The 144,179-nt window shown below is 44.7% G+C and overlaps 2 protein-coding genes across 14 annotated transcripts in view; both read left to right on the top strand.

Moving 5' to 3' along the window:
* Positions 1 to 30,640: 30,640 nt before the first annotated feature.
* On the top strand, positions 30,641 to 73,004 carry PARP11 (poly(ADP-ribose) polymerase family member 11). 9 transcript variants are annotated; one of them, XM_084766322.1, is made up of 10 exons: positions 30,642 to 30,862; positions 48,333 to 48,415; positions 49,720 to 49,840; positions 51,762 to 51,887; positions 52,596 to 52,716; positions 55,194 to 55,269; positions 58,690 to 58,762; positions 58,853 to 58,983; positions 68,402 to 68,553; positions 70,242 to 73,004. In XM_084766322.1, the coding sequence occupies exons 4-10, from the start codon at positions 51,762 to 51,764 to the stop codon at positions 70,556 to 70,558; spliced, it is 996 nt and encodes a 331-aa protein (XP_084622448.1). In that variant the 5' UTR covers positions 30,642 to 30,862; positions 48,333 to 48,415; positions 49,720 to 49,840; the 3' UTR covers positions 70,559 to 73,004. The 9 variants fall into 9 exon arrangements, with proteins under 9 accessions (XP_084622450.1, XP_084622448.1, XP_084622447.1 ...); XM_084766321.1 differs by lacking the exon at positions 48,333 to 48,415 and adding an exon at positions 44,337 to 44,468; XM_084766320.1 differs by lacking the exon at positions 48,333 to 48,415.
* Positions 73,005 to 108,588: 35,584 nt separating this feature from the next.
* CRACR2A (calcium release activated channel regulator 2A) overlaps positions 108,589 to 144,179 on the top strand; it is a 128,187-nt gene continuing 92,596 nt past the window's right edge. For 2 of the 5 annotated variants that reach the window (XM_084766787.1, XM_084766786.1), the window contains exon 1: positions 132,073 to 132,199. The gene's annotated coding sequence lies outside the window, so the exon portion shown is untranslated. Of the gene's footprint in view, positions 108,831 to 129,571; positions 129,596 to 132,062; positions 132,200 to 144,179 lie in introns of those variants that run through there. The other 3 variants (XM_084766788.1, XM_084766791.1, XM_084766790.1) reach the window with 3 other exon arrangements.

Genomic DNA, 144,179 nt, shown 5'->3' with positions numbered 1-144,179 from the left:
CATAAATAATTAAAGAAAATTTCCATCAATCCAATATCTCCAAGTTGTACAAATAATAAAAGCCCTCCAAGCATATGACACGTAGAGATCAAGATCAAAAAGCAGGGGACCTTATCACAGTAATTGCATCACTCAGCTCAGCTTTGGGGGAGCTTTGTCAACCAGCTGTGCTGGCTCCATGGCCTTCGCTGTTCCCATTAGATATGGCTGTGCCCAAAGCCTAGTGACTCAGTTACAGCTTGTCAGCTTTCAAAGTTGCCCTAAGTTTTCCTCTTTAAACAAATTCTCAGATCCTCTATTTAATGCTTACTAATGTCATTAATAATCTAGCAGCAAATCTAAATAGATTCTATGGAAGACTCAATTTTTTGCATAGCTGTTTTTCCTAAGGAACCACCATTAGTTTTATTAATTTTTATCAACATCAGTTTTTGTTACATTGTTCCCTCTCTAACCTTTGGACAGAGGCCTTTAACAGTAAGACATTTCCATCAAGGAAGGTAAAGGGCCAATCCAAGGTGTCCAGGCACTGGAACTTTGTCAAATAGTGCCCTCAGAACTCTTGGCCTTGCCAATGTATATTAATTTCACATATTTTCTTTTAAAAATTATTATTAATTAGTAATAGGGTGGGCCCTTACTCCCATTCCTTACAAATCTTAGGCTTTACTGCTGAGCTACAGTCTGACCTATTTCTTTTAAATGCATTAAAAAAAATAATGTTTTTAATGTAACCAGTGCAAATTTTAAACGTACATGGCCATTAGGCATGTGTTTGTGATTAGCGTGACTGTTCTTGAACTTAACGCTATTTCTAGTGCACAGTGGAGCTAGTAAATATGACACGAGGTAAAGCTAAATGTGGACAGTTTGTGCGTGGAGCTGTGACCTGTGCCTTTCCTTTCAGCTGTATTCTTCCCTTAGTCACTATTATTTAGTTGTCTTTTTCTTTTTTATTCTATCATCTATCTATCTATCTATCTATCTATCTATCTATCTATCTATAATCAGTCCTCTCTGGTTTTTCAAGACAGGTTTCTCTGAGTAGCTCTGGCTGTCCTGGAACTTTCTCTGTAGAGAAGGATGGCCTCAAACTCAGAGATACACTTGCCTCTGCTTCCCAAATGTTGGGATCAAAGGAGTGCACCACCACTGTCTTTTACTCCCTTTTTAATCCCAGCATTCAGGGAGGCAGAGGCAGGTGGATCTCTGTGAGTTTGAGGCCAGCCTGGTCTACAGAGTGAGTTCCAGGATAACCAAGGCTACGTAGAGAAACCCTGTCAGGGAAAAAAAAAATCAAACATATATGGTTGCTTAGCATTCAAAATCAAAATGGCAAGCCCAAAGCGTTTCCAAATATTTTTTCCTAAGAAACTAAGATTCCTTTGCTCTTCCTTGCACTTGCTTTCTATGTGTGTGCCCTCTCTCCAGCCAGCTCAGTGGGGCAGATGGCCAGCGTTGGAGAAGAGGCAACTTGCTGACTTTGGAGTTACGCTGGTATCACGGACAGTTTGTGTTATGTGGAATGTAGAGGTTAGGACCCCCACGTTCTAGGTGGTCTAAAGTTAAACTCTAAATCATCCCCAGGAACTTATCATTGATTCAAGATCTGTCTCTCGGGAAAGTAGAACACAGATGGGGGTAAGTTGTTAATAATTATCTGTTAACTGTGCTAATGTGAAATAAAGGCGTGAGCTTTAATTAGGCATGTGCAGAAATAGCAATTTGGAGAACTTTAAGTTTCTCTGATTTGTTAAGTGATCAGAGAGGGAGACGGGATTTCACAGGAGTTAAGTCCAGGTTTTCAGAGATGTGTGCGCTGGAAGCAAGAAGCAAAGTTCAAGAGGAAGGGCAGGAACGACACATTCGTCCTCTCCTCTGCCCGTGCTTCCAGCATGGGAGCTTTGCCTGGTCCATCCTTTGCATTGGACAGAGCATCCTCTCCCAGCAAGACCACTGGGCCCAGTGCTGTAGGGGGATTGCTGGCCAGAGCATTCTGGGAGGACCCTTGAATGGGTAGAGACAGACACTAGAAGGAGGCTGTGGTTTTAGGATCTCTGATTCTTTGTTAATTATTTTTTACATGCATTAAGTTCTCTCCCCAGAAGACACACAGATTTAAGATGGAATTAAGATTTTTTTTTTTTTTTAGACAAAAACCCTACTCAATTGACTTTGGTCTTCACCATGACTGTGCAATTGAGTTGGAGGAAAAGAAGGCTTGGGTCACTCTCTGAGGATGAAAACCCTTCTGTTTGTCCCTGGCCACCATGTCTCACTTTGCATTAATGTGCATCTTGGGCTCTGAGAAGGTCCAGGTTAGGATCTCTGGGGCTGGATACAGATTCCCCTCCAGTTTGCTTCCTCTCTTGGGTCGCCCAAGCTGATGGCTCAGGCAACTGATCAGGACTGAAAGAAGAAAGAGAGGCCAGAGTTCCCTCTCTAGAAACTGGCTGTAAAAAGTAGTCTGGAGGATTCTGGGGAAGTTGAGCAATTAGGCAATAATTGCTACCTGCACAACATACCACTGGGTACTGTTTTCTTGACAACTGACCCTCTTTTTGTCAAAAATGGACTATATAGTAGACCCCACACACATAGAGATCAAAATATAATCTACAGAGAGATACATGTGGGATTTTATAAATATAAAAACTATTAGACACACTGCAGTTGAAGCAACTAAGCTTTTTTCCATCATAGTTTTAACTTTTCTGAAACTAAGAGACTTAGTGTTAACATCCTTGGTTGTCCCTCTACAATACACACAGCATGGGGAGAGTGAGTGGTTGCTCTTGTGCCTTAACAATTACAAACACTGCCCTCCTACAAGGGGTATCTTAGGATATCTCAAGAGGATTTGTGCTGTGCCCTTAGCTTGCTGTCCAGATAGTAAGAGAAGCTTCACCAGAAAAAACAAACAAACAGGTTCTCTGTTGTCCCCTTATTTTTAAGTGCAGTGGGTAAGTGCAGCACATTAGCAGAAACATAGACAGTGCTTGTTGCTATGGAGACAGCAACATGACACTAAAGCATGTGTTTCCTTTATTTGTCATGTATTTCTGCAATTCATTCATTCATTCATTCCATGTACACTGGGTGTGTAGCTTGTGCCAGGCTCTTCACTGACCTCCAGTCATGTGGATCCAATTTGAACAGCATTTGACTTCAGGAAGCTCCCTGCCCAGCTGGGGAGATAGTAAGAACTAAAACTTAAAGCTTGATGACATAAGTGCTAGAAAAAAAATAACAATAGGAGACTAGGAAAAGTGCCATATTGTAGTATATAATGACACTCTCTTGCTCCCAGAAGAAATAAACAAGTTTATATGTAGGATATGGAGCCACCTGCCCTGCTGAAATGACTTTTGATGAAGGGCTTAAAGACTAAAGGTACAGAGCTAGGCACAGTGGTGCTCCCCTGCAATCCCAGCACTCCAGAAGCAGAGGTAGGCAGAGCTCTGTGAATTCAAAGTGAGCCTGGTCTACAAAGTGAGTCCAGGACAGCCAGGGCTACACAAAGAAACTCTGTCTCAGAAAACAAAATAAAGAAACAAAAAGATTAAAGGCATGGCAGGAAAGCTGCCTGGTGGAGGAAACACCGTATGCAGATGGAGACACCCCTCAGTGTCCTTCCATTGGGTAGCTGCTAGGAGCTTTTGCAGATAGCAAGGCCCACGATGTTCAAATTTCTTCTGTAAAACTGAACTGTTAATCATCACTAGACTGTGCACGGTAGAACATGAATACTGTTGGAAATAATTGTCATCTGCATTGATCTGGGAATCAAGACAAGAAAAATATGTAGCGGCTAGAGGGATGGCTCAGAGGCTAGGAGCACCCGTTGCTCTGACAGGGGATCTGGGTTAATTCCCAGCATCCACTTGGCTCTTCACAACTGTCTCTAACTCCATTTCAAAAAGATCCAATGCCCTCTTTTGACTGCTGTGGGTTCCAGGCACACATGTGGTGCATATACATATATGCAGGCCAAACACTCATACAGATAAAATAAAATTAAAAATAAAAAGTATGTTTTTACCACGAGTACAGCTTAAAAGCATGTTCTCAGGATGCTGGTAGAAGGGGAGACAGAGAGAAGAAGGGAGGAAGAGAAAGAGGTAAGAGGAGAGAGAGAGAGAGAGAGAGAGAGAGAGAGAGAGAGAGAGAATTAATAGTCAAGTACCGATCTGACCTCTGCTGAAATCATATATCTACCAGATAAGACCAGATTAAAGGAAGGAGAAATATACTCAATTTTTTAGCATAGGAAGCATATGACAGTCACATTGTAGAGGATGCACGTGTAGGGATGAATTCGTGGTGAACCACGCAGGCGTCAGGAAGAGCGCCTGCTAACAATCAAGGCTGGAATCACTAACACAGTGAGCAAAATCCATCCATGCTTCAGACCAGAACTGCTGGCTGGGGCAGCTGAAGCCAAAGCTTTAAGATCAAGCATGAGAAAAACAATCCAGTTCCCAAAAGAGTGTTGAGCAGAAACATTCATATTTGACAAAATGTTAATTTAGCTAAAAGGACAGAGAAAAAGAGAAACATCAGATAATTAAAAATGGATCTTCCAAGTTAATGAGGAAATCATGATATTGCATGTACCTAACAACTCTTTTTTGTTTGTTTGTTTGAGTCAGCGTTTCTCTGTGTAGCCTTGGCTGTCCTAGAACTCGCTTTGTAGACCAGGCTGGCCTTGAACTCACAGAGATCCACCTGCTCCTGCCTCCCAAATGCTTGGATTAAAGGCATGTGCTACCACCACCTGGCTCTAACAACATACTTTTAATGATATCAAAATTAATAATTTTATACAAAATATACTCTTGACATTTCTCTACCAGAAAATATGAGCCAAAAAACTATCTATAATATTTGAATAAAGTAACCTTAACTTTACTCATCAGATTTATATAGATTTCTGTATTAAACACAAAGATTATAAACTTTTCACATTGAGACATTTGTAAAATTGGTCACATCATGAAAAATGTTTTAGCCAGGCATGGGGGTGCACATGTTTAATCTCTGAACTCTGGGAGGCCAGGCAGGCAGATCGTTGTGAATTCAAGGTCAGCCTGGCCTACAGAGTCCAGGACAGCCACGACTTTGCAGGAAAACCCTGTCTCGAAAAACAAAAAAAGGCAGTTCTTTAAGTTGGGAATTGATATTTGGGTTAATGATCACAAGTTATACAAATCTGTATGTGTGTCTGGCCTTGTTGTACATACTTGTAATCATAACACTTAAGGAACTGAGGCAGGAGAATTCCAAGTTCAAGGTCAGCCAAAGCTATAACACAGAATGACTCAATCTCAAAAATGAATGTCTATGTACTTGAATTAAAATAGTAAGAGACAGAAAATACAAAGACACTAAGAAGAAAGGGGTGTCTTGGAGGAAAAGAGATGAAGAAGGCTGGGATACAGGGAAGGGATGGGGACACTGGCAAGGGTCAGAGTGGAGCACAAGGCAGCGGGTACCATGTTACACCCAATAACAATGCAAAGGGTTGCAAAGACCAAGCAAAACGATGTTGGTGTTTTATTAGGATTCACTAGAAATTCACCAAAGAAGGCAGAGATGGGCTCAAAGGGCTGGAGCCCTGCAGCCCGTAGATCGTTGACAGCAGAGCAGACAGGTGCTAACAGCAGAGACAGAGCAGACAAGCACCAAACGTGATTGTGATTATGTGCAATGGGCTACAGACTGTGACAAGCCTAGATTGTTGACAGTTGAGAAGTACACTTAAGAAGGAGACATTGGTTCAAACTGGTGTTTTGACAGGTAAAATTTGAAAATACTCACTCGTAGTAACCCATGCACAGTTGAACAGTGTGAGGTTGAAGCAAAGAGTGTGAATTTAGCTGCAGCATTATTTGAAATCTTCAACAGAGGCCGCTGTGGGATGAGGCATAGACTATTTCTGCTGTGTGGGATCTGCTGTTAATCAGGGCTTCAGCTGTCCAGTTGTAATTCAACTGCAGCAGTGCTGGCTGTCTAAGTGTAGAACTTCCTATGTATGTATACTTAATTCCAAACAAGCTAATTCTGACTAGAATTAGTTCTAAGTTAATTCAATATCTGTGCTGGCTAGTTTTATATGAATTTTACACAAGTGATAGTCAACTGGGAAGTGGGAGTCTCAGCTGAAAAATGCTCCCACAAGATTTGACTGTAGGCGGTTTTTAGGGTATTTTCTTAATTAGTGATTGATAGGGGAGGACCCAGCCCATGATGGGTGGTGCTACTCCTAGGCTGGTGGTCCTGGGCTGTATAAGAAAGCAGGCTGAGGAAGCCATGAGGAGGAAGATAGTAAGCAGCGCCCTCCATGGCCTCTGCATCTGCTTCTGCCTTCAGATTCCCGTTTTGAGTTCTTTCCCCTACTTTCATCAATGGTGAACAATGACATGGAAGTGTAAGCCAAATAAACCCTTTCCTCCACAATAAATAAATAACTAAAAAAAAAAACCCAAAAAAGTTTTAAAAAATAATTTTCAAATAATTTATATCATATATATTTGGCCATTGTAAAATTGCTGAGACATCTACAAACAAAACAGAAGGTTTTAAAAACACATGAAATAAATCATGAAGGAAAATGATGTCTTCAAAAATAGAAATCAATTCACAGTGAACATTTGGATTTAAGTGGAAACCATAATGGGAAGACTAAAATAATCTGAACTGAGTGGAATAAAAGAGTCACATAAAACATGTAATGTCATTAAGCTGAATTTAACAGATACAACTAGAACTTAATTGTATGAAATACAAAAAGTTCTGAGTTTGCAGTCAATTGAAGAAGCAAGGTAAACTGGGCACGGTGACACACACCTACAATTGGGAGTCAGAGACAGATCTCAGGCCTTAGCCACATCCTCCATCCTTGAGTTCTTTACAGATCCACACTAGATGTTAGTCAGTGCTTCTTCTTCAAGTCTGGAGGAAAGCATGTGTTTCTTCTATGGTGGTGGAACAGCTTGACTGTGGCACCATCTTTACATGCAGAACTGGTTACCTCTGAGTATCGTAATTGTGGAAAGCAAGCTTCCACCTTGTGTCTATTGCCTTTTAGTCTATTGTCCTACTTGCAGTCAAGCCTCATACCACTAGATAAAAAGAGAGCATATTAGTTTAATGAAGAATATTTATAAAAATATACTGCAAATTATAATTACTATAGTGCCTGCTGAACTCATGCTGTAGATGGTCTGGAATGAACATTTATACCTAAGCCAAAAGGAAGCAGAGCTAGTCTCTTAGGTACTATACTTGAAGTCTTAGTTAATGCAATAACACATGGAAATCAATAATAGGTATGAGAATTTTAAAGTGAAAGAAAAACTGCCCCTATTTATAGGTGACATGGTATCATTATAATAGACTTCATAAATTATTGGCATTAGCAAGTGAACACTAAGCTTACTATTAGACCAACAAAGAAATCAATACTTTACCTTGTCTCCAAAACAGGACAATTATAAATATAGAGTAAAAATGTCTTGATGACAAAAATGTACAACATGTCTATGTAAATAAGTGATAACATGTTATTGAAAGAAATGAAAAGTATCTGACATGTTAATTAGGATGTTTTTACATGTAAGTAACTTATTCAACAGGAAATGTCTTAAAAGAATATTTTTAGGTCTGGAGGTAGAGCATTTTTCTGGCATTCATGAGGTTCTGAGTGCCATCTCAATCAATGCAAGATCAATGAATCAACCAATCAATCAGTATTGTACACACAGCCTGATAGCTCATCAGGTAAACTCACTGGCCACCAAGCTTGAAGACCTGAATTCAAATTCTGAAACCCACAAGGTGAAAGGAGAGAACAGACTGCCAAAGTTGTCCCCTAATCTTTAAATGTTTACATCGATGCATGCACACAAACAAATAAAAAAGTAAATGTAAACAACTTGTCTACCTAGCAAGAAGTCTAATCTAACTTTGATGGGTCCAGGGCAACTCAAATATGCCACCACTTGTTCAGCCTGTCTTCAGCTTTCTTCACAACCACTCCAGCACAGTTTCTATCCCAGGTCTGTCCTCCCAGTAGATAGGACTTCACGGAGAACCTTTTTCATATGAATCTGTTATCTTCATGCATCCGCTAGAATAAAACCTTTCCTATGAAACTCTACTACTTGTCTCACTGCTCTGGTTCGGGTCTGTCATCAAGGGACAGCAAGGGGTACCTAACCTGCACAGTGTCTATTCAGAGAGAAGAGTTCCCTGTCAATAATGAGGAGGGCAAAGTGAGTGGCTTGTTGTAGGGTAGACAATCCCCAGACTCTGCAAATAAGCGATGAAGGACTCCCTATTACTATCAACTCCCTGTAATCGATGAGGTAAGTCTAACTGCAGCCGATAGCTGGAATGAAGTTTCCTGGAGGACTCTCGTAGTAAAATTAACATATGAGAACAAGAGGACAAGAATAGCTATGCCAGTTCTATGGTGGTGGTGGTAGTGGTGGAGATTGAGCACTTGATCTACCAGATATCAAACATTTTGAACAGCCACGCTGGTTCAGATGGTAGGGCTTTGGCACAGGACAGTCTAGGCATGGGGCCATGAATATTTGCAAGTTCTCATGTGACAGAGGTGGCATTATCTTACTCCTTAGGTCAATGTTTGTGATGGCTAATGCTGGTTGCCAGCTTGACACAGCTGGAAAAAGGGAACCTCAGCTGAAGAACTCTTTCCACCATGTTGACCTGTGCGCATGTCTGTAGAGCATCTTCTTGATTGCTATTTGATGGAGGACTTGGCCCACCATGGGCGGTGGCATCCCTAGGTAGCTTGGCCTGGGCTATATAAAGTAGCTGCATGTAAATCTAGGAGCAACCAGGAAGCAGTGTTTCTCTGTATTTACAGTTTCCAGTTCCTGCCTTAAGCCTTGGCTTCCCTTCAGAGTGGGCTGAAATCTTTAAGAGGAAATAAACCCCTTTCTTCCTCAAGTTGGTTTTGCTCAGTGTTTTATCACAGCAATGAAAAGCTAACCAGGAGAGTTTCTCAGAGAAACACATCAGCCACACCTATGACTCCTTTGGTCAGAATGAAAATCTCACTCTCTCTTCCCAAACTTCAAAAGACTGTGTTCTCCCAAAGCCCATGAGTTCTAGGTCTGCTGCAGGATCCCTGCCAGAAAGGAAATGCATTTATGAAGCAGTTACTTCACTCTTTCTTTTCAGTGAATGCATTGCTTCAGCTGCTTCAACTCATATTTCATTTCCTCCCAGGATTTGGAAATGAGCACCAAGCTCTTGTTCTCAACTCCCAGTCAACTGGGTTAAGAGTCACTGTGGGAGGGATGGAGAAGTAACGAAGAATTCAAACCAGGAGGCAGGCAGGACCAGATCTGCCTTTCATACAGATTGTTGGGCGACAGGAGGATAGAATGCAAAAGCAAAATAATAGATAATCCTACCCTCAAGGGCTCTCAAATCTACCTGAATGCATTCTGAATACAACCAAGTAAGAAGGACAAAGAAGCTATGCTTGATGGGCACTCAGAGGGGAGAGGGGCCTTGGCATTGTGGAAGGTGCTAGGAAGGAGCTGAGGACAGGGCTTCACCACTTTGCACTTTGGAGGTCATGTTTCTTTTAAATTAATTCTCTCTCTCTCTCTCTCTCTCTCTCTCTCTCTCTCTCTCTCTCTCTCTCTCTGTGTGTGTGTGTGTGTGTGTGTGTGTGTGTGTTTGTGTGTGTGTGCGCGCGTGCGTGCCACAGCATGTGTGGAGATTGGAGAACAAGCTTTAGGAATCTGTTCCGTCCTCCCACCTTGTTGAGGCAGGATCTCTCTTGTAACTGCTGAGTGGCTGACTGGCCTGAGTTTCTAGGAGATTCTGTCTGTACCTCCCAGCTCTCTGCAGCAGCTCTAGGATTACAGAGTCCCACCATCTGAACCAGCGCTGTCTATGGGTTCCGAGGATCAAACTCACATCATCAGGCTTGCACAGCAAAAGGTTTTATCTGCTGAACCCTCATGCTATCCTTGAACCTCAAAATTCTTACCTATAAAAGTGAGATAATTTCCATTCCTATCTCTCAAAGCTGTTCTAAGAATTAAGTGATGTGTCTAGAATCTCTGAATTACAATGCTGACTTATTCCAACAGTGATATGAATAACATTGGCTTCTTTACCACTTGTCAGTCATACATTCTTCATGACCACTTTACAACTCAGAAAAGAAGCACCAAGTCTTCCAGTTGGAAGGAATATAAGAATTTCTTCACACATTCTTGATTTGGGGGCCATCTTGTCTCCAATTTTCCATTTTCCAGGATTATGTCCCTCCTCCGTTGTAAGGCTCTCCAGTCTCTGGTGGGCTGCAGAAATTTGTTATCCATGAGGATGAAATCAGACTCCCTCCAACCAAGATGGAGCCACACAAAATGATCTCATTCCCTTTCCAATTTGATGGCATTATGGGAGTTGGTGGACAGCTGTGAGTGATCCTGTCTAGTATTAGCCTTCACAGGTGTTGGAACTGCTGCTCTGTGGCATTTCTGGGACAGTTCACTAACTCCGTGTTCTTCCTTGGTTGTCCTCTTTAAAATCAGGGTGCCATTTGCTACTACTACCAATAAACAGAGGAAGTATAAACATTCAAGGGGGGATGCATTTGAAACCAGGCATGTTTGTGTCATAGAGTGATGCGTATCTATTAAAGCTGTGTTTTCAAATACCACAATGATATGGCATAAGTATTGTCAAATGAGTAACTGATTTAATTTACAATGCAAGGGGATAAAACTCCAGGGTCTTGCATATGCTGTGCAATCTTTGGTACTTCTCTGAGTTATACCCCTGGCCCCAGTAGAAGTACATAAACCTTACTTTAAATAGTTCTCTCCATGCCGCTCCTTGAGGCATGCAAAAACAAAACACAAATAACAAACAAAAACCTTCAGGGATATATACCAAGATGGCAATGGTTGTTTACATGGTGACTAAAACGATTACAAAGTTGACAGTGCAGGAGAAATGTGGTACCCATAATAAGCCAAGATACTCAGATGCCAACAAGGCCAACTACAGCCTCAACCTCACCGACCTTTCTCTGAACAGATTCCTATCAAACATTAAGGTTTGTTCATTTTATTGTTGTTTGTTCATTTGTCTTGCACCTGTACCAACAGTTGTTTCTTTGATCATGCTGAATAATTTTGCTCAATACAATTCTTAAGACTTTTTTCATGTTGTCTTGCTTTCAGTGCTTCACAGAACTGGCCTTTTCAATTTCATTTTTAACTGAAACAAAGAACTTTTGTTCCTCCCCTTTCGCCCTGCTATGTTTCTTTTGGCTTCTTGTTGGTGGCAGGCCATCCTGCCTCTACCACATGGCAGCACGTTAGTTACTCCTCTTGCTTTGTGTCAGTCTACATGTACCGGCTGACATACTATTTGTGTCTCTGGGCCCCAACAAGGGCTGGTGGCATCCTGTTCAGTCCTCCTCTGAGTTACTGGGACTCTGCTTTTTGGCTCCCTGGATATAGTAGTTTGTCAAACTAGTAGGTCCCTCAGTCTCTAGCTGCTCCAGCTTATAAGATGTTTTGTCCACAGCTTTGTTGAGAGACTCACTAAAAACAACCTTGTGAGTTTTGGATATCTTTCAAAAGAGAAAAATATGAGATGATGATAGCATGATGTGGTTTGTTCTACATAGCTTGCCCTGGCTGCTTGAGATCACCCACTTCCTTTTCTAAGTGATTACAATCTCTTTAATAATGCAGGTTAGAGTTTGCTGTGGATCAAAGCTAAGCGAGGCAGTGCAGCATTTCACAAACCTACACACTCCTTGCATTCCACAACTCGGACAGTTGCCCATCACTAATCCTTTGGCACGAACACCAAGACTCCTGCACAATTCCTGACAAAGGCTCTATGATTAAATCTCTGAGTACTTTCCAACCCCAGGAATCTGCTTTGGACCCAAGGTGGGTATTCATTTTCCATGAAGCTTCACACCCAGGGCTGCAATTTCCTCTTCACCATGTTTATACTACCTCTCCCCTTTGAAGATCCTTCTTGGAGACAGAGATGATGGAAGCCAAGTAGGACTTGGGTAACTCTGCTGTCTGTCTGTCATCTGCTCCAAGTGCTAGCCCTGGCTCTTCCCTTTTCTTCCTGTTCCCAACATACTTGCACAAAGCTGCTTTTGCTGTAGCTGAGCTGTTTTTGCAAGTCTTAGGCTCATTCTGAGCCCCACCCCTGTAATGTTAGCAGTGCAGGACACTCTCCCTTTTTCTCCTTTATTTATGCTGCCCCTCCCCTTTTGAAAACCTGAGAGTCGGGTGCTGCAGAGCTTCTCTGCTGGTTCAGGTCTTCCCCTCGCTTCCTGGTCAGGACCACTGGTGAATATATTGCCAGAATTTAATTTTGGAAAGGCCGTGGCTTTCTCTTTTGATGAACCTAGCAGCAAAGAGATAGAACGAGACTCTGGGTTTGCTTCTAGCACAGCTGCAGGTTGGGTCAGGTGAGCAGCTGGCCCAGCACTGTGCCTTTTGGGATGAGCATGCTACATTTCCCTAGAAAACAATGTGACAAGTGACTTTTTAAAAAAGTATTCCTGAGTTTGCCTTGAACGAGGATGTGGAAGGAGGGTTAATTTCAGTTTATTGTGCAAGGAAAAAGAGGGCAAAGGGCAAAGATTAGAGAAAGAAGGAAGCTGAAGATGGGTGTCCTGCTGCATCAACTTCCTCTGCATATCAATCCTTGAAGCTCTGTCCTGATTTTAGAGAGGGGAGGCAACAAAACACAGGTTAAGTGGCTTCTGGTAGCCTTGCTGGTGAAACTGTACTTAGAACTGAACAAGGAGTCAAGCCCAGGCAGTCGATCACACTGTTCACTCTCTCCTACAATACAGGTTGCTAATAGGCAACAGGTATGGGACCACTGGGCCCAGATATGGGGATTACTGTGAACATTTAAGAATTTAGATTTTATATGAAATTCTAGATTGATTTCTTCTTCTAAAAATTTCAGGACCCACATTTTTGTCTGGTAGGAACCTTTAACATCCATTTAGACAGAGTGAGTCTACTATAGTTGCTAACATCTTCAATTTTTTGTTGTTGTTATTTACATTCCTGACTTTGTCTTGAAAGACATATGAGTCTCCTCCCTTCCCATGGATGACTCCAGAGAAAGCCTCCAGCCTTACGGAAAAACAAAACAAAACAAACAAACAAAAAACCAAGGCTAGTGAAAAGAAAACATATGACACCTACACTCATTAGCTTCATTATTCCCCCATGGAAAATGGCAGCCCAGAGACTTGAGAGGTTCTGAAATGACTGTAATAGACTTCATTCATTCCTGGCCCCTCCACTCCCAGTGATGTACCCTCTTTCTGTACCCTGTTCTCAAACCACAGAATCTAATGAGCATACCACTGGAGACCATACAGCCTTTGAGACTGGATTCTGGGACAGCAGGGTACCAGTAAGCAGAACGTTTATTGTAGCAACAGACTCCTGAAGTGGGAAGAGGAAAACAAGGCTCCCTAGAATAAAGAGGACAGATGGGATCTGAAAAGCTAGGTGAAGGAAAAACTCCATGTATTTGTTCATTCTGTGTCTACTATCCTATACAACTAGGCAATGGTAACTCAGGCGATTTAGGTGATAATGAAGATGGTGAGAATTTCTATATGAGCAGATAGACAAACATCTTTATTACACAGGGCTTGCATGTTAGCGAAGAGGTTGGAGATAAGGGCTAGGGTGAGGACAGGATGCTGTGCTCAAGTTTCCTAGGTGGTTCTGGTGGACTTCAGCAGAGCAGAGTGCCAGCAGAAACGTGGGCTGCTCTTGAGGCTTCAGGTAGGACAAGGACTCTGTCGGTGATAGAACTGGAGACATTTGTGCTGGAACTGGCATGACTTCTGCCACTCCTGAGGTTACACTAGGAGCATTTTAAAATTAGCCGATGCTTATGAGTTGGTGGGGGAGGAATCAGGGGTTAGAATATAATGGTTTGAATGGAAATGTCTTCAACAGGCTTACCTCTTACATGCGCAGAAAGCATCTGTAGGGACAATTTGAGGACAATGGAGCCTATAGAAGGGGACACTGGGAATTGTGGAGATGGCACAATGGTTAAGAGCTCTTACCGAGGATATGGGTTTGGTCCTCAGAACCTACATCTGGCAGCTCACAACTCCCTGTAACTACAATTCTAGGGGACATGACACTATCTTCTGGCTTCCATGAGAACTTATATGTACTTAATACACATAAACTTGTATAGGCATACATGCACATGTGCGCGTGCACGCGCACACACGCGTACGCGCACACACACACACACACACACACACCAGAAAAATGAATAAAAACTGATCAAATAAAAAATAGGTGAAGCCTGACTGACAAACATAAGCCACTCGAGATGAGCCTTTGAAGGTTATTTGTTACTGGTTCTGGCTGTTTTCCTTGGGAAATATCATGGAAAAGCCCCACCACCATGCTCCCACTAACACTGAACTCTGCTCTGCCTTCCACGAGGGACTGAAATCTCTGGAATACTAAGAAAAAATAAAATTTTGCACCCTTATGTCACTTTTGCCAATTAGTTGATTACAGTAACAGCCCCTTGCTCCGTCTCTGTGTGTGTGTGTGCATGCGTGCGTGCGTGTGTGTGTGTGTGTGTGTGTGTGTGTGTGTGTGTGCTGGAGTGAAAGAGGTAGTGAAGATAGAAATAAGGCATTGCAGTATGAGTTCCTACCCTTTTGTAACCCACCAAAAGTGAAGATACCTGTGCCTGCATGGAAGAATAGGATGCAGAATATGGCCCAAAGGACAAACAATGAGCAGAGGACTGGAAAGATGGGTCAATGCTTTAAAGCACGTACTGCTTTATCAGAGGACAGGAGTTCAGATCCCAGCACCCTTGGCACAGATGGGTGGGTCACAGATGCCTGTTACTCCAGCTCTAAAGGATGTGTGTGTGTGTGTGTGTGTGTGTGTGTGTGTGTGTGTGTGTGTGTATCCTTTGTAAGCACACATGCACACAACATGCTTACGCATAAATAAATAAAATAGTAAAACAAATCTTTTTAAAAATGAAAAAACACAACTATTTGGGGCTGGAGAGATGGCTCAGTACTTCAGAGCATTCTCTCCTCCTGCATAGGACTCAGGTTCAATTCCTGATCCTGACATGATGGCTCAAATCATCTGTAATTTCCTCCCAGGAAACCTGATACCCTCTTGTGGTCTCTGCAGGCACTGCATGCACATGATGCATAGGCATACATTCAGATAATACACATAAAATAAAAATAAGTAAAATCTTAAAAAATAATCCCAAATCACCCACAAAAAGCCACCTGCCTAGGGAGGCCCAGTGGGGAGTGAGGCTTAGAAACATTATGAGATTTAGAAAGAGATCCCTGATTTGTAGAGAATAGGTGCTGTGGAGGATTTGGGGCAGGTGCCCAAGCTCAGAGGCTTAAGATGTGACAGAAAGAAGTCAGGACAATAAGTGGGTGTAAGTTCATACATGTTGCAGTTGTGTTCCCATGACAGGAAAGAAAAGCATACAGCAATCCTAAGAACCAAGCAAATAATCCCAAAGAAGTCCAGGGTGCCATCATAAAAAGGACCCACAGAGAGGATACCATCACAGAGAGCAACGGGCAAGCACTTGAGGGTATAAGTGAACCCCTTCTTCTCAGGTATTCTGTCCAGACTTTTCTTGAACCACAACTGTAAACTCCATGTGGAAGGTCAAAGGATGTTTCCAGAACTTTCATTTGTTCAACCAACTCTTTGGAAGACTGTACATCTGCCAGGGCGGGTGTTTCCATGGCTTGGAAGACACTGAAGCAGAATGCAATCATCAAATCTTCTTTGTATTCTGTCTCTTATGAACTTTTCTGAGGTTCAGAAAATTTAGATGTGCATGTTTCTCTGGGACTTGAGACAGCATGGGTTGGTGTAAGATACCTGAGTTTCCTGGTATTGTTGATTTCAGGGCCGGCCTGAAATACTGGGAAGTAACAGGTCACTGTGCCACAGGCTCTGAAAGCTCTGAGACATTTTCTTGGATGCATCAAATAAAAACATGTTTGAACACTCAGAGCCTGAACCTTTATCCACACCACATGACTTCGTGTTACTTTTCCAACTATTGATCTCTTGCATAGCCTTAGACAAGGCTATGCTGTCCTCAGAGCTAGGATGACAGTGAACTAACTTTTTTAACTCTTGATGAGGGTTCTTTCTTTTTTTTCTTTTTTCTTTTTTTAAGATTTATTTATTATGTATACAGTGCACATTACATCACATTATAGATGGTTATAAACTACCATGTGGCTGCTGGGAATTGAACTCAGGACCTCAGGAAAAGCAGTTGGTGCTCTTAACCACTGAGCCATCTCTCCAGCCCCCCCCCTTCCTTTTTCTTGTAACATAGTATTTCTATTGATTCTTTCAGAATTTCACATCATGCAGCGCAATCATACTCATTTCCCAGTCCTTCAATGTCTGCCTCAGCTTGTGACCTCCTCTTAGAAAAGAAAATTTAAAAATTCAAAGACAAAATAACAACAACAAAATTAAAAACTAGTCCAGTTTGTGTTCTTTATATACTCACTGGTGCATGGTAAATTTTAAACCGAACTGAGTTGTTTCTTTTCTGCACCTCACCAGAAGCCATTATTGTAGAGAGCTACCTTCAGCATCCTCATCACACTTTTAAAGACTTCTCTTCCATGGCTTCTTGTTTAAGTTGTTACTTTTGGGGTGGGGTGGGAGTTGTGGTGGCGGAAGGGGTTGCACAGAGTTTTCCATGTCCCTCTCTCCACTATGCATCTGTGATCATCGATATCACTGCAAAAGTAGCCTCCTTGCTCACTAGCTTCCACATGGTTTCTGGTGACAGCACAGACCATAAACACGCCCCAGCTGCAGTAGGGCCTCAGACCCAGACAAGGCGCTCAGAAGCAGACCAGGCCATGGACACCACCACGGTCTCAGATGGAAGCACAGGCCACTCACATCAATATGGCCCCTGGTGGCAGGATGGCCCACAGACATCAATGTGGCTGCAGGCTGCAGCACAGACCATGAACATCCATATGGCCCATGGTAACATGTGGCCATGGACATCAACACAGATCCTGGCCCCAGATGTGGGGAACTCAGCCCAGGATGTGGCCCTTGGTGGCAGCAAGGATCTGGACATCACCATGGCCTTAGGTGCCAGTGCAGGCCACTCAGATCAGCCTGGGCCTCACTGCCATTGCAGCTCACTGAGTCTCTAGTTCCAGTCTCTCTCCACAGTGCAAGTATGGCTCCACTTATCTTACCCATCTCTCCACCATGCATTTGTTCACCATAGCAGGGTCTGCCATGCATGCTATCTGAGCAACGTCGCCTGGGTGCCTTACTTTCTTATTTTAAAGACATATAAATTTTATTAACTTACTGATTTGCAGATTTGTTGATTGTTGCTTAAAGTTTAGAAAATGAAATTTTAAAAATCACACATCCACTTAGGAAAAAAACCAAATTTTTATGTCATGGAAACAGATATTGTTCAACACTTGCCAAATGTCAGAAATCAGACCATGTTCTTGGCATGGCCTATCAGATTTACTCTTTAAAAATAAATGGGTAAGTATTTATCATTTAGATTTTAAAAAAAATACAGAAAGGGGACTCAGAAATAGTCATAGACTCAAGACCCGGAGCTGGAAGGTGGAAATAGGTTCAGTCCTAATCTGTGTCATCAGATGTATGTGGTTGCTGAGGAGATGAAAGTGTCTGATGTTATTTAATGACGTTGGTGTTTTGTTTTGACCACAGCTGCTCAGATTTCTGTTGCTGTTATGAACATCTGAGAAAATGAACTCAGAAAGAGAGAGTTTGTTTGGGCTCACAGTTCTGGGGATCTGAGTTCCTGAAGGGTCTGTGGTAGATCTGTGGTGGCATACTATGGGAGAACAGGTAACAGAGTAAAACCCCAGTTTTCATGTCTGGAGCTCCCCAACTTCCTTCAAGGACTAGCTCCTTGTGATCTAGATACCTCTGAGTAGTCCACCCCTTATGGTTCCATGGCCTTTTGATAGCTCTGTTGCTGTAGGGCTGAATAGGAAATGTCCTCCGCAAGTTTGTATATTTGAACACTTGGCCCTCAGCTGCTGGTACTGTGGGTCACTGGGCAAGGTTATTCCCATCTCTACTTTCTCTTCTTGCATGTGGAGAGAAGTTTCTAGAATAAAATAAGCATGCTTTCAAATGCTAGTAGGACACACCTCACAGGAACAAGTCATTTTCTCTTATATTCCAGTGGCATCCAGCCCTGGAACATTTCCCTGAGAAACGTAGCACCTTTTTTTTTTTAAACCAACACTTCAAACTTTCTGCGTCCAGGTCTGTGTATCTTTCCACAGAGCTCCACAGCCCCGATGCCCACATCCCTAGGACAGTCTCATCTGTACATACTGTCTCAACTTTTCCTGGTGTGTTTTGTGAGGTTTTGTGGCTGAGTTTTCTTTAAGAAATTCATTTTATGTGTATGGCTATTTTTGGCTGCATCTAAGGCAGATTTCCTGGAGCTGGAGCTACAGATAGTTGTGAGCCACCATGTAGATGCTGGGAATCAAAGGGGTCCGCTGAACGATCAGCAACTGTCCCTCTTACTGAGCCAGCTCTATAGCCCCCTGTAGCTGATTTTTTAAAAAAGACTTTATTTTGGGGGGGGGGGTTGGAGTGTTTTCTTTTTCTGGTTCTGGGGGTTGGACTCAGGGCCTCACACACTCAGACAAGTGCCTTGCCTCTGAGCTATACAACCAGCTGCGCCCTTCACCCACCGAGCTAAAGCCTTACCGCCGTCATTTCCCATGTAATGTTTCAGCGATGGTGGGAGCCTGAGTGCTGTGCTCAGGGTACTTACAGGGCTGAAGAGAGCACTCAGCTTTTAAGAGCACTTGTTGCTTTTGCCGAGCACCCAGGTTTGGTCCTCAGCACCTGCATGGTAGCGTGCAACCATCTGTGACTTCAGTTCCAAGAGACCCAGTGTCCTCTCCCGAACTTCTCAAGCACCACTTGTGCACCTGGTGCACATGCATGCAAAACGTCCATAAAAAATAAAACTCAAGACATTAGAAAAAATTGCCCCCCCTTCTTGCTCTCTCTCCACTCTCCCTCTCTTCCTCTGTCCCTGTCTCTCTCTGGGGGGCCCCCTTTTCCTTCTCTGCCCATGCTCATTTAATAAACCTCTCCATATAATTTTAAAAAAGAAATTAGAAAAATTGAAATCTTACTTGTTGTAATTTATAACTTTGGGAATATTGTGGAGGCTGTGGTAATTCTCCCTTTCTGTGCATTAATATATTTATACTTTTCCATGTTTGCTGAGAGTTATACATGGTATAATAAAGAGCACTGGGAAGTCTCTTCCCCTTATTAGTAAATATAAATAGGGGTTAGGCTACATCTCAGGTGCTGGCTCAGGAAATGCAACACTTCAGTTAGATCCCCAGCACTGTATATAAGCTGGAGTGATGGCGCATGCCTATAATCCCCACACTAGAGAGGTAGGAGGGTCACAAGTGCTAGGTCATCCGTTGGCTACATGATGAGTTTGAGGGGAGACTGGGATACTTGTGAAACCCTGACTCTAACTAACTAACTAACTAACTAACTAACTAACTAACTAACTAGCACACCACTTACTGAATCAAATACATAAGTTTGGCTCCCAATGCACAGATTTAAGCTTCCTGGCTGTTGGCTATCCAGCACAGTGGTGGAGTGCTTCCTTATTGTAGGCAAGGCTCATGTTTAAACCCCAGCTCTGAGAAGAAGGGGTAGGTGGGAAGAAGATCCATTACATTGCTGTGACACTACAGGAAGGCTAACCTAGGTAAACTACCATGAGTCAGACTCAATCCTGAACCTATTACTATTTCTACATATTCTGGAACTTTTCCCAGATCTCTCTCATAGGGAGAACAGTGACCCAGTTCAATATTAGTTTTCCCTTGTCTTCAAATAAAATCTTTTTTTTTAGTATTAACTCATCTGCAATGGATCAACTTTCTGTGACTCCCAAGATTAAAAACTACAAAAACTTCTATGTATCAATTAATCAAACATTCTGATTAGGAGGAAAATTCCTGTTAATGCCTTCAAGTTCATTCCATGTTCCTCCAGAAATATACTGAGTGTCCCCCAGAACAGTGTTCACCTCTGAGGAGAAGCAGGGCAGAAAGGCAGGATCCCAGATACGTGAATCCATAAGGGGACATTTAATAGAGCACCCATACCCAAATGCCACAAGGCATTATGATGAATTAGCAGAGAGGTGCATGGTACACATTAGATATGTGGGCAACTCAGACTGTCCATAAAATACCTCCTATGGGAGAATTAGAACCGGGAGCAGGGCTGGGGAGATAGACCACCTTAGGAAGGTGATATTAGCACCAGAGGACCATGCATAAGGCACACACATGCAGGCAGTGATGCAGGGTGCAGTGGTTTAGAAGATACAATGGTAATGAATCAAGGCATCCAAATTATATGGTCCCCAAGTGTCACAGTGATTCTACATCAAAGGATGTTCAGGGCTGGTGAGGTGGATGGGCAGGGAAGAAGCATGCCACCAAGCTCAGATCTGAGTTCAACCCCTGGACCTACATGGTAGAAGCAAAGAGTCAGCCTCCACAAGTTGTCATCTGACCTTTATAATCTCACTCTTATGTGTGAGACACATACAGACACATACAAAATAAATAAACAAGTGACTATAAAATAATGGATGCTCAAAATAAAAGAGGATAGAAAATATTTATTGAAAGGATATTGAGAGCCCAGACAAATGAGAAAAGTTAGGAGGAAAATGTTTGCTGATTTAGAACCATTAGACCTTGATGTGACCTTCAACACATCTTCATCTGGTCCAAAAGCCTTACTTCACAGATGGGGCCAAAGCAGGCTAAAGCAGAATTAAAAGCTGCCTGTGCTCCCTGGGCTAGCAAATGGCAAAACCAGGGCTGGAAACCAATGTGGCACTCTTTTCACCCCCCTTAATAAATTCAAATCTCCAGACTTAGACAAATCACGCCCCAGGTTGTTCAAAGAACTCTCAGAACCATTGTCAATAACCTTTGAAAAAGCATGGAGAATGGGAGGACTGTTAACAGACAAGAGAAGGACAAAGTTGTCCCCATTTTCAAAAGGGGGGAAGGGGCATATTATAAAAACTATAAGCCAGCCAGCCTGACAATTACCCCTGGCAGAATTCTAGAACAGAATTTTAAAAAGCTATTTACTCCACAAACATTATTATAATAATAGAAACGAAGGGGAAATAACCCACAATTTCGCCACTTTTAACCCATCAACTGAACAGATTATTAAGTAGACTCTTTGTACGTCTTTAGAAAAGCAGAGATCATGCCGAGCCAACCCCAAAGCTCTGAAACAAAACATGTCTTCATTTATTCCTTTTTTGATAGGGATATTAGATTGGTAGAGAGAAGAGACATCAAAACTATCCTTGCTTTCAGCCTGGCCTTTGACAAGACCCATCATAATTGCAGTGTGATAAGACGGGAACTGGCTGACGGCCAGGAGGACAGGCGAGGCTGGGCTGGGTTTACACCTGCAGAGGCTGATTAGTGTGCGAGCGGCCTCAAGGGAAATCGGTGGGGGCTGTGAGCTCTCTTTTAGGCTTTCAGGAGAGTATTTTTGTCTTAGAAGAGGTAGTCATCAGATTTTCTTATGACACAAAGGAGAACAGCTGAGGTGAGAGCTAAGCAGAAACTAATAATAACAAATGCTTATCAGTCACTTACTAGGTGCTATGCATTGTGGGTGCTAGACTCCTTCTAAATAATTATCACATATAACTTGTAACCAACCTATGAAGAAGGTAGCAATAACATAACTCTCCATGTTAGAGATAAGGAAATTGATGTTTAAAGCAATGAAGTTTTTTGTTCAAGATCACAAATAGGGTTTGCATGATGGAAGGAACAGACTTGTATCCCAGAACATCTGGTAACAGACCCAGTACTAAACTGTTTTCAGTAATTTCCACAACTTAAAACCCTATGACAGCATAAGGCTTAACTCTAGTATTTTAGTTTGTAAAGCAAATCACATGGGTTGCAAAATGACTGGGAGGAAAAGGGCTATGCAAGCATGAGGCTCTGAGTGTGGATCCCCAGAACATGTAGAAGTTGAATGGGGTGGCACAGGTCTGTAACCCCAGAATTTTCAGGGTGAAGAGGGTGGCTCTCTGGAGCTCACTGGCCAGCCAGCCTAGCTGAATCTGTGAACTCTGGGATTAGTAAGAAACCCCATGTCAAACAATAAACTAGAGAACAAGAGAGGAATACATCCAGTATTGACCTCTGGCCCCCACACACATGCATACCTGTATAACACACACACACATACTCACACACACACACACACACACACACACTCACTCACACACACACACACATTTCATATACAACAATGGGACATATTCACATGAATGACATAGGAGTTTTTGTTGACCAAGAGTTCCAGAGAAAAATCACACCCTTTGGCTCTAAGGAAGAGCAGTCTAGTTCTTAAAAACATCCAGAAACTCAGCGGGCTGCTTGCTTCTCTGAGGGTGGGGGGGAAGTTTTGATGTTACTGCATGAGTTTAAATAGATTGGAGGCGGGGGAGCTTCTAATGTGGAGATTCATGTAGCAGCAGGGAGGGAGACTGAGGACAGGCAGGCAGACTCCTTTCTAATCTAGCTTTGTCCTTAGATGTTAAGGTATCAGAACTTGGTTGGTGGTTATAGATCAAACAGTGAGCTATCTATCAAACAGCCCATCTAAGAACCTGCAAGTGACCCCACTGTACGTAAAGCAACCTCATTACCTGAGTCTACATTGGCACTAAGTGGTTAAGACACATCCCGTGTTGGAATATAAGACTCATCACCTTAGATCACAGGAACTCAACAAACACTCCTGACCATGCACCTCTAATGCTGACAGACTGTCTTTAAGGGATTCCTAGTTTAAGTTAACTATCTTTACTTTTAAGTACACATCAGAATTATCGTCTCCACCATCCTGGATAAAGCAACATGACACAGCAGAGTCCTCTGGACATGGCCTTCACCTGAGCTGGGCTTGTCCATCCAAAACACAAGTATTCTCTAGCTTATTAGAAAGTTTGTGCTATGGCTTGCCCTCTGCATGTCAGAAAATCATTGTCTGTGTGCCAGCGCCATCTTGTGTTGGAAATAAACAAGATTTCCCACCATAGAGCAAAAGAGCAAGCAGATTGAAAGACACCCCCAAATCAAATATGGAACAGCCACAAGTCATATAGGCAAGATCCCCAAATCTGGATGCTTTCAGTCCGCACTCTGAGTATAAGACCAGAAAACTAGAGCTGTGAGAAATACCCCTAGGGTGAATGAAAATGAAAAGTGCTCAGTGTGAGAGATCACAAGCAATATTTTTCTTTTTCCTTTTAGTTTCCCTTTCTTAGAATCCCTGGCATGTTCAGACTGGCTAGAACACGCGATTAGAGGCCTTCTGAAAAGCTCAGACGTTGCCCTGGAGGGCAAGACTGGAGCTGATACAAGGAAGATCAAATACTCTACAATAAAGGATAAAGTTTTTTTGTTTTGTTTGTTTTGTTTTGTTTGTTTTGTTTTGTTTTTCTGTCAGCACAGTACTTTTTGAGAACTGGTTGCTAGGCCAATGCCATGCCTAATCATTCCAAACCATATTTCTTTCATTGGCCTTGGAGGAGTACACCATTATATGCATTCCTATTGCAGTTTCGAGCATATTCAGGGTCTGGAATAATGTCAAGAATCATCTATCAGATAGAAATAATATCCTAGAACAGGAGTTCTGCCAAATCTTACAGGTAGGTGTGGGATGGGGTGACTTCCAAGATCTTTTCTCTGTGACTTGGGGCCATCCATGAGGTATCTTATGGTGACCTGGCCCAAAAGGTCCAACGGGTACTACGGTAAGAGTGTCCACATCATTTTATTTGCACCAATATAAGTTGCTCTGGACCAGAGGTCTGTCCATTCATTCCTGAAGTTTCTTGTCTCTATCTTATTTGGGTAGCTTGTGCCTTTGTAAGCCAATTAATTGTATGGAAACTTTTGTGACTTCATTAGTCTGTGGAAAACTCCTCAAAGCAGGGATAGGATCTTTTGCACACCCGTGGGGACCTTGGTAAAGATGTATCTGAGCATCACATCTAATTGTATCTTATTACAGTAAGAGATGCTTGATGACCACCAAGACCAAACCATTCATTTTATGCACAGCTCATTCATTTTAGACAGAGGCTCCAAAGTGGAATTGGATTGGCTCAACATCACGCAGCTGGGCAGACCGGAAGTGCTGTAGGCTACTGACCCCTTTTATGCACTAACAATGTTTCCCCATCTCTTTCCTCTTCCCCTGAAGCAGCTAGTCACATACAAGAAAGGGCTTCAAAGTAGGAGGGGAATGTCGCCTTTGGTGTCATAATAGACAGGTTTATTTAAACATGAAAGGTTAGATTTTCTTCCTAACATATAAAATGGGAACTGAAAATATGAAAAGGTTCCTTACCCCACCTCCACCCTTAGTATAACTCCTTGAACCCTGGAGTCAATACAGAGCTGTAACTGTGGGCAGAGCACCTGGGATCTGGAAATAGTGGACAGCTTTCAGGGTGGGGCTCTGTACTCCGGGATGCTCTGGAAATGAAGAAGGGGATCAGAGGTATGACAATGAGGGTGGGGGACAAGAGTCTAGCTTTAAAAAGTTATCTTACAGATATAATGGTGTAGAAGCCACTTACCATACAACATGGCTATTCTCAGAGCTCAGTTCACTAGCTGTTAGAAGGAAGGTACCCGGCCTTGAGAGAAAAGGTTAAAGACTACTGAAAGCCAGGAGTGGGGCATGGGGGGCCACTACAAACACCACCCCACCATGTGGTATATTTTATAGTAGAGGGAATAGGAAAATACAGTTTTAAATGCAGGCCATGCTGGCATTATTAACCAACAGAGGCACCCCACCACTCCCACAGACTGGGCCAAAGCTCCTCCCACAGACGTGTGCTTGACTTGGCAAGCACAGACCTTGGCCACCAAGGACTCTCTAGCAGAAAAGAGTGTCTCTGGAGTTAGGAAGAGGAACAAAGAGCTAGGGCAAGGGTCATAGGCGACACAACAGCAGGCAACACAGTTTTCCTTAAGAAAGAAAAGCACGTTTTCCTTGGGAGGATACTTGAATCCATTAAGGGTTTAACAGTTAGAAGTGGGTGGCTTTAAATCACACTGAGAAATTGTGTAAGGTAGCAATTAGCGGTTTGGGCCCTGGAGTGAAGTTCCATGGTTAAACTCCTTGCCCTTGAGCATATTAACTTTTCTTTGCCTCAGTTTCCTTACAAGAACAGGTGCAATAAATTAGCTATTTCATGAAATTGCTGGGCAAGCATGTTTGCTTGCATGTCTATACAGCTATAAACTCATGGATACATATATGCACATAGATATGTACACACATGTAACAGCATCACACATATGCTTAGTTCCACATAAATATCAGCTAATTATTACAATAGGCTCTGTTCAAATTTCAGCACACACACACACACACACACACACACACACACACACACACACAGAGAGAGAGAGAGAGAGAGAGAGAGAGAGAGAGAGAGAGAGAGAGAGAGAACCTCTAGATCATCGAAGACACTCCATAAATATTTGGAGAATGAAGAACTGAGGAGTACTTAACCACAGATAATTTTCGGGGTCCCTGGGTGTGGACCCTCAGATTCAGAGTGAGCTACCCTGCACCTGCTCTTTCTGCTACAGCAAAGCTTTCTTTCCCTCACCTTCTCACATGCCTTTCTAGACCAAGTCTCAGGCCAGCATTTGTGTTCAAGCTTTCTGTTTTCCATATCAAAGCTCCTAGCACCGCTTCCTAAGCCCCATGTGCTGTCTCTGCTCCAGGCACTCCTTTTAAGTCCTTTAAAAAAAATAAAAAACAAAAACAAAACGTGGTGATGACCAAAACCTGAATGTGGCATTCCTAGAAGGAAAGCCCCAGCCAGGAATGTGGTGGCTCCAGAGTCTTTTGAGAATGCTGCGTCCTCTAATTAGGATGGCCACACATCTCAGCTGCTGCTTCTGCCTGCTGCTGTGAGCTGAATGCTGATGCCCATCTTTGTGCCTGGATCATTTCCCCCAGCAGCTAAAGCTAATAATCACTGGTATTTTCAATAGCGTCCTTCCAGTGAGTGTGGGCGAGTTACTTAGCACTTCGTTCTTTAAAAGGTCGAATTTAATTCCTTGTCATGTTTCCTAATTAAAATTTGTGGGGATTGCATTTTGATGTTTATAAAAGAGAATTCCTTCCCAGGAATGCTTATCTCAGCTTCTGAAAATGTTTCACCTGCTTCTTTCACCTCTTAATTCCTGTTGGGGTTGTTAACTGTCAGACTTCAACAGCAGGGCAGACTCTGGGGCCCCAGCCCCATTGTTGGCTCCCTCTCAGACAGAGCTGGGTCTTTACATGCAATGGGTGCAAATACACTTTCTCCAGGACTCCCTCGCTCTCTTTTGGCCCCTCCCCTCTCCGTTTGAGCTTCTTCCAGACCCCTCTTCTCCTTTCTGATACAGAAGCTGCTCCTCATATCCTTTCCTAGTGCCCCTCAAGGTCTGGTTGTGAATGTGGGTGTTAGAAAAGCAACCAGGGGGAGGGCATGAGACAAGGGAACTGGTACTGAATATAATCAAAGTATGTTACAGGCATGTGGAAAATGATTACAACAAAATCATTAGTATGTGGTATTAAAACCATATTGTCAATATTGGCGATACTAAACGGTTACATGGGAGTCCTGTATAGCATGATCAATAAATTTTCTCTTTAATTCTATCAAGTTAATAAGTATTCTGAAATTCAAAGGTAGAAAGGCTCATTTAGTTGGGAGGCAAAAGTCTGCAGACTATGATGCCTAATACATAGATTTGGAAAAATGAAAAGGAAGGGAGGGAGGGAGGGAGGGAGGGGGGAAGAAAATGAAAGGAATGAAAATTATGGTAATAATATTAAAATAATAGGTAATGTTGCATCCTATATGCTACCACTTGCTTGGTTCTCTTTTCTTCTTATTGGCTGAGGAGAAACTCACCTCCCACCCTCATTAATTCAACCTGACCCTGGCTTCATTCCTAAGTGCATCTGATAATGTTCAGGCTCCTCTCTTCTCTACTCTTTCCTGTCCTGCACTTCCTCCTACCCTCCCTGGCATTCAAAGACCTAAAAGTCTTCCAATCACCTAGGAATCCCCAGGCTGGGTTTAGCTTAGCTCATGGCACCTCCACAAACACAGGAACATGAGAGATAAAACGTCCAGCCTTCCTTAGCAATCAGCACACATGGCTGCTAGGGCTCTGGCTCTGGGGCCCCAGTACAATGAAACAAAGAGGGGTTCCCCTGCTGGGGGCTGTGCTACAGTGATAAGGAAACTACAGACATTAGGCATGGAAGGTGGTTCCTGGGAAGGCTGTGAAAGGTTGAGCCTGGAGATTAGCACCCCTCTTCCCAGAAGCTGGGAGACAGTAATGAAGTCAATATCCAAAGGACTATTTTAGAAAGTCTAAGATTCATTTCATTCTTCAGCAAAGTAAAAGGTAAATTAAATTATCCATACCTGGAAGGGCCCAGGCAGGTCATTTCAGTGAGGAAGAGAGCCCTATTCCAAGTCCCAAGGGGCCAGCATGGCTGAAGCCAGAGGCTGGCCACTGGGAATTTATGGCAAAGGGATACTGGAAGTACACGCAGTCTCATACAAGTTTCCATTTCGAAAATCATATGTTTTTAAGTCATATATGTTTAATATGTCTTATTCTGTTAAAGCCCTACCAGCTACTAACTTGTGGCTCAAGGACTAAATTTTCCTTTGTCCACAATTCTTCCTAATACTCATTCTTCAATTTCTTAAATCAGTAAGAAGAAAAAGTATCTTGGACTAGAAAGGTGGCTCATCCATTAAAGGCTAGGCTCACAGCCAAAAATATAAGAAAAATATCTCTGAAATTTGTGTGGCTATTTTTTGTTTCCTTCCTGTTACTCTGGGATGTGACAATGTATTTTAGAGTCTATTTATCCAACATACATCAACATTAGTCACGTTTCCTCCCATCCTATCTCCTTTGTCAGCAGCCATTGTAACCCTAAGGCTTCAAGGAAATTAAGTATAAACCCCAGCCCACAAAAGGTTGAGGGCCTTACCAAGGCGGTGGTGGCGCAAGCATGTAATCCCAGCATTAGGGAGACAGAGGATGTCTGTGAGTTTGAGGCCAGCCTGGTCTACAGAGTGATTCCAGGACAGCCAGGGCTACACAGAGAGACCCTGTCATAAAAAACAAAACCAAAACAAACAAAACAGAAGATTGAGGGCCTTGTCCTAACTTCCCTGGTTGACTTGCTTTGTAAGGACAACTCCGCCTTTGAAAAAGACTAATTCCAAAGTTGGTTCAAATGCTACTGCTTGCTTCTCAAGGGTAGTTTCATGCCAACACAGCTTCTTAAAGACAATCCAGCTCTCTCTATGCAGTTCATGTTCACCTCAAACTCTCCATCCCCCAGGAGCTGAGGTTACTATCATACCTGGTATAAATGTTAATCCTAAATCAATGATAAATTAAACTAAGAAAGTCTTATAAAATTAATACACTATGACAAGTAGAGTTTATTTCAGGAATGTGAGGGGGGGGAATTGGAGATTAGTAAATCTATTCAAGTCATTCATTATATTGATGACCCAGATTGAAACGGATGTCACAATGAAAGAGAAGAAACAATTAATAGTATTTAACAGCCTTTCATGTAGTAAACCAGGGATAGAACGAAACTGATTTATAAGTACTAGTGTATTTAAAAGAGTGTTGAGATAGCTAGGAACCTGTTCTTATTTTTATTACATTAAAACCAGATGACTATTATCTTGTTCTATAATCTCTGAAGTTTTTCTGAGGATTTAAAATATTATCTTATTTGCAGGCAACATTATTGTATGTATAAAATTCACAGATTGGCTGATAAATTATAGAACTAATAAGATATTTTCAGGGTAGTATGACAGATGATAAATCCACAAAAACCAACAGCTTTCCTAAATTACAGCAATGAAAACTATTCCACTCTGAAAAAAAAAAGCTATAAAACATCCAAAACAAACACATAAGAATTGTGCGAATTTCTGTAAAACGTATCTTAAATGTATTTAAAGATATGAGAGACTTAGAGGTCTAATTCATTGGTGGAGCAGGTGTTTGGTTCTGGGTTCAGTGGCCGAAACACTTTGTCCTGACACATGACCTAAATAGAGGAAGAAGTGTGTTCTGAATGAGAATTCATTAATTTGAAAAAAAAAAACTGAAAAAGAAAGTTGGGAGATTTTCCTTATGAAAGAGCAAGTACATTAGAAATCTATGTATTATAATAGCCTGGCCTAGCATAGGAAAAAGCAGATGGTTGGCAGATAGATAAGAATTTCAAAAATACATGTATATATGCACATGTGTGCAAATTTAGCTTCTCATTAATGATTGTATATCAAAGCAATGAGTATCAAGCAGATTATACTACTCAATAAATATTTGGGCAACTGGTTAACCATTTAGCAGCATTTTTTTTCTCTAATTTCTTATCGAACAGTTTCATTTCAAAGAATTAGTTCCAAAGAGGTTAATGAGTAAATGCCTGAACAAAAATAGTGATCACAGTAACTTTGGGGAACATAAAAACCTCGAGTTTATCCCCGTAGGTTATTTCAGACATGTGTGTTGCATGTGAACTATGGGACACCATCAGTCTAGTGAAAGAGATTCATACATAAGGGAATGGGAGGATATCATACTGAAAAATTTTAAAAACCAGGTTCTAAATCTGTGTGTATTCTTTCATTTATTTTTCCCCATACTACTTCTGTGCCTAATTGTGGCCCTAGCTTTCAAGACACCCTAGATAAGTGTGCTCAGCGGTCTCTGTACTTGCCACGCTGCCTATAATTTCACGTTATGCCTTCTTGCATTTCCAAATTACTTTTTGCTTTCTTCTCTAACATTCTAAAATCCACGAGGGCAGAGACAACATATAGGGCTGTGTTCAGTTCCAGGCCCAGTGACATCTGGCCAATAACTCACACATTTTTATTTTGGTTTTGTTTGCTTGTTTGTTTTGTTTTTGTTTTTGATTTCTATATCGCCAACACCAAAGTACTTGATTCCAGTAAGCTCGCTACACTCTTACGTGGCGCTATCACCATGTCCACTCGGAGGGAGAAGGAAACAAAGAGGTTTGAAGCTTAACCCAAATGCCATTGGTCGAGCTGGGTTTCTCAGGCCTAGCTCTTGGCCACTAGACTCAGTATAAGGTGATCTTAATAAATATGGGCTCTGCAGGGAGGAAATACAACCTGCCAACCTTGAGGATCACGTGGTGGCGAGGACAGCCGGCTTTATACGCTTTACAACCCAAGCAAAGACCCACACACACGACGACATGCGCGGAAGTTCCGAAGGGCAACACGGGGGCGGGGCGATCTTTTGTGGTGGGCGGGACCACCACTGATTGGCTGGTTCCAGGCGGAAGTCGGGAGGTTCGATGGTCCGAAGACGCCAGCTTGTGACGGGGAGGGGGAGAAGGAAGGTTTCCGTAAGGGGTGCCTTTCGGGTCCTTCGCTCCCAGAGACCCTCGGAAAAAGCCCGCCATACCGACCCTGCGGCTAGCCCCTCCCCCAGGCTCTCTCCGCTCGATTTCGCACCGTTATGTGGGAAGCGAATCCGGTGAGTAGCTGGCGGGACGGGGCGGGCCCAGTGGGCGGGGTTGCTTGAGAAGGGCGGGAGGCGTTCCCGGGAACTCGCCCCCGCGGTGTCTCAGGCTTCGGGTTTGCGTTCCGGGGTCATGGATGTCCTGGGTCTCAGGCCTCCTGCGGGCCGTGGTCTTGCGGCTTTAATCCGTGGGAACGTCCCGTGGCTGCTTCCACGCTATTGCTTTCCTTTCCCGATTGTTGATTTTACTTCCGGGGGCTTCTCCGTCTTCGATTTTTCCTCTTACTATTTTGTTACTGGCTTTCGAACCTGCTGATTCCTTTCGACCCGTGCACCCCCCCTACTGCTGCTTTCCCCCTTATGAGCTACAGAGCTTTGAGAATCCTGTTTATGTGTTTCGGGGCATGGCGTTCTTTAAATGTTTTCTTTGCGTCGTTAGAACAATGATCTGGAATCCTTTGTTTGCCCTTCAGTAGATTTTATGTCTGCAGATTTTGTTTTTAACGTTACCTGCTTGCATTCATTCATTCATTCATTCATTCATTCAAACGCCAACCCGCCATGAATGAGGATTGAGAGCTACTTGTCAAGAATATGCAGATCTTGTCATGGAAATGAAGTAGTGAGAAAAATGTACACCGAAGTTAGAGCTTTGGAGTTGACAGGGCAGAATGAGAAGTCTGTGGACTTAGTATGCGGAAACTACCCCAGAGGCTGAGCTAATCATTCCGTGGGCTTTAATAACCCTCCAGCCTATCCTTGAAATAACTCTATTGCTATAACCAGTAAACCCCGCCCCCTTACTTCTTGAATGTATTTCCGGTTAAGTCTGTCAGTAAATTCCCCCATGTCTAAAAGTTCGTGCCCACTTAGAAATGAGCCCATTGATAGGGATGAGGGTACACGTTAAGGTTGCATTCCATTCCGTCATTACAGTCACCAGATATTTTTGATTCATACATACAATACTGTAATCAGTCGGGTCAGAGGAAAGTACTTGTTTGGATGTGATTGTAGCAAAACATTTAGCGTCGGGATAAAACTTGCTTATGGATGTTCATACACTCTTTCACTGTAAACTGTTAGGTACCCTCGTTTTATATCCGTGTCCATCTCTCTACGTGTACATATGGATATGGAGTGGGTTTTTACCAGCAGCCCTTTCTATTGATTTCCACGCAGTAAACACCCATGACCAGTGTATATGTTCTATTCAAGGCCACATACTGCATATCCTCGGAATTGCTCCTACATGAGCATGCACATTCAACTGGAGAACAGATCCTGTTGCATAACAAATACCGCTGAATTCTTGACAGTGATTGGTTCCGTAATGAGCTCAGAGTTCTCCGCTCACCCTGTTCATTTTTCCGCCAGGATCACACATCCTGGTACTCTCGGGCCATTTATACGTTGATGAGAATTACAAAGCATCTAGTGACTGTACTTGGTTTGTTATGTCACCATTTTTCTGCTAAAAAAAAAAAAGGCCCAGTTTTCTGTGAAATCATACGTAAGACTTTTCTTGAGTTTTGTTAAGCAAGCTGACTTTTGTTAGTCACAGTGAGCCTGCAGCCTTGTAGTTTTTGGTCCTCTCTGCCATCCTCACATGGCTGAGTGCTGTTTTGTTTTGTTACCTGCTGCTACTGCTTTCCCTCCCTTATCCTATGAGCACTTAATGTTGTCAATAAACACAGCTCAGTTTTTGAAAACAGTATTTTATTATATGTGTATAGGTGCTTTGATGATGTGTATTTGCACACCACACTCACGCAGTGCCCTCCGATGCCAGAAGAGGGCACTAGATGCCCTGGACCTGGCGTTAGCTGCCGTGTGGTGTGCTGGGGATCAAACCCTGATCCTTTGGCCGAGCACCCTGTGTCTTAACCATGAAACCATCTCTCTAGCCACCACAGATTAGTTTTTATTTATTTATTTTTTAAAAATAAGCTTTGCATTTATGGGTTTCACTAAAATGCTGCGAGTTTCTTTTTTGAAATAAGGGGCAACTGTGAAGCTTGTCTAGCTTTGCCCTGGGAATAAGATTGTCACCTTAACTCATGCACATCTGGGAATATTTAAAAATCCAAGTAGCAAAGTAAAACCCAACCACTGTGCTCTTTAGTGTCAGTGCAGATAACATTTGCATTCCTGGCCAAATTCTTTTTGTTATGAGGGAAGATTTTGTTAAATGATTTTGTCAAGTTTTCCCTTGTAGTTTTGATAGTCTCCATGGCCTGAAAAAATACCTCCTCTTACTCCTATGGTAAAACACCTATTTGTGAAACTGGGCACCTTACACTGACCTTGGTGTGATCCCACTCAGAAGGAGTCTCCCAGTCTATGTTTAAAGTCTCCAGGAAGTAGTTAGAACATGGAAAATTCCTGCAGACTTTGCAGTATTTCCTGGGCCCTGGGGTTGAAACCCCAAAGGAGGAATAAATAACCCGTATCCCATTTCACTATCTTACTCTTGAAGACAAACAGAATGTCTGTGATGCTTTTAGTTAGTCTTTCTGCCCAGGCAGATCAGGTTGGCAGAGACAGCAGGCAGTTCTGTGAGTTCTTGGCATTCTCTCTGTCTCCTGGAGAGGGACCCTGGGACAGCCCCTCCCTTATGAAATGGCAGTCTGTAGGAAAATTTAGAGGGTAGCTGTCCCTGCCTTGACTCCATACCATGATTTTATCTTTCCTTTCTTGGCTCTTTGTCCATATTTTATCCCTTTGCTGGCACTGGAGTCAGTAGTTTCCTATAATTGTTAGGACAGAGCAGGCTTTAGGTTTTCTCTGTAACATAGATAAAGAGGGCTGAAAAGTAACAGACATTTGTTTAAGAGTTGTCTTAGGGTTTTATTGCTTGAGGAGACACCTTAACCATGGCAACTCTTATAAAACATTTAGTTGGGCCTGGCTGACAGAAGCTTAGTCCATTGTCATCATGGCAGAAAGCACTACTGTACAAATGGTTTGTACTACATACAAGCAGACATGGTGCTGGAGAAGGAGCCGAGAGTTCTACATCTGGATCAGCAGGCAGCAGGAGGAGAGAGACACACTGGATCTGGCTTGATCATCTGAAACCTCAAAGCCCACCCCCAGTGACGTACTTCCTCAAACAAAGCCACACCTACTCCAGTAAGGCCACACCTCCTAATAGTGCTGCTCCTTATGAGCCTATTTGGGGCCATTTTCATTTAAACCACCACAAGAGTACACACTGTTTACCAACTGACAAAGTCTTTAGAAATTGTTAAAGTCTTCCAAAAGTCATTTCTGTTTATTGGCTCATACTGTTAAGAGTCTGAGTTAGCTAAGGGAGTGGGAAATGGTTTCCCCGGGATCACACATCACAGTTGTTTGCATAGCCCTCTTTCTGCTCCATGTGGATTCCTGGTTCAGTGATAACTTTGAGATGTTAGTCCCTGCTTTGTCTGCTGAGGTACCTTTTTCACTGTTATTTTATATTCACAACTGGGCCTTGCTTCCCTGGAGCTGTGGTTTTGTCTCTCTCATTCTGTCAGGCTGCTTGAAAGAATGATCACGTACTCGTCATTTTTAGCCATAGTCCACCCCTGCAGGTGGACGGCCAGCTTTTGCCAGCATGGCTTCCCAGGAGCTGTCCAAGAGCTTTTCAATCACCACAAACAGTGGCTTCTTAGGTACGTGTGGCTGATCTCGTTTTCTAGCAACTTGGATGCCAATTACAGATTTCTCCCTAAACCTTCCTTTTTATTGTTCCTGGAACTGTACACTTATTTAGGGTTTTTTCTATTTTCTCTTTTAATTTTTATTGCATTTTATTTGTTTGTTTTTATGTGTACACACACACACACACACACACACACACACACACACACACACACACGCCATGGCACAATAAAACATCAAATGACAGCTTGTGGAAGTCAGTTCCCTCCCTCCCCCATGGTGTCAGCCTGGGTGGCAAGCCCCTTGCTGGCTAAGCCATCCTGCCTTCTGAGTTTCTTCTTCCTGAGAAGTTTCTGTTTCAGTTACAGCTTCAGTTTCAGTTACAGTTCTGGGATAAGTTTCATATTCTCCTGAAATATCTCGTCTTTGATTTTCCCTCCTTTCCTCAGCACATCTTTTTCTTGGTAAGCTTCAAGGCTCTCCTGTGAACATGCCTCCTAAGGGTCATATTTAGTCTTGACTTCTCTCCCTGCTTGTCCCTCTGACGAAACTGAATCCTTGGTCATTGTTCTCAGGAAATGTTTTCTACATACTACATAAACATGATTCTGACACTTGAAAAGGGGAGTACAAACATGAATTGAATCAGAGCCTGCCTCATGAGGTTCCCCCAGACTATGCAGTATGACTTGTGAGAAGAGAGTGGCGTCCAGGGGCATCTGGGGTGCCAAAGTAAGTTACATTTGAGTAAACCATTATAGGCGGAGTCACATGAGAAGGTGAAAGCAAGACAGCTAAGTACAGTCAAAGTGCTTCTAAGACTAACAAGAGAGGCGTTGTCTTAGTCACTGTTCTGTTGTGTGAAGAGACACCAGGAGCGGACAACTCTTACAAAAGAAAGCAATTAATTGGGGCCTTGCTTACAGTTTCAGAGGTTTAGTCTATTATTGTCATGGTAGGGAACATGGCAGCCTGCAGGCAGCTGTTAGAGCAGTAGCTGAAAGGCTTACATCGTGATGTGTAGCCAGAGAGAGACAGAGACAGACAGATAGACACACACACACACACACACACACACACACACACACACACACAGAGAGAGAGAGAGAGAGAGAGAGACAGACACACACACACACACACACACACACACGCACACGCACACAGAGAGACAGACACACACACACACACACACACAGAGAGAGAGAGAGAGAGACAGACACACACACACACACACACACACACGCACACAGACAGACAGACACAGAGAGAGAGAGAGAGAGGAGAAGGGGGAGAGGGAGACAGAGGGGGGGGGGGAGAGACACACAGACAGACAGATAGACAGACAGACCTAGACCTGGCATAGACTTTAGAAACCTCAAAGCCCACCCCCCTGTGACACACCTCCTCCAACAAGGCCACACCTCCTAATCCTTTCAAACAGTCCACTCCCTGGTCACTGAGCAGTCAAATACGCGAGCCTATGGCAGCCATTCTTATTCAAAGCACCACACTCCACTCCCAGGCCCCTATAGCCTTGTAGCCATATCATAACATAAAAATACATTCAGGCCAACTTCAAAAGTCCCCATCATCTGTCACAGTCTTAACACTGCATAAAATTCAAAGTCTCTTTTGAGACTCATGGCATTCTCTTAATTGTAACCCCCTGTAAAATCAAAATCAAAAAGCAGATCACATACTCCAACATACAGTGGCATAGGATATACATTACTGTTCCAAAAGAGAGGAAGTGGAACATACTTAGGAGATGCTGGACCAAAGCAAGACTGAAAGCCAGCAGGGCAAACTCCAGTTCTGCATCACTATGTCTGATGTCAAAGGGCTATTGAGATCTCCAAATCCTTTGAGCTTTATTGACTGTATCACACTTTTCTATCTTGAGTTGGTTCCACTCTCAGTCTGCAGCTCTCCCTGGCAGGTATCCCATGACTATGGCATCTCCAACATCTTGGGGTCTCCAATGAAACCCAGGCTTCACCTTCACAGCTGCACTCAGTGGCCTCTCTGAGCCTCCATACAGAGACTCCCTTGGTACACCCTGGGTCTCAGCAGTTTTCCTTAGCTGAGGAGGGAGATTCCACAACCCCTGTCTGTGTTCTTGACTCTGAAGCCAGAACTACATGGTTGAAAATGCCAAGTTCTGCTGCTTAGTGAGGCTAGAACTTGTCCCCTTCTTTCAGTTGCATTTCCATCAGCTTTCTGCTGGCGATGGTGTCTTTCATTGCTTAATCTTTTCTTTAATTCCTTTTTACAAGTTGGAATCTTAGCAAGGGGGGTTCTTGCCCTGAGTTCAGCACCCCCTTTATTCTATTTAGCATCAAGCTTTTCTTCAAGCTTCTTATATCCATGAACATTGGGCTTGGCTCCAACAAAACATTTCCTGATGTTCCTTTTCTTAAACTGTACATTTTGTATTTTCCCTTGTCCAGTTTGCTTCTTTTCATCATCGATCTGCATAAGAGTGACTAATAATAACCATGTGACAGTCAATACGAGGTTGTCTTGAAATCGCCTCTGCTAACACTATTAATCCAAAACTAGCCTCAGGCATATTTTTAAGATGAGGGTAGAAAGCAGCCACATTCTTTGCCAGAATATCACAAGAATGGTCTCTAGGCCACTTACTAATATTCTTCCCCTTGAAACCTCTTGAGCTGAGCCCACATTGCTTTCACACCACTGTCCTTACTGCTTCTCGTAGGATGGCTCACTAAGCCTCCATTAAAGCATCCAGCTGCTTTCCTAATCCAAACCCCCCAAATCCACATCCCACTAACAAGCAGCATGGTCAGGCCTTTCACAGCAACACTCCACTCCCAGTGCCAACTTCTGTCTTAGTCACTGTTCTGACCAATGTAGCTCAAAAAAGAAAGCAATTAATTTGGGGCTTGCTTAAGTTTCATAGTTTTAGTCCACTATCATCATGCTGAAGAGCATGGCAGCAGGCAGACAGCTGCTGGAGCAGGAGCTGAGAGTTCTTCATCCTGATGTATAGGCAGAGATAGGAGAGACAGAGACAGAGACACAGAGACCAAAACCGAGACCTGGCATGGGGCTTTAGAAACCTCAAAGCCCATCCCCAGAGATATACTTCCTCCAGCAAGGCCACACCTCCTGTTCAGTCTAATACTTTCAAACAGTTCCACTTTTTTTCCCCCAAACAGTTCCAGTGACTAAGTGATAAAATATATGAGCCTGTGGGGGCCATTCTTACGCACACCACCGCCAGGGATGTGTAGGCATTGATGTGTAGCAATTGATACGTGAGCTAGTTCCTCTGAGTCAGAAAGTCCATTTTACACATACACTCACAGGTTGGGGTAAAGATGGATGTCCTGATGGGGTAACTTGGCCTCCCAGGATTCTAGGAATAACACAGCTGTCTCTGTATTCTTGATGTTCTTTATAATTGTTTTCATGGTATTTAGTTAAGCTTAGAGGATAACCTGAATTCATCTGAGATGCAGAACAAACTATTTGTTAAAAGACAGAACCCCTGGACCAGGAGCATCAGAAGAACACGTACACAGGGTATTGTGTGGCTGGTGCCTTGCTGGATAGGGTTGTACTTTGAATATCTAATACTCTGATTTTGTAAGAATTGTTAAATAATTGTCTTGATCTCTGTGTGTCATTATACTAAGGCTTAAAGCTCAGTAAATTCTCTTAAGTACATACAAACTCATGTTTGAAATCTAGAACTTTCTAGTTCTAGAACATTGGTGGTTCCAGAATGTAGAATATTCATTGAGGACCTGTGAGGAAAAGTCCCTGGGAGTCAGGGCTTAAGGAAGCATTCCTCACTTGCAAACAACCCCAGACCTACATGAGGTACAACACTCATGCTTCTAGAACATTTTTCTAGTGTTCTGTTGCATGATCATAAATAGGGAAGTGACATGTCTGTCCCAGGATTAGTGTGGTAGATTCAGCATGAACCAGAGTCTAACAGTTCTCAGTGTAGGGAGGCTGGCAGACTGGACTGGAGGTCCTAGACTCGGCTGTGTGACACACATTTGGAGCCATGAGTGGCCAGCTGGCTGAGTCTAGCCCCCTGGGCCGAAAATGCTGATGCTGAAATCTTTGGTTTATGCAACTCACACCTCACACACTAAATCTGCTGTTAAAATGACCATTGTTGGCACTTGTTTATCTTTTGATCCAGCAACCAGTTGATGATTGAGGGTTGCTGCATTTGCCCTTTATGAGTTGGCAGTGTGATGTAGAAAGACAAACCTAACATAAATAATCACACAGATAAGCCCTAATTCCAGTTACTGAAAAACTACAGAGGAGAAAGAATGGCAATGTAAAAAAAAAAAAAAAAAAGCTTAGGGTTAGGCTGGCAGATCAGGGAAGGCGCCCTGTGCATGGGGTGACTTTTAGAGATACTGAGGGCTGACCAAGAGCTAGCCAGATAAAGGTTCCCCAGTAGGTAGGGCAGTGGGGATAGTATGTGAAGCCCTTGAGGCTGAATGGAACAGGACAGTTAAGAACCAGACAAGTCTGTGAAGCTAGAACACAGGAAAGCAGGTCCAGTAGGAAGAAGCCAGACCGTGCATGGATTGGAATTTTCAACTTTATGTTGAAGGAAAATTAAGCAGTTAGTCAATTTCCCCTAAGATGGTATGATAGTGAATTTTCATGGAAGGCCATATCATCTGGCATAACTGAGGCAGGCCTGATCCAGAAGCTGGCTGGTGACCCTGCAGGCTTTCTCTGAGGGCAACCTTCCAGGCCAGAACTCATTGTTCCTGGCAGTAGCATCCATTAATGGTAGCAAGCAGGGACTTCCACTGATGGTGGCAAGCATCTAACAAAGAAAGGGAAAGAAGGAGAGAAAAGAAACACACACACACACACACACACACACACACACACACACACACACACACACACACACACACACACACCTTGATAGATGGAACAAACTCCAGAGAGCGAGTTCCAACCCAACACATGCATATATACATTGGTGGATGGAACAAGATTCCAAACAGCCTTATTATTTCTCCCACAGCTTATATATCTCAGCAAGATCTTTCAAGCTGTACAAAAATCCCAATGTGGTTCCATTCTGTTTCTCTTTATGAGTCTACATAAGAAAAAACGTTTCTCAATACCCTCACATGACTAAATGTTTACATATTATGGGTGAGAAACAAACATGTAAAACAAGTTATTTCTAAGAACCCATATATAATTGTAACTAAGCGACTTGTTATATATTAGCAGAATAAGCAAGCAAGGTAATTTCTCAGCCAGCTTTTCTTTACTGGCAGGCTGCAATTTGTGATTACAAAGAAAAAACAATCAATTATCTTAAAAAGTAATCTTATAAAGATCTTAAACGAATCACAAATATAAAAATAATCAGCCATTTCTACTTTAAATCCTAAAGGTGCTCGTCTACTTATTAATGTTTAAATTAGATCATATCAGGAAGCTGAGGGCAAAAACAGGTATAAGAAAGTAGACCTTGACATCCAGCTTCCGTGAGAGAGTCATGTCAGCTAGTGCTAATTGGGGTATTGTCTTTGCTTACCAACATCAAAAAGTCCCTAGCTTTACTTTTTCTTAACTTTAAATGTTCCCTAAGATCAGGTCCAATAGCAAAGACATCTTTACCTAACTTTGCTAAACAATCTAATTTTCCCTAAGACTGTCTACATCAGAGCCACTAGCAAAAACATCTTTACCTAACCTTGTTGAACAGTCTATTTTCCAAATCCTTTCTAAGGGTAGTGATCATTATTAGCAGTCTACAAGTGCAAGTTCATTTCAAGGGTGGTGGCTGAATCTTTAATGTGCTCCAGCAGCAATGCCTGAGAGATCAAGCATTATTATTGCATATGCCAATGATATTGCGCATGCCAATGATATTGCGCAGTGAGGGGCTGGAAGCCCCTTCATAGTAGTCACATGATTCATGTGTTTGGAGGATTATGAGGACCACAAAGGTAACAAGCAGAGCTATGCTCCATAACAATTTGAAGTCCTCAGGACATGTAGTTCTCAGGAGTCATGCCTCGCCAAGACACGCCCACCGTGGGTAAGCTAACCTTTGACCTCATTCCATGAATTCTAGAGCTATTTTGCTGTTCCTCCTGTACAGCCTCCAATAAATCTTGGTTATTAGTTTGACATACCTGGGAAGAGGGAACCTCTGCTGAAGAATCTCCTCCATCAGATTGGTCTGTGGGGCATTTTCTTTATTGCAAACAGATGGAGGAGGGCCCAGTCCACAGTGGGCAGTGCTGCCCCTAGGCAGGTGGTCCTGGGCTGTGTAAAAGGTAAGTGAACTTGAGCCTGGGAGCAAGCCAGTAAAACAGCGATCTTCGTAATTTCTGCTTCAGCCCCTTCCTCCCCAGGTTGCTTTTGATCATGGTGAATGTTGAAGCAACAGAAACCAAACTAGGACAAATAGGGAGATAGCTTGTATGGCCCAGGTGTGGCCTGATGTCATCACTAGGGGCCTTCCAAGTTAAAGAGGGGAGCAGAGAAGCACAGTGACATGGAGCAAAGCAAGGGCAAGGAGGTACCATGTGCTGGCTTTGGAGGGAAGGGAGGGCAGCAAGCCAAAGTTGTTGTCTTAGCTGCTCAAGTTGGAGAAATCTTGTTTTAAGCCACAAAGCTTGTAGTTAGCTTTCCCAAGAATAGTGGACATGAACAGGGAGGAACCAAGAGGCTGTTGGAGACCCATTCAGAGGCTGTACCACAGAGCTGAGTGTCAGAAACTCTACCATGGGGTGGAGTAGAGGAGAAAGTGTTTTGTACTAGGTGTTGGGGAGACAGAAAGGGAAACAGAGGGATTCAAGCTACACTTTGTTTGATGGATGCCAGATGCTAGGAGTTGAACCCAAGGCCTCACCATGCTAGGCTAGTGCTCTACCATTGAGCTTTGTCTTAAGCCCAGGAGTTTTCTTTTGGATCCACAAGTACAGTGTGTTATTATGGTTTAGATGAGGTCATACTGTATTCCCCAAAGGTTCATATGTTAAAAGCTTGGTCCCCTAGGTGATGCTGTTATTGGCTAGGGCAGTGATTCTCGACCTGTGGGTCATGACCCCTTTGGGGGTCACATATCAGATATCCTGCATATCAAATACTTACATTAGAATTCATAACTATAACAAAATAGTTATGAAGTAGCAATGAAATAATTTTATGGTTGGGGGTCACCATAACATGAGGAACTGTATTAAAGGGTCGCAGCATTAGGATGGTTGAGAACCACTCATCTAGGGAGTGATCAGATTCATTTTCTCTGCCAGATAAAGAATTAAAAGGCAAGGAAAATCTGGAGCTCAACATGTAACAGAAGGGAAAATCTGACAAGAGCAGAAAAGAGCAGACACAATTAGTGGTAAAAGAAAGGCTTTTATTAGTGATGAGGAAACATCCATGCAACAAGCACACAGAGAGAAAGATCCCCTACAAAGTAGAGGGGGTCTCGGGAAGCCAAAGCCTGGCCTTCAGGGTTGGATGTTTTAAAGTTCTTGAAGAGTCTTTCTTCTCTAATCTTGTGTTTATTAGTTTGAGGAAAGATGTGATGGCGATTGGCCCACAATTGTGTGTAATGTGTCCTGCTAGCCTTGACCTTGTCGAACCAGTCCATTGTCCCCTAGATGGGAGAAAAAGCCATAAGACCTTAGTTTTAAGCTACCAGCTTTTATCTCGGGTCTGGAGGGTGAAGAAGAAGCCACTGTCTTAGAAGTTCTATATCTTTATTACATTGTTACAGCCTAAGGGAATCTGTCTCTTAGCCCCACAGTTAGATCATAGTGTGTCCTTTAAGAGACAGAGCTTAGTAAGAACTTCTTAGATCACTGTGGGCATAGAGAAGGTCCCATAAGCCCCTGGAGGTTTTGCAAGAAAGGATCAAGCCTGGTTCCACTTGTCCTTTCTGCTTCTCATTTGGTGTGCTTGCTTGCTCTCGTAGGCGTATCTGCCACCACCATGATCCACAAGGCTGATATAGGTGCTGTGCCCTTAACCTTCTAAACCCTGAGCTGGTAGCCAGAGTCGGGCTATGTGTGTCTACGGAATACCAAATACTAAAGTCAGGATGGGAGCTGCGAATTGAAATATGAGAGTGGGCAAGATCCTGAAACGTGCAAACTCCTACAAATAACAGCATTATGTATGTGTATGTTATTATTATTGCCGTTTGTTTTTGTTTTGAGAAAGGACCTTTGTAGCCCAGGCTGATCTCAGGATTGTAGCAGTCCGGTTTCAGCCTCTCACATACTGTGTTTACACATGTGTGCTATTCTGTTTGGTTTGGATTACCAATTTTACCTTTCAGATAATAGAATTTACTTAAATTAATATCTTTATTTATTGAAAAGGTAGCTTTGCAGCCTCTTATAATGCGCCAATATCTAATTTGATTCTGGATAGCCCAAGGTGTAGGTTAGATCCACATGCTTTGCCCCACCCTGCCTCCACTGAGTGCTTTACTAAATTAGGAAGTCCCATGTGCTTTCTGTCTAGACTTCTATTTGCTTGCCCCGTGAGGTGTTTTGGACTGAAGATCAAACACAGCTCCAGACACCGTGGGAGGCTTTCTCCCTGAAGACTCTTTCTAGTGCTCTGTGAAATTAAACAACCTTACATTGTTCAACAGCTCTCTCTTGGTGTGTTTTAAGCATAGGAGCAAGTGAGCTCTTCAGTCATTTCCTGACTCTACCTCAGGAAGAGCAACACTAGGGTAGGGTCTGAAAAACTGATCTCTTCTCAGCATTAGAAATAGGAGTATTTGGGGTCCTAAGGGTAGAGCTCACTGGTAGAGGTTTGCCTGACATATACAAGGCCCTAGGTTTCCAGAACCATGTACATTGGACATAGTGGTACATGTGTGTAATCTGTGGGCTGGCAAGGTGGAAGCAGGAGAACCAGACGTTCCAGATTGTTCTTCTACAGTATAGAAACAGATCAGGATATAAGCTCTCAGCTTTTCTCCAGCAACACACCTGCCTGCCTGCTACTATGCTTCTCCCATGATGGTCATGGACTAAGGCTCTGAAACTGAAAGCAAGCTCCCAATTAAATGGTTTCTTTTATTTAAAAAAAAGAAAAAGAAAAAAAGAAAAGAAAAAACAATATAGTTATTTCAAGCTAGTCTGAACCAAATGAGATCCTGTCTTAAAAAAAAAAAAAGGAGTATTGGGGGCTATTCTTTTTGTTTTGGTTTGTTTGGTTTTTGAAGACGGGGTTGCTCTGTGTAGCCTTGGCCTGTCCTGGGCTTTCTTTGTAGACCAGGCTGGCCTGGAACTCACAAAGATTCACCTGCCTCTGCCTCCTGAGAGCTGAGATTAGTGGCACGTGCCACCACACCCAGCTTATTTAAAATTCCATTCACAACATGGGGTGGAAGCCCCTCGCTCAGTGCAAGTGAGCTTGTCTCCATCATAGGGTAGGACTTCAGGAAGTGAGCTTGTGAAACGGCTGCCTGGGGAGAGGCCCAGGTGCACGCCTGAGGCAGTGAGCCTTGCTGCACCAGTTTGTCCAGATATTTATGCCTGGAGTGGTTCAGGGGATAGGCTTTTCCTAGGGAGATGGAGCGTCACCCACTTCAGTCACGTGGGTACCGTATGTTGGTTGGAGTGATTTCTCACTACAAGTCCTGCCCCTCTGCTCAGGTGACCTCATGGCTGCAGTGTTTCCTGAGAAGCAGCTGTGTGCTGTGTTCTGGGAAGGGACACTGTGCCGCTCGCGCATGCTTTCGTCTGGACTTTACCCTCTGCACTTTTTATTTTTCCTTTGCTGATTGTATTCCCTATCGTGGTGTCGTAATAAACATCCTCAACTTCAACAGCTTCTGAGTCCTAGAAAAATCACTGACCATGAAGCAGGAATGCGACATCTGAAAGCGAGATCTGACTGTGTAGCCCAGGCTGGCTCCAAGCTAATCCTCCTACGTCTGGTATCCCCAATGCTGAAATCACAGGTAGGTGCTGCCATGTGTGGCCCTGATAGACACCTCAGTGAAAAGCTCAACACTTGAGATCAAGAGCAAAGCAGAGATGTCCAATCCCTATTGGGAATACTTCAGAAGTTCTAAGGTAAGAGCACAAGACAAGAAAGAGAAAAGCTACTAAAGTGCTAGGAGAAAGAAGCAAAGCCCACGAGTGTGTCTCACACTGTGCCTCTGGTGCGAGGCAGCAATGCTGTTACCATGTTAGCAGTTGTGGACTACCTGCCCATCCGTCTGCAGCTGTTGATTGATTGCTTCTCCTGGTGACCTCACTCTAATTCTGAGTCTCTCTAGTAGGTTTCCCGTTTTGGCTATTAACACTTCTCAAATCTAGAATTTCTAGTTGTTTTCATAATACCATCGTTGTTAGATCTGCATGCCACTCCAAAGCTAGTATTTGGGAGATGAGTTGTGGGGAAAAGAATCAGCTTTATTCAAGGCCAGAAGGCTAAGAAGGGGGGAAGAAACTTTCAGGCACATGAGCAGACATTTGTAGGGAGACAGAGGGGCTCCGGGGCAGTGGGTGGAAGGCTGCTCATCCGCCAGGCTGTTCCTCACCCAGGTCACATTCTGCTTACTGTTCTTTGCTCTGATGAGATGGTCACAGTCAGCCTTGGCTCTCTGGACTAGTTCCTGTAACTCCCTACGCAAACACTGTTTTCCTCCAAGTTAAAACTAACAGCAGTTTACATGCTTTGTGTCAGCCCACAGATGTTCTCGGTTGAGAAGGCCACCACCAGATGTTCTCGGTTCCATAAATCCAAAGAAAGAATTTTAGTGATTTTAGGTGTGACTTTTCTTTAGAATGTTTTCTTTAGAATTTAGAATGTTGGACAAGGGAGAGGACATGACTCTCAAAGGGCAATTCCTAAAGGATGGCCACTGTTACCCTGCCTCTATAATTTTAGATAATTGAGTCTTTTTTTGTTTTGTATTGGTTTTTGGTAGTCTTGGCTAACCTGGAACTTGCTTTGTAGTCCAGGTTGAACTTGAATTTTCCTGCTTTGTGCCTCAGACTCAGGAATGAAAGACTTGCCACCAAGTGTAGTTACCAATTCTTTAGGGTTGGTCTCTGGTGACACATTTTCATTATTGATTGCCTTGGTTTTGATTGCATGTTTCGTGTGTGTGTGTGTGTGTGTGTGTGTGTGTGTGTGTGTGTGTGTGTGTGTGTAAACCTAGGTTTTCAGTTAAAGTAATTTGTTTATTTTGAGACAGAGCCTCCCTGTACAACCAGGGCTAGCCTTGAGCTCATTAATTGGTTTTCTCTGCTGACAGAGAGAGCCAATTCAGTCAGATTCAAGCATAAAGGCAGGTTTACAGGATGCAACTCTTGGGCAGGTTCACTGGTCCCAAGGAATGAGACCAGGGGCCATCATGGGAGGGACACAGAGAGGACGGAGGAGAGAAAGAAAGAGAGTGTACATGCAGGGAGAGAGCAGGGAGAGAGAGAGTGCAGAGAGGGAGGGAACCAAAGTGTCTGGATTATACAGGGAAGCCCAGCCCCTGGGCTGCAGAGTTCAGGGTAGAGGGCAGGGCATGTCAGCCATGCCCTGTAACAGATAGGGACTGAGGGATACTGGGAGAACCTGGAGGCCAGGTCCACTCTGGTATGTGAAATATACACTTCAGCAGCCTGTCTGGGTCTGAAACCCAACACTCCTGATCCTCCTGCCTCAGCCTCCTGAGTGCTGGGATCACAGGCAAATAACACCATGTCTGAAAACTGGTTGTTGACCTCTTCTAGTGACTACCAGGGTTTGGGCCTCATCACTGGGTGTGGTTTGGTTACTTGGCTGAACTTAATGTTGGAATGCAGCTTTCTTCACACTGTTTGTTTGTTTTTTTCCTCCTGTCCTAACTGCTTAGCCAGCCTTTCCAGGGTGACAAGTTACAGGTTGAAGGTTTGTGTTGGAATCACCTAGGCAGTCAGGTTTTCACTCTTGACTTCAGTTGTATGTGGCTGGGAGACTAAGGGTATGGGTGAAGCCATTTTTTGGAGCATGGGGGTGGTGTTATATTAATATTTACCCAGGAAATAGTTTCATGAGGTTTTCTTTTGGATCACTCCTGAGAGGACCTAATCACGGGCTTATTATCATCTTCCACAGTGCTGAGAGTGACTGGGCTATATATTTAACCATTGTATGAAAATGCCACAATAAAACCTATTGCTTTGTAAGCTAACTTATAAAATTAATTCTTGGAGTCGACAAGATGGCCCAGTGGATAAAGATTCTTGCTGCCAAGCTTGATGACCTGTGTTTGATCTCGGGATCCACACGGTGGAAGGAAAGATATGACTCTTGAAAGTTGTCCTCTATCCTGCACACAGGAGTCATGGCACTCATGTGCAGGGCACGCATGCGTATGCACATACTAAATAAATAAACAATGGCAGAAACCAAGCCCTGCATAGCAACTTCTGCGGGCAGATCACATAGCTTCCCCTGTAGTCAGTGTCTGTCTGAGTGATGTTGAAGCCCTTTGCCTAATTCCTGTTTCTTCCCTGTCTAGATGGGCATATTGGTCACGTGCTCTTTCCTAGATGGGTACCAGCCGAGAGCCGCTAACAGTCCTTTCATGTCCATCTGCTCCTTATGCAGGAGAGCCCTGCTCTGCTGTCTCCTCTTGTCTGGATAACCGGTGGTTTGGCCGTTCTGCTTGGGACACCTTGCAGTCCTCGTTTCATGAAACTGTTCATGGGATCTCAGTCCTCTTAGTCTCAGGGTCTTCTACTCTCTCTCCCAGATAGAACTGTCCCTTCAGGCAGAGATGTAGATTTCATTCCTTGTGTTCATTTGCCCTCGGGCAGAGGAGTCCCTCTGTCACAGTACCTGCAGGGTAGTGCAGCACCCCAGAGTGACATGAGGGAGTTAGCAGCCCCTCATGGTCTCAGCTTCCTCCTCTTGGCATGAAACTTCTCCTAGGGAGCCAATTGGACTGGTGGCAGTCACAGCACAGTGTCTCAGGCTGTCTGATTTAAATAGACCTTTCACCATTGGTGTGAACTCTGTATAGGGGGAGGGAGCTTCTCCTCTGTTGTCTCTCTGAAATAGAGCCTCTGCCTCATGGGCTGAGGGGATGAAGAGTACCAGCAGCCTGCCCTTCCTTAGTCTGGGGGTACACAGGCCCCGTCTTTGGCTGCACACAGAAGAGCCAGTAGGACAAATGATGGTCTGTTTCTTGTGTGTATTCCATCACTTACAGAACCTCTTGAGTACACTTTCCAGAGCTAAGTGATTATCAAAACAGTTACACTAGTTGACAAGCCAATCTTTTGGGGCTGGAAAGATGGCTCAGAGGTTAAGAGCACTGGCTGCTCTTCCAGAGGTCCTGAGTTCAATTCCCAGCTACCACATGGTGCTCATAACCATCTATAGTGAGATTTGGTGCCCTCTTCTGGCTTGCAGGCAGAACACTATATACATAATAAATACATCTTTTTTAAAAATGCCTATCTTTTGGGATGAGGGTCCACTCTCAGAGTTCCTAATTCTGTTAAGTCTGGAAGGTCAACCCTTTAATATGTTTTAGTATCGGATTTTGGAAACACATGCATGTATATGTACACACACACTCACTCACACACTCCTGTAACCTGAGTTCTATCCCTGGGACCTATATGGTGAAAGCAAAGAACTGACTTCTACAAGTTGTGTAATAACCTCCACACATGTGCTATGGCATGTGTGTGCTGTGGTACATGCATGCCAACAGATATGCAATAAATAAGCAGAATGTTCCTTTGTGTATGTGCACCCAAGTGTACATGTTTTGAGACAGTGTCTCTCAACGTACTCATGCTTGCCTTGAACTTGCCTTTTCCTGCCTCAGCCCCACAGGTGCTGGGAATTTAGGTGTGCCATGATACCCAGAGCCTGTCCTTTATAGAAAGGCAAAGATGTCTCCATCTCCAGGTGTGACTTCCTCAAATATGTGTGTGCTAATAAAATAGCTTTTGCTTTCTGGTAACACTCCTACTAGAAATGATAAGTCTAGAATGCAGCATTGTGTTCCAGGACATGGACCAGGATTTGACTTTGAACTCATCTTTTCTGTTGCTTTTCAATTATGCGATGCAGATGGAATGTACCGAGGTGCTGAGAATACGGAGGGATGGCCTTGGAGACAGGCTCCACCAGTATGCACATTTGAAAACATGAAGGATGCTTTGCCATGTGATGCTTGCTGTTTCTTCTTTGTAGCCTTCTGCACAGGAAGCATCATTTTTCTCCCAGTTAGGAACAGGAAAAGCAGGCCGGATGTGGCATTGTAACTGAACTGGCCCATTCATCTACCAGACATTATGTGCCCGCCTTCTCCGTGTTGGATAACATGCACGTGTTCTTTTGATTACCTGTAGACGTGTCCTAACTGGAGCCATCATTACTGTGGTGATAGCATTCTAAATTATTTTATTTAAGCCAATTTTCTCTTTGAGCCCAATTATACAAAATAGCCATTCCTTTGAAGAGGAAACTCGCTATAGAAGATGCTGTGGCTTTTATGGTATGAAGTGAACTGTCTGAAAGAAAGCCAGCACATCTGTGAAGCTTGGCAGCAGAGGAGATGAGGGCTAGCTGTCGGTGGAAATGAGGGAGACAGGCCCCCAGCAGGTCTCAAGGGCTTCTTTAATCATCTCTGTACTTCAGGATCTGTGATATATTCTAGACAAAATAATCATATTATTTTCTGCATGTATTTTCCCTGATTTTAATTGGAAAGTAATGACTGCTCTCTCCCACACATGAAGCTATGGAGAAAAAAACAGTGTGAATTGTAACCAAGAACTGACCTAGCCAGTCAAAGCTATTTATAACAGGGAGTTTCCTTATTTTCTATTCTTCTTCCCTCCCTTCCTCCCTCCCTCCCTTTCTTCCTCTTTCAATCCCTCATGGCCCACAACCTGTTTCTCAAGTTGGCCTTGAACTGCTGGACTCAAGTCCTACCTCAGCCTCAGTAGCTGGGACGTGGGCTGCAGTGCCTGCCCTGCTGTGACAGCTCAAGCACACACTACGTCCTTGGGCAGAGCAGCCAGTGCTGCGGCCACAGGAGGGAACCTGTCTGTTACCCTGTCCCTTTTCTAATAGAGACAATACTGAACATGTAGCCCAGTATTATCTTAGGTATTTGCTTCTAGTTTGTGGTTCCAAGTTTTTAGGATATTTTCCAAACAAAAGCTAACCCTGGGCCCCTGGCTTTCTTTCTTGCTCTCCCACAGTGAAATGGCCAAATGGTGTGAGCAGTGCTGGACGAAGAAAGCAGAAGTGTGGACTAGTTAACGGAACAGTTGATCTTACATTCTAAGCCATCATCTTTATTATCTGGTTAAAACACATAAGGTAAATAGTGCATTCTAACCTGAAGCCCCTGATTCCAGGCTGTTGATTTTTCATTTCTAAGCAGCTGATCAACTTTTAAGACACGAAGGAGTAAAAGCAAGAACATTGTCAGAAATGTAATTTGGGGAGAGTTTTTAGGCATGAATAAAACAATCAAGATTAATGAGCCTCCTTTACAGAGTCCTCACTGTGACCACCTAGTGAGCAAGGAACTTCATTTTCTACTTTATGTGGGGGACTATGACCTAGACAAAGTAAGGGAAACTTATCCTGAGTCACACAGCTTCTAATTTTATGTAATGACATAAAAATATTTGTCAGCTTATCAGGCAATACAAATTCTTTGGTAAAACAACCAAAGATATAGGGAATTGTGGTTTTGGCATATCACCAGTACAGATGTGTGTATACAAGACTTACACACACACACACACACACACACACACACACACACACACACACACACACACACACACACACACCTGAGAGATACATTATAAAGTGATAACATCAGTTCTCTGGAAAAGAAAGGTAAGAGAATACCGAGGATGAACATGTGATAGGCAGACAAGCCCTCAGCATGAGTCCTCTGACATTTTTTGCAAGAATGTCCTATGCTAGTAGTACAAACTTGTTTATATATTTATTTTTGTTTTTTCTTTTTGAGACAAGGTCATTTATATAGCTCTAGCTGTTCTGGAACTCTTAGACCAGGCTGGCCTTGAACTCACAGAGATCCAACTGCCTCTGCTTCCTGAGTATTGGCATTAAAAGTGTGCGCCACTCATCTCAGAAATTGCTTTGTTTTGTTTTGTTTTTCTACATCTCCTTCCTAAGAAGCTACAGAGCTTGTCTGTTATAGTGTAGACTGGGATGTCACCCATCCAAGTACTAACAAGGCCTGACCCTGCTCAGCTTTGGAGATCAGGCATGTCAGGGTGGTATGGCCATAGGCTAGACTAGTCGTGTAAAATTAAATCAAGAATTTTAAAACTTTTAAAGAGTGATGGTAGGACGCCAAATTCTCAATGAACTTAAGACATTTTGATCAACCACGGTCCCCTTTTCTGACAACTTCATCACAATTTCCACCCAAGAATACCAATTTTTTAAAAAAATTAGGTACACATCAATGTTCAAGTCAATGTTATAAAACCCATTGGTCATGAGGCATAAAGCAGTATAAACATGCTGCATACATGTACAGGCCATGCAGCCATTCTGCCTGAGCTTAGCTTCTTGTTGTGTGACTCTGCCTCATTCCATAGTTTATACTAGGAGTAGCTGTCTCATATAGGTGTAGTTAAGCCTAAATAAGTTATCTCTACAGTTTTTAGACCAGCATTTGACACACAGTGAGGGCCATATAAGAGGTAGAGATCATTATTATTGCTAACAGGTTATTATAGCTATTCAGACTTTTTTCCTCTGTATATGTGTATATGAGCACCTTCATGCATATATCCATGTGTTTATGAAAGCAAGGATAGGTATATTTTAGCTAAAAACTTTATTATATTATTCTTTGCTTTATAGCCCCTTTTATGCTTCGTGTCACATTTTAGAAATGTCTCCTTGTGCTATTAAGTGAGATGACTATTTGAAGTACACGAACAGATGCAGCTGGTCCTACACAGGTGTGATGCAGGAGCTCCCGACAAGTTCACGGGCAAATGACGAGCTCCTCCCTGGGGCTCCATGGGCACTGATGTATCCTACCTGAGGAGGATCCTCAGCCTATGCTTGTTACACAGAGCTCACATTTTAAGCTGTTTCTCTTCAGGACCAGGATCCAGATAACTGTCATGTGTCACTGTGGGAGAGATGCTCGAATCTAGTTCTTGGTAATAAGTGAATGTTCCATAGAAAGCACATTGGTCATCAGTGGGCGTTTCCTCCTCTCCTCTCACTGCTTTTCCAGATGTTTCACAAGACAGAGGAATTCTTTCCCAAGAAGATGGAGAGTGATGTGGATGACATGGACACATCAGACACACAGTGGGGCTGGTTCTACCTGGCGGAATGTGGGAAGTGGCACATGTTTCAGGTACCCTGCTCTGAGCTCCACAGGCAAGGGCTCGCTGGTGTATAGAGTCATGCTCATGGAGAACTGGAAAGAACGAGCCCTAATGGGAACCAGAGTAGCCACAAGTCTGCTTCCTCCCCCGACCGTAACCTCTCAGATGCCGCGGTGAGCTCAGACAGGGAGCCCTCCGGGCGACAGACTGGCATATACAAGCAAGTCCAGACTTGATCTGGTGGCCACAGGGAGGGAAGCACAGGTCCGTGTCAAGCCCCTGCTCTGGGTATCATGTTAGGTGCTGTATGTGTCCTGTGTGTCAAAGAAGGGGACTCTGAGAAGGTCACTTGCTTGTCCCCACTCACAGAGAATTTAGCTGAAGTTTGAACCCCCACACACGAGCTTCTAGTGTGGGGATTTTTCCCCTCCCATTTTATGGTTACCAGGCTAGTAAAAGGTTTACTTTGAGCCACTTAGTGCAATCATGAGATAATTTGTGAAACATGATAGTTTGTTAAAAGGCTGTAGCAGCGACCATTGTACAGAAGCTGTTTTCCCCGGACGGCGTTGATAATTTTCCACATGCAGGCTTGGTTGTGCTCCTCCCTGTGTGGGGGAGATGGAGCAGGAGGCAGTAGGCATCCCTCCTCCGCTGTCACTGTGACCTCAGCCATTCTTTGGCCCACCCATTACTGTGAATAGCTGGTAAATGCGACTCTCTGGTTTGTCTTAAAGCCGGATACCAACATTCAATGTTCAGTTAGCAGTGAAGATATCGAAAACAGCTTCAAAACAAACCCTTGTGGCTCCATTTCCTTTACTACTTCCAAATTCAGCTACAAGATAGACTTTGCAGGTATGTGTTCCCTCCTAGTCGTGTGTTTCTAGAATATGCCTACACTATTGGTGCAGTGCAGTCCACAGCTCTGAAGCGCAGGGTTAGCCCAGATGTCTTGAAGCATGAAGTAAATCCTCCTGTTCTATGTAGAAGTAGCTCAGTAAAACTGCACTGTTAGACCCTTGAACAGCACTGCCATTTATAAAAGCATGTTTCTGTGTTTGTGAGTGTTAACATGCGTGGTGTTGGCCATGTGTTTTGAGTCATATAAAGCTCTTTATAGCTCTTGTTTTTGTGTTTTGTTTTTTGAGATGAGGTCTCCCTGTATTGCTGGGCTGGTCTTGAACTCACAGTCCTCCTGCCTAGGCCTCCAGAGTAGCTGGATTGCAGACCTGCAATGCTGTGCCTTGCTTATAGCTCTTATTTTACTCAGCACCCCAGCAGCCTGGGCATTGCTTTGAATTGGGAACCTTTTTATCTTAAAGACCAAACTGATATTAACAGAGAAAGTCGCTGGTAGCTGGTGATTCTTTCAAGACAAAGTGAAGCCACGTGACCTTCCTTTTGCTGCTTTGGTCAGATGGCTACCTCTTCACTGGCTGTTGCTGTCTCCTCATTTCACTGGTTCGTTCATAGATGAGCCCAGCTGATGTGCAAATCATCTTCAGCATGGATGAATGCCACTTAGGACTCCACCCACCACGTGGGGCCATGTTATCAGGTGTCACATGAAACACTATTGGAAGGTAAGCTTCAGGCTGCCTTCACCTGCTGTCAGTGGCCTTGGTGAGAAGGAGATTTGAATGGGGCAGCTTCTTAACAACCGTGCATTTAGTCACTCTACACCTGGGTCTTCTAGCTCTTCTCTTCTGGTTGCTGAGTTGTGTCTTTCTAACCACAGTGGTGCCGCTGTGCTAAGGATGGAGTGCTAAAGGATTTAACATGGACAGTGTAGACACATAGCTAAGCCACACCATCCTACCAGACTTGCTTCCTTGTAGTTGCTTACAATCAAGAGTAAATCAAAGGAGAGATAGATAAGTTAAATTTAAAAAGACTTTTAAAAATAGCATTAGGCACACAGGCTGCAGTTTCTGTTCCAGTCTTGGCAGAGGTGTTTAGCAGATGTTACAGGTGTTCTGTACTAGTGTTGTGCACAGGCACAGTTTTGGAGGCAGAACAGACACGGTATGATATACACAGATTTCAGGCTTCAGAAAAGGGGTGCTGCTTGTTAAAGTGTGTGGTAGGTAATTCAGCAGGCCACTTGTGCCTAAGAGTATATGTGACTACTAGTGAACTATACTCCCTGGAAGGTGCCAGGCGAAAAATAAAACTTATCCAGAATGTTTACATAGATGCTCACAATGTAGTTCAGTTGGTAGAGTGCTTGCCTAAGTATGCCTGAAACACCAGCAACCAGGGATTACAGAATCCCAGCACTCAGAATGTGGAGGCAGGAGGATCATAAATTCAAGGCCAGTCTCAGCCACATAATGAGTTCCAGGCCATCCTTGCCTATGTGAGACCCTGTATCAAAAAAAAAAAAGATGCTTACTAAATTATGACAGTGATATATGGCAATAAACGAATAAATGGTGCATTTTTTAGGGGTAGCTACTAGCATTTTCCATGTACTAGTTGGAGGATTTCTAGCCTGTCATCCTGCCACTGTTGAGTTTCTCTGGGTGAAAGTAAACTCAAACGGAAACAGCTGTGAAGATGGGACTGAGATGATCTTCCTTTTCCTTAATGGTGACAATGCCCTGGTGTACTAAATCTAGGAGAATACGGGAGTAGCAAGTAAATTCTGGGAGCAGTTTTGAGGAATGCAACATTAAATACCTAACTTGGCTAGTCTTAGTTATGAGCTCGGCTGGGAGATGGTAACTGGCCCTAGTAAACACTACCACAGCCGAGGCATAGCTGGAAGACGCTGCTAGATAGTGGTTTTCCACTGCTGGGGTCTATGGCCAGGTTTTCTTTTCGCTTTTCTTTGGCTTAGGTGTACAGTTTAAAGAGGAGTAAAGAAACATACACATTTTTGAAATTCTGTGAGTTGTACAAATACTAAATGGAAATATATGTCTTTCTAATTTCCTAACTCTTAGGGAAACCAGAGTGCATTTTTCCATGTAACAAACACAGTGGAAGATTTTGTGCTTTTGCTTTGTACTCTTCCCTTTCCTGTTTGGAGTTCTTGTATTTAGTGTGAGTCTAACCAAGGTGTGATGCACAGAAGCTCATGCTGCACATGGAGCAGGATATGAGACGAGCATCTTGGTGTGGGCCCTAGCCCGGGCACTGAGGCAGGGCTGCCTGCAGTGGCACTTTTGCAACACCATAAATAAATAGGTGGATGGTGAAAGATCACACTCCCAGGTGTCAGCGCCTCCCACATCTGCATAACCTACATGTATGGTGACTCCTGATCTGAATGACGCCTCCGGGCACTGTCTCTGTGGCTAACCTGCTATGTCTGTCTTTGTGTTCAGAAATGAAGCAGATGAATCTCGTCACTGGAAAACAGCGCCTAATAAAAAGGGCCCCTTTCTCCATCAGTGCCTTCAGGTATGGTAAAGGGGCAGCACAGGGCCGGGTCTTCCTCTCCCTGCTCTTTCTTCTTCTTTGGCAGAAAACCAGGGAGACTAACATCCCTGTCATGGACTTAGTAGTGATCTCTGCAATATTAAACATCTCATTTGCTGATAAAATAACCATTATCTTCTGTCATTCTTCCTTTCATTCTCTTCTTTTGTCATATTTATTTGTATATTTTTTCAATTCTTAGGCCAATGTGTGTGATAATTACAAGCTGCCATAGGGTCATTTGCTTAAAACCCTTAAAAGAGCCTATTGAGCTTAAGTTTGAGTTTGAACTGGACATACTCTCACAGAACTCACCAGGCACTTGACCATAAGTCCTGGAGAACCACCCACTTTGTCTGCCACTGTATGGATGTAGCTCTCCGTCAGGCAACTCTTAAATATAACACCAGTCCACAGTGACCAAAGGCCTGGGGCAGCATGTCCACCGTGGACAGTACGGTGCCCTCTTCCTTGGATCTGGGTTGCATATTTTCTTTTTGGTCCCCTTTACCATATGAGGACTGAGAAAAGAATTCTTAAGAGCCAGAGGCAATAAATGTTTGTTGCACATGAGAATGGAAAACAAGTGAAAAAATTTAAGAGTGCATCTCCGACTTTCTAGAATGATCCTTCAGGCAAATATTGAATTCTTTCTGTTCGGAGAACTTAAGATGCAGCTTAGAAAGAATGCGCTAGGGTGTGAATCATAAGGCGTGCCCTCCTGCTCCTCCCAGGGAGCTCTTGAAAAGGCAGAGAAGGGAATTGAAGGGACTAGAAACACTTTGCTTCCTTTTTCAAGATGTTTAACATATTCTAACACCACAGTTTCAGAGATAATGTGTCTGTGGGACATGGCGAGCATGTGCTTACCTGCTACGCCATTTATATGTTCCTCAGTGCCAGCAATAGACAACAGAGAGCCCTTGTCCTCTAAGAGTGTAATCTGGAGGTGTGGAGGTGTGTGAAACACACTAGTGGGAAGTGTTCCGTGCCTGTGTGCTCTTGTGGTTGGTATCTCTGATGGGGGGTGAGAAGTGCATTCTGGGTCACACATTTTCTTTTGCCCCAGACTACAGCAACAGAAGGGTAGGGGAACTGAACAGAGCTGAGAACAACATCTGAGGCAGTAATAAAAAGGGAGGAGTCAAGTAGAAAGCCAGAGGGATGACGGTCAGGAGGTATTGATGCAGAAAGGCTAGTTGCAGATGGCACTGGGCACTCATCGCAAGCCTGGTGAATGTGCGCCCCTTTAAGGCCGTGGGTACATACAAGCTATTTAAACCTTTCCTCATAGCTGAAAGATGCACTGGACAAAGCAAGGGGAAAATGGAGAGCTGTCAAAAAAACAACTAAGAGCTAAAATTAATTTAAATAATTCCTATAGTATTTGAAGTTCTTAGAACTCCCTTAAGAAAATTTGAATGTTCCTACTGTCATACTCATAATGAAGAAAACTATGAATTTATGCCAGACTCCTTTGTTAGCAGACTGACTGAAATTCAAAAGCGGACTAACATGCCTTTCTGGAGAGGCTGCTGGAAGATATAGGTACCCTCCAAGTTTCTGGTGAGAAAGTTAATAAATACAAGGTTCCAAGACTGTATTTGGGCGTTCATCCATCACAATTGTCAATAAATGCATCCTTTGATTCTGTAATCCCACTTCTGAGACATGATTACTGGGCACTCGAAGTAACAAGTGGGTAGATTTGTTCTTTGCAGCGTTCTAAATGGAGCAGCAGAAGCTGAAGCAAGCTAAGCACCACCAGAAGCATGCAGTTAAATACATTATGGTCCTGTCACCCAGCTCTCCTGTTATTTGGGCCCCAGAACCTTGGGAACTGCCCACTTTGTCTGTTCCTGAACCAGCGCAGAGCCCCACTGGGCAAGGCCTAGATGACACAAGCTCCTAGTGAGTAAAGGAAGCCAAAGGAAGATGCTGCTCCCCAATGGAAGCAGTTCAGCCCCCCATGCCCTGGGCTGCAGGTGTACAGTCTCTTTTTTGTTCCCCTGGCCATGCATAGATGGGTGGAATTGCGTGGGTCTGCAACAGAGAAGGCATTTATTTTGCTGGGTGTTATCTAGGTGTCTGCCATGTGCTGGCCTTCCCTCTGGTCCTAGGGATGAGGAGACTATACATATTGATAAGGATATTGATAAAACTTGGTTAAATGAAAAATATTGTGTGTTTGGTGCTCCCATTTGTGTTGGGTAAAACAGCTTTCTGGACCTAAGGAAGCTTTGAAAGGACGTCTGGGTCTAGAAACAATGACTGGCCAGGCAGTGGCACACGCCTTTAATCCAAGCACCTGGAAGGCAGAGGCAGAGGCAGACAGATCTCTCTGAGTTTGAGGCCAGCTTGGTTACAGATCGAGTTCCAAGACAGCCAGGGATACAGAGGGAAACCCTGTCTCAAAAACCAAATAAACAAACAAGAATCGAAAGAGTAAAAACGGATCAGAACACTGGCCTGAGCAGGAAGAGAGTTCCTACTCTGTCCTTGGTACTGTTAAAACACCCCTGAATGGTTCTCAGCACCCACACATGTGGCTCCAGAGGATTGGGTACCCTCTTCTGGCTTCTGTAGCCACCCACACATGTGTGGCACACTCATCCACAGAGACACACACATACAAATGAAAGTCATAATATATATATATATATATATATATATATATATATAGGTTTTCCCCAAAATTTTATGAAGTTCGACAAAAGTGATCTAAGGATAGGTTTGAAGTTTATTAATTTCATCTACTAACTTTTAGTTTCCAAGGAAGGTTAATATGCCTGTTTTAGCAGTTTGCTGTTGAACCTCTGTCACCATCATCTCTGTGTCTGTGTCCTGTGGCTTGCCTGTATTTGATGGCTTTTAAAGATTTGCTGCTGGGTAACTGCTCTGAGCAGGTCAGGAAGTATAAGCAGAGAAGGGAGAGCTGGTCAGGTCTTGGAGGGCAAAGGAGGGAATTGTCAGAGTCATCTTGGAGGACAGCAATACCTGGTGCATTCTCAGTCTCAGTCAATAGGAATATGAATAAATGCTTTGGGTTTTTAAAAATCAGCCTAATTTTTCTTAGAAATTATTTTTCTTGGGCTAAAATATTTTTTACATTTTATAGAAAACTTTAACAAAAGTAGATGAGCTGTTTTTGAAATGTTAAAACTGTGCAGATTTGTATATTTCCATCAGAGTTTATAATTCATCAGGTGAAAATTAGGAAAAGTAGACATTCAGTAAATAATTCTAAGTGAAGCCAAGGGCTACATTTAATTGCGTTTGTCATATTTATTTAATTGCAATTGCATTGCAAACAGAAAACTCAGCCGTGGAGGAAAGGCTAGATCACCAACACTGGTTCTAACCCTTCTTCTGACGCTCTGCTCTGTCTCTTGCTGTTTGAAGTTACATCTGTGAAAATGAGGCCATCCCCATGCCAGCACACTGGGAGAACGTGAACACTGAAGTGCCCTACCAGGTAAGAAACAGCAAATGCGCCAGGGGACAGACCGTCCTGGGGCAGTCAGTGGAAAAGCTCCTGCTAACCTGTATCAACTGCTTCTTCCAGCTGATTTCCCTGCAGAACCAAACACATGAGTATAATGAAGTTGCCAGTCTTTTTGGGAAAACAATGGATCGGAACCGAATTAAAAGGATCCAAAGGATTCAAAACTTAGACTTATGGGAATTCTTTTGCAGGTGAGCCGTTTCTCACCCCTCCTTCCTCCGTGTCTGTCTTCCCCGTTGCAGGGATGGCCACACACAGAGGTCAGCTGTGGTCATTTTCAGCCACAGACTCGCCGCTCTCTTGCCATGCCTTACTTTTATCTTACATGTATTTATTTTATTTTGTGCATATGACTGTTTTGCCTCCATGTATGTCTGTGTACCACTTTCATGCCTGGTGCCTGAGGAGATCAGAGAGTCGTTCTATCTCCTGGTAATGGAGTTGCAGACAGGTGTGAGCCACCATTTAGTTCCTGCAGGAACACTAACTGTTCTTAACCCCTGAGCCATCTCTTTAGCCCGCCGCTGGCCCCTCAGCCTCCCCAGAGAGTAGAGGAGGTCTTGTTTGGCATAGATTCCAGCCACTACAGTGGGAGAAGCTCAAGCTTTGCGAGGTCCGAAATTGTACCTTGCTTGAAATGGAGCTCTTTAGCTTTGCCATGGCTTTCCTTGCCTCAGGCCTTGAAATTGAATTAGAAATCTTTGACTTCAATTAGAAATCCTGACTTAAAAAACAAACAGTAGTTACACTGCCCTTCCTGTAGCTTTTTGCTTGTTTTGTTTGAAAGAACACTTTACAATTTACCATCAGATTTCTTGGTGTGGATTGTTTATGTTGTGGATTTAAAAATCTCTATTTATTACTAAATCTAAGTTAGAAATGACTGTTAGATTCCCCAGTGAGCCTTTAACCTAAAAATAAAGCTCATTACATAAAACTTAATTTGTTAACCAAGCTAACCTGTTATGTCGTATTTTTTGTAATAAATATTACTTAAAATAAGTTGTTCTCTGAAATATTTTAAATAAATACTTATAGATGAGATTTGATTTCCAGCATTTTTATTATAAGCTTTTAATGATTTATTCAGGAAAAACTTCCAGTCAACAAAGAAGTAAAATTCTATCATAATAAGTTCCCTTGTACTTGTGATCTTGTTGAGTGTCTGTTAAGGATGCCTACACAAGCCAGATGAAGAGGCACACACACTTTTCTTTCTTTTCTTTTTCTTTTTCTTTTTCTTTCTTTTTTTTTTTTTTCTGAGACAGGGTTTCTCTGTGTAGGCTTGGCTGTCCTAGACTCTCTTTGTAGTCCAGGCTGGCCTCAAACTCACAGCGATCCGCCTGCCTCTGCCTCCCGAGTGCTGGGATTAAAGGCATGCACCACCACGCCCGGCTGCACACACCCTTAACTAGAAAGCTGAGACAGGAGGATTGTGAATTCAAGGGCTACAGGGCAAGTTTAGGGCTAGCCTTGTTTCAAATAAACAGTCAAACAAATAAATATTTGCCAAAAAATAGACTTATATTAGTCCCAAATAATCAGCTGCTTTGTTATTGCAAAGTCTTTAAAGCAGTTCCCAGGCTGTCGCCCATTTCGTATGCATGAGTGAGAATCAGACTGACTTTCCTGTGGTGATTGTTATAGTTTTGTTTCCTGTTGCTATGGTAAAATGACCTGACTAAAACAACTTAAGGGAGAGTTTATTTGGTTTACAATTCCAGATTACAGTTCATCAGTGTAGAGTAGTCAAGGTGGTTAGGAAGGTAAGAATACTGAAGCAGCTAGTCACATTTCAGCCACAGTCAGTCCATGCACGCTAGTGCTCGGCTTGCTTTCTCCACTCTTGCCCAGGTCAAATTCTCCTGCCTAGGGGATGGTGCCATCCACAGTGGGTCAATACACTTAATGAAGAAAATCCCTCAAAGATATGTCCACATATCTAAACTGTATGTCAGTGAGACTTCATCACCAGTGGAGCCTACACTGTCAACAAGGCTAACCTTCATAGTAATGGTACATGGGTCAGTGAGACTCCAGCACCAGTGGAGTCTACACTGTGAAAGGCCACAAGGCTAACCTTCATAGTAATGGTGCATGGAATTCTTCTTTGCTCCCAAATCACTGGGCCTCAGTTTGTTGCAGATATCCTTTTAAGAATTGATAACAGCGGGACGTTCAGCTTGTGCTTTTTATAGTCTGGAGTATTTGGCCAGACACCTTTTTGTCTCTGATAGTCACTGTGTTTACCTGAGTTTATAAGGTTTTATTCAGTTTGTTTGGGGGCGGGGGGAAGATTGAAGCCTCTGCTCCCTGCGATTTTATTCTTTCCAAGAATAAAGTAGTCTCCTAAAGTGAGTTGGTGAAACTCTTAATGTATTCTTTTTTAAAAAACAGATTTATTTATATTATGTGTATGAGTTTTTGCCTGCATGTATATATGTGTACCAAATGCATACCTAGTACCCATGGATGTCAGAAGAGGGGGTCAGGTCCCCCAGGAACTGGAGTTATAGGTGCTTGTGAGCTGCAGAGTGGGTTCTGGGATCTGAAAAAGCTCCTCTGCAAGAGCAACAAATGACCTTAACTGCTGAGCCATGTTAATTTCCTTTTAAACATAATTTATTTAGGTGCATTGGTGTTTCGACTGCATAAATGTCTGTGTGAGGGTGTTGGTTCCTGGAGTTAAGGACAGTTGTGAGGTGCCATGTGGGTGCTGGGAAATGAAGCCAGGTCCTCTGGAAGAGCAGTGAGTGCTCTTAACTGTTGAGCCATTTCTCCAGCCCTATTTATCATCCTTAATTAAGCCTCTGAGCTGGAGTCCACATTGGTCTCCTTCATGCATCAGAGCTTTCAATGAAAGCAGAGAAATGTAGTGATGAGTCCTGAGCAGAGAAGAGCCCAAGGGAAACAGTAGAACGGGGAGCTGCAGAAGCTGGTGGAGCCAGAGCGATGGTCTGAGAGAGCTTACTAGAAATTTTCCTTGGTTTATCCCTTTTGTAATCTGTAATGCCAACACACAGACACTTGCCGTGACAGTGTAAAATACTGAGGCTTGTGGTAAAAGCAGCCTGTCACTCTGACATCTCCCTGTAGAACTGAAGTGGCCTCAGTGGTCTCTTTTGACACACAGCCTGAGGGATCTACTCTGCTGCATAGCAAACGTGACCTCATTACCCCCGCCCTCCTCTTCCTAACAGGTGGTCTTAACCCTCCCCCCCCCCCGCTCTGTGATTGGCAGTATTGTAGGCACTTGGGATTTGATGGTATATAGGTCTGTAGGTCAAAGAACCAGGCCACTGCCAACCTGAGATGGATGGGTGAGCATAGCTTATTGTGCGAGCACAAAGTGAGGCCATCGATTCATCCTTGCCCATAAAAGGGGTGTGTGTGTGTGTGTGTGTGTGTGTGTGTGTGTGTGTGTGTGTGTGTGTGTGTGTTGACATGGGGGTACTGAGGAGAACTTCCTAAAGCTGGTGTTACTTACATAGACGAGGACTGGGGCAAGTAGTGTATCCAGTCATAGGGACATCATGACCCCAAATTTATATAAAAATGGAAACAGAAAAATTCAGAGACTTAAGATAGAAGAAGATCATTAGGGTGAGTGGCAAGAGGTAGAGTATGCCGGAGCTAATAGAGCTACTGGCTGGCTGTGCAACTTCCTCTACAGCTTCGAGTCAAATTAACTCAGGCTATAAATTAAAATTAACAGGTGACTTCCATGCAGCACTTATAAGCCAAACTGGTTGTGTTTTATTGTTCTTTGTTTGTTTGTTTTTTTAAACAATGGAAAGTCTGCTTGTGGGAAGAGTGGGGGGGGGGGCCAGGGAGAGAGAGACAGACAGACAGACAGACAGAGACAGAGAGAGACAGAGAGAATATGTATGGATGTGTATATGGATGTTTATATGTTTAGAATGATAATTCACCAGGTAATATTGTAGGAAACGCTTTAAAGTAGTGACTCTTATCTAGAAGTGATATTTCCTACCAGGAACATTTACTAATGAGGTATTTTTGACTGTCCTGTGGCAGAGTGTAAGGGCTGATGGCATCCGGTGGGTAGAGGTCAGGAATGCTAACTACCCTACAATATGCAGGTCACCCTCCACAACAAACATCTCTCCATCTCCAAATAGCAGTTCTGCTAATGTTGAGAAGCCCTGATGTAAAGGAATCACAGCTTGAAGCAGGGAGACCAGTTCAGGAAATGGCTTCTGTAATTAAACCAAGACACTTTGGATGGCCTCTCAACCCAAGTGATGAATGCTGTGTTGGATCAATGGCAACCATTTAAAGGTATTCAGGATGTAAGACCATGGAGCTTGATGCATGAGTCTGTGTGTCCACTGGGTGAGTGAGTGAGCGAGAGGCAGGGCCTCTCCAGATGTTGGTTTCTTTGTCTTACTTGACTAAAGGAAGATGAATAGAAATGAGACTTGGTCCTTGTAGGCTATGGGAGGGAGTAGCAGCTAATGCTCAATGCTTGCATCAGGAAGTTGATTTAGACTAGTGACAAAGGCTAGGAGATACATGGCACTAGCAACCAGGAATGATAAAATGACCAGGCTTGAGAGGATGAGCAGAGGAGAACCCAAGGAAAACAGTGAAACAGAGCTGCAGAAGCCGATGGGGCCAGGGATCGTCCGCAGGGTCGCATCCTGAGGAAGCACCAGGGAAGATGACTATTGGATATCTCCTTGGGCTTTGCAGCAAATGTTGTTGAAAGGAAAAGTAATGGTGGACATTGTATCGTGTGAATAAGTAAAGGCTGACAGCTCCTTTAGGAAGTTTGGCACTGGGAGGTAGAGAGGAAAGTGGTTTTCTTTTGTTAGGTATCATCATCATCATCATCATCATCATCATCATCATCATTTCTGTAATGTTAGCATTACAGAAGAAAACTCTAGAAAAGAAGAGATGAGAAGACAAAGGGGGAGGGCAGTTGACTCACTAAACTCTCAAAGAACATGATGGGCTAAGATTCAGTGGCCATGTGCCAGAAAAGAGGGAGACACGTGACCAATTAGACTTACAGTTCAGTAGAGATGAGATCCTGGCTAGCCTATGATGCTCTTTAATCCTTTCGGTTTCCATGGTGAAATAAGTGAAGTCACCTACACAGAGTGAAGAACTGTGGAGATGTGTATAAAAGGGAAAGAAAAGGAGAGACTTTAAGCGGCCACCGTGGGAAGTGGGGCAGAAGAGCCACAGACCGTGGGATTTCCCACAGTGAGGGTTAAGCGAGATGGAGCATGTCAGTGTTTTGATGGGTCCAGGGAAGTTGCATGTGACATACTTGAGAGGTGGAAGAGCTGCAAGGGGAGATGGCTGTAGCATCAGGGTCGCCAGGATGCTGAAGCAGTAAGAGCCCTGTCTGGATAAGGATGTAGGCTTTGATCAAACAGAGATGCCAGACCTGGCTGCGTATCAGCCCTCTTTGGGGCTCCTTAACAGATCCCCCAGTCCCGGTCCACTGGCTCAGAGCCCATTTCTGTTATTTTCATCTGTGAAGAGTTCGATGGTGTTTCTGATGTTCATCTGGAATGGAAGAGTAATTTTAAACCTGGTCAACGTCTTCAGGCCAGAGCATGGAGGTACTACTGCTCTGAGACAGTGTGTGGGCAAGACGCTGGGCTTTTTGGAACCTAGGTCTTCAGAGGATAGGGCTATTGAGGCATCTTTGAGAACTGGGTGCCATAGTACTTTGTGTAGATTCAGAAGTGAGTGTGGTCTGATCCAGGGGGCAGAGTTGCAAAGCATTTTCTGCAGTCTTAGTCTTTCCTTGGAGCTTTAGCTCAAGATTGAAGTTTCTGGGAGACCAAAAGCATGGTCTGTGAGTCCACATTTCCTGGGTATATTAGTAGAGGAGTAAATCTTTAACCATCCTGTCTAGTCTGCTTCTGGCTGGTATATGTGGTCCCTCCATTGCAGTAGCCACACAGTGTTTCACGCTCATTGCCAGACTCATTATTCCAGGGTATAATTCCTATGAGAGGCACATTCCAAACCAAGATTCACTTTAACCTGTGCCTGGGATGTAGTATAAGTGAGCATCTTTTTAACCCCACCCACCCCTGACCCGTGTGTGTGTGTGTGTGTGTGTGTGTGTGTGTGTGTGTGTGTGTGAGAGAGAGAGAGAGAGAGAGAGAGAGAGAGACAGAGAGAGAGAGACAGAGAGAGACAGAGAGAGAGAGAGAGAGAGAGAGAGAGAGAGAGAGAGAAGAATTTATACACACCGCAGGTGTGAGAAAGCCCTCAGAGGGCATTAGAGAACCAGGACCTGGAGTTACAAGTGGTTATAAGCCATCTGATGGGGTGCTGGGATCTGAACTCAAGTCCTCTGTGGGAACAGTAAGTGCTTTAAGCCTCTGAGCCATCTCTCCAGCACCAAATTTCTTGAGTTTTAGAGTGGAATGTAGTCGTTATAGCTCATAAAACTTGCCCTTAGAAGTGAATGTATTAATTAGGTGTTTTGCTTTAACAAAGCAACAACCATGATATGGATTAATGAATACCAAATTTAATGAGATTATCATTGTGGTGTGTGGGAAAGCCCTTTGGGTAATTTAACTGGGTCTCTCCGAAGTAGCTGAGAAAGTACCTTATGATGGAAACATTATGTTCCAGGCGATGATACAAAAAGAAAGAGTAATAGGCAGTTAGAAGCCTTTTGCAAAGATTTGAATGTCAAACTTGCTTGCCCTCAGCATATCAGGCACTTAGATGAAAGTGCAGGTTTGCTTGCTGCACTCAGGAAATATCCCAAAGCAAAGCTGTAGCTTGTCTTCGGAGTGAACTTTGAGTCTAGAAAACCCTGGGGAGTTGAAAATGGAACAAAACAAATAGTTCTTTTTTAAAGCATTCTTTCCTATTAGCTATTAAGGGAAATATATATGCATTGTTCAAAAACAATGAAAGAGTTCATACATACAGTCCCAGAAGAGGAAAGTCAGAAGAATTTCTTAGTGGAAACTTGCTTTCATTATGTGAACGAAAGAGCTGCTTGTTGGGGGCTGGAGAGATGGTTCAGCGGTTAAGAGCACAGTCTGCTCTTCCAGAGGTCCTGAGTTCAATTCCCAGCAACCACATGGTGGCTCACAACCACCTAAACCCTCTAATGCCCTCTTCTGGCATGCAGGTGTACATGCAGATAGAACATCCATATAAATAAGTAAAATTGGAAAAAAAAAAAAAGAAAAAGAAAAGAAAAGAAAGAAAGAAAGAGCTGCTTGCTGCATGCCCTTCTGATATGAGCAGTGGCCTGGAAGACAGTTTCCCTAGGTCAAAGCCCATGTACTGAATTTTGATGCATATTACTCAGCAGATCCTGAGGAAATATGCATTTTCATTTCTGATATCATTTCAGTACATGTCTTTCAGTTGCCTGTTACAATTAAACTTGTCAAAATACAAAATGGCTATTTTATTTTGTTACTTAATTTGTACTTTTTTGGCAGGGGTCAATGGCGGGCAAGTTCAAGACAGGGTTTCTTTGTGTAGTCTTGGCTGTCCTGCACTCACTTTGTAGACCAGGCTGGCCTTGAACTCACAGAGATCCACCTGCCTCTGCCTCCCCAAGTGCTGGTGTTATAGGTGTGCCCAGCTAATTTGGACTTTTCAAACTGAAATAAGTCAAAAGCATTAGGCTTATCTGTCAGCTGTTAATATATGATTAACTGAGAGAGGTGTGAATTTGAAAAATCTCAAGGATTTTACTTGACTACACATGGTATGGAAACCATTCAATGGCACGGTTAGCTTGATCCAGAGGTTTTGGTCCCACTAGCGTTTAGTGATAGCTAGGCTGGGGATCTGGTCCCTACCAGCATTTATAAACTAAGAGGTACCCAGCAATTTCTGGTTGCTGTGGAGAAGGGTCTGGAAGCTTTGCTACAGTGAGAGGGATAGCTGGAGAATAATGTGTATTTCCTAGAGAACAAAGCTGAGGGGGTCCTTCACAGTTTTGGGGGGTTATCTATGTAGTTATTTTATAAAAGAGAAGAGCCATTCTGTGTTTAGAAGACTATCACAGGCCAGCCAGGAGACTGGAGGCGGTGGATTCTGGTTCAGTGTTGGGATGAGTGTACTTTATAGGAATTACAGCTGGTTACAGGGTGATCTGTCCAGAAGGCCTCTGCACTGGAACGGACTGAAGCAACACCTGGCGTTTCCAGAAAGGTGCTGTCCTGTTCCTTCATGGTTACTTTACAGAAGTGTTCTAGGCCCCAGTTGTTTCCTGGGATATTCTGGGTGTGCTTTTGTATTTACATGTACTGACTGCATTTTTAAGGAAAGGCTTGGGCAGAGCTCAGGGGAGCTAGCAGAGAAGTAAAGGTGCACTATTTTAAGTCTCTCTTTGATGAAGCATTTCAGAGCCACAAATGCAGCAGTTTTGACGTTCCAGTCCTTGACTCATTGTCTTTAGCTCCTGTCTCTCTGATGGATGCAAAGGGTTGATTCCATCCTATCCCATTTTGTTTCCCCTCAAAAGGAGATGTTTTCTCACCTATAGTTTTATGTTTTTACTCCTGGGCATGTAGATCTATATAGGATACAGTATTGCTTTGAGAAATCCATTGGTTTTTAGCACTCTATTTAGGCTTATTATCTCTCATATTTACCGCACACACAGACATAGTTTAACATTTGTTTTTGTGAGACTGGCCTGGAACTCTCTATGTAGACCAGGCTCTCCTCAAACTCACAGCTATCTTCATGCTTCTGCCTCCCAAGTGCTGAAATTAAAAACAACTTTCACCATACCTGGCTCCTACGTTTTAATTTTTATATGCAAATAGCTATGTATCCGTGTTTTCTGTGAAAGATTTTTAGGCTTTTGCTCTTGTCCTTTCTATTGTTAATGTGGCAGCCCTCCCTCTCCATGCACTGAGATCTGGTCACTGGGAAGATTGCTAAGCTGGGGCTCGATGTTCGGTAAAGCTCAAATTGGAGTCAGCTGATTGAGACTTCTGGCATAAAAAGAATGAAATGTGGTCCCTGATCAAAGAGAAACTTCTAAAGACCTAGGAAATGTGTGGTATTTGTCTATGGCCTCATTGGCAGACATCTGTAATGCCTAGCTGCTTTAGGCCATCAGTTTCCTCCTCCCCTCCCCTCTCTCCTCTTTTCCTCTTTGTCTCACAGTACTGAGGCTGGAACCCAGGCTCTTCCCACGTGCCAGACACGCATTCCACCACGGAGCTACAGGCCCAGTCAGTGCTAGCTACACTTTCTGCTTTGTTCATTTTTGAAACTCATGCAACCTAGGATAACTTTAAAATCCCTTTTTTTTTTTCCTATTTTGCCCAGGACAGCCTTGAACTTCTGACCCTCCTCTCTCTGTCTCATGTACCCTGGGATTGCAGGCATTAAGTACCATGCCTCGTTGACAGCTGTCATATTTGGTGAGATGACTTGTATGTACCCAAGAGCATTTGAAATAATTTCTTGGCTAGACTTGCTCTGTCTGCTCATTCATATTACATGATTTATATTTTGTCTTACCCTTTCTATTAAACTTTGCCATTAACATTTTAACTTAATAAATACCACTCACGGGTCTGTTTTTCTGTGCTCTTGTATCTGGATGCTTTGTGACTTTAGGAAAAAGGCTCAGCTCAAGAAAAAGCGAGGTGTCCCTCAGATCAACGAGCAGATGCTGTTTCATGGCACCAGCAGTGAATTTGTGGAAGCCATCTGCATTCACAACTTTGATTGGAGAATCAATGGTGTGCATGGTGCTGTCTTTGGAAAAGGTAATGCCCGAGTCTCAGGTCCAGGCTTAGTAGGAAATTGCTTATGTTATCATTCAGTGTTGGCAGTAATGAAGCTAAAAGTTACCAGACTATGGGTTCCAAACAAGCCCATGGAGCTTCTGAACCACAGAAAAGCACCTGCTCCACACCCAGGGTGGAAGCGAGACTTGTATGCCCTGCTCTATTCAGAGGCCCCTATTTCTGGTCATCCTGATGGGTACCCTGTGCTAGCGCAGCCTGTAGCATCTCTAGTGTTAAGTCACCCCTTCCCATGGGTGAGCCTGCACACTGAGCTGCCCTAAGCAAATGCAAAGAGTGATAGAAACATGTTAGCTACACTCTACGGTAGCTACTAGTAGTTTGTTTGGTTTTGCTTGTTAGAAAATGATATTCTTGCCTAAAAGAATATCAACATGCCCTAAAGGGAAAAGTAGGCAAAACTCTGTTTTATTTCTAGTTCTAGTGTTGTGCAAGTACCAGTTCTCCACTTCATGGCCTGATTCAAGCAGATAGGGAGAAAGGTGAGGAGGGTAAGGAGCGAGCATTTGTTCTACCAGTTTGTCCCTGGGGCCTTACTTCTGGTAAGAGAGCTGACTTCCACTTAGGATTAGGATTTTGAAACAATTAATTTAAGAATAAGTATTGAAAAGGCCTCTCACCATACCTATCCAAGGTCAGAAGGGTCCGGGCCCAGTTCCATCAATATTGGGTGGTTAGGAGAGTTTGTAATTCATGCCCCAGTTCTGTAGAGTTAGTACTTGCTTGACAGCGTCAGTCACTTACAGAGCGCTGGCTGCTTTCTTGCGTGTTCATGATACTAAATAACAGTGTCTTGGGATGCTCAGGCAGGAGCAGATACAGCACAGGAAGAGGAAAGTTTTACTTTGACTCACAGTTCAGACGTTTCAGTCTACTCTACTGGTACTGTGGAGCCTGTTTTGAGGCAGACCATCATGCTCGGGAGTGTGGTATAAAGTGAACTAGCCACCCCCTCCTGGCAGCCAGACCAGGAACAATGTGTGAGGAAGAAGACTGTCTGTGGTCCACAATCCTTCTCTCTGTAGGCTGCATCTCTCTTAAAGTCCCCATACCTTCCTTAGCATCAAGTTCCCAGAAGGCTAAGCCTTTGACACACGGGTCCCAGGGAGACTAAAGATCCACAGCAGTAGCTTTTACAGTCTCAGAATTTCACTCCTGAGTGTAACCCCTGGCTCTAGAATTACCTCTGGATTGCCCCCGTGTCATAGTCAGCAGCTTCTTGGGTTTGAGCTCCTTGGGTAGAGCAGTGTTCTGTAGAGCTTGGCTGGATGCTGGGTGAGGGCTGTGGGGACAAGGCTGAGGAAGGACACAGCTGGGGAGTAGGGCCTCCAGGTGAGATTCTCACCTGCCACACTTCTCACCACAGGATGATTTTGTGTTTTATTTACTGGATTTCCTTGCAAGCTCTCTTTTGGAAACACAAGTGTGGCACCTTGTTTGTCAAGGGCACAGGAGGGCACTGGTGAGGCCTGGTATATCCACAGGGTTGAGGGTGTGTGTGTGTCAGAGAGGGGGATTATTTCCCCTTCTTCAGGTCTGCGGAGGAGGAAGTCCCACATCTGTCCCTGTGGTGTGATTCTTGTCTGTCAGAATGTTGTCGCCGGAGTTTCGTGTTTTCTCCAAAATAACCTTGGCCCTTTCTGTTGAAGGAACCTATTTCGCGCGAGATGCTGCATATTCCAGTCGTTTCTGCAAAGATGACATCAAGCACGGGAACACATTCCAGATTCATGGGGTCAGCTTGCAGCAGCGGCATCTGTTCAGAACCTATAAATCCATGTTTCTTGCTCGAGTGCTAATTGGGGATTACATAAACGGAGACTCCAAATACATGAGACCTCCTTCCAAAGACGGGAGCTATGTGAATTTGTATGACAGCTGTGTGGATGACACCTGGAACCCAAAGATCTTTGTGGTTTTTGATGCCAACCAGATCTACCCTGAGTACTTGATAGACTTTCACTGACCCCACCTCCCCAGGCTCAGTAGTGAAAGCTTTGCTGTCTCATTGCAGGAGGATTTGGCCCCCTATCTTCTAGCCGCTAATATAAATATTGGATACTTTTGAAACAGATGCCGAAAAGAATGCGGCCTCAGTGTATAAAGAAGTGCTGGCTGTGAGGTTGCTTGTATGTTTTCCTGTTTCTGTCTGTCACAGTTTTGTTCAAGACCGATGCTGTTGCCATTTTAGCATACGGGAATGAGAGATGCTACTCAAGACCTACCAGGTCAGCTCTCATTACCGTGGCCAGGCAGTCTTCAAAGTTCATGTGTGTAATCCGGACAGATGACTTTAGTATTCGTTTCCTGTTACGAGAACTGGAGTTTTATAAATTGAATTTTGACATTATCGCCTATCAATGAGCATGTTCCTTTGTTCATCTTCTGAAGGAGTCATTTAAAACCCTGAAAGAGTCCCTGGTGCCCAGAGAAGTAAGAAACGAGGAGCCTGTCTGCCGGGCTAGGGCACAAGCTTGCAGAAGAGAGACCAGGAGAGAGCCTGCTGGCCGCTCCTGTAGGAAGGTGGGCTGCAGTTCCAGAGCAGCTGCCAGCATTCTCACCACCTCCCACAGCTGAGCTGACAACTGCTGCCACAATGGTCACTGGCTCACACTTCAGCCTCCGGGCCCTCCTCGGTGGGCCCTGCCCCAAGATGTTTATTTTCCCTTTGTTTTCCAGGCCCTGTAGTGATCATTCGTAAGAAGCTTTATCTGTACGGCCCCACACCCCCCATTACACACACAGCTGTTTCATGGTGAGTCCTAAAATCTACACGTCTTAGTCACTGGCATCTTTCTGTTTTGGATGATTGTGGAGAACATGGGATGCTGAGGTCTCCTTTAGAGTAGTGATTGACAACTGCCAACACCTGAGCAGCTGTGCACACCTTAGAGTTGTGCTCCTGGCTTTGCGTACCTGTCTACTTGCCTGCTGTTCTGTCCTGAATTGGTCTGTACCAGCTTCCTGGCCGTTGGTGGCCTAGCAGAGGTGAGACAGCACCCGGGCACGACGCTGTCTAGGTGTTCAGCTATCAGACAAGGAGCTGCCCTGTGTGATTTGTCTCCCCAATGCTGCTTTTCCCACAATTCCTTATGGGAAAGATCACCCCTCAAGCCATTCGCCCAGAACTTTTCCTAACTCTTTATACCGAATCTTGTCTCTGTTAGCCCCATCCAGCTTTGGCTGTGAGTAAATGAGCACAGTTTCGCTTCTGGAGCCCATGCCTGCTTTGTTCTCTCCAATCATTTGAATCAGGAAGCATCTAGAACTAAAAATGTATGGAACAAGATTAGGGAAAGTAATCCTTCCAGCTTCTTCTAATGCCAGATTTTCCTTATAGTCCAGAATATGTGTGGTTACATGGTGGGAAGCACATAAACAGCACACAGGAAGCCGTCTGCACAGTACTTTGGGGGCACAGTACTTTGGGCTATAATTCCTGCCTCCAATGTGTAGGGCCACCATTGGTTTAAAACAGGATAGAAAGGACACATTTCAAAACCAACAGAGGCTCTGCAGAAGTGCCTGCAGTCAAAGTTGCTCGGCTGCCTACCCCCTCACAGGAATCAGTGTTAGAGGCATTAGAAGGTCAGCACTGAACAGTATCTTCTAGTTCTTTTCTTCTGTTTTGTTTTTGTTTTTGTGTTTTGTTTGTTTTTGTTTTCTGAGACAGGATTTCCGTGTGTAGCCCCGGCTGTCCTGGAACTCGCTCTGTAGACCAAACTGGCATGCAAAGTGGTGAAGTCCGTCTTCTTAAGTGGCTGTCTCCCCCAGTCCCACGCACACTTCTCTTAATACTTGAATGGAAGTACTGTCGTAGTTGGGGTTGTTCCCTTTTAGACTTGTGTATCCGTGTCAAGGTGCCCGAGAGCACAGGCCGTGTGTGCGGTCATTCTCCCTCACTGCCTTGCATGAGGAAGAAGGCAAAGGTGCATCTCAGTGCCCAGCATAAGAAGCTATGTACTGCTGCTGTTGGGATGGACTGGCAGCCCCGCTTTATACAAAAGAAGTGATTTTGATACGTGTTTTAAAATATAATAATGTAGAATTCACTCATGTTAAAGTTTTACTGTATTTTGTCTGTTACGTGTATAGAAAAGCATCATTTCCTCCAGTGGGAGGGAGAGGAAAGGGAGCTGTTACAGAGTGGTGAGCTGTGCTGCAAAGCTGGCTGAATAAATTCCGTTGAGTACAAACTTGTCTTTTCTCTATGGGGAGTCTAGCCTCGGGGTAAAAATAAATGTGCTTATGGAAAACTTTTTTTAAATCTTTTATCTCTCACCAGGAATGTTTGAGATTAGTGGATCATTTCATTTCTAGACTGGTGGTGGTGGTATTGATGGCAAATTCTGATATTTAATGTCTAAGTGTATTGTTTTCATAACTGTTAATTAAAGTTTTCTGTATCAAAAGTTTGGCTGCCTGTGTGTGCTGTATGTATGCTTCTGATTTCTGGGTCTCGGTTACAACTAGAATTTTCCTCTCAAACGTCATACACTGTCAGGGAGTTTGCTGCCCGCAGCTCCTGTGGACCTCCCCCCAGGGATGCTTTTTGGGCATAATGTTGCTTGTTGTGAGCAATGACTGATCAAATAACCTGGGGATGAAGTCATGTCCTCTGCTCTGTTAGGTTATGCATAGATCAAGGCCTGGTGGCTGCATTGTCCTTCCCTGAAGGGTTCCTGGCCGGTCGGATCTGTTCTAGGAGTATGCCAGTCACCCCACTCACTAGCACTCCCAGCAGTCTCCAGTCAACCTTGCTAAGCAGAACAAAGAGCAGCATGGTAGGCTGCAGCTGTGGCCATGGCCAGACTGTCCACCCCTGTGTCTCCTCCTGTCTAAATGCTCAACTGATAGTAAGCATCACTGTGATAAAGAAAAATAGTTGACCTTTGATTGATAGGAAGCGTGGTGTCTCCATAGATACTTCTGGCTCAGCTAGGGTGGGGAGTCACCTTGAATGTTTGGAGGGGTCATCTAAGATTCATTGAGAAGCGATCTTACAATGTCCCTGGTGGTGTGCTTCTCCCAAGATTTCCTTCTCCCCTTGGAGAAAGGGGATCTTGCTTTTTCATCTTTAGCTCATTTATTTGTATTTTTGAGATAATGTCTTACTACATAGTCCATACTGACCTCACCTTTGTACCCAGCCCAGGTTAGTTAGCTAACTCACAGGTCATCAGATTACAGGCTGTGCCACCATGCTCAATCTGCTTTTTATAAATATTCAAAATACTTTTGGAAGCCTGGGGAGATAGCTCAGTGGTTTAAAATGCCTGCTACTCTTCCAGAGGACCTGAGTTTGGGTCCCAGCACCTACTTTGGGCAGCTCACAGCCATCTGAAGCTGTCGCTCCAGGGCAATTGTTATCCATGAACATCTGTAACTTCTGTGCTTATACCCCCTGCGCACACACACACACACACACACATACACATACACATATATGCGGACACCTGCACACACACACAAACACACACAATACAAATAAAAATGTTAAAAATATTTTGTGGTCCTGGGGAGATGATTCAGTTGGTAAAGTGCTTGGCACACAAGCAGGAAGACGTGAGTTCAGACTCCTAGAACCCATGTGAAAAGCCAGGCACAGTGGTGCATGCCTGTGGCCCTGGTGCCGAGGAAGCAGAGACAGGAGGATCCCTGGGATTTGCTGTTTCTATATACTGAGGATATGACCACCCTGTGGTATGGTTAAGAGGAAGGCTTTTGTTGTAGGGCCAAGAGACGGGACAGCCAGAGGCATTTGGAAGAGTCCAAAGCAGAAAGAGAAATAATAGTGTATTAGTAGTAGTAGTAATGGTGGTGGTGTGGGGTGTATGTGTGTGTGTGTGTGTGTGTGTGTGTGTATGTGTGTGTGTGTAATGTTTAATATTTATTTTTATTCATGTGTCTGTGTTGGATATATACCTCATATATTCAGGTGCATTCAAAGGCCAGAAGAGGACATTAGAATCCCCTGGAGTTACAGGGTGATGACCCCCCTGTTGTGGATTCTGGGAACTGAACTCAGTTCCTCTAAGCAGCAGGAGCTCTTAACCATTGAGCCACATCTCCAGCCCCCTGTGTAACCCTTCTGTTAAAAACAAAACACACACACACACACACACACACACACACACACACACACACACACACACAAACTCAGCTGGGCATGGTGGCATATGCCTTTAATCCCAGCAGAGGAAGGCAGATGGATGTGAGTTGGAGGGAAGCCTGGTCTACAAAGTGAGTCCAGGATAGCCAAGGCTACACAGAGAGACCTTGTCTTGAAAAAAGCCAACAACAAATCTCTTCACACTATACATCCTAAGAATCTTGGCAATACATAGCCCACTTCACTTCCCCGCAGGCAGTTTTATGATGCCACTTGAGGTAACAGGTGAGGACCTGAACATAACAAAGAAATTAGAAGCCCACAATGAATTGAGCGCTTCAGGCTTGGTGTGAGTAATAGTCACGGTCATCTTTTATCTTTAATTTTTCCCAAGGTAGTTTTCCCTTCTCACCTCACCTGAGGGAAGGACGGAGAGCTCTCCACCCAGCTTTTCCCTTACTGACCTGTGCTTGCCCAGGTAGGAAGCACCTAGAGGGTTCCTAACGGGACAGCAGCTTCTCCCTGTGGCTGGCTGAGCTTAGTTCCCTGCTGAAGGGTTGCACAGTCTTTTCTCTCCGCTTTAATTGCCTGGCTCCCACTCCTAGGCGCTGCAGGCTGTAAAGACTTGGCTTTCAGTTAACTCACTGTGCAGCTGTGTAACTTGGAATTTAGCATTGGTCTTGCTCATTTTTCAAGTGGCTTCTCACAAGAGCAGAACAGGGGTTTTATGCCAAGGACATTTGTATTTCCCGCAGCTTCTGAGCTTTGCTGTGCCCTCTACGAGCCAGCAGACAGCAGGCTGCTTCTTGCCTGGCTTATGCTGACTCCACTGTGGTGGTGTAGCTCAAGAAAGTCCCAAACCAGAATTGAATTCAAATCACTTTGCGGTGTTAATTATGAGTCCAGATGGCAGCACACCTTGTAGTTTTCTATCCCCTTTAAAAAATGCCTTTTCCTGTGGGTCTTACTATGCTATGTTGTCTCCCAAATACTAGGGACGCTGGTATTTGATTAAGAGTCTCAGAGTCAGCGGTGAACCCATTTCCTCGGCTTAGATCAGGTACCACTTTGGGAGCCAACGGAGCTGAATTTTATCTCCATCTTTACTGTTTGACTCAGTGTGACCTTGGGTAGCTCACCAGAGGACAGAGGTGAATTTGAGGAGAAACCAAGCAGAAAAAGGCAAGGTGAAGAAAATACAGCTGGCAGCATTGTGAAGTGAGCAGAGAAGGAAAGCTTGGTTTTAAATATTGTCCTTTGAGTTAATGACTTGAGTTCATAAAGAAATCATTAAATGCCTTTTCATCTGGATTGGGAAGAATTTCTGGCAAGCATTGCAGTCAGAAGGAGGGGTTCCCCTGGCTCTCATCCTAACCCTGCCACACAGCATCCTCCATGCCCTCAGATTCACAACTAGGGGCTCCTACCTGGGGGGCACCAGGTAGAGAACCAGTTGAACCTGTCCTAATGTTAGCAAGAAGGCCATGCAACGAGAGCAACACTCTTGCCAACGAGACAGTCACTGGCCATGGCCACCGAGAGAACCTGGCACAAAAGTAATGATTAATCTATCCCAGCGAGAGCTTTAACAAAACTGTGTGTGTGTGTGTGTGTGTGTGTGTACATGAGCACACACCTGTGCAGGTTGTCCAATGAGACCAGAAGACGGCGCTGGAATTAACAGGCGATTGCAGTTAGACTTGGGTGCTGGGTACTGAACTCCACCCCTATGCTCCTAATACCAAGCCAGCTCCCCAGCCCCAAGGAGGATTTTTTTTAAAAAACTTTACCTCTTCACTACTCTTCCTTACTCAAGAAAGTTTTAGGCAACCCCAGGTATTTAGATATATGAAATAAGTATATAAATCAAATGTGTATTGATCATCATAAAGACATTTATCTTAAAATAATTTTGTGGCCAGGTGTAGTGGTGCATGCCTGTGATCTCAGCACTCAGGGAAGCAGAGGCAGGCAGATCTCTGGGAGTTCAAGGCCAGCCTGGGCTACAAAGTGAGTCTAGGACAGCCAACGCTACACAGAGAAACCCTGTCTCAGAAAAAAAAACCAAAATAATACAATAATAGTAACAATAATAATAACAACAACAATAATTCTGTGGTATATATACAATTTACCATTTATTAAAGCTAAACAAATTTGCACACTAACAAAATGGATATATTTATTTTTTATAGGGAACTAATCTGGGCTGAATCGTCAATATTGCAGGCTGTGGAGCATCTTCAGCACTATTCAGTTTATCAATATCTTGATTTTATGAACATCAGTGCTGAGAATCCTGCTTTGCATAGATGGGCACCACAGAATGGCAGAAATCTACTTAGGGCTGTTTCAGAAATTGCTGGAAATTCTGTCTGGACCCAAGGCCAAAATGCATTTATTGATTTTATTTTTATGAACTCAAGTCAGTAACTCAAACAACAATATTTAAAATTAAGCATTCTAACCCAGTCCAATCCAAAGACACAGCGTTCTAAGGACTGCATGCTGAACAACAGTGGTAGGAAGACACGAAACGTTTTTGTTGTCTATAAGTTAAGCTATCATGTTTCTGTAAATACAGGAAACTTTGGACAACACAATGGGGTACATGGGGGAGGAGAAGGGATCCTGTAATGGGGGCTGGAGAGATGACTCAGTGGTTGAGACCCCTCAGTGTTCTTCCAGAGGACCCGGGTTTGGTTCCCAGTGCCCACAAAGGTTCCCTGGCCTCTGAGGGCACCAGCACACACATGCATGGTACATCATATACCAGCAAAGGACCCAAACACAAAGTCACTTAAAGAGAAAGAGTACTCTAATGTGTAACATTTCACATGTGAGCCAGTGTATCATGCACTGAGTGTTCACTAGCATTTCATGGTGCATCAGCTTTGCACACTGGATGCTGTGTGTATATGTGTTGCTGTAGGTTGCAACACTGGTGAGCACCGCCCAAAACACCTCAGGTCTGGCGTACATCTAATTTTCAACAGGTGTTTGGTCATTGCATGTTTGGAAACCTTTTACTAAATTTTCCACAACCAACACATTTATATGATGCTGACCCTCACATTCAGTTCTGCAGCCCTATAGAGTCACAGCCCCAGTTTCTAAGAAGCTGAGTCCTGGGGTGTGCGAGAAGGTCTCCTTGAAGGGTGACATTTGAATGTGGAGATGGAAAGATGAAGGATGCCCCCCCCCGCCACACCCACCTCATCCACACCCTTGGCAAGAAAGCAAGCTGAAGCTAAAGGCAGCCAGAACATGTTTGAATCAAAGTCATCAAAATGTCTTGCCCCCCCCCAAAGCCCTGCACCTAGCCTGGGGACTCATTTTCCAAGGAACTTTGACAAGCACTGAGGGTTACATGGGGGAGAACAGAAGGGGTCCTGGAGAATTCTAGACAGCCTGCCATCCAGATGCGGATGAATCTAAGGTCAGTCTCATGCCCTCAGTCATGCCTTTCTGCTTTGGACACACATTCCTTTCTTCTGCCTTGCAGACTTTATCAAAAGTTATGCGTAGGTCACTCCTGGCCATACCACTTAGCAGCTGCCTGGCCTTGTGGAGCTGACTGAGCCCCCACTGAGCTGCTGTTTCTTTGTGGTATGGCAGTGGTGTGAGCAGTGCTAACCCAGGAGGGTGACTAGGAAGATGAGATCATATATTACCTGGAAGGGCGTAGGAAATGTGAGTGGGGATGAAGTCAAAGACCCTCCTCTTTAGGAAGGATGCTGCACTGAATACAGCCCTCCTACAGCTAACCTCCTACAGGAGTCATATTGCCTTGGACTCAGGGACAGGCTTTCTCCACCCCCCTGCCCTTTACATTTGTTTGCCCAGTGTCTTTTAGTCAAATCCCACCTAGGGTAACTGTAAGCTAATCAAATCAGCCTTGATAATTACCAGAGCAAGGGGGACACACACCAGGAGCACTGTGGGTATTCAAGGGACGAGAATGAGGAAGCTTTCGGGATGGGTTTTGTGCTTGGTCCTGTGGTTTGTAGATGCATGGTCTGGGGAGCTGAAATTTACATTAGCTCGGATGCTAGCAGAGAGAGCAGGATTTGGTGTGTCTAAATGTCATCTCAGAAGACTGGCTCCAGGGGAGCTGTCACTGTTAAGAGTGGATATTTAATATTTGCATTCGGTGGGTGGCACAGTGACCTTTATTTTGTCTACTTAGACAAGATTAAGTGGTGGCCTTGTCTTGTCTCAGTTTCTCATGGGCTTAGTAACCCTGTCTGACTGGGGTGCTTTTAGTTTGGGTATGTTGAAGAGCTTAGCTGTGAGTGCCAGGCCATGTCCAAATGTCAGGGCTCCTTTGTTTTTTTGTCTTTGTTTTTCTTCCTCTACTTATCTCTTATTTCAGTTATTTTTCTCCCTACATGGAATCCTAAGTGAGTATGGCCATTCATTCCACAAAGCACTTTATCTTCCTCATACTTACACAGTGAAAAATACAGAACACCCTAATAGCAGCCCTCCCTGGAAGAAACTCTAGTATAGAGTGGGCAAGAGTCAGAGGGTGTATAACCACCCAGCCAACCTGCTAGTTTCCATGCATTGCTTGGCTTCCCATGGAGACTCTCTTGTGTCTGGATTCTCCTCAGGACAGAAGTTCCTGCCTGCTGAGGCGCACACTGAGTAGTGAAAGTGCATTCATTCCTCTTCGAGTATCCCAGCTCCCGGACCCAAGTCTCCTCTAGTGAAAGGTCCCACCCAGCCTTTGCTGTGGTCCCTCTGCATGGCTGGTCCATGGGTGGTGTCCCAGTTTGTTTCTTGTTACTGGGATACAATGCTGCTCAAAAGAAACTTAGGGAGGAAAGGGGGTTTGCTTCATCTTTTCAACCCTCCTCACACTCCATCATCACTAAGGAAAGTCAGACCAGGAATTCCAGGTGGGCAGACAGAAACCTGGAGGTGGGAACTGAAGCAGAGGCCCTGGAGGTGTGCTGCTTAATGGCGTGTTCCAAGGTGTTTCCAAGGTTACCATATATCTACCAGGACCACCTGCCCAGGGGTGGCACCGCCCCCAACAGGCTGGCTCCTCCCACACCATTAATAAAATGTCCCACCAACTTGCCTACAGGACAAACTGATGGAAACAATTCTCCAATTGGCATTTCCTCTTCCCAGATGACTCTACCTTGTATCAAGTAGATAAAAACAAAAGACCCTAACCAGCGGGAGTGATATAAGCCAACAGTGATGGCTTGCTTACTCTTATTACAGACTTCTCAAAAGAACTGCCTTTTTCCCCCAAGAAACTTTTGTAAATTTTAAAAGTTTACGTGTGTGTATGCATGTGTGTCTGCATGCATGAGTGTGAATGTGTGTGTGAGTGCATGTGTGTGTGTGTGTGTGTGTGTGTGTGTGTGTGTGTGTGTATGGTGTATGCTGTGTGTAGCCAAGTGCTCTAGGAGGCTAGAAGAGGCCGTCTGACCACGTGTAAGTGGAATTACAGGTGGTCGTGAATTACCTAATGTCCCTCAGAAGAGTAGCGATTCTTAACCACCAAGCCCTCTCTCCAACCCTTAGGCACACAATTTGAAATTGACTACATTTTCTGACTGGTTTTACTGTTTTGGGGGTGTTTTGCCCAGGTAAAGATATTAAAGAAGTGGGAGTGGAGAGATGGCTCAGCGGTTAAGAGCACTGACTGCTCTTCCAGAGGTCATGAGTTCAATTCCCAGCAACCACATGGTGGCTCACAACCATCTATAATGTGATCTGATGCCTCCAACTCTGTATACATAATAATAAATAAATAAATCTTAAAACAAATGTTAAAGAAGGAATCCTGGGAGGTGTTCTGACAGATCACAACCTGTGGGTCACGGTCCCACTTAAGGATCAAATATCGAGTATTTTTATATCAGATATTTACATTACATTATGATTCATAACGGTAGCAAAAGTACGGTTATGGAGTAGCAATGAATAATCTTGTAGTTGGGGGCCACCACAACATGAGGAACTGTATTAAATAAAGAGTCTCAGTGTGAGGAAGGCTGAGAACCACTGGTCTTGACAGACCCATGGAGTGAGAGCAACAACCACTAGGTGGCAGCATCTAACCTAAGGACTGGATCAGGGGGGGAAAAATCCACTTTAAAAAAAAAAAAAAATCACAGCTGGCCATGGTGGCGCAGGCCTTTAATCCCAGCACTCGGGAAGCAGAGGCAGATCACTGTGAGTTCGAGGCCAGCCTGGTCTACAAAGCGAGTCCAGGACATCCAAAGCTACACAGAGAAACCCTGTCTTGAAAAACAAACAAACAAACAAATAAAATTCACTTTGCATCCCTAGTGCAGCCTCCTCCCTCCTCTCCTCCTGGTCCTGCCCTCCCACCCTCTTTCCCCTTTCCCCCTCTCCTTCTCAGAAAAGGGGAACCTCACCACCACCAACCATCCCGGCACATCAACCTGCCTCTGGACTAAGTGCATCCTCTTCTACTGAGGGCCAACAAGGCAGCCCGACTAGGGGAAAAGTGATCCCAAAACAGGTGACAGAGTCCATGTCAGAGACAGCCCTACTCTAATTGCTACGGGACTTCCACGAAGACCAAGCTGCCCATCAGCTACATATTTAGGGGACCTAGGTCCAGTCAGTGCATGCTCCTTGGCTGGTGGTTCAGCCTCTGGGAACCCCCATGATCCTCTGTTAGCTGACTCTGTTGGTCTTCCTGTGCTGTTCTTGTGCTCTCTGGCTCTCTCTATAGCATTCTTCCAACTCTTTCCCAAGATTCTCCGAGCTCCGCCTACTGTTTGGCTATGGGACTCGGCATCTGTTCCTGTCTGCTGCTGGGTGGGGCCTCTCGGGGGACAGTTATGCTAGTCTCCGCAGCAGAGTTTTGCTAATAGTGTCAGGGGTTGGTTCTCTCCCATGGGGTGGGCCTCAAGTTGGGCCAGTCATCGTTTGGCCCCTTCCCTCAATCTCTGCTCCATCTTTATCCCTGCACACCTTGGCAGGGTAAGTTTTGGGTCAAAGCTTTTGTGGGTGGGCTGGTGTGCCCCTCCCTCCACTGGAAGCCCTTCCTGGGTATAGAAGGTGGTCACTTCAGTCTCCATATCCCCTGCTCCTAGGAGTCTCAGCTAGAGTCACCCCCATATCCTCCCAGGAGCTTACCCCACAGAGGGTCTCCAGAGTGTCCCCGAGATGCATCCCATTGGTTTCCCCTCTCTCTCCCTGTCCTCTCACCTCTCCCCTCCCCGCTCTCCCACCACCACCCACCTGATCCCCACCCTTATTCCCCACAACGGAATACTACTCAGCTAACCCCAAACAGGGCAATCATGAAATTTGCAGCCAAATGGATGGAACTAGAAAATATTATCCTGAGTGAGGTAATTCAGACCCAGAAAAACGTCCATGGTATGTATTCATTTATAAGTGAAGTTTAGCCATGAAGTAGAGGATAACCATTCTATCATCCACAGACCCTAAGACGCTAAACAACAAGGAGGGCCCAAGGGAGGATGCTTGAATCTCACTGCGAAGGGGAGATAAGACAGACATTGGAAGTGGGTGGAGAGAGGGGGTGGGGAAAATCCACTTTCATCTCTACACTTTAGGGAAAGTGAACGGATTCTTCAGAAGTCATCTAGTCAGTCTCCCTCCGTTAAGCCACAGAGCTCTGTTTCTTTGGGCTCAGTAGTGTGCTTGTCCCATTTCTAGCAGCTACTGGGACACGTGACCTGCCCTAATAAAAAAGCCAGCCTCCTGGTGGTCACTCTGGCCAGCTGATTTTTCTTAAACCACCTCACAGAGTAAATAACGAGTTCACTTGTGTGTTTTTCTCAGGTGAGATGTGATGGAATCCCGAGAAATGTTCCTGGCACTTTCTGAGCCAGTGAACACTGGCTGTTATCTGTGAGTCCCCCCCAAAAAAACCTTACTCCCTCCCCTCAACCTTAATCCTCAGTCTTTTCCTAGAGCTGCTTGTGGTACTCTCCTTGGCTGAGTGTTTCACCCTTCACCTAAAGAGCCCACGAGCTTTACTACCCTCTCAATACAAAAAAGATAACCAGGCTCTCAGCTTCCCACTTGGCAGCTCAGAGCACCTGGGCACTCAGGTGGCCCGGTCCAGGCTCTTTTCCAAAGATGCATCTGAACCGATTAGCTTAGCCAGGTGGTGTGGTGGTACACTCCTTTAATCCCTGCACTCACGAAGCAGAGGCAGGCAGATCTCTGTGAGTTCAAGGCCAGCCTGGTCTACAAACTGACTCCAGGACAGCCAGGGCTATCACACGGAGAAACGGTGTCTTGAAAAACAAACAAACAACAGCTGCAACAATAACAAAAGATTAGCTTAAATGTGGAGCCTGTGGTATGCCAACAACCTCCCACATCTTTTTCTGAGCAAGCTTCACCCAAGGCCTGAGGTGTTAAACCTGGGCAAGCTAAAGTGTTTATAGCTGTAAAGTGTAAAGCATTAAGCCCTTCCCCTTCACGTATCTTTATTCCTCTTGCTGTGGTCTTACTGGGGTTGCTCCTTTGTTGCTCTGCAGCTATGGTACCTACACTTCATAACAGACTGTGTTAGAAGAGCCAGCCAGTGGCATATGTCAGCCCCCCCGAGTTGCAGACTCTGACTAATGACTTACCAGCTGTACAGATGCTGACCTGATTCCCAGAACTGCTGCTCCCTTACCCTTTAGTGCTGTTGGGGGGCGGGGGAAGATCCTGGAGGCTGGGAACCCCTGGAACAGGCTCTGACGTTCGCCAGCTGCTCAGAATGTAGTTGGGCTCTCTCAAGAACAGGGCGGGCCTCAGTAGAGCCATGGTTAAAGGCCCAGGTGTTCTGGAGAAGCTGTGGTGTCAGATCTCCCAACTGTCTGCTCCTCAAGACAGTGTGGATATTGGGACATGAGAGAGAAACGCTAAGCCAGGAAAAGTCAGGCAGTAGAAACCTGACCAGAATTGTTCTTCAGGGTCCTTAGTGTCCTTAACCCCAACATCCAGGTATATATATGTATCCCAGTCTCACCCATTCCAGAGAGTGGACAGCAGGCAGGCAGGGTCACGGATATGGACATTATGGACAGCCTTTGCATCTTCACACTGCCAGCAGTGACAAGAGGCCAGTGTCTTGTCTTCCCCCGCACCCCACCCTGGCAAATAGAGAGGAGACATTGGGAAATGCCCTGCATTTGGGGTCAGACTAACCCAGAACTCCCTGAAAGTGTCATTGAATGGTTATTTTACTCTATTACAGTATATTACAAGACACCCGGACTGAAAGCCTTGTAAAGGATTACATCCGGGACGTCAAGGTCAGCGGTAGTGTTTGCTTCGCATGTGCAAAAGCATGGGGTTTCACCCCCCAAACCAAAAAGATTGATCCATCTCTCCACTGTTTGATAGACTTGGTGCTTTGGTTTGAGCTGTTGTCACAGAGCGCTCTGAACTGAGTGGCTTAAACAATAGAAATCTACTCTTCGTGGTTATGGAGGCTGAGAAATGCAAGTTCAAGGAGCTGGAAGGGTAGGGGAGGAGATAAGAGGAGAGGGGAGAGGGGATAAGATGGGGAGATAAGGAATGGGAAGAGAGGATACAGGAGGAGGAGAGATGTGGAAAGGACGGGAGGGGAGGGGAAGAGAGGGGAGGGTCTGCACCCAGGTCATCCCTACTAGAAAGCTCAGACAAGCCTCTGTCTCTTCTAAGGACACTAATGTCATTTGTGAATAATCTTCATGACCTCACGATCTCCCTCAAATATCTACCTCATGGGGAAGTAGATTTTCAACATAGGAAATTGGGATGGACACTAATATTCAGGCCATAATGAGCATTTTTTGCCCTGATTTTGATCGCTTACCCGTCAGTTCAGTCTGAATTCCCTTGTACTCTGCGTATGATTTCAACCAAGACCTGTAACCTAGGATACTGTCTCCCCATCTACAGAATGGGATTTTCTACTTGAGAAGGTCCTCGTGTCTGTTTGGACTCTGGAAACAAGCGTGGTACAAACAGACAATCTTGCCAGAGAAGACAAATGGATCGGAGTAGAGCGCTTTCATCTTACAAGCCGAGTACGTGGAAAGAGCCTCCGAGGGGATGAAGCTCCGACAACGTGAAAAGTAAGAAAGCCAAGCAAAAGAGGAAGATGGGAGTTCTGGCAACCTGAGATACATGGCACCCGCAGACACTCTCTGTTCTGATGACAGTGAAAGAATGATCATTTCACATGCCGTGTAAACATTCTTCGTCCTCAACAAATCGTTTATTTTCGTGGAGTTCTTGAAGACAGAAGAGATCCACATGTCTGCATAGCACCAGTCAGTGACCCGAATACGGCTTGAAGCGCTGATGTCTGTAAGACCATGGGCTTTGTGGGAACCAGAGTGGATGTTAGAGGTTCAGCGGCAGTTCCTCCCTCCCGCTAGCCTCCCCCTGCCCACCCCACCCCCCAACCCCGCTGCCCTGCACCTGTGGAGAATTAGCTGTCCATTGGCTACATCTGAACACTGTGTGTAGGTTCTCTGCATGCTTTTGTCCTTGGCTGGTGCATGAGTTTGTGCAGGCCGCCTGTGCCCAGATCCGCAGGCCTAGATGGTCTCCCTGTGGCGCTCCTGACCCCTCCTGATCCTTCCATGCCCCCACTCTTCCGTACGACTCTCAGCATTCCACCCAAACTCCAGCTTCAAGTCCCAGCATCTGTCCTGATCCCCTGCTGGGTGGAGTCTCTCAGAGGACATCTATGTCCTCTTATAAGTGAGTGTATACCATGCGTGTCTTTCTGGGTCTAGGTTACCTCCCTTGGGATGATCATTTCTAGTTCCATCCATTTGCCTGCAAATTTTAAGATTTTCTTGTTTTCACTAGCTGAAAAGCATTCCATTGGGTACATTTACCACAGTTTCTTTATCCATTCTACAGCTGAGGGCCATCTAGGTTGTTTCCAGATTCTGGCTGTTATGAATAAAGCTACTATGAACTGCCCCTTGGCAGGACAGCCTTGCAGGCACACAGAGGAAAGGGATGCAGGCTCTCCTGATGAGACCTGATAGGCTGAGGCCAGACAGTGGGGGAGGAGGGACCCTCCCAAGTCAGAGGTCTAGGGGAGGGGAATAGGGCAGAAGAGGGAGGGACGGAGGGAGGGTGGGAATGGGAAGAGGGAGGGGGATGATGATCGGGATGTAATGTGAAAAAAATTATAATAAACATTTTTAAAAGAAAAGGAAAAAGACAGTGGGCTTCTAGGAGGGAAGTGTGTTAAAATGCAAGGATGCTTAATGGTCAATATTTTTAAAGTATAGCATTTGTCTTCCTTTTTATCTCTTCCTTCCTTCCTTCCTTCCTTTCTTTTTCAGAATTTATCTTTGTAGCCCTGGTTGTCCTGGAACTCACTGTGTAGACCAGGCTCTCCTTGAACTCAGAGCTCCTCCTGCCTCTGTCTCCTGAGTACAGAGATTATGTCAGGTGTGGTGGCGCACACCTTTAGTCCAGCACTCAGGAGGCAGAGGCAGGCAGATCACTGTGAGCTCGAGGCCAGCCTGGTCTACAAAGTGAGTCCAGGACAGCCAAGGCTACGTAGAGAGACCCTGTCTTGAAAAACCAAAAACAAAACAAAAAACAAAAAAAGACTTCTTAGCTTGAGTGCAGGCATTAAAGGCATGTGCCACTATTTCTGACGGTAAAGCATTTCTTGCTTTGAAATCACTACCCCAGAAACTGGTATTATTTTCCAAAAATATATTATAGATTAAAATGATGGTCACCCAAGACATTCTATTTGTTATGTAAGAGGTGCAAAGTTTTGCTCAGTTGCTCAGTGCTATAGCTGGATTGTTTCCTCTAAAGTCCATGTGTCAAAAGCTCAATGAGCAAGGCAACAGTGACAGAGGTGGCACCTAAGGTTAAAGCTGTGTCACCATAAAAGGGCTTTTGAGAATGGGTCCATTCTGCTGGCTTTCTTTCATGTAAGGGAGGACACAAAGAAGAGGGTGCCATGCATGCGGATTTGTGGCCTTTATCAGGGTTTTCTGGGGACAAAAGGGATGGTACACGTGAGAGGGACAAGTTTAGAACTTTGAGCAAGTGTGGGATTGGGTCGTTTGGATTTCGTTCAGGCTCTGGGGTAGGAAAGTGGCCTGTGGTGTTTGGTCTCTGGTCCTGTGGTGATTTTGGACAGGAGGAGTATTGACTACTGTATGGATGGCAGTTTAAGGGGGTAACTAATATGTGGCCATGACATTCATCAGTTTGTGCACGGAAGTGAAGCTCAGGGAAGCCTTTGCTTCTCTGGGAATCAGCACCAGGAAGAGCAGTCTTCCTGGACAGCAAGTTTCCCAGGATGCCAGCACTCAATCGTATTTAGAAAACAAAAAGCATGTCTTTGAGTCCAACTAGCACTAAACTAAGATGGAGTCTTGATTTCTCTCTATTTCTCCTTTTGTCACCAGTCCTCCCTAAGAAGGTGGTTGGCTACATGTGAGGGGGATGATGGATTTCTCCCTCTTAGGTACCAATTCTGTGAGTTTTAATAGAAATGGACTATTGGCTGGGGCGTGTTATAGCATGGTCTGTTTACTATTCTTGGGAGAAAACCACTGGCCACCTAGGTGCTGCTATCTTGATCTCACACCTGTGGCCAGAGGCAATGTTTTCTGTCCTTGCTAATGCCACATTCTCACAGGAGCTCATTGGCCATGAAAAGGAAGGCTGTATCCAATTTTCTTGGCAGTCAAGAAGAGTCAGGCTTCTAGAGCTCAAAAGGGACAGAATAGCCTCCGGGGTAGAGAGATGGCTGTGAGGTAACTCCTTCAGAAAACACATGGGCTCTTAAAGCCAATAGGAAGTCTTTATTCCCTGGCCAGGGGGTTACTCAGGAGACTTGCCAAAATTGTGTTCTTGGCTTAACCATTCTTGGCTTTTTATGCATAAAATCCATATTCCTATAGACACACTTCAATTACCAAGATCAGTGAGCAATAAGCAGAGGTACAGAAGCCAAAAGGCAAGGCTAGTTCATGATTCTGGGAAAGTCCCCAAATGCACTAACCTTGCCTTTTATGATCATTTCTCCTCTTCCCTCTAAAACACCTGGACTTCCACCTTTTCCTTGAAGCATCTTATGGCTTCTCTTTGCCTAAACTTTGGGGTCACTATTATTGAAATATAAAAGTCATTTGAACAAAGCTGGGTGTGGTAGTGCACACCTGTAATCCCAGCACTTGGAAGATAGAGATGGAAGGAACAACTGTTCAAGTTCACGCCGGGTATGGTGGCGCACGCCTTTAATTCCAGCACTTGGGAGGCAGAGGCAGGAAGATTGCTGTGAGTTCGAGGCCAGCCTGGTCTAAGCGAGTCCAGGCCAGCCAAAGCTAACACACTGTCTCAAAAAACCGGAAGAAAAAAAAAAAGAGTTCAAGTTCATCCTCAACTACATGGTAAGTTCCAAGCCAGTCTTGGCTAAAAATTACTTGACCCAAAATTACTGTCCTGTGAGTCAGGACAGCTACCAAGTGACTTAAGTGTAGGCAGCATACATATGACGAGAATGCACTCACACACCCCAGGCAGAGCAGGGCACTGTAAGGTTTTGCTGGTCACTTCAGGAATGTTGACACTTTAAAACGCATGAATTATTTCTGAAAGATTTGCTTTCTTTTCCAAAGATTCCATTTTAATATTTTTATTACTGTAGCTGGCTGCAGGCTATAGAAAACACAGGAAATCACAGATAAACGGGTGATGGAAGACCACTTTCCAACTCACAATGTTTTTAGTTAGACTCCGCAAAGAAATGCCCGTTGTAGCTTTAGACACAGAATTGATGGCAAAAGGAAATCTTGCGATTGTTTGGAGATCTTCAGCACCAAAAAAAAAAAAAAAAAAAAAAAAAAAAAGCAGGGCTGAGACAGCCTGCTAGGGTGGGTGTGACACAGAAGGCACCTCATGATCTCCTCCCAAGTACACCCATGCTTGTCCTTAGACAAGCTTTTTAGAGACTTGTCCCAAGGTGGCTTATCTATACCTTATCTCCCTAACAATCGCCATAACCTTGTACACAGCAGACTCACAAGGAAGGTTATGTAGAGTGAATGAATTTTATCTGGATGAAAGCTGTTAGCCCAAGCCCTCCCTACATCACCTTTCCTTTTTCACCTCTGAGCACCTTCCTGCCTAGAGTGATCGATCCATGCCATCTCTCCCAGCTCAGACACTGACATACCCCTGGCCAATATTTGTTGTTGTCAAGCCCTGTTGCCTTTCTCCAGAAATGCATTATTTTTTTCAAAACCATACTCAAAGATGAATTCTGTAATAATGGGATAATAATTTCTAGATTCGCACTTTATTTTACCTCACCCTTGCCATGCACTGGACTTTATTTACATCATCACACATTCACAGCCAGCAAACAAAAGCTTAGAATGTGCTAAGTCCAAGGTCAAAGAGGTAACAATGATGTAAATGTACCTTTCCCAACTCCAGAGCCCAGCACCTGTGTTTGCTCTCACACAGGAATACACACATACACATGAGGAGCAGGGGAGAAGAGTCAGGCACAGGACCCTCTAAGGGACCAGTACGCCCTGTGTCCTGGAATAAAAGAGACATAAATTAGTGTGTGAAGAGTCAGTCCTGGGCCTGGAGAGATGCCTCAGTGTTTAAGAGAGCTTGCTCCTTGTGCAGAGGACCAGAGTTCCATTCCCAACACCCACATCAGGCACCTCATAGTAGTGCTGGCCCCAGAGGACCCAACACTTTCTTCTGGTCTCCTTGGGCATCTGCACACAAGCATACAACCTGCACACACACACACACACACACACACACACACACACACACACACACACACACCTTTTAAAAAATCTGTCCTAGTGTCTTGTTGCCCATGTTTTCTGCTTACAGCCTACAGAGTGCAAGGTGTTCCCCGGTGTCTACTAGGGTGTAGCATTGCCAGGTTCCAGAAGCTTCAGTGGGCACTCGGGACCCTGTATCTGCTTTTCATCTCCTCAGAGAGTTCATTTCCGTCCTCTGCCTGGTGTGTGGCCAGCTGGGAGTGGGACCTCTCTGTCAGCAGTGCGGTCTGACAAGCCATTTCCCTTTCTGTCACTGCAGTTTGCTCTCACCTTGAATCATTAACCCCCTGGCTCCCTGTGGGGAGATTTTGATCAGACCCAGCTCATGGAGAACGAAGGCTCTAGTGTATTTAGCTGCAAGACCAGACCTGGCAATACGTCAACACAGAGTGCGCAGTGCCCAGGGGCCTTCTGTAGTTAGTTCTCCCTGTGAGCCTCCTGCTTTCCACCAAACACAAGGTTTCTTTTTATAGAAAGTAGTCAGTCCTCTCTCTCTAAAGGTGTGACATCATTCACTGGGGAAGGAGGCTGTAATTTGTGTATCATCTCCTTGTTTAGAATAACATGGGCTGACATTTTGGTTATAACAAAGCCTGAGAAAATCATCTCATTGTTCCTTACACCAGGCAGTGGCCTGTTCTGCAGTGGGGAGGGAGAAAGGAATTCAGGCTGATTTTGGGTGGCCCTAAGCATCCTTTCCAGCTAAGGCAGGATAGAAAGACCAAGGAAGCATGAGAAGGCTTACCTTTCTTGAGAGTGCAGCACCACTGATGAAGCCAACATTGCCTACAGAGATAATGTGGGTTTTGTTTTTTTAATGTGTCTTCCTAATGATATCTCAAACAAGGATGTTGACAACAAGAAGTGAACTGTGCTTCTGAAGGCAAAATGTTTGTAATCTTACCCTGTTGGTGTTCACTCCTCTCTCTCTCTCTCTCTCTCTCTCTCTCTCTCTCTCTCTCTCTCTCCTAAATCCAGTGTGCCTCATAAAACCACCTTAACAATTCCTTAATATCTTAAGGAATATCTTAAAGGAAATTCTGTAAGTTAAGAAAAACAAGTAAGGGGCTGGAGAGATGGCTCAGGGGTTAAGAGCACTGAAGATTTGATTCCCAGCATCCAAGTGGCTCACAGCCATCTGTAGTTCCAGTTTCAGGGGATCTGCCATTCTCTTCTGGCCTCCTTGGGCACTGCATGCATGGGGTGCAGACATACATGTGGGAAAAACACCCATACACATAAAATACAGTGAAAAACAAGAAAAATAAGCAGGCCAGCTCATAGACTTTTACATATTTTTATGTTGTCTTGTTTTTTTATTTTTTGCTTAGTCTCTAAGCCTTATAAACAACCCCCTCTGGGGAATGTACCCCAGGAGGCCACAGGACCACATATAGCTACCACGAAAAGTATATGTGGACCTTTCCACTAATTCTGTCTAAATGCGCAATAGACTCACTGGCTCTGCTTCACCCTGGGTCATCTTGGAATTTTTTTTTTTGAGACAGGGTTTCTCTGTGTAGCCTTGACTATCTTGGACTCGCTTTGTAGACCAGGGTGGCCTTGAACTCACAGAGATCTGCCTGCCTCTGCCTCCTGAGTGCTGGGACTAAAGGAGTGCGCTGCTGCCACCACCACCTGGCATTCTTTTCTCTAGCTTAGTCAAAGAGATGTGAGGGGAAGGGGACTCCTCAGGGTCTGATAGCTGTTTTGGTCTTTGTCTCTCTTACCTTTGCTGAAACAACCATCCTACACGGTTAAGAGCTGATGTGGCAGGAGCCACTGGAACTTGGAGCACCTGCTTTTCAAAGATAACCAACTCAGGACATACACTCATCAGATACTGACAGTCTTCCAGGATAAGGCTCTGGGCGTCCTGGTTAGGAATCTGGATCCAAGCCAGGCAGCCTGGGCTTCAGTACCTTAGTGTCCTCATCAGTCAAGTGATGCTGTCTCCCAACCTGCTGTGATTATGACTACATGGACTCAACACGCAATGAGTGCTCAGGACATAGCCCATCGTGGCATCATTACCAGCAGAGCTGAAAGAAGGGACCAATTTCTGGAAAGAAAATGGCACCTAGTTAAAAGGATTGGCAAGGAAGGAAGGACTAAGGGTTTTGTGTGTGGTTCTTGTAACACTGTTTAAGCATGTACATGCGCAGTCCTGTGTATTAAGGAGGAGCTAAATGCCGGGGAGTGGGGCATGGGGAAGATCAAGGCTTGTGCCTTGCTCCCTAGCTCCTATGTGCTAATCCTACTTGTAAACTCACCATTGCACTCACTAGGGGGCGCAGCATGCCTTCAGATAGCTCTGAGATCACTATAGCTTGTGCTCAAGACCCTTCAGGTTTGCTGGCTCCTCCCACTGCTGGGAGAATTTAAGAACTGAGAATCCAATTGTGACTCCACTCTCTGATTTCACCTACTTGCGCCTGCCTCAGATGCTGACCGGTCGGGCCCTGTGTCTTCCATCACGAGTTTCCAAGCGTTGATAGTCGGACTGTGCGTGGATCCATAGAAACCAGAGAAAACTTGAGTCTGTGTTAATCAGAGAGGATATGACTGGTTGGTCCCTAAATATCAGACACGTTACACACCTTCACTTCGGTGTGTCTCTTATATCACGTGTCTGCATGCACATGTTCACACCTGTGGGAACAAACTTTTTAAAAAAAATGTTTATACTCATTTTCCCCTAAACTATGCAATGCTTTGCTTCTCCCATCCCACGGGGCTTTCAGCTTCCTGGTTCCTTCTGCCTTCCTATAGGTGTCGTGTCTAGAATTTTCAGTCTCACCCAATGTCAGGCATACTTCAATGCCTGGAAATTCAAGAAAGAAAAGGAGACAATTGACCCATCTCACAGTTTACTATCATGTAACTGTACTGTCCTTCATCTATACACAAGTCTTTCTTGAACCTCTAAGGCCCTCTAAAAGAGAAAGAATGCTTCTCCACTTTTGTGTGTGTATGGTGTATGCATGTGTGTGTGTCTCTGTGTCTCTCTCTGTCTCTGTCTCTGTCTCTGTCTCTGTCTCTGTCTCTCTCTGTCTCTCTCTGTCTCTCTCTCTCTCTCTCTCTCTCTGTGTATGTGTGTGCACATGTGTGTGTGTGTGTGTGTGCTTGTGCATATGTGGAAGCCAGAAGTCAACACTCAGTGTCTTCTTCTGGGTCTCCCAGGAAACCTGGGGCATGGCGTTTCTGTAGGTTGGCTGACTAGTGAGCCCCAGCCTCCGCCAGTCTCCACACTCCAGCAGCAGCAGCAGCAGCAGAGCTACAGATGTGCGCTGCCATGCCTGGCTTTTACAGGAAAGCTGGGCATTCAAACTCAGCTTCTCTGCTTGCACGACTGAGCCATTTCCCCAAGCCCCTTCTCAACATTTAATCTCTACTTTTCCTAATTGTATCCAGCAGACGAGTCAATAAGTGTGGTAAGAATGCCCATTTGTCAAGTGGACGGAACTAGAAAAAAAAATCATCTTGACCCAGGTAAGCCAGACCTAGAAAGACAAACATGGTATGTACTCATAAGTGGAGCCTAGTTATAAAGTAAAGGATAATCACATTATGATCTGGAGAAGCTAAGTAACAAGGAGGGCTGGGCTGGGACACACACACACACACACACACACACACACACACACACACACACACACTCGTGAATCTCCCTGGGCAGGTGAAATAGAATAGATATCATGGGTTGACTGGGGGTGGGGTGGGGGTGGGGATGGAGACAGGAGGGATCAAGTTGAAGGGGGGAATACTGAGAGAGACACTGGAGTTGGGAGCATTACAGGAGCAAGGTAGAAACCTAGGTCAATGGAAAGCCCCCAGGAATCTATAAGGGTGACCCTAGCGAATGGGGGATACAGAGCCTGAACGGACCATCTCTCATAATCAGGAAAGCCTTCCAGTGGAGGAATTGGAACGCCAACCCAGATGCAAAACCTTCTACCTACAATTTGTCCTGCCTGAAACATGTGCTGGGGTAAAGGTGCCCCCCCCCCCAAGAAAAATGGCTAATGCTTGGTGTGACTGGTATGCTTGAAATCCATGCCACAAGAAGAAGCACATGCCTGACACATGCCTGGAGGACCAAAAACCAGAGGCTGGATTCACCAGTGACCTAGGATAGGACCAAACATGCCTGGAAAAAAAAAAAGTAAATGAAACGATTTCTAATGACAATTCTGCTATACTCGTAGACAGGAGCCTAGCATAATTGTCATCAGAGAGGCTCCATCCAGCAAGTGATGGAAACAGATGCAGAGACTCAGTGCCAAACATTAGGCAGAGCTCAGTGAATCCTGTGGAAGAGAGGGAGAAAGGATAGTAGGAGCCACAAGAACACCCACGGAGTCAACTAACCTGGGCTCATAGGGGCTCACAGAGCCTGAACCAACAACCAAGGAGCATGGGCCTGCATATATGTATGGTTGTGTAGCTTGTCTTCTTGTGGGACTCCTAACAATGGGCACAGGGGCTGTCTCTGACTCTTTTGCCTGCTTTTGGAACTCTTCCCACCCCCCAGTTTGAAACTCTTTCCCCCCTTACTGGGTTGCTTTGTCCAGCCTTAATATGAGGGAGGTGCTTAGCCTTATTGCAACTTGATATGCCATGATTGGTTGATATCCCTGGGAGAATTGCCCTTTTTTGAAGGGAAACAGAGGAGGAATGGATGGGGGGGGTGGTGATAGCACACTGTAGCATCAGACAGAGGGATGACCTGCAGCATCAGACAGAGGGATGACCTGCAGCATCAGACAGAGGGATGACCTGCAGCATCAGACAGAGGGATGACCTGCAGCATCAAACAGAGGGATGACCTGCAGCATCAGACAGAGGGATGACCTGCAGCATCAAACAGAGGGATGACCTGCAGCATCAGACAGAGGGATGACCTGCAGCATCAGACAGAGGGATGACCTGAAGCCCAGCTCAGTGGTGTAGTGGAGCATGCATGTAGCCCAGAGTCCTATCACAGGTACTGCCAAATACTAAAGCATTACTAACTACTGGGTAATTTACATTTGCTCCAAGCCCTGCACACAAGCTAACTCATTTAACCTTTTATGATGTCACATTTGAGTTCCCAGGCTTGGCAAATACAGGTGAGGATGGGTGCCCATATGTCACTTGAGCCATCAGGAGCCTAAAAAGGATTTGCTGTTTGTATGAAATTCAGACTTAGCAGAGGATGCAGCAGTTCCTTTGGAAACCCTGTGTATCCCCATTTCACAGGTGAGGACATGGAGACCTGGGCACAGCTGCTGCAAAGCACATAGCTAGACATCACAGAGCCAAGCAGCTTCAGATTCTGTGCTCTGGCCCATTTTGCCACACTGCTACCTTTAAGCCTGGCTCAGTAGCAGGGACTGACACACAGACACACAGACACTGATTTTTTTTAAAAAAAAATCTCACCATTTTCCTCTATTCTTGTAATATGGTTCAAAAATAAAAATCTAAGAGCAAACTCTCCTGAAGTGTTGGATCAGCCAGAATCCAGAGAAGAGACGAACAACAAAAGAATTTTAACTGGGGGAGAAAGTTAAAATAAAGAGATGTTGACAACATTTACACAAAGTCTCCTTGCCTAAGAAAAGGGAAAAAAAGTAACTAAGAGCAGACATATCATTCATGACTGAAAATGGCCACCAGCAGACACCTAAAGGACACTAACAGGAAGGCACTTGGAAGCCTTGTCCCTTCGCAGCTACAAGAAGACTTCCCAGTTGTCACAGGAGCACAGGGCCCAACCTACTAGTACCAAGGACACTGCCTAGAGAGGCTGCCCCAGCTAAGCAGCTCAGGGAAGCCTGCCACTGTTTCACAAGATGGCTGGGGTAACTGCTTGCTGATGGCCTCACCACAGCACAGGAAACTGAAAACCAGAGAAAGCCCTCTTCTTTCTCCAGCGCTGCTCTGTCCTGTCCACACCCTCCTATCGGTACGTCCCAGCAGTGAGCCAGCTGGCCAAGGAGAGTCTTTGAGTCAGCCTTAGAGTCTTTAGATTTTAGACTCTTTAGTCTTTAGACACTAGGTGTGTAGAGTCAGCCTTGACATTACAAAGCAAACAAAGATGGTGGGTTTGGAGCAGAAAGTGGCAAGTGGCTAGCTGCCACAAGCAGAAAATTCATTTTTTCAATCCAAGGATGGATAAAAGCCCAAATGTTAATACACACACACACACACACACACACACACACACACACACACACACAATGACTAATAGAAGCAACCACATGAAAGAAAGAAAGAAAGAAAGAAAGAAAGAAAGAAAGAAGGAAGGAAAAAAGAAAGAAAGGGTTGGGCCAACACAACTCTCTGAGTGAAGTTATAAAAGATAACCAGCCCCTGGGGCATTGATTAAGCAAGACAAGGCCACAGAAAGGCCACTGGGGGGAAGTACTCAGAAGGCCACGTGATTTCCAGGTGAGCAAGTGGCCAGCACAGAGTTCATCTAGCTGAGCAGCTCAGAGAGGAGAAACTGAGTCAACAAATAAATCAATCAGAGATAGCCAAGACACCAAGGCGCCTCCTTCATTAAGACTAGAAAGAGACGTGATAAACATTTACTACTCGAAATGGCACTTACACCCCGGAGCCCTTGACATTTGAGAGTGTAAGAGTGATGTGTGGAGAGGCAAAGGCAAGGATGTGATGAACTGCGAGGACCCTTTTTACTGCCAGAGGGATGCAATCTAAGAGGGTGATGGATAGTTGGTCCTGGAGGAGAACAGAAAGTCAAGTCTTGGGCCTCTTGCCTTCTGTCAGGAGAGTGTCATCATCCTGTGCAGGCAGCTCTTGCTTCTTTTTTTTTTTTTTTTTTTAATTTTCAACTCTCAGAGCCATGACTTTCTCGCCTCCACAGCAGCCTCTCTAATTGCACAGCATCCTCTCGGATTTGCTCTCTTGACAATCACTGTCTGTCCTGCAAAGTGCTGACTCTCCTTGCTGGGGAAATTGAACGCATCATTCTTTGGTAGTGCCGATGTTGCCAAGGTCAGTCCAAGGGGCTGTTCTTCTATATTGGAAGTATGCCTCACCCTCTTTTCTACCTTAGCAATGGTGTCTCCTAGTATTTATAAAACATTAACCTACTAGCTCACACCTAGTCTGTGCTGATTGCCTCAGAATATAAACCAAGTAGTTATGAAAATAACTTCTGCTTATATAGCCCATAGATTTTTGCCTTCTTCTTCCTTAGAGAATGTGTCTACATGTCTTTTTCAAATGTCTTGGTGTGCTTTAAGTTTTCATTTGTAATATATTCATAAGAGTAATGGAGCTAAAATATAAATTAGGGGTACTATGAACTGTGACACTCTTCTCACTGTTGGAAGGGCCTTGATCTAAAAGGATGAGAGACAGTCCTGGAGGAGGAGATGGAGTCAAGTCTGGGGTCTCTTGCCATATATATATATATGTGTGTGTGTGTGTGTGTGTGTGTGTGTGTGTGTGTGTGTGTGTGTCCTCTATTTGTGTGTGTGCCTGCATGACAGAAGAAGATATCAGATCCCATTATAGATGGTTGTGAGCCATCATGTGGTGGTTGCTGGGAATTGAACTCAGGACCTCTGGAAGAGTGGCCAGTGCTCTTACCACTGAGCCATCTCTCTAGCCCTTATGGATGGATTTTTAGATGAGAGATTTGATGGAATTAGCATATAAGGGTCTTAGAGCACTATTATAAATATGTGAAAGGGCATCAACAAACAAGAACATAATCAGGAGAAAAATAGAATGTAGAACAAAGTAGAATGTGGAAACAGAAACACAATACTTAAAGATGAAAACCCCAGGAAACGGCAGATGAATAGGCAGGTTCTAGAAAGAGACGCGCTGAAATACACAGAGGAAAAACTCAAAGAGAAGAGAAGAGCGCCTATGGGCCCCAGGACACCCGTCTACAGGCATGCCACTGGCAGCCAAGATGAGAAGAAAAGAAAAGAAAAAAAAAAAACCTGGAGAAGTAATAAAGATCTCTCTCCCCTAACCAGGTTCACAAGTTCTAAGGCTCTCGACAAATCTCAGTTGCTGTGGGCACAGGGAATGGCCTCAAGCACACGTTGTCAGATTTCTGAAAATAAATGATAGACTGGAAGGAACACCCAGAGCAAAGATTCCTGACTCACGGGAACCAAGGCAGCAGCTACCTCGTTAGAGACCAAGAGGCACTGTCTTTATAACACCGAAAGGATTTTTTAAAGAGTTTTTTTTTTCTTAAAAAATAAAATAAAATAAAAGGCATTGGAAAGGTAGACTCATTCAAAAACAAAAGTAAACAGAGCAGTTAAAGAGAAGGAACTCTAGGCATCTAAAAAAGGCATCTGCTTGCACAGGGCGTGATCTCATGTGTGGATGCCCTAGAGATGCCAAACATGACAGAACAAATGATCAAATAGTAAATTCAGGGACGCTTCAGAATACAAAAGAGACACAAAGAAGTCAAAATACGCCCCGTGTTTTTTAGTTAGAAGCCTTACTAGTGTTAAAATGTCTGTTACTACCTTGTAAAAATCGATTGTATTTTCTTGTACTGAACATACTTTCCCAAAGGAAAGTAAAGGAATCCCCATTTCCATCAATTTCAAAGAGAACAAACTACCTAGAAAAGAATGTAACTAAGGAGACAGGAGACCTGCATGCTCAAAAGCATAAAACAGTGATGAGATGTTACGAGAGCTCTGCATCCACAAAGACATCCCATGCCTTTGGATCAGACAAGTCTAAGTACTGTTAAAGCACTTATTACTTATTATTGGGTAAAGTCTATATTACCCAAAGCAATTTGTAAAGTCAGTATCATCCTCAAAGTCCGTGTGTCATTGGTCTACACAAAAAGAAAGAAAGAAAGAAAGAAAGAAAGAAAGAAAGAAAGAAAGAAAGAAAACCAAATTCCATTAGGACCACAAAGGACTCTGCATAATGAAAATACTTTTAAGAAAGAAAAAGCTAGAAGCTTTACAAATTTAAAGTAACAAAATCAGCATGCTATTGACATAAAGACAGACTTACAGACCAAAGGGACCGAACACAGGGCACAGAAATGAGCGGCTACTCTCATGTTCAGTTAGATAAGGGAGCCAAGAATACAGTTGAGAAAGAATGATCTCTTTAGCAAACAGTGCTGAGAAAACTGAGCGTCCACATGTGCAAAACCAAAATCAGGCACTACCTTCTCCCTACAAAACGCCGCGCAGAGCAGACTGCAGACTTTTAACGTGAACCCTGGTGCTGTACAACCCTTGAAAAGATAGCGTCGGGGCCTCACGATGGATGCCTGTGTCAGCAGATTTCTTGGCTTGAGTACAAGTGCAGACAACAGAAGCTGTGGCGAATGGAGATGCTTTCAACATAGGAAGTGATCGGCAAGGGGAAAGGGCTGCCTGTGAGATGGGAGGGGATGTTCTCAACCATGTATCAGATCAGGGACTAACACCCACAACACACAAGGAAGACCGCCCGCCCATAATAAATATCCCAAATAATCAAATCACAAAAGGAGCAGAGCTGGGCTGGAGAGAGGGCTCAGCGGTTACTGTAACAGCACTGGCTGCTCTCACACAGGACCTGGGTTTGATTCCCAGCACCCACACAGCAGCTCTCAGCTGTCTCTAACTCGAGCTCCAGGGGATTCCATGACCTTTTCTGGCCTCTGTGAACACTGTGTGCATATTGTGGTACACATATATGTGTGCAGGCAAATCACTCATGTGCACAAAATAAAAACACAAATTCTTTTAAACAGTGAGCAGAGGATTAAAAATAAGTAAAACAAACAAACGAACCAAAAAAAACCCATACAATATATAGTCCTGGCTGGAACTCACTTTGTTCCAGGATGGTTTCAAACTCTCTAGTGCTGGGATTAAAGACATGAGGCAGCCTCAGCAGTCTTAACAGACAGCATATGTATATACATATATGCACACTAATGGATTTAAAATGTATATGAAAAAGATCCTTAATGTCACTAACAGGGAAGTGCAAATCAAAATGACAATGAGCCACCGCCTTGTACTTTTCATGGTGGGTATTAAGAAATGATAACGATATCAGTGAGGTTGTGGAGACCCCAACAGGAGCTTAAAGCCATATGGCTGCTTTGGAAAACAGGGGAGAGGCACCTAAAAACAAACAAACAAATAGAAATACCATATACAGCAATCCCATTTCTAGGTATTTATGGAAGGAAATGAAATTTAGATCACAGAAAGGTTTGCGTTCTCTCTGCAGCACTATTTGCAACACCTAAGATATGGAGAAATATAAATATCCATTGATGGATGAACCGATGAAGAAAACGTGACAGGTCTCTCGGTGTGTGAATAGTAGTCAGTCTTAAAAGGGAAGAATTTCATGCGCTGGAGAGATTGCTCAGCCAGTGCCATTCAAGCACAGTTAATATCCCAAAGCACATGTTAAAAAACAAAACAGAACAGAAAAAAAAAACCAGAAAAACAAACAAACAAACCAAAAAAAACCCCACAAAAATGGAAGCAATGGTGTTCACCTATAAACTAGTTCAAGGGAGGGAGAGGACCCCTGGGGCTTGCAGGCCAGTGAGTCTAGACAAACCAGTAAGCTTCAGGTTTAGTGAGAGACCTCAAAAATAAGATGGAGAGTGATTGAATAAGATACCCAACCTCTGCACATGTGAAAACACACACACACACACACACACACACACACACACACACACACACACTGCGGGGGGGGGGGGGTGTGGTGGTGAGTGGAAGAGGAAATCTACCAATCTACCATGTTGACTTGGGATGAACCTTGAAGAGTTTATGCTATATGAAATGTGGCATAGTTACTGAAACACAAGACTGCATACCAAGTGAATGTTTTCTAGAAGAAATAAAATCAAATACACAGAAGCAGATGGCAAGATGGCTAGAATAACGGCCGCCCCAGGGAAGATGAGGGAAATCGCTGTTCAACAGGCATAAAGCTTAGGTTTTGCAAGGTAACCACTACTAGAGAGCAGCGCACGTCCTTGTGCCTGGAGCTAACACGTCAGAAGTTGCTCAGACTAACCCAGCATAGTGGCGCACTCGAAAGACTGAGACAGGACAATCACAAGTTCGAGGGCAGCCTCGGCTACAGAGTAAGACACTGTCTCAAACCAAACCAAACCAAACCAAACAAAACAATGAAAACCTTAACAACATAGCTCTTATGTTGCTGTTGTTGTTTTTTAAATCCAAATGACAAATTAAAGATATCACTAAAACAAGACACTTTTCATGTCACTAGAATCCCTTGCCAATAGATGCGTGCTAAAAGAAATTTCAAGTGAAATTCTTCAGGCAAAAGAAAAGTGATAACAAATGTAAATTTGAATCTATAAAAAGAATGACTACCAAAGATAGACTCTATGTGGGTAAGTAGAAAAGAGAGCTTCTTTCATATTTAAATTTTTTTTGTATAGACTATTGACTGTCTGAGGGAAAGAATTTAAATAAAGCAGGAGATCTACAGATGTGGCACCCAACTGTAAACAGTAACAGGAAGCAAGGAGGAGCAGGTAAGGGCATGCTGGGTACTTTTTGTGTCACAGAAGAGGAAGGAAGTAAAATATCATATAAGGATGAGAATGAAACTGAATTCTAACAACTATCCAATTGTGAAGGATATAAAAGTGTTCAAAAAGGACAAAGGACACACAGGTCAAACACAAACTGGTGACTCTTGAACGGAGAGGAATTAAAATAAAATGAAACATCTCAGCTGCCCAATTAAGACCCAGACGCTGTTAGAGTGTATCAGAAAGCAGGACTGGACTCTACCATATGCAGGAAATCCGGTTTTTTGTTTAAGACAGGGGTAATTAACAATGGGAAGACGGAGAGGCCACAGCATACAAACACTAGTCACAGGGAAGCTGGGCTGGACTATATCAATAATAGACAAGGATGCTTCAGGACTGGGAGTGTTGTCGAAGATATGGAGAGAGCTCTCTAGCAAGACAAAACAATCCTAAATGGCCTAAATATAGGCCTAAAAATAGAGGGACAAATGCAGAACTAGTATCTGATAGAAGGGGAAAAAAAAAAAAGAACCATTGGAAAATAGCATATGCCTGCAGAAGACTACCAACAACCGTGACCTAGTTTATATTTACAGAACATTCCATACAGCAAAAATATAACAAACATTTCCTTCAAATCTGCACAAAGCCTTCTGTAGAGGAATTTTAATCCATCAACATGGCTGCTCTGATCACCTCCAAAAACCTTCTAGGTCTGTGTGATCCAGCTGGAATGCAGGCACACCCTTAGCACACACCTTTAACCCCAAACGATGAAGGTAAAGTTAGTTTGTAAAAGGAGGCAGCCATTTTTTGAAAGTGATGTCTAATTGAGAGGCAGACAAAGTGACAAACCAGAGAAAGATTTGACAGAATAGGTAGGATACGCCCAACGCTCAGGAGAACAGCACAGGAAAGAGAGAGGACTTGAGAATGCAACGGAGAGAGAGAGAGAGAGAGAGAGAGAGAGAGAGAGAGAAAGAGAGAGAGAGAGAGAGGAGAGAGAGAGAGAGAGAAGAGAGAGAGAGAGGGGGGGGGGAGGGGAGGTAGTTTTCCAGGACAGTTGTACAGAGACGGTTTCAGAGAGAGAGAACAAGCAAGACACAGGTGAAGACAGAATGAGCCAAAGAAGGAGAAGGAACTAAAAGATTAGAACGTATTGCCAAAATGAGTAGGAGGCCACGCAGAACAGTTCAGTCAGAATCTCAGAGAAGCCAGTTTGAATCAGTCAGCTTCAAAAGGAGTTTTGAGCCGTTAACAGCTGAGTTAAAAGCATCTAGGTAGACTTAAGAAAGATCTAGAAAGGGTGAGCTTATTCAGCAGTAAGTCTCGGAGGCTGAAAACATTCTAGGCCTAGTTTAGGTTGTATGGAGGCCAGAAGCTTCCAGGATTAGGTCTAGGTTAGTGGACAAAGGCAGAAAGTCTCTAAGAGCACAAGTACAGCAGGAGAATAAAAGATACTTTCTTCACATCCCTCACCCAAATGGACTATAAACTGAGCCATAAGATAAATTGGCAATAAATTTGAAGCAACTGGAATTAAATAGAATATGTTCTTTGGTCACAACAGAAAAAAAAAATCACATAAATATACTGACAAAAATCTCCAATTGGTTGAAAATTAACTAATTTCTCAAAAACCTATGGCCAAAAAGTGGTAGAAGAAAATCAGAAAATACTTCAAAATGAGTGAAAATGAAGATGCACATGTTAATATTCATGATGTACAACTAAAAGTGGTGTCTAGAAAGGCTTTAATTGATCATAATTTATAAAATCTTAAATTAATAACTTTATTTTCTATCTTGTAAAACTACAAAACAAAACAAGTTAAACTTAAAGTAAGAAGAAAAAAAAAAAAGGAAAGAATGACATAAAAGCCTAAATTAAATATACTGAAAACAGACAAGTAAGAGGTGAGAAGATCCAATGAAAACAAAAGTAGATTTTTTTTTTCCTGAGACAGGGTTTTTCTGTGTAGCCTTGGCTGTCCTGGACTTGCATTGTAGACCAGGCTGGCCTTGAACTCACAGATCCACCTGCCTCTGCCTCCCGAGTGCTGCAATTAAAGGTATGTGCCACCATGCCTGGCTGAAGAGTAGATTTTCTAATGATATCATACTGAGAAGCCTCCGTCAAGCTAGCTTGGCAGGAGATGAGACACAAATTATCACTGTCAAGGATGAAAGCAGCATCACTACAGATGCTATAGGTGCTGAAAGGATAATGCTGGAATGTTATTTTTTTTTAAAGTTATGACAATGTATTTGACAGCTTAAAGGAACCGTTCCTTGGAAAACATAAATTAACAAAGTCCATTGTGATGGTTAGTTTCGATTGTCAACTTGACACATCTGGGAAGAGGAAACGTCCGCTAAGGAGTTGTCTCCATCACATCATGCTGTAGGCATGGCTGTGCACGTTTTTCTGGTTGCTGACTGCCACTGTGGGTGGTACCACCACCTCTGAGCACATGGGTTGGGGAAAGGTAGTTGATGAAGGTAGAGGAAGTACACAGGTAAGCAGAGTTCCTCCATTGTCTCTGCCTCAAGTCCTGCCTTGGCTTCTCTCAATCATGACTGTAACCTGCAGGATAAAATTACTCCCCTCCCAGGTGTTTTATCACAGCAACAGAAAGCAAACTAAGATGAGCATTCAAGAACATATTGTGGAGAGGTGTGATGGTGCACTCCTTTAATCCCCAGCACTCGGGAGGCAGAGGAAGGCGGATTGCTGTGAGTTTGAGGCCAGCTTGGTCTACAAATCAAGTCCAGGATAGCCAAGGCTACACAGAGAAACACTGTCTCGAAAAACAAAACAAAGCAAAACAAAACAAAACAAAACAACCCAAAAAACTCATATCATTTGCATTTATAATTTAAAAACTTTTCTACACACCACAGACCCAATGACTTCAAACTGACAAATTCTATAAAATATTTAAAGCAGAAATAATATCAATATTACACAAACATTTTATAAGTAGAGGAGAAGGTAATGCTTCTAGTTTGTCTTTGGGTTTCTAACACCACAGCCAAAAACAATGTGGGGACAAAGGGTTTATTTTTTTCCAGCTTAGAACTCTAAGGTCACAGCTCATCACTGAGGGAAATCAGGGTAAGAACTCACCTGGAGTCAGAGTGAAACAGAAGCCACTGGTTATTGGCTGGTTCTCTATGGCTCTCTCAGCCCACTTTCTTACATCACCCAGCATCACCTGCCCAGTGGGAACGGAATAATTAACGATTCCATGGCAGGAAGCACCACACCCAGTGGACCTAACCCTTCAAACAAATCATTTATCAAGAAAGCACCCCACAGACTTGCCTACAGGCAATCTTATTTCTCAACTGAGGTTCCTCTTCCCAGATTCTGCTAGCTTGTGGAAATGACGACAAACAAAAACCAAAAAATAACAAAAAACCACCAAAAAACCAAAAACCAAACCAACAACAAAAAACCCTACACAGGCAAATTCCTAACTCCTTTTATGAACTCAGCATTATCCAAATGCCAAAACCTAATTGAAACTAGAGAGCTTGTAACTGGTGGCTCTTATTAGCATAAACACAAACTACTAGAAAGTCAAATCCACCAACCTCAACAAGAGTTAATGTCAGGGATGGGGAGATGGCTCAGTGGGCAGTGTACCTGTCAACCAAGGATGAAGACCAAATTCAGATCTCAGCAGCTATGTTGATAGAAACGCAATGTAATTTTGTATGTAGAAAATCTTGACCTAAAAACCTACAACCAGTCAATAATTACACAATAGACAAAATATCAGCCATATTACAACAATGAGTAATTGAAATCGTAAAAATCAACTAAAATTGGCCAGGCGTGGTGGCGCATACCTTTAATCCCAGCACTTAATGGCAGAGGCAAGTGGATCGCTGTGAGTTCGAGGCCAGCCTGGTCTACAAAGTGAGTCCAGGACAGCCAAGGCTACACAAAGAAACCCTGTCTCGAAAAACAAACAAACAAACAAACTAATAATAATCAACTAAAACTGAAAATAACATGAATCACTAGGAGTAAGTTTGCCAAGATATACACTTGCAGTTGACTCAATAAACTGTACGAATCAGAAAGCCCAGTATCATTAAGCTATCTATTGTCCCATGGATTCAACAAAATACAAATTAAAACTCAAATAGCCTATACAATTTTGAAATTATTTTTATTTTTCACACACACACACACACACACACACACACACACACACACACATACACACGTATCAATACAATCTACTCAGTCAGTTCAGTGTTGCTTGCATGTACATGACTGCAGGCATGACTACTTAGTACTGGATAACCAATAGAGGCCCTTTCCTTGGGGAAGACTATTTCTCCTGCTCCCAGCATTCCTTGCTGCCTGTAGTTCTTAGTCTAGGGTGGGCCGGTGAGGATCCCTGTTCCGCGTAAGCATGTCTATTGGCACTGTACTTGTTCAGGTCTTGTTTAGGCAGCCATATTGTTGAGGTATCAGGGTGAAGTTCCTCTATTATTTCAGGAGACACCATCTCAGAACAGATTTCCTGGTCCTCTGGTTCTTAATGTTCTTCCCGCCCTCTTTTTCTTGATGTTTCCTGAGCTGAGGAGCAGGACTTGTATTGTGGGTGTATCCACTGGGGCTGGGCACCCCATGAGCGGTTGTGCTCTGCGTTTTGACCAGTTGTAGTTTTCTGCAATGGTCCCTGAGCCCAGACAATTTTTTTGAAGAAAGAAAATTCGATAGGTGCAAATTATACAATTTCATGACAGAATAAAACTATACCAGTGGTTCTCCACCTGTGGGTTGTGACTCCTTGGGGGGGGGTTGCATATCAGATATGCTGAATATCATTATGACTTGTAACAGTAGCAAAATTACAGCTATGAAGTAGCAATGAAATAATTTTATGTTTGGGGGTCACCACAACATGAGGAACCATATTAAAGTGTCACAGCATCAGGAAGGTTGAGAACCACTGAACTATACTAAGCAAGACAATATGATATTTTCATTAACAAAACCCAATAAAAATCTAGAAATAGATTCATACATGTATGAATGGCTGACCTTTGTTAAGGTTTCAGATTCAGTGGGAGAAATGATGATCTTTTTAGGAAGCAGCATGGAAGCAAATGGATAGTCAGGGAAACAGCTTAACTCCAACTTTTGTGCTGTACCATCCACAGTGGCCCACACTGTAAATAACTTACTATTAAAATGTAATTGATTTAATACAAAATATCAAGCTAAAATTATAGAAGACTAGAAGAAAGTTTAGGGGGAAAATGTGGCCCCAGGAAACAAAAATGTAAATTTAAAAATTTGTGGAACACAAAAAACAAAAATTAAAAATACTGATAGAAAAAAAACATTAAAATAATACTGATGAATTAAACTTCACCAGCGTTAAAGACTTTTGTTCTTCAAAATTAGTCCTGGACTAGATAAACATATTTATAAAACATGTATGTGGTAAGAAGAAATTTATATCCCCACTATAAAGAGCCTCTTAAAATGGAAGATGGAAAAAATAATGGAGTAATTTTCAGCAATAAAAAGACACAAACTGTGGACACATGCAACAGTGTGGGCAAACCTTACAAAACACTGAGTGAAAGACACAAGAGCATGATCCATGCCCTTCTTTCTGTTCAGCTGAAGTCCTGAGACAGCGAGAAGATGAAAGGTGTGCTGCATCTGGCTGGGACAGGAGTTGCTGACAGCAAAGAGACCTGGCTCACTTTTTGGGTGATGGGTGGGTTTTGTATGGAGTGTGAGTTACACAACTGTATACATTCCCCAAGATTCACTGGACTTCAATAGAGATGTACAGATTTCATTTTGTGCAAATATCTCAATAAAATTCTTTTCAAAATAGCTAGCAAATGCCTTTATTCGCATGGCTTCTTTCCTGCTTTTGTTAGTAGAGATCAAAACAGCAAGACCTTTCCTCATCTCAACTTTTAGGAATACAGTGTTCAGAGCCAGGCACAAGGCTTGCTTCAGGACTGAGGAGGCTGAGGCAGGAGGATGGCAAGTTTGAGGTTAGCCTGGGCTATATGATGAGACTCTATCTCAAAATGGAACAAAGCAAAAATAAAACAAAAAACAAATCTTTCAAAACAAAGCAGAGAGGGAGACAGAGAGAGAGAGAGAGAGAGAGAGAGAGAGAGAGAAGGAAAGTGGGCAGTGGAGGGATGCGTGTGAGAGTGGAGGTGGGCAGTGTTCCTAGCAACCCTATAACTTGGCTGGGATCACACGGTTGGGAGAAGAATTCAGTCTTTTCCCCTCTATTCTAGTCTTCCCCCTCTGCAATGCGCTATTTAGTGTTCTTAACTGAGCCACAGAACACAGCACAGGTCTTTTATGAATAAGCAAACTGAATGTTGAGCTCCATAGCAAACCTTACCTCTTCCTGAGTCCACGACGCTCATATAAAAACAAGAAGATAAAAACATCCTCACAGTGGTCTCTGCAGGCATGGGCTCAAGGCGTAAATCGAAGTCACTGCCCCTACCATTTTCTCTACTCTTTGTTAAATTGTAAGAGAAAACCACTCAGTAGCAGAGAGCAATTCTGGTGGGCAATTCACAGCTAACCAGCAGAGTTGCTGATGGCTTCTGTTCGGGTGCCTGGGCTTGTTAAGTTCACACAGACACAAGGCTGTCTTGGGCCAATGCTGGTCCGTACTTCAATGTTCATTCCTTCAACCTGGACCACCTCCTTCTCAATGAAGGTCCCGCGAGCCCGGTGATGGAAGTGATTGTCCTCCCTGTCCAGGGTATCATCCGGCCATTAATGAAGAGCTACAGCTAATACGGAAGAAGCAGAGTTTCCACAAGGTCTTGCCACATTAAGTAGAATACCCAGGACTCTGTTGTCAGAGGATAGCTAGCAATCATATTTATATTAATAAATTCATGCAGGGCGTGGTGATGCATGCCTTTAATCCCAGCACTCGGGATGTAGAGGCAGGTGCATCTCTGTGAGTTCGAGGCCAGCCTGGTGTAGAAAGAGAGTCCAGGACAGCCAAGGCTACAACAGAGAAACCATGTCTTGAAAAACCAAAATAACAACAATAATAATTCACTTTTCATATCACTTAATACTTTTGTTGTTGTTTTGAGTTTTCCCACAGGGCGCTTGAGAAACACGTGCGAACCAATTAACTAGATAACATTACCACTGGTGGCTTTAAAAAGAACTTGACGTGGGTAAGGGGTTTTGACTGCTTTTCTGGGGAAATTTTCTGACCTCTAGATGGCGCTCTTCTCATTCCATCCCAGGTTTCGGTCTCCACACAGGCCAGGAAGAGGATGACCCAGATGCTAACTGCCACATTCTCCTTCTTAGAGGGTTCTCGCTGAAAGAACAGTCCTTCCCTCCCTCGCCCCCTTCCTCCTCTCCCCTCCTTTTTCCTCTATCTCCTTTTCCTTCCCTCTTTCTCTCCCTCCCTCCTTCTGTCCCATCAATGTTACTTAGTACCATTGTGTGCCAGGAATTGAAACTGGCAACAACAATAGAATCCTGCTTCCGGTTTCATCTAACAGCAGAGTTCACTGTGCATTGAGATGAGCAGGAGACCGTTTGAAAACTCGGGTGATAAAGTAGAGAGGTGGCCTTGGGCTGTTAAGCTGGGTCTACGCGTGGACACGATCCTACAGGACGGGACTTTCTTAGACGGCAGCGGAGACTCCGTGTTTGCGGCCGCGACGAGCATGACCAGACCTGAGGGACAGCAACATTCCCGCCTCTGAGAGGAGTGAGTCAGGCTGTAGAATTAGAGCCTCCCCCACTGCATGGCCTTCACTTATGTCTCAAGCCTGCCTGCCTTCCTTCCTTCCTTCCTTCCTTCCTTCCTTCCTTCCTTCCTTCCTTCCTCCCTTCCTCCCTTCCTCAGCACTCAGCATAATAAATACCACCATGATCCATACGGGTCAGGTCAGCTATCCAAGCCGCTCCCCACTCCACATCCGTTCCATTTTCAAGTCTGCTCCCATTGGCCAGTTAGGTCTAGTCTGTGCTGTAAACATAACGGGAGTCTGTCTGCTTTTTTTTGATCCTCTCTGTCATCACCCCAGGCAAAGCTGGGTGATTTCTCTGCGCTTGGTTCTAACTGCTCTCATCCCAACACCGCGTTCCTGAGTTTGCTGCAGGAAAGGCTGGCTGCTCTTGGCCCTCGTCTCCCATATGTCCTCTGTAGCCACTCTGCTTATGCGGCTCCTTGGTCCTCAGTTGTTCTGTCTCCTGTCATAGCTCGTTTGCCTTCTAGAACATACCATTGTTGACATTCACCTGGTTTCTTTTTCACTAGCTAGCACTTTTATTCAAGTACAAGCTCCGAGAAAGGACAGCCATCTCACCACAGTGCCCTCAGGGGCCTACAAAAGAGCCTGGCTTACAACACACATCTGGGGTATGCCAACTTGTTTCCTGTTGGAACTGTGGCAATAGCTCAGCTAAGTGGTTAAGAGGGTTTGGACTAAACGGATGGTATGGGGTTGGGAAGCAGAAACTCCAGTGCATCTTAGAAGACTCTGGACTTGGTGGCTGAATGCATTGGGATCAAGGAGAAGGAGTAAAAGATAATTAATTCATAATGGTGTCAGTGGTGTGACACTTCAGGGGAGAGGAACAGAAGCAACAAGGCTGAATGAGGCCACCAACAGTGACTCTATCTACAGAACAGACGGATTAGATTATAGAGATTTCCACTTGCAACCCATGTTTTTGTCATGCTAGCATGCAGTTAAGTATATCATGTTCAGGAGGTGTCTCATTCTTTTTAAAATTATTATTTTATTTTTGAGATTATACTTCTGTAATTCCCCCTTCTCTTTCTCCCTGCAAAGGTCTCCCTTGTTCTCTTTCAAATTCGTGCCTCTTTTTCATTATTTTTACATACGTGTGTGCATTCCTAAATACGTAAACATGACCTTCTTGTTTCCTTGTATTACTTCTCTTACTTGGATGTGTATGTTTTCAGGCTCACCACTTGATATTTGCTAATCAGTTGGTGCGCTCTTACCTGCGGAAGACTGTTTCTCCCATTCTTCACATTCCTTAGGGTCTAATAGTTTTTTGAGTAGAGCTGAGGCCTCAGGAGCTTTCTCCCATCCATGTTTGCATGCCTATTGGTGTCATATTAAGCTCAGGGCTGGCAGCAGTGTTGGTGACACTTTATGGGTGTGGCTCCTGATATTCCTAGAGACACAATCTCATGGCAAACTTCCTGTTTCTCTGCCTTTCACAATCTTTCTGCCTCCTCTTCTGAAATGTTCCCTGAGCCTGAAGGGCAGAAGTTGGGCTGTCAATATGTGTTTTAAGCTCCACAACTATGCATTCAGGCTCCGAACACAGCTCAAGAGAGACTTGGCTAATCAAATCTACCAAATGGCACTGGATCTGAACCTCAGACGTCATCAGCGTTCTGGCAGTGAGCTTCCTTTGCCTTGCTCCTGTTCTGACTCTAAATCCCTGTCCACTGCAGTTGCTGCCTGTCCCAGGAAGCAGCTAGCCTCTCCCGTCACTGCTCTGTTAGCCTCCTCGCACACTCATCTAACATAGAAATGCCGCACGGTGTTGGTGTTGCTGTCTGCAAGCCCTCCCTTTTTCTTCCCTCTGTACCAATCGCGGGATTTCTACACAAACAGGTGCTCTGTGTCTGTCATCCCAGCCAGCTCTAGGAGAGCCATCTCGGGAAGGGAAATCATGCAGAGAGTCAGAAACGTCAGACTCTTTCAGCTCGTCTCAGAGTCGGCCTGGGCTCTCCCTGTTCCTCTTTGGGACTACTTGAGAATCCTCTTTCAGTGAAGATTTACTCTCTAAACTTTAGAGAGTGAGATGCACACGCATCACACAGGTTCTAGGACCGTGCAGTGCACACCACCTGCTCCCATCATAGTGTGGGGAACATAGGCAGGTCTATCTGGTATTTGAAACCCAGGCAGAAGCACCTATCTGAAGGGTCTGTGTCTTGTGCCATGACTGACACTAATTTCCTGTACCCCAGAGGAGCATGTTCCAAGCAAGCTCTCCCTCTGGCACTTCTCAAAGAGGCCAGAACTTTCACTCAGGAGCCACACAAAGCTCTGGTCATCCATGGCACCAAAAGGCAGAGTTTATTTCCCACTCATAGCTCACCAGAGACCACCAAATGTTACAGTTCCGGGACTGGATGAGACCTGACCATCATCCGGCACAACCACCCATATGCTTGTGGTCATGTTGGGAAATTTCTCTGGGGAGTAATATATGCATCTTGTCAAGATGCTGAGTCTGGTCCCCATTATTTAAATGCCTTTTGAGTGGCAAGAAGGTTAACCTGCCTGTCTAGAGATGAGTTAAAATCACAGCTGACATTCAATGTCCTACATACTGTGCCTCCGACTTGTATTTATAGACAGGCTTTTCTGCTTCCCAGAAGCAGATGTATAGTCTGTATTCCTCCCAGCCATACCCCGTGCCTTCCCATTCCCAAAACCCTCTTCCACACACATGGTTTTCCTTCAATCTCTTTCCTTTACTCTGACAACTCTGTCAGTCCACATTCTGTCCATCCCTGGGCCCTGGTTAAAAGGACATTTTTCCCCCACCAATATTTCTGGGCTGTTGCTATCTCAAAGGCTTGTCCCCTTCCTCGAGACTCTGGTAGCTTCCATGGTATCTAGGTTATCAGTTGTTGCCCGATAATGTGGTCATTTATGCCACCTGTCTCTCTCCTGCTTTAATTAGATTGCAAGTTATCTGAGGGGAGGTTCTTCTTTTTAACCCCGTGCCTCCCATAGCATCTAAGATGGACTTTCCCACTTCCTAGGAGTTTGGTACACATCTGCTGTTGCCTTAGTTAGGGTTCTTATTGCTGTGATAAAACAGCATGACCAAAACATCTTTGGAAGGAAAGAGTTTATTTCAGTTTACAACTTCTGCATCACTGCTCGTCATTGAAGGAATTCAGAGTGGAAACTCAAACAGGGGAGGGACCTGGAAGCAGGGCCTGGATTAAAGGCCGTGGTGGGGTGCTGCTTACTGACTTGCTCCCCATGGCTTGCTCACCCTGCTTTCTTATATCATGCAGAACCAACAGTCCAGGGGTGGCACTGACCACAGTGAACTGAGCCATGCCACATACATCAACCATTAATCAAGAAAATGCCCCAGGGCTTTGCCCATCTGGCAGGGACATTATTCCAGTTGAGGTTTGCTCCTCTCTACTGAAAACTAGCCAGCACAGTTGTAAAACGATCAAGGGTGAAGAAATGAATTGCTGAGGAAACATGAAATGGGTGGCTAAGGGATTCTGGGGCCCTGAAAGACTCAGCTGCTTCTGGTTCAGATGGAAAGAAACAGCAGGAGAGAGAAAATGGGCCTCTGGAGGCAGCCAGCTGCAGCCCCAGAGAAATGTCTTCCTGTTAGAAAAAAAATTAGAAACCAACAAACCAAACTAAGTTGGCAGAGGAAGTGATGACGTCAGCCTCTCGTTCTTTCACAGATGTGTCACCCAAGTAAAACTCAAAGTTAAAGACACAAATGACCACATCTTCACCTCTCGTCCATCACCTATGCCTTTGGAAATAGACATGCGTGTGTAGACATCTGCATGCACATACACACATACATGTACAAGCATACACATCTGCACACACACACACACACACACACACACACACACACACACACACACACACAAGGGATCAGACTTCAAGGATAAAGTAGGAGTTTGTATGTATTCACTGAAGCATAAAAAGTGTCACCCAGGTTTCTTTTTCACCGTGGATCTTTATGATGGAGAAATGGGACTAGTGATGTGCGAGCAATAAATATGTTTCTAATGTTTAGCTCTGCTTTGGTTAAAAGCCAAGACTGTAGAAACGAATTGGTTTCAGCTGGATTTATACCATTCTTGGCATCAAAGAGATTTCCTTTTAATGCTGCTGAAAAGGACTGGGCTGGCTGCTGCAAACCTGGCACATGGCCCTAGTAATTCTGGCAAGTAAGTGGAAGTGTCCACAGAAAATGGTAGACAGCTGAAAAGGGCATGATCTGAGCATGGCTGGGTACAGTGCCGGCCAGAGTAGAGTGGTGTAGGTCAGGGGTGGGGGTGGACAATTTATGTCACAACAGGATCTCCTTGTCAAAGGTGGAGCTTGTCACTCTGAGCCTCCACATCTCCCAGGGCTCATTCATTTTCTGAATCCATATGGATCTGTGGCTTGGTGTGGCTTAGGTTGGTTTTGTTCTCGCTTTCGTTTTGCAGATTTAGTGAGATAATACTTTCTAACACCTTACAATCTACCTATTGCAAGTGAGCAGCTTGATGACTTCTAATACATTTATAGAGTTGGACAACCATGGTCACAATCCATGTTTATAACACTGTCATCCCAAAATCCCGTTAAGCATGCTTTCTTGAGGTGAACTGACTCCCCTCCACTCCCCACCTTTCAATCAGTCTGCTCTTCATCACCGTAATGTGCCTTTTCTGAACACTGAATACACAGACGCAGAGTCATATACTCTGTAGAAAGCCTTTGCATTTGGCTTCTCAAAGTATACTGTTTGAAGTCAGTCCATGTCACACCACGGACCAGTGCTTCCTCCTTTCTTCATTGCCCAATCACATTGCTCTGAATGTCTGGATCAATTCAATAGGTTTATTCTTTCTTCAGATATTTGCATTATTTCCTGTCTGGAGCTATTATAAATAATGTGTCTGTGAACGTTCACTTATAAGATTGGTTTTGGACAGTTTTCTCCCAATAAAATTTCCGAGCTTCCAGTAGGTTTATGTTTGAAGAAGGAGAAGGAGAAAGAACCAAAGTGAAGTGTTTTTGTAAAGTTTGAAACACATTGATCTCTGCCAAGATCCTGCTAGCGATTTGCTTTCTCCATGTTTCCATGGAAATTGCTTTTATCTGTTTGTTGGAGTTGTTGTCATGTGCATGTGTTTTGTGCAGCTCTCAGCAGTGAGCGTCGGTATAACACGACTTCAGTTTGCATCTCCTGGTGACTAATGCTGGCTAACTCGGAGCCACCCTCTCCTCCATCAACAGCTACCCTTATATCTTCTTTGATGAAGTGTCTGCTCAAGTCTTTCATCCATTCTTAATCAGGTTGTTTGTCATGTCAAGCTGTAAAATCTCAATTTATAATCTGGGTATAAATCTTCCATCTAATGTACATTTTGTAAATATTTTATCTCAGTCTATGGCCAGTCTTTTAGTTTAATTTGGGTTGTTTCTCAAAGCACAGGGGCTTTTAAATTTAATTAAGTGCAATATGTCAGGATTTGTAAGGTTTTCATTGCTCTTGTTCATGGGTCCATAGAGACTTAAACAAGATTCCACCAAGATTTTCCTCCTAGCTTGATTTCTACAACTGTCACAGCTGAAGTTCTAGTGTTCAGACTACAGCCTATTTTGAGTTAATTTTTACTGTGTGAGGTGAGAGAAGGATGCAAGTTCATGGACACCCTGTCTTGTCCCCTGATGCTGAAGACAGTTCTTTCTACAGTGAGCTGTCAGTTAACTATGAGTGTATGATTTTATATCTGGATTCTCAGTTCTCTTCCAAGAGCTCACATCTCTATCTTTATGCCACATTGTCTTGGGAATTAAGCTTTACAATAACTTCTGAAATTATCCTTCAGTATTATCCCTTACAAAATTGTCTTCCTTATTCCAGATTGTTTTGTAGTTTTATATACATTTTAAGATCAACTTTAATCAATTCCACAGAAATCAGGGACATGACAAGGCTGTCCACTCACTCTCTCTGTTTCTCTTCAATATAGTACTTGAAGCCCTAGCTAGGGTAATAAGACAGCTAAAGGAGATCAAGGAGATATAAATAGGAAAGGAAGAAGTTAAAGTTTCATTATTTACAGATGATACAATAATATACATCAATGACTCCAAAAATTGGCCAAGGAACTCCTACAGCTGATAAACACCCTCGGCAAAGTGGCTGGATATAAAATTAATTTGAAAAAGTCAGTAGCCCTCCTGTATACTAATGATAAATGGGCTGAGAAAGAAATTAGGGAAACCATACCCTTTACAACAGCCACAAATAGTATAAAGTATCTCCATGTAACTCTAATCAAGCAAGTGAAAGATTTATATGAAAAAACTTCAAGTCTCTGAAGAAGGAAATTGAAGAAGATATCAGAAAATGGAAAGATCTTCCATGCTTGTGGATTGGGAGAATCAACATAATAAAAATGGCCATCTTACCAAAAGCAATCTACAGATTCAATGCAATTCTTATCAAAATACCTACACAATTCTTTTAGACCTGGAAAGATCAATTCTCAACTTCATATTAAAAAAAAAAAAAACCAGAATGGCTAAAACAATCTTGTGCAATAAAAGATCTTCTGGAGGAATCTCCACCCCAGATCTCAAGTTGTACTATAGAGCAACAGTAATAAAAACAGCATGGTACTGGCATAAAAATAGGCTGGTTTATCAATGGAATTGAATTGAAGGCCCAGAAATGAATCCACACACCTATGGTCATTTGGTATTTGACAAAGAAGCCAAAACCATACAATGGAAAAAAAGACAGCATCTTCAACAAACGGTGCTGGTGTAACTAGATAATTACTTGTTAAAAAAAAGTGCAAATAGATCCATATTTATCACCCTGAACAGAACTAAATTCCAAGTGGATTAAAGACCTCAACATAAAACCAGACACACTAAATATGTTAGAAGAAAAAGTGGAAAAGAGCCTAGAACTCATTGGCACAGGAGACAACTTCCTGAACAGAAAGCCAATAGCTCAACCTCTAAGATCAACAATTAATAAATGGGACCTCATGAAACTGAAAAGCTTCTGTAAGGCAAAGGACACTGTCAACAGAAGAAAGTAACAGCGTACAGACTGGAAAAAGATCTTTGCCAACACTACATCCAACAAGGGGCTAAGATCTAAAATACATAAAGAACTCAAGAAATTAAATACCACCAAACCAAATAAACCAATTAAAAACGGAATTCAGAGCTAAATAGAGAATTATTAACAGAGGAATATCAAATGGCCGAGAAACACTTAAAGAAATGCTCAGCACCCCTAGTCATCAGGGAAATGCAAATCAAACCGACTTTGAGATTTCATCTTACACCTATTTGAATGGCTAAGATGAAAAGTTCAAATGACAGCACATGCTGGTGAGGATGTTGACGAAGGGGAAACCTCTTCCATTGTGGGTGGGAATGCAAACTTGTACAACCACTTTGGAAATCAATCTGGTGTTTTCTCAGAAAATTGGGAATATTTTTACCTCAAGACCCAGCTATGCCACTCCTGGGCATATGCCCGAAAGATGCTCCATCATACAACAAGGACATTTGCTCAACTATGTTCATAGCAGCTTTATTTGTAATAGCTAGAATCTGGAAACATCCCAGATGTCCCTCAACTGAAGAGAAAGAAACTGTGGGGTACATTTATACAATGGCATACTATTCAGCTATTAAAAACAAGGAAGTCTTGAAAATTGCAAGCAAATGGATGGAACTAGAAATGATCATCCTAAGTGAGGTCACACAGACCCAGAAAGACATGAATGCTATATACTTACTCATAAATGGATATTAGCCCAACATAGATGTCCTCTGAGAGACTCACCCTGTGGGTTGATTGGGACAGATACTGGGACTCAAAGCTGGACTCCGGGCAGAGTGCTGAACACTGTAGGGAAGAGTAGGGGGATAAAGGTCTGTGAGAGAGCAGGAGCTCCAAAGGGAGACCATCAAGGCCTGCAGATCGAGGCAAGGGGGAATCTGCACAAACTGATGCTCCAGTCAAGGACAATGCACGTAGGGAACCCCTTGTTCAGATGTAGCCTATGGACTGCCGATTCTCTATGTAGGGAGAATCTCCATGTGCTGCTGAACCTCTGACATGCACTCAGGTGCCCATGATTTGGTCACTGCCCCTTGGCAAGACGGCCTAGTGGGCACACAGTGGAAGGGGATGCAGGCTATCCTGATGAGACATAATTGGCTGTTGCCAGAGGTCTAGGGGAGGGGAATAGGCAGAAGAGGGAGGAAGGGTGGGAAAGGGAAGATAGGAGGGAGGGGATAACAATCGGGAGGCAGTGTGAATACATTTTAATAAATAAAATATACATTTAAAAATTTGGGTGGAGGAGGGGGTTGCTACAGAGACCGATGCACTAACCAAGGACCATGCATGGCGAGGACCTAGACACTCAGCTCAGTTGTAGTACATAGGCAGCACAGTCTCCTTGTGGGTCCCACAATATAGGGAGTAGTGACTACTTCTGACATGGACTCTGGCTTCCCAACACTGATCACTACCACCCTGGTAGGATGATTTTGCCAGGCCATAGAGGAAGAGGATAGAGACAGTACAGATGAGACTTGATAGGCTGAGGTCAGATATTAGGGGAGGATGGATCTCTTTTCTGAGGACTAGGAGAGTGTGGGATCAGGAGGTGATGAGGGAGAGGGCTACAATCTGGATGTAAGGAATTTAAACTGCAGAACACGAAGGTAATTTATATTGCTAATCCTAATACATGGGAATAGCTCTGAGACTGGCTGAGACATGAGTGTGTATATATAGACAATTCTTCTTCTTCTTCTTCTTCTTCTTCTTCTTCTTCTTCTTCTTCTTCTTCTTCTTCTTCTTCCTCCTCCTCCTCCTCCTCCTCCTCCTCCTCCTCCTCTTCCTCTTTTTCTTCTATTGGTTTTTCGAGACAGGGTTTCTCTGTGTAGCCTTGGATGTTCTAGACTTGCTTTGTAGACCAGGCTGACCCTGAACTTACAGTGATCTGCCTGCCTCTGGCCCCAACGTGCTGGGATTAAAGGCCCAAGCCACCACGCCAGGCTTTAGACAATTTGTTGGTTACAGAATCTCTGTGATTTAGGATTAGATGTCATGCTTTGTATGGCATGAATGAAGACTTACAGATGGCATTCTTCTGCTTATACCAAGAGCAGAGAACTAGCCTTAATTGTTCTGTGCATCCTGCTCACATTTATAATTTTAAGACTGTGTAATGCTTGTGAGAAATTATATGTTTTCAGAACAAATGAACCGGTCATTGACACTGGATCAGACCTGACAGGATTCATTCCTCTCAGCATGCTGGATGCTGACATCCTGCATCCTTCATGTTCCAGCCCCAGGCACTTCAGTTGCTGTCACCCATCAGAACAGGACAGCTTCCAGGACACTGTCATAGAAAGCTTCCAATCCCAATTGGTCCAGCATGTCAGACTGTTACACACAAGACTTCTATTAAGCCTGGAATTTCTCAACATTCAGAAACTGAACCACGAATGCTATTCCTAGCTTGTTTAATCACTTTCCTCAATTTTATTTGGGCCTCTACCAAGGTAGTATTCATCTCAAATCAGTCAGAAGAAACCTTAAGAGAACAATGCACCATTTCACTTTTAAAGTGTGTTGGGTAGGCTTTTGGTTGCTTTCTTGGGCTATAGATGTTTATTTTATTGGTAGTTGGTTATAAGTTACTATTAGTCATATTCAGAGAGAAAACGAGGTTGGATTCAGGCATGTCTCTCTTCTCCTTTATCTTTCTTTCTTAGGTTTGGAGATAGTGGTTGTAAAAGAAGGGGGAATTTAGAAATATATAGGGCCAATAGGACAAAAAGTAGACTATTGGGTTTACTCTTCAATGTAAGGTCTTAATTGGTGCTCGCAGGTTATTTTAAATTCATTGGTATAGAATTTTGTATATTGATACAAAATACGTTTAATGTTGATATTTTGGTATAGAATTCAAGTTTAAGATTATTCTTTACACACATTATATATATTTCTATTCTAATATGATGTATTGTACCCATACAACTCAAGGGTTACCTCCAATACTTTGAAAGTGCTATTGCAGGCTGTTTAGGATAGTAAATTATACACATTAATTGTTAGTTGGTCAAATCCTGGTCATATCAATTACTAGTCTATTTGTTTTTTACTACTTAAACAGTCTTTAATGAGAGTTGTGTATGGAGGGAGAAGCCTCTACTCCTGTAGCTTCTCAATTGTTTATTCCTTGTATTTGCCCTTCTTCTTTCCTACTTGTTGGGACGTGGCTTTCCTTTCTAGAATCTTCTCCCGGTCTTTATCCAGCTTTAGCCTGGTGATTCTCACCTTGCTGGGGTGTATGCCCACGTGAACAGTTGTGCCATTAGCCTTTTCTCACTGCACTCATTCAATGTAGATGACATATTTTTTCCTGTATACGTGGACCACTTTGCCAATCTACTGGACTTTCTAGTCTCCATCGTCCTTTTGAATGGGCATAGACTGAACATTATCCTTCTGTCTCAGCTCTTTGGAAAGAGGGGAAGACATGATCTTCCTCTGAATGTGAGATGGTGCATTGAAATGGCATTGTGGTTCTTGCTTCAGTCAAAAGTCATGAAAGCATTGAACTTCATTTTGGTGGCTGCAATCCAGCGATGGCTGCAAAAGGAAAGAGATACACACTAGTCTATTTTTATCACAAGACTATACATCCTAGGTGTAACAGATAGATATGAGTCTATAGATAGATAAGGTAAGATAAGGTCTTCAAAAACCTCAGAGTCCTACAGAACATGACATTTAAAGATGTTTTTATTGTTTAAAGATTCTTTGATAATAAGACAGATTAACTGCTGGCAACACCCAGTCTACCTTGAAGAAGATGATGAACATCAAAGAACCTCCTTATGGAGATGGCTTCAATGTGGCAAACAAGCCACTGTGCAAAATGTCCTCATTTCTACCACAGACAGAATTCTGCCTAAAAAAGGGCAAGCTTGGATGCTGGCAGAGTCGACAACCAAACTCTGCAAAGACAGGGTAAATAAGTCCTCAATAGTTTCTGCCTTACAAATATGTCTGCCAGATACACTGGGCCAGAAGGCTGAAGTTGTCCCCTGTCAAAAAGCATGATGGGGTGTGACATGTTGCTCCTGTAGACCAGCTTAGGGAGAACTGAGTGTTTACTTGCTTTTTCTTTTTTGAGACAGGGTCTCTTGTAGCTCGGGCTGACCTCCAATTTCATGTCTACTGGAGGATGGCCTTGAACTCCTGATCCTTCTGACTCCACCTCCCTGTGATGATGTTTCAATCATATGGAGTCATCTAACCTCTGAACTTTGCACCTGCATCTATGAAGACCTGACTATGCATCCCTTTTCCTTCTGCCTTGCTAGTTTCTTATGGAGGATACACAGACCACTGGAGTCGATGCTGCTTCTTCCCCAATACTCTCAAGTGCCATAAATCTCCCCACCACTGATTTCATTCACTGCATCCTGCAAATTTTGATGAAGTTGCATTTAATTTTGATTTAATTTAAAATGTTTACATTTACTTCTTCCTGTGCTTGGAGAGTTTCCAGCATTCTTTCTGTTATTGATTTCTAATTTGATCCCATTGTGCTAAGAACAGACTTTGGTATGATTTCTTATTCTTTCACATTTGTTACAGTTTGTTTACAGGTCTAGAGTGTGTTCTGTTGTGGTGAAGGTTCCATAGGAGCTTGAAAATAATGGGCATTTTACTGCTGCTGGATGAAATAGTCTATAAATGTCAATTAGACTCGGCTGATTAATGGTGCTCTTCAGCTCGTTGTATCCTTATTGATTTTCTGCTTGCTGGGTCTCAATCATTGAAGGATGGGTGCTGACATCTGCAGCCACAATAGTGGGTGTGTTTATTTCTACTTTCAGTTCTGTCAGTCTGGGCATCACCTATTTTGACACTCTCTTGTCAAGTGCACACAGCAGGGACTGAGAAATCCCTACACTCTCACCCTCATACTCCACCCTGTTAATCTTTTATATTCTGCAGTTCACCTTGTATGAAATCAGTATAATTGCCACACGTTTATTTTGCTTGATGTTGCCTTGTGTTCCTCGTGTTCCTCTCTCCTTTCATCTATCTGTCTCTCTGTCTCTGTCTCTGTCTCTGTCTCTCTCTCTCAAACACACACACACACACACACACACACACACACACACACACACACACACACACACACACACACACAGGACAAAGCTTGTTAAGACCCAAGATGTTCAAGGAAGGAGGGGGGGACACCATTCCATCTTACAGGAAGCATGTTAAACTCAGGATGTAAACAATTCAAAGGCTTCTGGAAGTTCCTGAAACTGACCAAACTCACTAGCTCCTTCCCTCTCCAAGTTTACAGAAGCCGGATGAAGTGTTGAGAGACACTTTCAGACAAGCTGAGCTTTCTAGAGGAGGCAAAGATGAGTGGAGCTGCCTGGAAGAGATTCAGGCCAACGGAGCTAGCTAGAAAGGCTGCTCCCCAACTGCTGATCTGCCTGCAGGCTGTGCAGGGTGCTCCAGGGTTCCACTTTTATGAGCTGTCACCATGTCAAGGTGGGCTTTTGATGATGCAGCGTTTTTGAGTCATTTCTGTTCTTTCAGAGACCAGGGTGCTCACCATGACACCAGGGAACCCACAGAATTTCTGCTCTTTTAAGTAACCCCTCACTCATTCTCATACAAGTAAATCCACTAGAACTTCCTAGTTCATGAAGATGGATTTTAGTGCTATCCTTAATTTAGTTGTAGGGTTCATGTCTGGGGCGAGTAGCTGTTTGGGTACATCCCCACCCCACCCCAAGAATAGTGTCACAGAACACACTGATGCTTGCTTTCTTGCGTCTTTTACTTTTGATCCTGATAAGCTACTGCCACCTCTTATCTGCCTAGGAGCTATGTAAGCAGGACTTGCTGGTGGATCTGTAAGTGACCTGCAGCACCCATCTAGATTGTAGCCCCCTCCCCCAGGTCTGCTCTTATTTCTAGTTGGTTTCCACTGGTGTCTCTAAGCTCCTATGTGTGGGAGGACATCCCCTGGGAAGAATGCTTAGGCTGCTCCTGTCCGTGTAAAAGGAGTGCACACAACCTTTGGATAGCCCATGACACACCAGGTCTGTATCAATCCCCCCATGGCTGCTTCACCTTCTAGAATATCTGCTAAATACATACCAATCACCTGGACAGGGCTGGCTGTCCAGTTTCTGACTGGAGGATCTATTGGTCCGGTCTGGCCCTGTGCATCTGAAATTGCCTCTCAAGCTAGCACTCTATGAGATCAAGTGAGAGTGTCTAGTGATGGCAAAGGCTTTATGACCTGCCTTGTCCGGACTGAACAGAACTGGAGAAAGGAGTTGGGAAGAGCCATGGATACTACTGATTGACCCTGACTTCACTCTAAATACCGACATTCACATGAGCAAACACAGCTCAGCTCTTTGCCTGCCACCAATTTCCAGAACAGCATGGTTGTTCTCGGCACTTTTGAGCAAGCATTGCTTGCTGCCTTTGAGAAAACAGTTTATTAACCTCTTGACTCTCTGATGCCAGTAGCTTCCCTCTGAGCTCAGTCTCCTGACCTAGAGAAGGGTGTGGGAGGGAAGAGGCCATGGACAGAACACTTTCTAGCCTAGACTCTTTCACCTACAGTGCTCTCGCCCCTGCCCTGCTCCTGCCCCGCCCCCTGCCCTGCTCCTGCCCCACCTCTACCCCCACCCCCAGGAATTTTCTGCATTTCCTTCCATTTTGAACTTGTAAACGTCTAACACAGTTCAGAGTCAGCAAATAACTCTACACAGTGGACCTCCCAAATTAACTGGGGGCTGGAGAAATTGCTCAGCGGACTAGCTGCTCTTTCAGAGGACCAGAAGTTTCCCAGCACTCACATTACAGGCTCACAGCTGCCTGTAATTCCAACTCCAAGAGACACAGTGCCCTCTTCTGGTCATTGTGGGCAACTTAACACACACATACAGACACAAACATACACAGACATAGACACACACACACACACACACACACACACACACACACACACACACACAGACACACACAAATATTTAGAAAATTCGCTGATCCTACCTTTCCTAGGGTCCTGGGATTATTTCTACCTAAATTTTGTGCCCAAGGAAGATAGTACGGGCGGGTTCCTGCAAAAGTGAGGCCATCGAGCATGCCTTCTCTCAAAGAGAGAAGAACATTGCTGGTTTTTCCTTTCTTTCATTCTTTTGCCCACCCACTTCCTGACCTCTGCAGTTTTCCTCCTCAGGTTGAGAGTCATGACTGTGAAACAGACCCTGGACCAGTTGTTGTTGTTGTTGTTTTATGTGACATGTCTCACTTGTTATCACCACAATCTTAACAGATAGTCAGGTCCTGTCTTAGCTGGATTTTATAGATGAGGAAGTTGAGGAAACTTCCTGGATAGTTTAAAGCCACATGCTTATTAAATCTCTACCTGTCAGGGTAGAGGAATGATTCAGTGGGTAGAGACTCAGTGGGTAGCATTCCCTATAATGCTAGGAACCTGCGTTTGCTCCCCTGAACCCAAGAGAAAGTTAAGAAGGGAGAACCAACTCCACACAGCTGTTCTCTGACTTCCGCACACATGCTGCAGCACACGTCCATCACTCCTCCCCCACCTCCAATTTTGAAAAGGTTGCAAACACTCACTACTTCTCAACCCCTTCTACACCACAGCAACCCAGTGAACAGCTTGGCTGTGTGATGGATGTGATCATGCCTCTGTCGGGACTAGGAAGCTCCCCTGCTTGTGAGATCCCAGGGATGTCTTGCTAGCTAGGCTTTGAGTATGTGGCGTGGAGGTCCCTTCAGGCAGAGAGAACCAGGTTAGCAAGGCTTCATTCCTGGAAAATGATGCTGGACTCTACAGCCTGCTTGCGGCAGGAGAGGAGGGAGAAGCTCACGTGGAAGGGGCTTGAGGCCTGTGAAGACCAGCCTGAAGATTTTGAATCTCAGTCTGCAAACACAGAAGCTATATGCCCGGGAAGATTTCCGTGGTCCTGGAAGGACACAGATCCAGGGCTGGGCTTTTTCACTCTTATTATTTGGCAGCCATGCTTAGGGTGGAGATTTGGGTAGAGGAGAGACTGACTCAGAAGTGGAAGGTGAAGGTCATAGTCAAAGCAAGGTGATGAAAGTCTAAGCTGTGGTTGTGCCTAGAAAAAGGCAGCTGTGAGTCATGAAGACAAATGAACGCATTATGGAGTTAGCTCACTGGCCCAGGAGGATGTATTTTTTGCAGGCTTCAGAAGCAGCAGTAAAGGCCTCTTATAATGCCGATGCTTTCTTTCTATCATTTTAGCTATTTTTGTACGGTCTCCATTTTCTGTCACAGAAATAATAGCCACAGATGTTGTTTTGATTATTTTTGTATTCTAATGGGTCAAGAGATGGCTATAAGGTTTTCTAAATAGATCAGTTAACTTGTATTTTATCTTTTTTGTCTTGTTTTGCTTTTGTTTTTAGAGACAGGGTTTCTCTGTGTAGCCTTGGCTGTCCTGGACTAACTTTGTGGACCAGACTGTCCTCGAACTCCCAGCGATCTGCCTGTCTCTGCCTCCCGAGTGCTGAGATTAAAGGCATGCGCCACCACCACCCAGCCGTATTTTATCTTTTTTTAACTCCAAGTTGTTAGATAGGATTATTTTTTGAGGCCTAAAGTCTGTTGTTGGTTAAGTGTACCAGTTTAGAACTGCCAGTTTTTGTTTTCTTTTATCAAAACCAAAAGCATGCTCTTAAAGCCACTGATATTCCCTGACTTAATGGTAGAGAAACTAAACAATTTGGGGCCACTCCATAATGCCATTGCCAGCAGCTTTCACTCATTTTCGCGCTTTCAGGGAGATGGTTGGCTGCACCAGATTTGAAGACATTCTGTGCCATGTAGCACCCTCTGGTTTCTGTGATTTTAGTTTCTCTACTCACTACATGAGAAGCCAGAGAGCTGTGGCTGGATAGAAGGGTCTTGTGGTTTGTCTGAGATGTATTTGTTTGCTTATTTATTTAAATTTATGTGTATGTGTGTGTGCCTATGTGAGTTTATGTGCACCACATGTGTGCAGGTCTCCACAGGGGCCAAAAGAGAATGTTGGCTCCCCTGGAGTTGTAGGAATAGGCAGTTCTGAGCTGTCTAATGTTGGTGCTGGGCACTGAACCCAGGTCCCCCGGAGGAGCAACAAGTATTTTTAATTGAGGACCCATTCCTCCAGCTCTGGATTTGGGGGTCTTAGATGCATGTGTGTGCGTTCATAAGAAAGCACAGTTAGTAAACTTTGTCTGTCTTTCCCTTCCTCAAGCATTTTGTGGACAATGGTCTGCTAGAGACAAGTCTTTGTTTATTTCATCCACTAACTCTGTCTCTACTTCTGTGGCAATGCCTACAAGTACATTATGGATTTTAGGATTATGGCTTTTTTATATATATAAAAAAGCAGATATGGTTTCTTTAGTGGACAATGTGATTTTACACACACACACACACACACACACACACACACACAAACACTTCTCACCTTTTCCTGCTTCAGAAACATGGGATTTATAATTTTGTGGTAGCAGAAACAGTAAGCCATGTCAGACCATTCCCACACAGATAGCACTGGGTGGGGTGGTGGGGGGTGCAGGGGAGATGGAAGAAAAGTACATTGCTTAGGCTCCTCATCACTGTGACAAAATGCCTGACACAGGTGACTTAAGGGGAGGAAAGGCTTATTTTGGTTATGATTTCTGGGGCTTTAGTCCATGGACTACCTCTGTCTAGTCTAGGCTCATGGTGAGTCAGATCATCACGGCAGGAGGAGCATGTGGCTTCTCACCTCATGGCAAAGAGGAAGTGGAGAAAAAAAAGAAATGACAGAAAGAGCCCAGGGACAAGATATCCCCAATGATCTACATCCTATACCTGGGCTGCATCTAGTAACGTTTCCAAAACCTGCAAGAGACTACCACCAGGTGGGGACCAAGCCTTGAACACATTGTACCTTGGGGTACAATTCACATCAAAACTGTCATAGAAGCCATGTACGCTGGTGTAGCCACCCACAAGGCTGGGGTTTATTGGTCGAGTCATCCTGGGCCATCACCTTCTCTCTGTGGTACAGGCCTGGCTCTGTGGCTCCTGTTAGACTTTGATTCCATGGCTCCGTCAGAGTGGCTGGATGCTCTGGCTGCTGGCTGCAAAGGAGAAAGCCACTGTCTTGTCTGCCTTCCAGGATTCCAGGTTTGAGAATCCTATAAAGTGAGAGGCCTTCCAAGAGGGCCCCCATTCTTACTTCATTTCTTCAGAACAGCTATGAGCATGTAGCCTGACTTCCTCCTGTAGTCTCATACAAAATGGCCCTTTCCTTCCCAACCAACGCCTCCACGCTCCTGGTGGAGAAAGACAGAAGGTGTGGATACAGGATTGTTTCCTCTGGGAGCCTGTTCATTCTGGTAGAGTTGGCTAGCCCTTAACTTTCAGCAGCTGTTGGACATGACCTTTCCTGTTGGGAGGCGGAGCAGAGGCTGCCCCTGTGTGGAGCCAGGAGGGTCAATATTGAAGGATCCATTTGTTTTGTTTGGCCTCCACCTGGTGGGAAAAACAATCATGGTCACTGGTGATAAGGGGGAGGGGCCTTAGAGGAATCTCTGTTCTGGAACATTGGGGCTCTCTGCTCTTTCCTGGAGAGGACTGACAAATAGGAACCGAGCCTAAGCTGAGGGCTGCAAATGAGTGAGAACATCCAAGCCAGAGATGCCAGGAAGAAAGTTGCTGCAAAGTTGAAAGGAGCCTCAGATAAAGGGTGGCACATGTCCTGAGAGGTATCCTTATGCCTTTAAAGCCCACTTACACCAGCAGCTACCCTCTCACATTGGCTAGCCCCGCTATGGTTTGGATGTGGTTGGACTGTGCCTCTGAAGGCTCAGGTGCTGGAGGGTTGGTCCTGCATGGTGATACCCAGAGGCCGTGAAACCTTTATGAGACAGCACAGTGGAAGGTTGCTAGGTCATTGGGGGGTTTCTCTGCAGGAGAAATTAGTGTAGTTCTCGTACCAGACCACAGTCTGTTTCCTAGGTAGATAGTTGTTTAAAAGAGATTATGCCTGGCCTCTGAATCTCTGTGGCTTTTTGTCTCACCGTGAGATTTCTTCCCCCTTGCATGCATGGTTCCACCATCATGCCATCCGCCATATTGTTTTGTATTCAGAAGGATCTTACAAAGCAAAGCAGACTCTTGGACCTCTAACAGTGTGAACCAATAGACCTCTTTTCTGTATATTTAACTCGGCCTTAGGCATTTTGTTACAGTAACAACAACAAAACAGACAACAGATCCAACCTGATTAAGACATACCTTTCCCGAGCTACAGAGGAGGGAGAAGCATACTCCACAAATACCTAAGTGTCTCTTAGGCTGATGATTCATGCAGAATTCCTTCCTATTGCCTTGTTCCCTGTGTCCCAGAGAAGACAGGAATCGCTCTTCAGGACTTCCTTCCTCCAGAACTCGCACAACTTGGTTCTCCGTGCTCATCCATCGTCAAGTCTGCTCTGTTTCCCAGACCCCGGGGCTCCCCAACCTCACCTGTACTCTACTCCTCGCTTCTGCTTGAACCTGGGTCTTTTGTTTGTTTGTTTTGTTTTGTTTTTTCGAGACAGGGTTTCTCTGTGTAGCCTTGACTATCCTGAACTTGCTTTGTAGACCAGGCTGGCCTCGAACTCACAGCGATCTGCCTGCCTCTGCTTCCCAAGTGCTGGGATTAAAGATGTGCGCCACCACTGCCCAGCTGAACCTGGATCTTTGCTGCTGCTCTCTCTCTCCCTCCCTTCTCACTGCGCCAGGTTCCTAGCCTCGGCCTCTGACCATCTGAGGGGCTCTCCCTCTGATTCTCATCTTCTAGCACCCCATTAAACAAAAACGGAGCCAGTCCACAAACAGCAAACCTCTATCCTTAGCCGATGACCTTCAGACTTCCAGGACCTGCCATATGCATTTACCCGCTCTGCACTCACTTAGCCATCATGACTCAAATGCCTGCTAGATGTCACACATGTAGGCCGGCAGGATGCAAATCCGTTCCCCGAACACCCACGTGTCCTTTGTGAATAGCCCACTGGGATTTTTGTCTGTCGCTTGCTTTTAAGCATGGGTGACTTTCTCTGTCCTTTTCTTGAAGTTGTCTGGGTCCTGGCCAGGGAGAGGCAACAAAAGGCCAACAGGAGTTTGGGTGAGCAAGGAAGTCTGGCTAAGAGACACAAGGAAAGAGCAGGACTTCAAGAGTACATATTACTTGGGTATTCCTATTATTGTGAAGACCTGACAGTGGGCTGCCAGGCTGTTGGGTTTGCAGCCACCGTACAAAGCTACAGTCTTCCCCTAAACCAAGGCTGTTCTAACAAAGAGTCAGTACATGGGTAGCAGCTGGGGAGGTTATGTAGCTAGAGAGCGTTGCCTGGGTAAGCCACATATGGCCTAGTCCTTTTCGTTACCCCACACCTCCCTGCCTCCCCATGGCCTCTGCCATACTGCCCTGCCCTGGTCGGTCCCATAGCCGACTTCCTGTAATGCTGAGTGTTTCTAAGGAGAACATCACACCCAGAAACAGCTGTCTAATTTGCATGGTCCAGTGTGGAATAAGAATCAGGGCCTGTTGTTCAAAAAAAAAAAATGATTAATATTGTCTAAGAAATGTGATGGCAGAAAGTTAAATCCAGCATCAAGTTCTTCTAATTACAGGCCCTATAGGTCACACTCCAATAAAGCTGGCCTTGCCTAGGTCTTATGTGGCACCTAATATATGACCAGCAAAGAATAGAGAAGGCTGGGGCTGGTCAACCTTGGATCTTGAAGGCCAGACAGTCATGGAGCATGAGGAATCCAGGGATCCTTTCTTTCTTGCATTCAGGGCCTAGGGCCAACCCTGCTGTGCCTCAGTTTCCTACCTCCATACCGAGAAGAACCATCCTCAGTCCATCTCTTTTCTCCGTGGGAAAAGTAAGGTCATCCAGGGCATCAGCTGATGCCCAGCTCATCCTTCTGCTGGTTCTGGGCAGTTCTAGAAAGTGATAGTATCTGCAAGTTGGAGACATATCCTTAAAGGCACAGTTGGTGTGCTGTCTTGGAGCATCCATGAGTTGGGATGGACCAAATAACAGCCATTTTTTCTGTCCTATGAACTAAATTTCATTAGATGCAGGGAACAGGAAGCAGAATTACATCAGAGACAGGAGCACATGGGATTGGGTGATCAAGTCAGCCCCTGAGAGAAGTTGTCCATTCTACATAAAGAATGTAACCTACTTCTAGGTTGAGGCACACCCGTCTTTCCTCCCTTAAAGGCTAATGCAATGGGGCAAGTCAGAGACCTGGTTAGGAGACCACCCCTAGGAAGGTAGATTCATCATAAGGTAATGTATTTTAGAATTTCCAGAATTCCCAACCCTCAGTGTAGTCCCTACCAGCTAAACCAGCTTGAAGTTCACTTGCCTTTCTGAGGCTGACTCAGAAAGGCAGAAGTATTTCTTGTTCTTCCCTTCTGTGTTTTTCATTCAGACACTGGCAAAGCCGGAGGATGCCTTTAACCCTTTAACTCCCTATCTATTGCGTTCAGCTTCCTTGCTTTTTTTTTTTTTTCCAGTTCCTCTCCTTGCCATGGGCCACCTGCCGCCATGTCGCTGACCACCAAGGTAGCTTATCTTTTCCATTTTACTCCTCTGGGCAGCTGCACCACTGGCAGCTTACTTGCCTTGGGGTTCTTCTATTAGACTCTAATAAACTGTCCTCGTGTTTATGTTTATGTCTACTTTTAAATTCTCTCTGTGATGAGGCCCCAGAAGGGCCTCCAGTTTCCCTGGTGGTTGAGTGTTGGATGATGGTTCAGCTGGGTCTCTCCAACAGTCTTTTAGCCTGTTAATTTTTTCATTGGTAGAGAAAAATGGATATGTCCCTGTGGCCCTAGATGGCATCGACTGGTCACAGCCAGTCTAAGCCCATTACTCCACCTGAGAGGTGATGACTGGCCAGGACAAAAGTCACCAGTAAGAAAGGAGAACTTGGCATTTTCTTAGGCACCGGCTACCATTCTAAATTCTTGTAAGAGACACCTTCGCTAGGATTCTTCAGCTATCCCCCTTTCACATTTACTTTATTTTTACTTTGAGAATTTCATACATGAGGACTATATTTACATCATTTCCACCCTACACTCTTCCTCCGCCAACTCTCCTCATATCCCCCAAACTCCCTCTCAATGTTAATGCCTCCTCTTCTTGGATGACTGCTGTATGTATGCACACACCCCCACACACAAATGTGCATATAAATACCACCTGCTGAGTCATTTAGTGTTGTCTACAAGTTCATGTGTTTAGGGTTGACCGCTTGGTGTTGGATAACCTCCCAGGTGGCTTGTCCTTGAAGAAGACTCATTTTCTCTATCTTCAAGGCTGTTATTACCTGTAGCTCTTTATCTAAGGGTGGGGCCTTGTGAGATTTCCCACTTCCAGGTTGTGATGTCCATTGATGTCATTGTGCAGTCTTATTTGGGTGACCATACTGTTAAGGGCTCATGGATGCAGATCCCTGACATATATAGAAGACACCATCTCTCAGCAGACACTCTCCTCCCCTTCCTCGATGTTCTGTGAGCCTTAGGTGTAGGGTTAGAAAGTCCATGGTGCAGGGACTGTTAGCCATCCCCTGACAGGAGGTCCAATAACTCACCAAGGCCATAGCTGCCAAGATGGAGCTCACATCCGTGGGCTTCCGTCTGTGATCTTGAGTGTGAGTGTCTTAACCAATTAACCAATTAGTATCTCGTGAAGCTCCGGGCGAGATTCCGTGGGATGGCTGTAGACATGGAAGGCAGCCCAAGCCTGCACAGTGAGAGGCATTAATGATGAGAATGACCATGGCCATGTCCTTAGGTGCCTCTGCCTTGCTGTCTCTGGCCTCGGTTTTCTCTTCTGTAGAACAGGATGAGGTAGCGTTGCATCAGGAAAGTTCTGCAGTCCCTTCTTGTCTTGGGCTCTGGTGATGAAAGGACCTCCTTTTCCAGCTGGGAGAGAAGAGTGAGGGGCCATCTGGTGCAACCTAGAGACCTGGGTTTGCTACCTAGCTGTCCAGGCCTCAAGCTCATGTGTCTTCTTGCCCATCTCAACACTGGGACCAACACAAGCCAGCATACTCCAGCACACAGAAGGCAAAACCAGGGCATAGAGCAGAAGTCTCCGAGGGAGGGCAAAAGGAAACTCCTAGGATGCGTGGGATGGTGAGTTAGCCACTGGCTGGCTGCAGGAAGAAAGGATAGATTGTGGTCATTTGTACCAATGAGTGTGTGTATGTGTGTGTGTGTGTGTGTATTTGTGATCTGCGTTTAGAGTGTGTTTGCATGTGTGTGTGTGTGTGTGTAGGGCAGGGAGCTTAACATATAAGGTTGCCAGAGGAGGACAGGCCTTCGGCTGAGGGGCAATGCCTAGGGAAGGGTCCCCAAGTTGACATTTTATGGAGCCTGGATGAGTAGGTTTCCAGCAGGAAGCGAAGGAAGAGGGGCACTCTGTGCAGAGACAGAGGTCTCAGGAGCCAGGAAAGGATAAGTGGTATTTGCAATTGGTAACACATCTGGTGCTGAGCTGTGTGTTTGAGGGTCACGTGGGGGGCGGTGCTGGAAGAAGAGCTTGTAGCTTGGGAGAGCGCAGAGGACCCTGTGGGCCAGGCTGAGGGACTATCCTTGAGCATGGAAGCCTTTGAAGATGTATTGAGTGCATGGCTTTAATTATACAAGCGCTCTAGCCCACTGCAGAATACTTAAGAAAGGTCAGACAAACATCAAGATCTAAATCTTCTTCTGTTTCTAAATGCAGAGAGAGTGCAGCTGGAGCCGACTTTTCAGGGTGAATGTGCTCTCTCCAGTGGGTCCACAGAGGGGCTCTGCAGACAGAACCGCATGGCTCACTGAGCAAGGGCCCTCGAAGGACTAGCTGAGGGACGGTGCCGGAAGCTTGGGGCTCCACACTGTCAGCAGCGGCCCCGCCCTCGCCACCCAGGCTGCAGGCAGTGGCAGTCACACTAGTTGCTAGTCTAGTTGTTAGACTAGTTGCTAGTCTAGCCTGGGACCCCACGGCATGGTGTATATCCTGGAGCAGGCGCAGGGGGGCGCTGCTGGGGCCGGACCAGCGTTGCAGCCGAGGGCGGGGACAGTGGGACAGATCCGGCTGGCCCGAGAATTCCTGACAGCTGCGAGCCAGAGGACTGGGGGACAGCTCGAACAGCTGCACTGGACGTCCCGCCAGGTAATCGGAGCAAGGTCTTGGGACGCCTCGCCCAGAACCCTCTGCTGGGCAACGGAGGCCGCGCTTCCTTCCTGCAGAGCAGCGAAGCACATGGAGAACACGGGAGAGGCAAGGCTGGCTGCTTGTCCCCAAAAACAGGCATCTCAGCCCTGACTTTCTCAGACTTGGTCCGGTTCCTTTGACCCAGTTAAGCCCTCAGCCCTGGGCCCTAAGAGAGACTATGGGAGCCCAAGAGCGCGAGCATTTAGAAAGAGCCCCTGGGGAAACCTCCGGAGGAAACTGAGGCTTATAATGGTGAGGTGACTAGAAGTTCACACTCCTGGCCGGCAGGGGGAGCCGACGGGAGCCCTGGCACGTGGGCCGGCAGTGGGGTAAGACTGCTACCACATGTGTGGAAACAAACTTAGAGAGACAGTTTCTTTTCTTTTTTCTTTCTTTTGTTTTGCTTTGTTTTGTTTTAAATGAGAAAACTTCACAGAGCAGAGTGAGAAGTCGGGGGAGTAGGTGGCTCCTGAGGCTTAGCTTTCTCCTGGTCCCCGTTTTTGCTGTGATCTGGCTGTGTGACTCAGTGGGCCTGTGTGGTCTCTGGCCCAGGTGTGTGTGTGTGTGTACGTGTGTACACCTGTGTACCACATACTGGTGTACCAGAACACAATGACTTTTACTCTTGATAGCAGAAAAGTCTTCGAATCCACATGTTTTCTCACTAACTACATAGTGGAGGGGGGGAGGCGGGGGCGTGACAACGACGATGGCGGGGGACCTGACTTGTTTGCCTCTGTGAACAAAATCAGGCAGAACGCATCAATGAGTGGATGTCCACAGAGGTGACAGTCTGGAGGAAGCATCTGATTGGCACATCACATAAGGTGGTGAGGCCTTTATCTCTGGCAGAAGCCAATACATAAAAAGCAGTCTTTTATTAGTGCTGCAGGCACAGGGGTGCGCAGTGGGATGGTTTGTTCCCTATGAAGTCAGAGTTCAATTTGAGGGGCCAGGTTCATGGCCCTCTTCAGGCTGAATAAACATGCATGTCCTTGCGGATAGTATTCTCCCACAAAAGCTACCTTACAATTTTTTTATTTGGGGATGCTAACAAAAGAGATGTGGCCTCCCCAGGTCCCTTGGTCTCTCAGTAATACTACACTGTGGACATAGGGAGGGCTGGAGGAAGGCGGGCTGTTTCCTTCTGGAAGGAGTGAGGCTGCTACAAGTTGAACGTGGCTGTCGGTCTGGTTCTTGAGGAGGGGGCTGAGTCTGGATGCTTCAGTGACAGGGACACCTGAGCTAAGAAATGGAGGTTGTGCTGAGGAGCCAGGATAAGTATTGACAAGCTCAGTACATTAAGGAGCACTGGCTGGGGCAGAGGGCAGAGGGCAGAGGGCCTTGAGTGTTTGACCAAAGAATCTGAGCTGTATCATCACTCCTGGGGCGCGGGGTACTGTGATGGCCTTATAGATGGAAGCCGTGGCTGCTCAAAGCTGCAAGAGACCTGGGAAGGTGACCATGCAAGCTTGAGCAGGGCTGGTGGGAATGCAGAGTAAGGGGTGCTACCAGAGATGTTATACAAAGAGGGGGTGAGTGGGTGGGTGTAGCTGGGGGTTCAATAGCCTTGTTTAATTATCCCAGCAGCAACTCCCCTGAGATCATTATTGCCCCCATACTGTAGAGGAAGAACCTAGAGTCAGAGAGGTTTTCCCAAGGTCACACAGCAGATATGTGGGGGGCATGGATCTGAGACCAGAGGAAAACCCACCCAGTAAACCAAGTAAGTCAGTAGCCAAGTGGCAGGACCCAGGTGCTAAGGAAGAGAGGGGAGCTTGTGGGATGCCCCCATAGGTGAAGGCGCTGGGTGCTGCACCCAGTGACCTGAACTCCATCCCTGGAACCTATGTGGTGAAAGGAGAAAACTGACCCCCGAAATGTGTCCTCTGTCCACACACATGCCTGGCATTGGGTGTGGGGCTGTTGAGAGACTTGTCTTTTGTCAGCTCAACCTGTGGCAAGCCCAGCTTCGGGACAGGAACTTGGTGGGCCCTCATGACTTGTTCTTGGGAGGGACCATGAGCCAACAGACAGGCTGTCTGAGCACTGGCCAGGGTGCCTTGGAGATGCTTGGCAGGAGGTGAAGATGTCAGGTAGCCTCCAGGGGGCTCTGCATTACTCTCTGAGTTCCCAGCACTCCTTGCTTTCCGCCCACACACAGTGATTGTAAGGCACAGGGGATGCCTTGAGGGAGAGTTTCTTCTGTGTATCATAGCTTCCCAGAGCCTGGTTCTCTCCCCATAAAAAGGATAAATATATAGCCGCAGAATATCATGCCTTGCTGTGTGAGGCAGCCACAGGGGTCACAGCATTGGGTGTTGGAAAGACAGATGGGTAAAGTGAAACTTTAGAAAAAAAGCACAGTCTTTGTCAGTTGTCAGTGACTGACAGATATGGGACTAGACTCTGCGGCTTCCAACTCTCAGGCTTTGCCTACTCCTCCTCCATGTGGAGACAACTGTGTTAGAGAGAGGCCTACAGACATGCTCTACAAAGCCCTGGGGGCAGCCTGCAGACTTGCTCTACACAGCCCTCGGGCAGTATGTAACCTGACCAGTTCTAGCTGATGTTCTCTTTTCTTCAGCTTACAAACACTACACACACACACACACACACACACACACACACACACACACACACACATACACACACCACAAACACCACACACACCACACAGTATACCATATGCATACATATATAACCACACAAACACATATCACATATACAGACACACACCACACCACACACACACACATACACACACCACAAACACCACACACACCACACAGTATACCATATGCATACATATATAACCACACAAACACATATCACATATACAGACACACACCACACCACACACATAAAATACTATAAACACATAACACATACACACACACACACACACACACACACACACACACACACACACACCTCAGCACACATTGTCCTTCTGGTGTTCATATCACTTTGACCTCTCCAAACCTTGCTTCTTCTAAGAGTAGTTTGACAAGGCACAGTTTACTGAGAGAGCTAGAAGCTAACCCATTGCAGTATGCAGGATCAGGAAGTGCCCCTCCCCCCTGCCCCCCAGTGAAAATGAGATTTGTGTATGAACCTACAAAGCCCTATAGCACAGACAGAGACGAAGCCTCAAAGGAGTGACTGTGGGAGCAGGGGAAGGAAAGATCAAGTGGGGAGGAAAAAGACAAGAGTTAACAGGGTCCATGGCGTGCTGGCCAAGGCAGAGCCAACTTTGGGGACATCATTAGAATCCTTGGGTCTCTGTCACTCAGGAAGCAGACAGATAACCAGGTTGACGTAATTCATACAAAGGCAGGGCAACTTTATGAACCAGGACACTCAGGGAGTGACAGGGAGAACACCAAAAGAACACGAATCCTGCCATTCGGATGGTCCTCATGACGACCCAGCCAGGATGTGATGGGTGGGTCGCAGGTGCTTTCTGGCTATTTTCTTGGCAGAAGCTTCAGCACACCCCACCTAGTAAAACCTCTTACCCCATTTTGCTGAAAAGTTAACTGGGGAGTGGAGGGCAGGTGAACCACGCTGTCCACATGTCTTTCCATCCTCCGCTCTCTTTGAACGGCAATGGCGGAGACAGGCTACAAGCCCAGGCTAACGGGCTGTTTCAGAGCCCCTGTCGTAAGCAGCGTTTTTCCCCATAGGGACTCCAGCGTTTCCTTCCAGGCTTTGTCTCCCTTCTCAGCTACTCTACATGGCTCCTTCTGTGTGACTTTACCTGTGGCCACAGGAGGAAGCGCATGCTGGGCGTCATGCTCGGCCAGCTCTGCACAGTTGGGCTTGGCCATTGGCCTCCTGTATTCTGGCCTGGCAGTGCTGTGTCCTGTCAGACTAGGCTACTGGGGATTGATGAAGGTAAACTGATGCCTCCTGAAGGCTAATGTTAGGAAGGGGTCCTGATGGCCCTTTCCTGTGTGGGCAAAGTCGTCTTTGGGTGCCCCCCCCTCCCGCCCCGGCTTGCTGAGCGTGTTATTTCCTCTCCCAGCAGGTTCTTCTGCAGAGAACGTGTTCCCTATGTCAATTTGTTTTGGCGCCTTGCTCTGGCTTCCTGAGAATGCCAGCAGGCCACTTTCTCCTCCTGCTGCTTGTTGACACATCCTGGACAGGTGACCGAGGGAGGGATCTGCAATGGCAGTCGGCTCAGGGTGGGTGGAGCCAGACTCCAGGATGCTCTACCACACTCACACATTTCTAGAAGATTCTGAAAAGTAGGAGCAAGTTCCTATTTCCGGGTCTCCATTGCCACGCGTAGGCCAAAGGTCACTCAAAAAGGTGCCTTACCTGAGATAGACTAGGAGGTAAGGTTCATGGGAGGGGGCTTGTATCAGTTCATTTTCTATAGGTAGTAACGTAACACCAGACTCTGTATGTCTGAAGGAAAACAGTTTTAATATGGCTTATCGATCTGGAGGTCTCAAGTCCAAGGTCCTGAAGGCCCCACTGGCTCCGTGTCTGGGTCACTTGAGTCTGACAGCTCAGTCTTTTCAGTGCTGTGACAGAACACTGGACAACAGCAATTGGGAGGGCTGGTGTTGGCTCCCAGTTTGAGGGTCCAGTCCATTATGGCAGAGAAAACATTTTAGTAAGATTAGATCTAGCTGTGGCAGCAGGAGTGCTGGCGGCTGGTCATGCTGATCCATAGCCAGGACGCAGAGAGAGATGAACTCCGATGTCCACTAGGTCTCGCCTTTGTATTAGGTTCAGAACCCCTGTCCACTGAACAGCGCTGCCTGCGTGCAGGATGGGCCTTCCCCCTTCAGTTAAAACTCTTTGGAAACACCCAAGGATGTATCTCCTAGGTGATCCCAAATCCAGTCTGGCTGATGATGACTATTTAACCATTACGGTGGGACAGTGTACCACATAGCAAGAGGGAGGGCAGTGTGTGTCTCTCTCCCCTTTTTTTTTTTTTAATAAAGACACTAGGAGTCAACCCTTTGGGAGCTACACTAATGACTTTAGCTAGACCTATATGCTTTCTGATGCTCCTACTTCTAATACAGGACTTAACTCAAGATTCCACATTCTTGCTAGGGATGGCAGTACGTGCCTGTCGTTTCAGGTACTCAGGAGACTGAGGCAGGGGGGTCTCGAATCGGAGGTCAGCCTGGGCCACGTAGAAAGTTCTAGACAAACCTAAGCTACACATTGAGACCTTGTCTCAAAGCAAACAAATAAAGACACACACACAAACAAAGGCTGAGGATATTGCTCAGTGTGGAGCTTTGCCTCGTGTACACAGCACAGGCCCTGGGTTCAGTTCCCAGCACAGTCCACAGTGTGTGTGTTGGGTCTATCCTGTCCTTTCATCTTTCCATGTGGATTAAAGGGAGCAGTTCACTGCCTATCTAAGCTACAGCCGAGAAGTGGTCCTTCATCTGACACTGAGCCTGGGTGGGCTCAACATGCCGATGCTCCTTGTACCCTTGGGATCTGTGACTTCTGTTCTCTGCCAGAGCTAGCCAGAGGAGGGAGATGGGTAAGGCTCGGCACGGGAGCTGCAGGTGCACCAGGACCCACTTAGCAGCCAGTTGGGAACCCTTCCTCCAAGCAGCTGCATTTATGGTTCTGACCAGGCTGCCAGCTTCATTCCCCCTTTAACTAACTCTCAGGAGCCCGCAGGAAAGTAGGAGACTGGCTGCAATGGCTCAATTACCAGTGCAGGCAAGAGGAAAATCTCCTATTACCTGGAAGATTGCTTTATTTTTCACTTTATTTACTTTAGAGATTGCTTGGTGTGGAGGCCTGGGTCAATCTGGATCGAGCCAGGGCTCTCTTGGTCTATGGATGGACCTGTGCCACACAGCCTGTATCAAATAGCCTGCTGGGAGGGATGCTTTGAGGGTACAGGTGGGGGAGGGAACCATTTTTTTCCCCACAGCTGAGGTTGGATGCAGAGTCATGCCCCACACATGGCTCAGAGCTTGGTGGAGGTATACTCATCCAGTCCTTAAGAGGCCTGTGAGTTTCGCACTATGGTTATTGCCTACACAAGAAGGGACTAGGACACGCAGATGTGGACTAACTTTCCCAAGGACACACAGCTAGTAAGGGACTGAGCTGAGATTTGAACCCAAGCAGCTCAGCTCCTTGGCCATTTCCTCTGTCAAATGCACGGCTTGCCTCCTGAGACAGTGTATTAAATCTGGTCTTTGTGTGCTCTGGGCAGGACTGTAAGGTCAGAGGCTCCTCCCAACCCTCAACCCCCCAGATGAAGTTTCCTGACAGAGACAGCAGCCATGGTTCCCAGATGAGCTCAGGGCAGGCATGAGGTGAGGGGACCAGGTTCTCGGAGTTTAATTCCTGTGGGTGGGGCCATCTGAATGGGAAAAGCCTACCCTGCCCTGCATCTTGCTGTGGTGCTACGGCCTGGAGTAGCTTTTTGGACTTGAAGTATTCTAGGAGATGGGTTGATAGTTATCCTCAGTAAACCCAAGTGCTTGGGAGGGTCTTCAGCTTAAGGTCAGCCTGAGCTACATAGCAAGGGGGCAGTATGCAATGAAGAGCAAAGGAAAGGTAGAAGGGAGGGAGAGCGAGGGGGAAGGAAAAGAAAGAGAAGGTGGAGAGCTCTCTTGTCTGCCAGATGGATACCATGGCACAGAGACCTGCCATCTCCTGATGCCACCTTTCCCACAGACCCACAGTAAAAAGCTCACTCAAGCTCTGCCTTATACTATTGGTTTCTATCTCTTTGGTTGGCTTGGGGCTGGGATTGTGTGTGTGTGTGTGTGTGTGTGTGTGTGTGTGTGTGTGTGTGTATGTGTGTGTGTGTATGTTGGATTTAACACTGGCTGCTGGACATCCCTCTCTGACATGGGGTCTTAGCTTCCCTCTCAGCAAGATGGCCTCAGTGCCAGGACTCACTCTGGGCTCACCAGTTCCCTTCATTGGTCTAGACAGGGGCACAACTATAAAAACCAACAAAACCGTTTTCCTTGGCACCTTAGCATCTACTCAAAATATTCTACCATCTGACAGACTGGCTTATAGATTATGTGAACCATGTTCCATTAAGATTCGTAACTGGAGCCTTGAGCCAAAAGGATTTGCTTAAAAATAGCTTAATTATACGCCACAGATAAGCTGCTAATGGAATTTACCAAACTACTAAATTAAGCTTTTCCACTAATCACACGCATATTATACAGGCGTGAGCTCAGCCTTGACCATGGTCTCCTCCAGTCCCCGGAGAATTGCTGGATCTTCCCCGGTAGGCAGTGTCTGGGACACCAGGCCTCTTCCCATTCGCAGGTGGTTTTCCTGTCACCTCTTTCTATGTTGCTGTAGTCTGACTCTGCATTTGCTCAGGTAAAAGGTGCTTATTCTCAGAGTGTGTCCTGGCCACAGACAATACCGGCTCCACATCCTGTTTCTTGAGCAGGCTCTTTCTGGTCTGTTCATCTCCCATGATGTGCCATTTCCTGCTGCTGGTCATGACCTCACCATAGACACCCGCCCCCGCCCTGCCCCACCCTCCCCTGGTTGTGTCTCCCAGCACTCAGGTTCTAGGGGCTCTGTAGTGAGAATTTTGGTTTCTTTAAAAGAAATGTTATGGGAATATGTTTTTGTTTTAGTCCCAGGTGTGGGATATGGGGCTGCTTCAGTTTGTCCACAGCAGCTGACTATGATTTGCCTTGTGGTCTGGCAGGGTTGTGATTTTGCCAGCTGCAGATAGTTTCTCCAAGTGTATGATGTTTATTTAGAATTTTGGGGACACACACTCTTTTCTTTTGGTTTTTTTGAGACAGGGTTTCTCTGTACAGCCTTGGCTATCCTAGACTTGCTTTGTAGACCAGGATGGCCTCAAACTCACAGAGATCAGCTGCCTCTGCCTTCCTGAGTGCTGGGATTTTGGGGACTCTTGAGAAGGTGTATGAATGCAAGAGCCCTGAGAGGGGCTGCCGGCGCTGTTGATTGAGGTTTGTCAAGTGGATGTACACAAAGAGATGAGAGGGAGAAATTGGATATCCTGATGGCAATCCTGCCCCAAGGAACTTGACACCCTTAACCAGCAGGCATCGTCAATATCGATGCCCCCTTTCCCCTCTAACCTTTCTCTCCTACCTATGTGTGTGTTTGAGGGCGGGTGGTTTGGAAGGGTAGAATAAAGGTGGGAAAGGGCAGTAGGGAGAAGAACTTAATAAAGTAGTTTAAAAGTTTGGCTACAGGGTTTAGGCTTGCTCGGGCTAAGCACGAGGGCTCTGACTTCGTAGGTGAAGCTTAACTCTCAGGGAAAGTAGCCAGCTACTCAGCACACCTTTACAGTTCTATGCCTAGGAGAAGTTCATGTGTCATGTCAGCCGTGTCTTAGCATCTCCACTTCACCAGAGAGCACAACAAGCCTCAGGATCTGGCTTCCTATGTTTGGTCCTAGTGGGACCACCCACACCACAGGCCCCTCACCTGTGTCACTAGTCCCCCTGCACCAGCCTGGCTCCCTACAGTAGAAGGGAAGACCACAAGGTCATCCTTTGAATAACATGCTCTCTGTTGACTCCTTTCAGTTCTCTGGTAATGCAGTCATGTTACAAGGCCAAAGCCACTTGTTTATACTTTAGACCTGGGTCCCTCAGCACCAGCCCCATTTATATGTACACCCACTTCCTGCAGCCACCCACTGAGGCCTCTGTCTGCAGCATGTAAAACCTCTGGGGCTGAGTTGTCTCAGAGAGGCCCTAGCAAGAGGTGTTAATTAATGAACGTAGTGATGTCAACAGCTGACTGATGTGCCCTTGCTCAAAGGACACTCTGTCTCCTGCATGGCTGATGATGCTTGGCCTATAAGCTTCGGGAAGGCTCCAGAAGCCCTCAAGCAGGCTCCTGGGGGAGAGCTCCCATTTTCTAGACTCTGACATAAATTGAACTTTTTGCCATGTTTCTTGCCCTCCTGCCTGGTCCCAATCTCAATGCATGAAGCAATGGGATGGGAATCTTGATGCTGTTTCCTCAGAACGTCGGAAGCAGGCAGGTGGGCAGGCAAATCCCGGAGCTCAGCAGAGGAGCTGGGCCCACCAGTAGCATAAGGTGCTGGCAAGAAGACCAGCTATAGCTTGGCCCTATAGTGGCTCACAGGCATCTCAGTTATGAAATAAGGGTCCATCATGTCTCTGAGGGAGGCTATAGCTATAAAGACATGGTTAGGTGGTGGCAATGTGAAAGCCTTTACCCAAAATAAACTTTTTAATTAGCCATTTAAGTTTTTGTTTTGTTTTGCTGTTTCTGGTTTTTGTTTTTGTTTTTTGTTTTTTTGTTATTTTTTTTTTATTGTGTCTTACTGTGTAGGCTAGAATATGAAATCCTCCTGCCTCAGGTCTCCCAGTCTCCAGGTGCTGGGACTACAGGAAAGTAGCAACGGTGCAACTTGCAAGCCTTTAAAATGAGAATTATCTTCTTCTGTGGCCTTAGAGTTCCCAGCCACACTATGTTGAGCTACAGCAATGATCTGCGTCATATGACAAACCAGTCACTGCTGGCTCAGTCCTCCATGGCTTTTGTCCTTACAGTAACTTGCATAGTTCAGCGAGGACACCGAGGCTCGGTTACTGCCGCATAGTGCAGAATTGCCAGCCTGTCAAATCAGGACTCAGGAGGAAGAGATTTAGGCTCTCTGGAACCGTGGGTTCCATCCGCTGTAGCTGAGACCCTGGTGAAACCTAGGAGGAATTTCACAGAGTACAAAACCTGAGGCTGTAACAGTGAACTGCAGTGTGTCCTGACAGCCAGAGACTCCTCCCTCCTTTTGCAAATATTTGCTGAGGGGTGTGGAGGGTGGAGGCCACATCTCGGGTAAAAGAGGGGTTCCAGGGAGTACATAGGGACAGCTGGAGGTCCGTTCACGTGACGGGATATAGATCCTGTCAGTCCTGTTTACTTGGTGCTCACTGTGTGTGAACCTCTGTATGATGAGGGGGAAACGGACACTAAAGCAGCATAGCCACACACTTAAGGTCACACAGCGACTTAGTCACTGTCGTGCTGCTGTGACAAAAATACTGTGACAACAGCAGCTTAAGGAAGGTTGGGTTTATACAGTTCAAGGCCTAATCCATCGTAGCAAGGAAGTCAAGGCAGCAGGGCCTTGAAGTAGATGGCCGTACTGCATCCATAGGCAGGGAGGGGAGAGCAGTGGAAGATTCCCATCATGCAGTTTGTTTTCTCCACTTTATGCTGGACTCAGCACACCTGCTGGGGAGTGTTGCCACCCATGGTAGGCAGGTCTTCCTACCTTAGCTAGTGCATTCAAGATAACTACACGCCCCTCCCCCCATGCACTGCCGATAGGCATGGCCAGAGGCCCATTCACTAGGTGATTTTAGAATCTGTCAGGTTGGCAACACTAGTTAGAATTCAAGTCCAGGCACAAGGGCTGCAGAGTCCCCTCCCACCACAGCGTACATAATAAGAGTGATGCTTTCTACCATTGATGCTATTTCCTGCTCACACTGCGTTTGCCAAGCCCTTCTTTTCAATTTTTATAGCAAAACACAGGTTTTAACACTAGGTCTGATACACTCGATGATGCATTTAGCATTTCAAGTGAAATTACAGCAGTGGAAACATGTAGTCTCCGAGCTGTAAAATGCTCCACAAATAAGATCAAATTATTGTGTCTGTGATGATGAGGAGACCGTTAGAGATGTCGAATGGTTTGCCTAAAGACAGAGGGACATCAAATAGCTCTGTCAGGGTGTCAGCCCTGGTCTTGGGACTGCAGGGCAAATGACAGAGAACCAAGAAACCTGTGCTGGCCCTTCTTGTTGCTTGGGCTTTCCTCTTCCTTTTTAGCTCTTTTTTTTTTAAATATTTTATTTAATTTTAGTTTATGTGCGTTGGTGTGGGGGTGTCAGATCTTGGGGGTTACAGACAGTTGTGAGCCGCCATGTAGGTGCTGGGAATTGAACCCGGGTCCTTTGGAAGAGCAGGCAGTGCTCTTAACCACTGAGCCATCTCTCCTTTTTAGCTCTTAACGAAACTGAGAGCCAAGGCATGGGAGGGGACAGGGATGGTGGTGGAGGAGACGATCTCCTTCAGGATGGGGTTGTACCAGTTGAGTCTTCTAGCTGGAGGCAGAGCTTTGGGGAAAGAGGGTGGACAGGAGAGGCTTGGCTGCACTGTGGGTGGGCCATTACGGATTTTATAACCCCATAAAACCTAGGCAATGGCTTACTTTAAAACAGAGTTAAACTGGAATTTGGAGTACTGCATTCCTTCAGTGAACCCATGTACAGTTGCAAATTTTCTTAAGTAAAGAAGACATAGGTGTGTTTATTTAAAAGATCCAAGGATAGAACCCGCAGTGATAGAAGTGTTAGTGGGCTCCGCAGCAGACACACATAACATGAAGGGCTGGCTACAAAGCATGCAGTCCTTGTCGAGAGCCGTATATGGCTTGTATGTTTATTCATCCATTTTCAAAGGGATTCGCTTTCCAGATCAGAAGCTGTGCAGGGACTATTTCATGTGTATTTGCTTTATTTATTCTTCACAAAGCCCGTGCGTGCCTGACACCACTGTAGGAGTTTTTATGATGAAGAAATGTACTTGTGTGGCTTGTGTAACTCGGCTCAAGTTCCTGGGACAGTAAGAGATGCACTGAGATACGATTATATCTTACAACAAATCTGCCATTTCCTCAAGACACACAGAAGAAAGCCTTTTTGTTTTCTCTCCTCTTAATCTCAGATCTTAGGTCATCTCTCTTCCTCTCTGAAATACATTTAAGAAACTCTCTTCCAGCGAGGGCCAAATGCGGCAGTTTTTGTTCTTATTCCTGGCCAGCGCCATTTTCCTCTTGTTTCTCGTGTTGGAAGGGTTTCACCACCCTCTCTTGGAATGCTTGTTGCTGAGGAGAAGCAAGCTACTCAAATGTGAACCACTGTCAAGTGACAAAACC

This window comes from Acomys minous, assembly GCF_964271855.1.
Source record: "Acomys minous genome assembly, chromosome: 17".
In the NCBI taxonomy this organism is placed as follows: domain Eukaryota; kingdom Metazoa; phylum Chordata; class Mammalia; order Rodentia; family Muridae; genus Acomys; species Acomys minous.
Note: the sequence above shows the minus strand (reverse complement) of the source record. Positions and strands in the feature narration are given on the sequence as shown.

Excerpts from the sequence above, each read along its gene's own strand:
- PARP11 (XM_084766320.1), top strand. The coding sequence starts at position 51,762 with ATGTTTCACAAGACAGAGGAATTCTTTCCCAAGAAGATGGAGAGTGAT. Across the intron at positions 58,763-58,852 it reads ACACTGAAGTGCCCTACCAG|CTGATTTCCCTGCAGAACCA; the intron begins GTAAGAAACAGC and ends TGCTTCTTCCAG. Across the intron at positions 58,984-68,401 it reads TTATGGGAATTCTTTTGCAG|GAAAAAGGCTCAGCTCAAGA; the intron begins GTGAGCCGTTTC and ends TTGTGACTTTAG.